The 144179-nt window shown below is 41.6% G+C and overlaps 1 protein-coding gene across 5 annotated transcripts; it reads left to right on the forward strand.

Moving 5' to 3' along the window:
- The first annotated feature begins 3668 nt into the window (after positions 1-3668).
- Positions 3669-71915, forward strand: LOC102216715 (LARGE xylosyl- and glucuronyltransferase 2). Of its 5 annotated transcripts, XM_023332260.1 has the most exons (16): positions 3669-4167; positions 35828-35913; positions 57672-57853; positions 61640-61926; positions 62046-62128; positions 62401-62524; positions 64001-64172; positions 65609-65713; positions 65799-65911; positions 66205-66330; positions 66687-66842; positions 67031-67194; positions 67774-68052; positions 68675-68821; positions 68885-69080; positions 69803-71915. In XM_023332260.1, the coding sequence occupies exons 3-16, from the start codon at positions 57754-57756 to the stop codon at positions 69998-70000; spliced, it is 2250 nt and encodes a 749-aa protein (XP_023188028.1). In that variant the 5' UTR covers positions 3669-4167; positions 35828-35913; positions 57672-57753; the 3' UTR covers positions 70001-71915. The 5 variants fall into 5 exon arrangements, with proteins under 5 accessions (XP_023188028.1, XP_023188029.1, XP_023188031.1 ...); XM_023332261.1 differs by lacking the exon at positions 35828-35913; XM_023332263.1 differs by lacking the exons at positions 3669-4167; positions 35828-35913 and adding an exon at positions 48498-49421.
- The last annotated feature ends 72264 nt before the right edge of the window (positions 71916-144179 follow it).

Consider the following 144179-nt stretch of genomic DNA (forward strand, 5'->3'; position numbering starts at 1 on the left):
AAAGTTCAGGCCAAGGTTTCCACCTTCCCCTCCAATCAGCAGGTTTATGGCTGAACCTTGGCTGGAAAGAGATTCTCTCAAACATAAATCAGATTTAATCCAGCCAGAAAGCTGCAACCGGCTGAAAAATGTCGAGTGCAGGAACCTTTCAGCAAACGTTAAAGAGTTTTTATGTTTGAGCCAGTTTATACCATTTGGATCCTATAAGTTCTTGGAAAAAGAACTGGTCAAATGCAACATCAGTTAGAAGCACAGGTCAAAGGTCAAATTCACTGGAAGTACTCAGAGTTTACATAACAGAAATGTTCAAGGTGTTTAATTATATTCTTTATAATATATAATGATTTTTGCTGAATTGAGTGAACTTTAAATATTTACCATTTCAGACAGGATTAACATAATGTTTTTAAATTTGTTGCAGGTGTAAAAATTCAACCCAATTATACAAACTCTATCTTATAAGCCTGATTAAAACTTAGAAAGCAGCTGCATAATCACCACCAAGGACACATGTTTGCATGAATGCAAAGGTTTCCTTATGAAAAGCTGGATGGTTTTTTAAATATCAAGGATCCAGAATAAAAAATGTTTCGATATTTTAAAGCAGCTGAAACTTATTTCCTCAGTTATAAATACGTAAGACCCATCATTGGGTCAGAAGTTGGAAACAAGGACACAGAACCTCCACTTCTGATCACTTTGAGTTGGAAAGCAAATAAATAAGAGACAGAACACAAGATTCAGTAACAGAAGTTGATATTTGGCCGTTAAATGGGACAACGTTCACAGTTAGCATCAAAATCAACAAACAAGTCATCTAGGAATTTGATTGGCTGATGGAGTCATGTGACACAAGTCAAAGGTTATCACATAATAAACCTTTCTCAGCTCCAGTGGAAGGTCTAAACGTTGACCTCTGAACTATGACACCTTTGTTGAGTTTTTGCTCCACATCTGCTGCTGCTGATCCAGATGTTCTGACTGGACATTCTGGTTCAGGTTCTTAACGGTACCGTCCATTAAGAACCAGCTGGACCACCTGCTCTGTTGGTTCTGTAAAACATCTCCTGTTTAACAGACCCGATAAGGTTCTTATGTTCCATCTATTATTTTAATTTGACTTGATCAATAAAGTTAAAACTGTTCGGGTCCAGCTGTTCGGGTCAGTACATCTCCACAACTTTTTGTCTTTGTGATCATTTTGAAATCCAGTTCATTATGTTTGCTTTATCATCAGGAGAAAATCAGGCAGTTTTATTCAATATTTAATCTTATTTGTCTCTTCAGCTTTGTCTTGTGGAATAGAAATGAGAGGCTTATTGTGATTTTTTGTAGTTTGCTTTAACTCTGGAGCTTTTGAAGGTATCACTGGTTATCACTGGTTCGTCTATAATTTGCCTCTGTGAGATGTAATAGTGAAGACTCTGTTAGTCAGGCTTTGATGCATAAAAGGAGGATTTTATTACGAACAAGCCTGAGTTACAGACCAGTGAACACGATCTGGGGAAATCAAACCAATTGAGAGATTATCCAGACAGCCACCGCGTCACTGGGGAAACATTTGAGAAATAAAAAATCAAATCAAGTTCTCAGTGACTGAATAAATCAGTTTACTGGAGGAATTAAACCTTTTTATTAATGAATTGTGTGTAAAATGAGCTTTCGGCTCAATCTTCCTTTGCAGAATAAGTTCCAGTCTCAGCTAGTGTCGATCATATTTTCTCTTTTGTTCAGAATCCTGTTGGCTAATTAGCAGCAACTGAAGGTCTCACACCGCCAGCAGGAGGCATCGCTGCAGGAAATCTGCTCCGTCGGCTTTGATAAATGTGTCGCCTCAGGGTTTACCTCCAGCCAATCGGAGCAGGTTATCATGAATGATGCAGACCAAAGGTGGACTTGTTTTTTATTATAGGTACACCTCACTGGAACCACTTTTCACCCTCTGTCTTCAGAACTGCTTCAATTATTCATGTCATTAATTCATGAATTAATTCCTCATCTTGAGAATTTCCTCAACTGAAATCCAGAATAAATTAGATTCTGTTCAAAAACACTTTTAACTGTTTAGACACCAAATGTACCTTTAAATGCATCAGTGCACCATCTTGGCACTGCTGCAGAAGCTAATGTTTACAGTTTTTCTAAATATTTTTTGTTGGGGTATCAGCCAATCAGCACCAAGCAAAATGAATGGTGCTCCTGGATTGGTTGGTTTGCAAATGCCAGCCAATATCGTGCCAAATAGCATAGTACTGAAGTACAATGTTAAGTTGTGGAGGTGTGAATTAATTCAAAAAAGTGAACTCTGGTCCGCCTGCAAGCCTCGTTTCAGTTGAAGTGAATTCAACCAAACTCACTTCAGTTGAATTCATATGTTTGAATGCACATGTGAACGCCAAGCAGACTGCAGACCGCTCCAAAAGCAGTGCTAAAGTCTCATGCTACTCCATTTTTGTTTCCGTTTTGTGAAGAAGGAAGTTGAACTTGTCTTCTTTGGAGGTTTTCATGTTGTTTCTTTCTATAGTTTTTGGTGCAGTGCCCCCACAGGTCAGGAGGAGAACAAGTTGTTCAAATGTGTGGATCATTCAGTGCCAAGGGCGTAGGTTTGGTCTAAGTTTTGGTGGGACCTTACAACTTACTGACCCCCCCCCCCAACCCACTGCGTAGTATATTGAAATAGTAAACTAATCAGTGTAGATTTTCGTTTATTTATTTTGTTTTTGTTAAAAAATACATTGTTTTTATTAATATGGCAAAAATTGGTCGGGACTATTTTATATCCCTTGAATATTGGTCGTGACATGTCACGACCGTCCATACCCAAACCTACGCCCATGTTCAGTGCAGTGTGAAAGTGAACCATACCAACTGAAAATGTCACAAATGTTGCAATTTTGGTCCCTAAACAGACCGAGTCTACTGGACTATATGGTCTGAAAACACCTTTAAGAGTTTAGGAGCATCAGAAGTGTCAAAAGTCATTCAATGGCAAACCATTTTTGCAGTTATTAGGTGTGAAAACACACTAAAACTTGTTAGAGGTTGTCCCCCATGATTTTGCCGCTCTGGGCATTGAGCCACGTACTTATACATTTAACTTTGTATTTTCAGACTAAAATCGGTGGTTTGGGGCGTGACGTGGTGGCGTAGGGGTTAGCGCGACCCATGTTTGGAGGCCTTGAGTCCTCAACGTGGCCGTCGTGGGTTCGGACCCTGCGACATTTGCAGCATGTCTTCCCCCCTTTTCTGTCAGCCCACTTTCAAAAAATAAGGGACACTAGAGCCCACAAAAAAAAACTGGTGGTTTGGGTTTTTTATATGAAAGTGTTTTAAACTGAGCTGAGCTTCGGGAGGTGACTCAGTTTTAAAACACTGTGAAATGCCTTTAATGTGGTTCAGTCAGGTGTGGACAGAAGTGTCTCTGTGGCTGAATAAGCTTGGCGGAGAGCGTGTCTGCTCGTGTTAGAGGGTGAATGTGCGCTATTGGCTCCTGTTGGGAAGCTCCGCGCTGCCAAACTCCCTGCATCAGAGCTGGGCGGAAGAGAGGGAGAAGGGGCGGGGCGAGGAGACAACAGAGCCGCTGCCATTGGTTGGTTTCTGCGGGGGCGGGGCTTTAGGGACAGACAGGCGGTGCTTCTGCAGTCTGCCTCATTTCTCCAGAAGGAGCACAGCGGGCGGGTCGGAGAATGGTGATACTGACCCAATCTTAACGGAGCCTCAGACCGGGGCAGACCGCGGCCAGATCGGGGCGAGCTGGCACTAACTGTCCTCAAGAACCAGCGGAAACCGGATCTGACAGCTGCTGGCTCTGCCACACCGGGTAGGAGTCGACCGTCCGGGGCTGAACTCCGGGACGGAGTCGGCCTCTTTCCCCCCGGAGCTCCGCAGGACTTCGCGGGGGTTTGTGCTCCTTCGGCCGGCTTTGCTCGCGCGCTGCCTCCCTGGATGTGCTAGCATGACCGCATGAAGGCGGCTTTTGGGAACCTGCTGGAGCGGAGACCGACCTACTGGATCGGAAACAGTGCTATCTTTATCTTCTTTTTATTTCCCGAGGTTTTTCCTGTGATTCCACATGGATTTTTGAACGTTTTACCGACCTCCTTGGATTAGCATATGGATATTCTGCGCTGAGGACACAAGTCGAAGGAACAACCTTGAGATTTTCAGGTGAGGTTGATTTTCTTTTTTTCTGTTCGGCCTCCCATCTGAGCGAACAGAAAGCAGTTTTAGCCTCTTATCATTCAGGTGATGTGAGCTGGTAACTCTGCTGGTGATGGTGTGTGTGTGTGTGTGTGTGTGTGTGTGTGTGTGTGTGTGTGTGTGTGTGTGTGTGTGTGTGTGTGTGTGTGTGTGTGTAAGGTCCATGTGATCTGTGTGTTTGTTGAGATCTAATTGAGCTGCATTCTTATCCAATGAACCCTGCTCAGTACTCCCCACGATCCCGCACATTCACGCGTCTTTATTTAGTTTTCTTTCTTCGGTCTTAAATTGGTGACTGATGACCCAGTTCTGTTTGGATTGAAGATAAATCCTGGGAATAATCTTGTACAGATTCCTACTTTGTTTTCCATCTTATATTAAAATACATATATTAAGTTTTCCAATTGAAATCGGCTGTATGGAGCAAAAGATCATCTTGAATATTGCAAAAAAAAACTACTATGAATTAATCTTTTGCAGTGTATATGATAATCCAGTACCACTGATTTTATTTTTTTTAATCCCGATGTCAAATCCATTTGTACAATCTGTGCTCACCCTGACTTGCTCTATATAAAGGATCATATTTTTTTCTCATATTTAATCTAAGAATGTATTTTGTATATATTTTTAAAGCAGTAAGACATTTAAATGTTTCCGGAAATGACTGAAAATGCAGAACCGCACACAGATTGGGGCATTCTGAGTCATGCTGGGTTTTAGTTTGACCTCCTCAGGATGACTGGTCTTCATCTTCAAAACATGATAAATTATCTTGGACAAACTTCAGAAATAATCCACCTCTGATTTCTAGTTCTCAAGCTGTCAGTTTGCTTTGAAATCTTGTGTCCAAGTCTCTTCCACTCATGCATCAGTAATGGTCTCCATTCCCTCAGTCATGCTGTTTTTCCTGGGTGGAGACGGGCTCTCCGCCTTACGCTCCGTTACACCGCCATGCTTTGGACCAAATCTTCCAAAGTCAGAACCAAGCAGAGCTGAAGGAAGCGGCTCAACAACGATTGAGGCAACTTCAGGTTGATGGACTCTGAACGAAGCATCATCCAGTTGTCAGACTTAGGCTACGTTCAAATGCGACTCATGTCCGACATTTTCATGGATTTCTGAGCGACCCAATTCTGATCCTTTTACCAATTTGTATCACTTCAGTAAATCAGAAAGGTCAAGTTACATTTTATTCAGCTTTCACGTCATTAATGTGAGACATACTCTGCACCAGAAGAAGCTAGCTATTAGTTGTGTTTGAGTTTTTCTTACCTTCATTCTTGTTACAGTCTTTTCACAATACCTCTGGCTCAAATTGGATTTTATTTTTTGTCCATACGCCACTTCCATATGTTGCATAAAATCAGATATGTGTCCAGTAGTTTTCAGAGAATGGCCATCTTGACTTTTACATTATTGACATGAGACATGCATCATAATTCTGCATCAGAAGAAGCCAGCAGCAGTAGATTCAGACGTAAACAGTGGCTGAAGCCGTCTGAGCCAAAACCAGATGGCGGCGGCCATTTTTACTTCCATAAACAGCTGTGTGACGTCAGCGTTCTTCTTCTGCGCATGTGAGTTGGGGTCATAAACTGTTCACATAGAAGAGTAGTATGAACAACCATGCAAATAATGTTATTTAAATTGAAAAGAAAATCAGAATTGAGCATGGAGCTGCAGTGTGAGCGTAACCTTAGTGTGACCTCTGATAGCGCTCTTGCTAGCAGTTTTGTTGTTTGTTTCAGTGTTGCCTTTTAACTGTAGCGAATCATTTTGGGTTGTTTTTGATGAACATAAAAAAATCATGGAACGGATTTCCACCTGATTACTTTGCTTTATTTCAGCACCATGTAATTCTGTTACTTCAGTTTAAAGCAAATCTGTTAGCTCAACTTAACTTTAAGGTTGATTCAACTCATTTACTATAGTTGGACCCAATGTAGTACAATTGAGCCAGCCCAACTAATTTGCAATGTTTTGGACCAAATAATTGACTTTACTTAATTAAGATGAATGCAAATTTAGTTGAAACCAACTTATTTTACAGTGGTTCCTTCACACTACTTCATTAAGTTGATCCAACTCATGAAAATTAAGTGAGCTCAGTCATGCTTCATGCTGAAAGAAAGCTATTTAATCGTGTGGAAATCCTTTCCATGATTGATTTACGTTAATTCAGACATTTTTTTAAGTGCTATTAAATTAAGTGTTTTAAGACATCACTGGGTAAAAGGGTAGAAACAATTAGAAAAGGTACAACAGAATTGTATTTTCAAAATTGTTATCCATTTTCATTTACATGTGCAGTGCAGGCACTTTACTACAAAAGGTATAAACTCTTTCAACATGCATTTAAGCTAGTTTAAATTAATAGTTTAAACAAAACCTTAACGGTCAGTTAACCTTAAAGTCATTGTTTAATTAGTAACAAGAAACTTCAAAATAGTTCAGCCTACCACAGTTCTTAAGTGCCAGTAGTGCCCTGCAGAGAAAAACGAATAACACAGCACAAAAAAAACATTCCTAGATTTGCACAAACATCTGTAGTATAATGTGTAACTAAAAACAACAAAAGGTTAAAGTTTTGTTTTTCCAGCCAAAACTGGGCTGTGTTGATCACTGTGGAGCATAGAAATCAAAATCCTAACAAAATAAAAAGTGTCAATAAATTTGCTCTTCAACATTGAGAACTGTAACAATTCAAATCTTGTTTTCGACTGCTGTCTTTAAAGACTGATTGGTCTTATGAAGCATTCCTAAAGTTTGGAAAACCATGTAGCAAGTTGTGTTTTGAGAACTTGTGCTTTGTTGGATAGTTTGTTTCCATCCAATTCCAGAACAATTTTCTGCAGAACTTCAAAAGTTAACTTGAGCTCCTGAGGGTAGCTCAAGTTTAGTGCATAGATAAGCCCCAGCAACATCACCACCGCAAAAGATACATCGCCCAAGTTGTTCATCACTTCCACCCCCTCCAGGACAATCCCAACATCCACATCGCCGGGCTCTGCATCCTCTGGTCGAATGACGAAGATTCCCAACTCAGTCTCGGCTACGGCCATTTGTGCACCTTGGTTAACGTCCTATGGGAGTTATGGTGGGATATTGGGGGGAGAGATTTCATATCTCATTAAATAAAAAATTAACGTTAAAATTGTTTCTCTGACTCATGGTAAAATACTTCCAACAACTAAGGTCCACCAAGGACCTGTCTGTGTTAATTGTTTTTCAAATTTACTAGATGCACGCCAGGAATATTCCCGCTTCTCTTGAAAAACAGCCCTTGAAGTTTTCCCAGGCGCAAAACAGTTGTCTTGTAATCTTCCGTAATCTCGCTAGCATCTTGCGTGATCTCCTGATCTCACTAGACCCACTTCGGCGGGAGATCAGTCTGACTAAATTCAATCAGGTTTCTCAACTTGAATACATTTTATTAATGCTAGGTTGTTGAATTTTATGTTTATCTGACATGATTTGATCAAGTTTGCCTTTAAAACATAAAATTATTTTTGTTAAAACAACATGTTTTTGTAAATGCAATGATAACCTTAACTCATTTTTCTGACACAAGCATGGAACAAGCAGAAAATGGTGCAAATGGTAAAGAAACGCTGATTAATTGCCAGCTAGCCATCACTTCATATGATGTTAGCACATGTTAGCCACTGAATGAGTACATCAATTACATAAAAACGTGATCAAACATAGTAACATTGTTTGTATATATGCTGCCAGAAAAGTTTAGTCTTCTTATAACTGCCACTGGAGTTTTTCTGGGCACGAAAAGCGATTGTCTTGTGTGATCTCGTGTGATTTCCCATGATTTCGCGTGATTTCCCATGATCTCGCGTGATTTCCTATGATCTCGTGTGATTTCCCATGATCTCGCGTGATTTCCTATGATCTCATGTGATTTCCCATGATCTTGCGTGGGTTCCCATGATCTCGCGTGAGTTCCCATGATCTCGCGTGAGTTCCCATGATCTTGTGTGATTTCCCATGATCTCGCGTGAGTTCCCATGATCTCGCGTGAGTTCCCATGATCTCGCGTGATTTCCCATGATCTCGCGTGAGTTCCCATGATCTCGCGTGAGTTCCCATGATCTCATGTGATTTCCCATGATCTTGCGTGATCTCGCGTGATCTCGCTCGTCGTCTTCAGCATCAGATCAGTCTGACTATAATGAATCATGTTATCTCAACATGATTAAATTTCATTAACGTTAAGTTGTTGAATTTCTTGTTTATCCAACATGATTTTATCACGTTTTCATTTGAAACATGAAATTATTGTTAAAAGTACATGATATTCTTTTGTTAATATAATAACCCCCAAAGTTCATTTTCTTTCTTTAGTTTTGTGTCCTAATCCCAGTATTAAAAACATGACTTTATCTTTAACAATGTTTTTAAGTGTAATTTAATTACGTAATCTAATTTAAAAACTGCATAGTCACAGATTTTTCTGTGGAACGTAGCTCCAAATTATTTGTGGAGAATTTGCCTATATGTGGATTTTTGTTGTATATCTAAAGTATGTTTTAAAAAACTGCAGCTTAGGAAGCTGAAATACCAAGACACAATTCTACCTAGCGTGCTATTAGCCAATCCAGGAGCGCCATTCGTTCTCCTTTGTGCTGATTGGCCGTATCTTAAGAGCTAAAGAAGACAGTAGACGTTGCTGCGGTAACGCTGAGAAGGATTTCAGCGAAGTGTTTTTTTTATGCTTTCTCAAAGAACTGGATTGTATCAGAACCTGCAAACTGATGTGATAAACAGTGTGAACATCTGTACAGCTGTGTATTGATTACAATTGTGCACAATCTGCTAATGTTGTAAAAACACAATTTGGGAATTGTGGTGAAAAATCACATGCGTAAGGTTGTTCATGCGATAAGTCATTAAAACATGCAGCGTCATCATCTTCCTACCACTTCCTGTTGTCTTCTTCATCATTTCTGCCAGTAGTAACATTTTGTTGATCACATAACTCCTGTGTTTCCATTGCAGTTTTGCTAATTTCAATACAGCAGAAAAAACACTTCATTCAAGCAAAAAAAATTAATTTTTTTTATCACAAAGTTGACATGTTTCTATTGTGCAAATTAATTTTCTTAAATCCAATCTGTGCAGTTTTATGGCCAATGGAAACTCAGCCTCTGTCGGCCTCTGCAGTCCTGATTTAACCGCTGCTTGTCCTTTAACGCCTGTTTGCTCAGTTTGCCATTTGTTGCTGTTTCCAGGACAAACCTGCAATAATTAAATCAGCTGTTTGTCCCTTTTCTCCTTTCACTCCTTGTAACACCACTGCTGGAGTTTCCACCTCTGCGCCCGCCACAGTGCAGTTTAAATATTTATCAGTTGTTGGGATGTGTGCCGGAGCACTTTGCCTTATTTAACCCGTCCAGGACGTGTAAAAAAAATAAATAAATCAGTCAGGAAATGGAAAAAGTTCCTTTTTGCATTTGCTCAAATCCTTCCAAGTGTGAGTCTGAAATTCCTGACGAGTCCCCAGAGTTTGGCCGCCAGCTGCAGCAGAACCATTTCACACTTCACCTCCAGCACTTGATGTCGATGCCGCGGTTGGCGAGGTGAGCGGAGGGAGGCGGCCATGCGTGTCGGGGAGCGCGGACCGGGCCGACACCGGGCTTTCCGAGGCTCTCCCTGACATCCAGGCGTGAGTTTGCATATTAAGGTGATTTTATTTGCTGCGTGGAGACCTCTTCAGCTTAAAGAGCTTTTAGAAGATGTGTGTTGAGGATCTGTTGGTGTAAAAGGAGAATTAAAGCCCAGGCAGGAAAAGTCTGATGTCACATTTTTAAAGGAAGGATGGAGCTTCTTAATCCACATTTAGAGGCTTAAAGTTAAGATTTAAGATCTTATTCTGGATCCCTTGACTGCATGAAAGTTGTGTTTTATAAAAAACAGATAAATCTGGGATTAAAAATCTTGTAGTTGTGTAATTTCTGCCTTTTTTTCTGTTCTGATATATTTTAGAGCTTTAAGCCCAACTGGAGTCTGGCATGCCGCGCCAGAAGGATTACAAAGTTTCCATCTAAGAAAACTCATCAGTTGCATCGAGTCATCAGCTGCTTTTCCACTGACCATATAACTGCTACATATTGTCAAAAATAAATTTGTTTCATGAAAACATCAATTTCGGGAAAAAAACCTTGTTTTTCAATACAAAAGTTTACCGATTGGATGAGTTTTCTTTTTTTGCCATATTGAAATTGGTTTATTTTGCAAAACCAAAACTGCAATGAAAACATTTTTTTGAGTCACACTGGATGTTTCCACTTTCAAAAACTATGAAGAAGAAGACAGGAAGTAGTTGGAGGATCGTGGTGCAGCATGATTTTTAATGACTTATCACATAAACAAGGTTATTCATGTGTCATTTTAATGACATTTCATATTTAATAGAAACGCTGCAGTTGTTTTTTGACATAATCGGAATATTGACAAAATTTGCTAACATTTGTAATGGAAATGCAAATATTAGCCGTTTTCCACCAATGTTTTTTATGCTCATTTTAACGTATCGCATTTGAAAAGGTTGATGGAAATTTGAAGTAACTTCCTGAATTTTGCAAGAAAAGTTTCTACGCTTGCCTGAGATTGACCAAGTTTGGCTTTTCCAAAAAAAGAGTTAAATTGCTAAAGGAGGGATGGAAACATGTTTGCTGAATAAGTTCTGATGTAGCAAACACTGCCATCCACTGGCGGGTCTGTTCCTTACCAGAGCCATGAACAATTCTGAAAAATGTCAGAGTCCGAACCACCAGACGTTTTGTCCATGCAAGTTAGCAACATGTTCTTCCTGTTTATTATAGACATGCACAGTGTCAAGATCTGAGGAAATTACGCTTTGCGAAGCCCATTGATTCACTCCAAACCAGTAGATGGAAACATTCCTGATTCAGTTTTTTTCTTTTTTGTAAGATCTTAAAAGTTTGCTCAGAATTTGCATGGAGCTTGGATGGAAACGTTGCTCCGGCCTCCTGGACGAGCCTGTAGCATCAGTAGAAAGTTGTGTCATCAGCTACAAATGTGTGCAAAACACGTGTGTGCAAGTTTCTGCAAGTAGTGAAATCCAAGTTTTTTTTTGTTTGTTTTTTTTTTTAAGAAATTGACATGTTTCCCATAAGCAAATTAATTTTCGAAATTCCTGCGATGGACTGGCGACCTGTCCAGGGTTTACCCCGACACTCGCCCGACAGCTGGAGAGGCACCAGCAACCCCTGACCCCAACGGGATCTGGATGGATGGATGGATGGATGGATGGATGGATGGATGGATGGATTTTCAAAATGCCAAATTGTGAAATTATTCAGTGGAAATGGAGCTGTTGACTTGACAGCAATCCTTCATACCGAGTGTACATGGTGCGACAGTGGAGAGGAAAAACTCTCCTTGAACAGGAAGAAACCTCCAGCAGAACCGACTGTGGGTTTGAGAAGACAGAGCAGAAAGAGAAAGAGACAGAAAACTGACCCAGGAGTCACTTTCTATGTTAATGAAAAGTTAATAACAGGAGAGAGAGAACCACTAGGTCATGGCAGCATTATGTCAGCCGATGCGCTCCTCCAGGTAGGAACCTCCGCCAATCAGAACGCCAAACCAGAAGTAACAGCAAAAAATGCAAATTGGAGAGTAGTAGGAGAAGAAAGTGAGGACAAATGGTCCTCATGGAGCCTTCCTGTTATCTGCTGACTTGTTGGCTATCTTCCTATTATCTGGTTGCTTCTATTGCTGTCAGCTGATTGGCTAGTAAAGGTCACCTGACGACCAATCAAGCTGAGCTCCGCCCACTTTTAGACACCAGCCAGTTTCCTGCTATGATTCAAATCCTCTTATATCCATCATGGAGCGATCAGATCAAAGCAACAAGGTTTTCCTTCCCTTTGCTTTAATATTTAAAAGTATTTTGATGAACTGAATGGAAAAGATGCACAGAAAGTGAAGCATGGCAGAGATCAATATTCATTATTTGGTGATTATTGCAAAGAAATCAGTAAAACATGAACGTGTTAAACCGCCATGCTTTGGCTTATTCATCATAAACCTCATGAAAGCTGCATTAGTGCCTGAAGCTAACTCATATTTTACTGCTTTTCTGTGGATAAAGACTAATGAGAAACTAGACCTTGTCTGGTTTCCAGCAGGTAAATATTTCACTTCTGAGTTTTATGTCATCAGTTTAGGCAGATGGAAGATCAACGATCTAAACGATTATTAATTTCTTTATTAATGTCTCTGTTAATCACAGCCAGTTGTTCGTTTATGACCTCTGACTATTTTTCTTAAAATCAAATTACAAATGATTGAATATATTGTTAAAAACTCGCTTTTTTCTCTATCGTCCCTTTTGGGAGTTGACCTGAATTCAAAGTTCAACTAAATTTGAACTTGTAAAACAAGATGGCCGACCCTGCCGATGTGAACAATGAAAAAAGGGAACAGTAAATGTTTGCACGTGGGTTCTGTGAGCTGCTGTTAGCTTTAGCAGGTTTTACAGAGCAGCGTTTCTCCAACGCCGTGGTTTGTTTCTGCTTCAGCTGTTGAGTAAAAGTCGTCGTTTGTTTCTTTAAGTCTGAAGTCGTGAAACTGAACCAATCTGGACCTTTTTCTGCTTTTCCAGGTTTTAGTTTGGTCTCGTTCTCCTCTGATAACTGACGCTGTATGCAGGTGTGTGATCCAAAAAGCTAACAGCACCCCTCCCCCCGCCTGCCACCTCCAGCCGGATGCGGTATAATCTGCTTCGGCACCGTTTAGCACGTTTGGGATTAGCGGGAATACTAACAGCAGCAGCAGGACGTAATCCCTGCAGCGAGGCGCTTCCTGCTGGGACCGCCGCAGCAGGCGGGGAGCCGGCTGGGCGGCGCATTTCTACACCCAGACTTAGGTAAAGACCAGGTGATGACGCTCCTGATGACCGGATGACTCACTCTGAGACATGTCATCATGGTCAGTGTGACCTGTTACCGTGGCAACGCGTGGCTGCAACGTTAATTAATCATGAAGAAGAGGAGAAAGAATCTGGAAGGTTCATTTAATACTGCAGCAGTTTCTCAAAAATCCTGGAAACCTTAGATATGGTTATGTTATGTCTTCATCTGACAGCAGGTTTCCATCCTGCTGCTGATCCGTTTCTGGTCCTGTTAACCAAGTAGTGGCAGCTGGGAGACGGTACCGTTAAACTGGGATCTGTCCATATTAAGGGGGCACCGATTTATCTGCCGGCTATTTTATTGGTGCCAGATTTCCTTAATTTTGGGGGATCGGTAATCGGCTGATGTTTATATGTGAAGGTGATGTTTTCAGCAAAGGTCTATAAATTTTCTCCTGCTCTGCAGAGACAGAGGTTTGACCCACCAGGTCACGTCTGCACGTTCTCAGTTAACAATATTCACCCCACTGTTACCAACTCAGCGACTTTCATGCTATATTTAGCAACAGTTCAGACAATAAAATTGGTTTCGGCCAAAATCGGAAAGAAAAGAGATTTTGTTTCCTAACTGGATGGTAAAAGATTACAGAAGTGAAAAATGTTGAACTGGATGCGTTTTGCTGCATTTTCATTAACATGTTCTGTATTTCTTATTCTTTTATTTTATAGGAGCTCTTAATAAGTAAACAAGGATTTATTTCAGTAGGGTTAATAATTTACAATTTTACATATTTTGTATGGCTGCCTGCTATTTCATCTGAGTTAAAATAAATAAACCAGAATGATGAAGCCAACAATTAAATAACGTTTATTGTTTTAGATTTATTAGACACATTAGGTGTTTTTGTATCGGTATTGGATCAGTACCACTGACACCAGCGTGAGTGTTACTGAGTATTGGATCGGAAAGGAAATCAGTGGAATAGCACTAATGGGTACAGAGGCCCGCAGTGGCCAAAATACCTCAGGAACTGCTGTGTTGGCTGCAGACATTTGTTTCACGCGTAAAGACCAGGAGATGTTGTCTTTATGCTAAGATATGATATTTGTCATGAAGCTGAAAGCCTCATAGCTGTGGATCCATTTCAGTGGCAGAACAAGCTGTTTCTTTTTCTGTGTGTGTGTGTGTGTGTGTGTGGTGTGTGTGTGTGTGGGGTGTGTGCGTGTGTGTGTGTGGTGTGTGTGGGTGTGTGTGTGTGTGGGGGGTGTGTGTGTGTGTGTGCTATATCCTGCCACGCATCATCGGCATGCTGTTAGTGTTCCCAGATTGAGTAGGAGAGTCTGCTTTTACAACCAGAGGAGAGATTATATAACTGCCATTTGACTGCAGCATCACTTCATTGATCAGGGGAGATAATGTCTGGAATCACATTTAGAGTCTTTAAAAGCTTTTTAAGGCTCTACAGTCTGTCTGACCTTTGCAGGTGTCTTCAGCGTTTCTCTGCTTTAGATCCACCAGGAATCCTTAGAAATAAGTTTTAAGACCTGACGTTTGTTTTAAGACGACCTCATAAACCCCGACTGCTTTCTGGACCGGGATGGTCCAGGATATTTCCTGGATTTTAGCATCCAGATCAGCTCCTTCTTTGTCTTCTCCGTCTGCAGCCTGTAAACTCCTGTAATGACTTCTTCCTCCTCTATTGTGTGCGAAGCTGAAAACGAGCCATTAAAAAAAAAGGCGATCAATAATCCAAAAGTATATCCGATACAGTTATGCAGCATGCTTCTGTTTAATGGGCCTAATGTAATCTCTGGCTAATGCAGCTGATGGAGTTTTAATACGTTTTGTTCTGCCTCTAAACTTTTATGAATCGCATCATTTTTTTGTAAAACGTTTAAGTTATTCTGGGGGAGGTTAACATGGGAGAGAAAAAACTCAGCATGTTTATCAGTTAATATCTGTTTCCTATTTAAAACATATTAAAAATAGTGCTTAGAATCGTCAGTATGGAAATGGTGTCAGTTTATCCTGGTGCCTGAGTTTTTAGTTTGCCATATTCCTGTCCTGGTGCAGGTTTCTATGTTTTGCTGATGACTGTTTCTTAATGTGTCTGCACCCGTTTCAACTCAACTGTTTTGGTATTTGGAGTCCGTTTCAACCAAATAAAAACGCACCGATCTGGATTTACTGACCAATCCGGATTATTTAATGACCTTTTTAAAATGTAGCGAACATCATTCATGTAAAGTTTGTTTGAATTAAACCAAACGACGCACCAAGCTGAACTGATCATAAAATCCCCACATATTCACAGATCCACATATCTACCAGTTTTACTCTGATTTTCCTGTAAAACATATTTGACTCAACCTGACTCTAGTTTTCTTGTTGCTTTGACTCGGTTAAGTTGAATCAACTTTAACTGTCAAGTTCAAAATGCATAAATAAAAGCTGTTGCTTTAACTTCAGTTAAAGGTCTTTAGTAATTATGTTAAACTAAAAATGATTAGTTCAGAGACATTTTTCAAAGCTTCCCCCAACTTATTTAAGTTTTTAATTTATTACATCAAGTCACCTTCAAATTCAAACATCAAATTTGACATTTTTAAACTAATTTGTAAGTGAAATCAGCTTTTTAATTTTTTTTGTAACTTTAAAAATGGACATTTTTTATTATAAATTATGTTATGGAGGTTAAATGAGATACGGAGTTTTATGGTATTTATTCAAGTAAGAACATTTTTCACAATTCATACAAAGTTAAAATTTTACAAATTTACAATTAATTAATTAAAAAATTAGAAAATCATATATTTTTTAATAAGTTCAAAACCTTCTTTGTTACTGTTGAGCAGATAAAACAAAAGTTAAAAAATACATTTTTAATTTTTAATTTAATGAATTTTGTGGCCCAAAAGTAATTTAAATGTAAAATCTACTAACCTGGTACGTCAACAAGGGGAACATTGACTATGAATCTTTATAATCAAGGTATCAGAACCAGGTTCAACTCAGGAGGAGCAGGAGGACTAAACATATTTATTACACATTCTGGCAATAACAGAACAAAACAGTCAATGTTTTCTTATAGAAGTCCTAAGTCAAGTTCAAGAGTTTTTCCCCCTTTGATTTGTTTTCAGCTCAGTTCAGTCTTCAGATCTGAATGTTATATTATAGCCACCCGGGTAGTGATAACATGTGACACAATGTGAATCCGTGCTTTTGGATCCTGACTCGCCGTTCTTCATGCCTTGTCTCTCAACAGAAAAAATACAACAACCAGAGATTCACAGCAAGAAAAAAAAAAATTTGAGTCCCAAACACTAATTTTTTCCTGGTCCGGGTTCACAGGGGTCAAAAATCAACCATAGATAAAAACGAATTCTTGAAAAATATTCAAAAGAAAAAGAGTGACCACAAAACATTTCTTTCTTTTTCTTCTTCTGGTTGTTCTATCTGGAGCATATCACTGTAGCTTTAGGCTATTTTGAAGCCATTTACTGCCACCTATTGCCAATACGTTGTATTACAGGCTATAATTCATATTCACTAAAATAATATGGATTACATAAATTTTCCGGTTTTAGCCACCAGGGCAAAAAGTTTGGGAACCAGCGTTTCTGTGTTGACATCATCAACAAACCTACCTGACCTGTAAATAATAATAATAATTAATAATAACAATAATGACACTTTCTCCTCCAGTGAACAAATGTAGTACAAGTTAAAAAGTGTCACAATATGTTAGTATTGATAGAAAGTCATTATTGCCTCTTCCAGACTTTTAATGACCATTTTGCTGGTGTAGTTGAGTGCGATCCGGTTTGAAGTGCTGGCCCGGTCCAGCAGGAAGCGGGCCGGCAGCTGGATGTATAAATAGCAGAATTAATGACTTATATTTGCTGATTATGCCCGTCTCTCCTTCCACAGCCTCTCTAATGCAGTTTCCCCTCTGCGCCTTCATCCATCCACTTTCTATCTGTGCTAATGGCTTCTCCATTAACCCCACCTGATGGCAGTGTGGGTAATTACAAACATATTTACGGCCCGTGGACACACACAATGAGAAATAAATAACGTGTTTGACCAAGCAGAAAGAGACATTAGGCGGGCGGGCCTCAGATTTAGCTCGGCGCGCTGCACTCACTCATCCAGCCTGACTTTGCTCTTTAATGGAAACGGTTGCCAGAAGGTGTAGCTGTCACGTCCTGAACGCTCTGTTCTCTGCAGCTGAGTATCTACTCCATGTTGGGCTCACTTTTTAATGGTCCTGTGCCTCTGCTGTGTTGTGTAACAGGATATTTAAAAATAAAATCGATGTGGACCGTGATGTAAGACGAGTGGCTCGCACTTTCCACCTTCATCCACCGCTTCTGTTCCAGCATCCAAGATGTTTGTGATGCTTGTGTCCAGGTTTATCTGCCAAGACATTTTACATCTGAAAAGTGATCAAATATCTACCAAAGTTGGTTTAATAATCCTGAAATTTGAGTATTTTGATAACCTGAAAAGGTGACCAGATCATCAGAACTCCACTTCTGTGCATTTATGGTTCTGTTTGCCTAGAAAGTCCAGTTCATTTGGGACTAAAATCGGACTAAAAAACAAACTCCGGTCCGCCTTAAAACCTCGCTCTCTGCTCGGGTTGAAGTGGACTCTGGTGCGGTTTGAATGCATATGTGAACAGAGATCCCTCCAAAAGCAGGAAGCAGACTGCAGCACAGGGAATTCTGGGTAAACGCAACCAAAACAAACGTGTTAGCTAGCAGGAGAAATGAGAAACAAGAGAAACCCTCCAACTGCTAAAGTCTGACACCACTCCATTCTGTCCTCCATTCGGTATTTATTGGTGTCTTTCTTCTTCAGAGGCTTTAGTGTCATTTCCTTCAGTGGTTCTTGGTGCAGCGCCCCCGCAGGCCAGGAGGGGAACAGGTTGGTTTGACTCAGAGCAGAGAGAGAGAACCACGGCAGCTGGAGATGGAATAAAAGTTTCTGTTCTGGTTCCTAACCGAACCGAGTTTACTGGATTATCAGGAGGGAAATCAACCTTGGTGTGTTTTCACAAAATGTTTCCAAAATTAAAAATGATCTCTGTGAACAATGTGAACAAAGCAACAACACTGCACTCTTTACTTATACATTAACAGTAATTAAGCCTTTTAGTCATTTTTATTCTTTTATGTTTTATAAAAGGCAGTGAAGTTGTTCTTTTCCTTATCCTTTGTCTTTTCTTGTAGGAATTTCCAGTCAGGTGCAGTTACTGGTGCTACTGGAGTCCCACAAGGCTCCAGTCCTGTTCCTGCAATATATTACTAAGTAATAAAAAAGTTGATTTTAGACCAGATACTTTTGCCTCCAGATTGCTAATCCTGAATTAGCTTCCTTTAAAACTCTGCAGAAGCAGAAATCACACATCAGAGCAAAACTCTGAGGAATTTCTCATTTATTTACAGGAATTACATAGAATGAGGTTTTTATGCAGTCCAATAGTGAATCACAAACAGTTTTGTCTTGTAAAGTTTCTCCCTGTTGACTTTCTAACAGCAGATTGGATGAAACCTGGAGTCTGAGGTGTTCATGCTGTTCTGCTGGTTTTGGTTCAGATATGTTGCTACGGTTTTCACCGCTAAGCATTTCGTCTTTTCACTGCATGTCTGAGTCACCAGAAGGTAAAAACCCTGAGGCTGGACGCTGCGTTGTGTTCAGGGAGGAAAACTGACCTCAGGTTTGTGTTTTCCTGTTCGGCTGAACGGGAGTCATTTCCCCTCAGCTCTGACTGAGACCCGGCTCCTTTCCGCTGGTTGTTTGTTTTCTGTGAGTTTTATTTTAGCCTCAGTGAGGATTAAATGTTAACAAGCGTGAGTCAAGTGCTGCTGTTGGAAGCTGTTTGTCGGCGCCTTAACGGCACAGTGATCTGCTGCGTGTCGTGAATCAGAAACTGTCCAATGATTCTTTATCACCAAAGGTTTTCTCTCAGGTTGGAAACATTATTTCATTTTCTGTGTAAATGATTGGCAGTTAGCCACATACAGGAAGTGATTACAGTTTTGGTTACAAAAGAAACTTCCAGAGTTTAAACTGAACTCTAATGTAATTTATTATAAATGCTGTTTGAAAGCCTGTTGCAACAAACCACTAATCAATTAATCGCTTGATAAATTAAAATGAGCTCCACAGTTTCTCTTCTGATGATTAATATTTTTTGATGATGGTCAGTTTTAGTTAGAGACTTTATAATCAATTTTATTTATGGTTTTGGTTGTAAATGGTTTTTATTTCCGTTTTATTTATTGTTTTTGATTGCTGGATATTTAAAATGTCTTCCAGTTAAATCTTCTGTACAGAATAAAATTTTATTAGTTGCTTAATTAATGAAACACTGACCAACATTTTTATGTTTAATTAACGACACTTGGAAAAATGAAACGTTTGTCGTTTTTTGTGTTTTTATGATGTAAACAGTTTGAACTGCTTTGTTGCTGAAATGTGATATACAAATAAAATTAGATTTTATTTCATTATTACGCCGTTATTGATACATTACTTTAAGATGGACTCAAAATGACAATATTATTCTTTATTGCTGTAATTATGGGGCAGTTTATCATCCAGCAAAATTTGTTGTTGTTTTTTATTATACAAATTTAACCCAAAAACTAACAGAATGTAGAAAAATGTTAAGGATAGTTGCTAGATATGTACAATAATCTTATGATCATCTTCCTCATGAATGTAAAACTAAATGTTTGTAGATTAAATTTAATTTCTTATGCAAAACACAAAGTATTTAGTTTTTTCTATGCATGAAAAATATATTTTAAAGACATTTTAAGTCTTAATTGGATGTAAATCAGGAGTTTTTAGACTGTTGAAGCCAGCAGCTGCAGGAGGAAGAGCGACCGTCCTCCTCTTCCTCGGTTTACCTGATGCTAATCAGACTGAAGCTTCGCAGCAGCAGCTGATCAGATTCAGCTTCCAGCTGCTTGTTGGCGACCAGCTGCTGCTTTCTTCCCTCCAGGCCCGGTTCTGTGTCCTGGCAGCACCTGTAGCTCATCACCATCACTACGCTGTAAAGTAAATCTCAGCTTTGTTGGAGGGAAATGCGTTTTGACATCTGATTCCACGTACGAGCGTCTGTGTTCCCTTCATCTCCAGCAGAACCAGTATCCTGTTCCTGTTGGAGATGTTAAATTGGTACCAGAGGAAGAGGAAGATGTCTGAGTTACACCTGGCGGTGTGCTCTGTGTGGCGTTTTATTAATTATCTGTGCTCCAACGTCTATTAATTAGGGGCGGGACTTTAACACATTAATTTCAATTAATTAAAGGCGCAGTACTGTTTTCTAGACTCAAAGTGCCATTTTATAGCATAATTAATCAATCAATCAGCTTTATTGTCAATTCCTCTTACATGTCCAGACATACAAGGGAATCGAAATGACGTTTCTCACTATCCCACAGTGATACAAGACATTGAGTAACAATAAAAGACACAGTCTAACTGAAATTATCCTAAACAATTAATAAATAGATGTACAATAACTAGACATATAGCGTAAAACTGAGAATGTATATGTATACATATAAGTATATGGAGATATACAGATAAAAAGTGGTTGCAGTTGTGCAAAGTTCTGGGTTTCTTCTTCTTCTTCATCTTCTTGGCCGCTTTGATGCTGAGGGGAGGGAATTCAGCTTCCTCACAGCCTGATGGATGAAACTGTTGGAGAGTCTGGTGGTGCGGGAGCAGAGGCTTCTATATCTTTTCCCGGAGGACAGGACACTGAACAGTTTGTGGGCAGGATGATTTACATCTCCCACAATCGTGAACGCTTTCTGGGTGAGTCGGGTGGTGTACAGGTCTTGCAGGGCGGGGAGTGGGGCACCAATGATCTTGGAGGCTGTTTTCACAATGCGCTGCAGGGCTTTTCTGTTCTGTTCTGTGCAGCTTCCGCCCCACACTGTGATGCAGCTAGTCAGGGTGCTTTCTATGGTGCCTCTGTAGAAAGTGGTCAGGATGGGTGGTGAAGCACTTGCCTTCTTGAGCTTGCGCAGGAAGTAGAGGCGTTGTTGGGCCTTCTTCACAAGTGATGTGGTGTTGGTGGTCCAGGAGAGGTCTTCACAGATGTGCACCCCAAGGAATTTTGTGCTGCCTACTCTCTCTACTGCAGCGCCATCTATGGTCAGTGGTGGGTGTTCGATATGGCCCTTCCTGAAGTCCATAACAATCTCCTTGGTTTTGCTGACATTTAGCAAGAGGTTGTTGTTGCTGCACCACTTGGTCAAAAGATGGACCTCCTCCCTGTAGTGGGTTTCATCGCCCTTGGTGATGAGGCCCACAAGAGTTGTGTCGTCTGCAAAGTTTACCATATGGTTGGAGGTGTGGGTTGTTGTGCAGTCATGTGTGAAGAGCAGAGGACTGAGCACACAGCCCTGGGGGGCGCCTGTGTTCAGGGTAATACTGTTGGAGGTTAAGTTGCCAACCCGTACTGCTTGAGGCCTCTGAGTGAGGAAATATCTAGCAGCCAGTTGCAGAGGGAGGTGCTAATCCCCAGCTTGTCCAGTTTGCAGATAAGTTGTTGTGGTATTATGGTATTGAATGCTGAACTGAAGTCAATGAACAGCATTGGACCTCCTAAGTAACTATTCTAACTTCAGTCATTATAAAGATGCTATATATATCAAATATGACTTATAAGAAATTTTACTTCCTTATTTAACACCTTGAAATTGGGTCTCTGTCTCTTTCTGTAACTCCAGGAAGTCGTCCCAACATGGCTCCTCTATTAACCCTTTAATGTTTTTACCAGCGTTGCTCTGAGCAGCAGCTCCTATAACGAGCTCAGCAGTCCCACCAGCTGTTTGCTAATTGCTGCTGGCTAGTCTGAAGGAGCTGAATGAGGGAGGAGCTGCTCTATTAGGCAGAAGCTCGTTAGCTAATGGGAGGAGCTGCGCCTCAAAGGCGGGACTAGATCCTCCCAGGAATGGTTGCCATGGAGATTATAGGATTTCTCAAACATGCATGAAAGAATCAAAGCAACACTTCAGGTATGTTTTTCATGCAGGGATAAAATTATAGCAGCTAATGCTAATGACTGTGTCACTTTTAGCTCCTGAAACTCTGGAAAGTTGAACTTCACTCCAATCTGGTGGCTGAATAACCTGAATATCAGATTAAAAACATGATATCTTTGTAATTGAGCTCATATTTAACAATTTAGCAGCAAAGATACTTTGAATTGAAAATGGTGCTCATTTTGTTGATGTATAGTAACTTGATTTTAAAATGTAAATCTTTTCCAACTCTGATATTAATGTTTAATTGTGGTTAAAATGTTTGGCTTTTATTGCGTACAGTAGCAGATGATCAGGATTATTTCTCCTGAATGTCTGGAACTAAACGGGTTCGTCTGTCAGTGGAACAGGACAGGCCTGTCGCAACAAGCAATAAATCAATTACTCAATACATTAAATTAACTCAATAATTTCTGCTTTCTTGATTTTTTTGTTTCTCTCTTTCTACCAAAAATTGAATAATAAAAGTCTAGTTCATTTTCTGAAGGACAGTTTTGTCTACAGAGATTTCATAGTTCGTTTTGTTTGTTGTTTGTGTTGTTTTGTTTATTTATTTTGGATATTAAAATATCTTCCAGTTCTGATGTTAAATGTTTATTAGAGTTTGAAGCTTATTGATCTTTTAGGAGGTTTTCTTGCATTATTTTGCCATCATAGTTATATTACTTAAGAATGGTCTGAAAATAACAATGTTATCGTTTGTCAGAATAATTCCTGGGATAATTTATTCGTTATGGTGACAGATCAGATCTGAACTCTGATCGATTAGATTCATAATATTTTATTTATTATTTGCGTGTGTTTAGTTGCTCGTCCAGCTGCGTGTCTCTGCATGGAGTCGATCCGTTCCTCCCAACAGGAGTGGGGGTGTTTGCCCTGCAGGGTGGGCTGCTGACTGCGTGGCCCCCTGCAGGGCCTATGAATGCCCTGCGGGGGGCCGGTGGGGGGCGGTGAGGTGTTTGAGCTGCACTGGGAGGGTCTTTAGTCAGATTCACGTCAGCTGCTGCTGGACGTCGGCGTGAGAGGAGAAGCTGCAGCTCTGCAGGACCTTCAGCTGGTGAGGCGTCACTTTAACCCGCTCAGTTTCTCCGTTTCTCTTGAATCCTCAGTTTCTCCGTTTCTGTTGAATCCTCAGTTTCTCCGTTTCTGTTGAATCCTCAGTTTCTCCGTTTCTGTTGAATCCTCAGTTTCTCCGTTTCTCTTGAATCCTCAGTTTCTCCGTTTCTGTTGAATCCTCAGTTTCTCCGTTTCTCTTGAATCCTCAGTTTCTCTGTTTCTCTTGAATCCTCAGTTTCTCTGTTTCTCTTGAATCCTCAGTTTCTCCGTTTCTCTTGAATCCTCAGTTTCTCCGTTTCTCTTGAATCCTCAGTTTCTCCGTTTCTCTTGAATCCTCAGTTTCTCCGTTTCTGTTGAATCCTCAGTTTCTCCGTTTCTGTTGAATCCTCAGTTTCTCCGTTTTTCTCTTGAATCCTCAGTTTCTCTGTGTATTTTGGTGAGGAACAGGCAGGAATTAAGCTCAGACTGAACAGATCTTATCCAACAGATTCGGTTTTGTTGGGATTCCTCGGCCTCGTTTGGATCTGCAGAAGAGTTTAGATCAGATCTGAAGAGTTCTGGCTGTTCTGGAGTTCTGCTGTTTAATGTAACTTTAATAGCTGCATTGCTGCAACCAGAACAGGCAGAGGCGAAGCTGCTGCAAGCGGAGCAGGGCGGAGGAGAAGGCGAGTGGGTGGGGGAGGAGGTCAGAGGTCGGCGGTGGTTTCGGAAAGTTACTGGGAGTGTCTGATCTGATGGAGAGATGGAGACGGCTCAGGATCGGGAGCTGCAGAGGTTGTTTTGGCCGTCTGAGCCGTGTGTGTGTGTGCATGTGTGTGTGCTCTGGTCTCTACATAATATTCACAGAAGCGATAAACGTGGCACTGCACAGATCTTCATGCTGTGGTTTTCTGGTGGTTTATTTCAAAATAAAAGGCCAGGCTGCACTAAAAAAACTGATTTTGGTTGAACTTTGGTTCAAAAAGTTGTTCTGATGCCTGAACAGGATAAGAACATCCTCAGATTCTTCAGTTCTGATTCAGTCATTCTGTCTCTAATGTTTTTATCTGCAATTGTTCTTCCTGGCTGCAACGCAAACTGCCCCTTGGGGACAGTAAAGTTTTGAGATAATCCACAGGATTGTTTTTAGGGATGAATGATATATCAGAACTAAAACCGGTTCTTCCTTCTCTGCGGTTCTGTTCTGTTGGGTCTCAGTGGGTCACAGGTGTGTGACGGTTAGTTGGCTGGCTGGATATTCAGGTCAAAGGTCAGATATTTGGATGTGTTGCTGTGTTTATATTGGAGCAAACGGAGCTTGTGTTGGATGAGTTCTCTAACCACCTTATAGAACCAGGTAGTAGAAATAAAACAGAAATTAAATATGTAAATATTTATGTTTCATGGAGGATTCAGGTGGTAATAATGCATTTTAATATTTTTTTTCTAATTAATCGTCCATATTATTGTAATTGCTATTGTGGCGTCTAGAAATGGACCAAACGGTTCAGAGTGGTTCCTCGGACGTGTCTCAGCCCAGGAGGAGCGAAGCGTCTCTCTTCCTGTCTGTTTCCGTCTCCTCTGCTCTCGTCAGTCCGGCTGGACGTGAACTTTGCTCCCAGCATGCCGGCGCCGGACGGGGCTATTGGGTCCAGACTGACGGCTGCTGACGGATCAGCTTGAAATGATGCCGGTTTGCTACCTGCCTCCAGGTGTTCAGGCACAGAATGGATGCTGGAGCCTAAATTCATCTTTCTGCTTTCTATTTAAACCATGTTTAGTTGTGAATGACTAAATGAATCAAAGACAAATTCCTAAATTATACGCACATCTATGGTAAATTTAAAAATAACCCAAACTAAGCACAGGAGGCGACCACAGCGGCCCTATAGGTGACCTTAGTGGCCCTGTTGGTGACCTTAGTGAACCTGTTGGTGACCTTAGCGGCCCTATAGGTGACCTTAGTGGCCCTGTTGGTGACCTTAGCGGCCCTATAGGTGACCTTAGTGGCCCTGTTGGTGACCTTAGCAGCCCTATAGGTGACCTTAGAGAACCTGTTGGTGACCTTAGTGAACCTGTTGGTGACCTTAGTGAACCTGTTGGTGACCTTAGCAGCCCTATAGGTGACCTTAGAGAACCTGTTGGTGACCTTAGCGGCCCTGTTGGTGACCTTAGTGGGCTAAGTGACTTTTATCATCCAGTTTTTGGTAGAAAAAGAGAAAAACTGTAAAACATGCAAATGGAAATGATTGAGCTCATTTAAATTTATCGTGCAATTAATTGATTTATTGTTTATTGCGACTTGCCTGGTTACAATGATTGATGCTAAAGTTATTCTAGCACTAAATGAGACTTCGAACAGTATTGATTGGTCATCAGCCGGTCCAGGTTTCTCTGCACATGTTGCCGTCCAGCAGGTTTTCAGGCTGTGTGACAGAGATTGACCAAATGTGATACCTGGGATGAATGATGTGCAGAAAGCACATTTTGGTCGTTGATCAAAAACGAAGAGTTTGGATTCCTGCAGGAGGATGGAGGCTCTGAGTCGGACTGTACCGTAGCAACCAGTGTTGGTTGGGCTCCATGCAGCCATCATGGAGTGTGCAGAGTTTTAACACCGCCTGGCCCAGAGGATGGTGTGTGTGTGTGTGTGTGATGTTAATTAGCTAATTTAGATCATTTAAAATTAACTAAATTAGCTAATTTTAGCTAACAATTAGCTCTTGCTGCTACTACTGAATGCAAACAGACTAACTTCCTGTTTATTATAAGGTAAACAGGAAGCGAGCCAGTCGCGGTGAAAACTTAAATTCACATGACAGATTATTCTTTGTTCTCAGATCTATATGCTCACATCAGTCTCACTGCTCGCTCAGGTTGGCAGCACAAATACAACGTTGCTCACAGAAGGCTGTTCTTCTTATGGCCTGCTAATGCTCATGCTAACTAGCATCTGCCTCGGCTAGCTGCGTCTCCGGTAACGTAAACATTAGCTTGGTGGCGCGCTCCAGTCGGCCAGCAGCTAATGGTGTTTAAAAGTCCCAAAGCTGTTCGTATTGTTAGTTTTATTTTATTTTCTCCATTGTTTCTGCAGTGAGAGTTTAATATAAAATATGATGAAATGCAGTTACTGTGTGCAGTTCAGTGATATGAATCACACTTCTCTATAAATCTGAATGTTTCTGAAGAGCAGTGTTGAGTTTTCTGTGCCATGCAGTCACAGCCATATGGTTACCTGAAAAGATAATAAATAGTTCAGTTTTATCCTTATCACAACAGTACCACAAAATCTGGTGATAAAACTTTAATCCATGTTTCCCATTGCTACTGTTTAGTGATAAAAATCACAGCAGAGCAAACAGTCTGTCACCAAACACAGATTGATTTTATCATTAATAAATGTTACAAAATAACACACAAGTTTCAGGATCATATCCTCGTCTTCATCTTCATCAAACCTTCCTGCAGGAGACCTTGGATTTATTCCCAATGGGAATTCAGCCACCTGAGCCTCTCCTGCTCCTGAAGGCCAAACATATATATATTTTTTCTCCTCCCCACGTTTTCTTCTTGACATTAGCTAAATATGAAGTCAGACTTCGTCTTCAGAGAAACTGGGTCGCCCAGGGAAGCGGCTCATTTGCATGCTCTCTCCTGACCCAGTAAGTGAGGATTCAGACATGAAGGCACTCAGCTGATGATCCGGCGGAGCGCTCCGCTTCCTGCCTGGTGACGGTTCCACTGAGCAGCGACGCAGAACGGAGAAAACCACAGAAATCACCAGAGAGCCTCATTACAACCCGTATTAATCTAATATTCATCAAACTGTTATGTTCACTTAATTACCAACAGATGCATGCAGCGATGCTGGACCGTTAGAGATGAGTGATAAATGCAGAATCACTATTTTATGAAGGTCTGACTCATCGTTCACGTAACCTCCTGATGAACAGACAGATTTTTATCAGTTCCCAAACTAACGATTCATAACTAATCAGTCAGAATAAAACCTTTCTAACTCATCTGGTAGAGACGTGTTCACTGCAAAAACACATTTTTAGTCACGTTTCTGGCAAAAAAAATCAATTAAGATAAAACTAACTTAAAAGTTAATCTCATTTCAAATGAAAAACTACTAGTTCCTTTGTCAGATTGTTAAATTAAAAACCTGAGGAAAATATCCTGTAATAAGTGAAATATTCTGCTAATGGAACAATTAGTTTTTTATTAAGGAATTATTGGCCTTAAACAAGCTGGTAATTCTTGCAGAAAACTTATTTTTGAGTTAGTTTTGTGTTATTTCATGTGGTATTAAGATATTTGCATTAGAAACTAGACCAACATTAGCTGGTAAGATTTTGTGTTTTTGCAGTGAAGTTATTAAAACCAAAATAAACCAAAGTCTTTTCATCGTCTCCTTCCTGTTCCAGACTCCTGTTTCTGGAAGTCTTTCCTCTCTGTGTGCTTTCCCAGCTCTTTGAGTGTGTGTGTGTGTGTGTGTGTGTGTGTGTGTGTGTGTGAGTGCGGGTGTGTGTGCGTGTGTGTGTGTGTGTGTGTGTGTGTGTGTGTGTGTGTGTGTGTGTGTGTGTGTGTGTGTGTGTGTGTGTGGGGGAACAGATCTTCACTGCATGAGCGTGCCGCTCCACCTCTGCTCCCACTGCAGCTCAGGTTGGTGATGAGCGCGGCAGATTGGGTTTGCACCGTTTTGAAGCCCCCTCATCGTCTCCATGGAGACCATACAAGGCGTCGGCTTGTCGTTTGGAAACAGGCTAATGAACCAGATGAGAAGAGCCGGCGCTGAGTCCGATCGCTTGGTTCGGTCGGAAACAAAGAGGAGGGAAGAGAAGACGGAAAGAAGAATCCGGTTTAGATCTTTGATCCAGTGGAAACGTGTTGATCTAACCGATGAATTATTAACACGGCTGAGCAGAAACTGCTTACATACACTGTAATTTTTACCTTTACTTGAGTAACTTTATTATGAAGTATTTCTACTCTTGAGTAAATTTTGTGTATTTTCTACCCACTGAATGAAAAACAAACATGTTTTAACCAAAAATCCACCAGACACAGACACACACCTGCAGCTTTTGTTAAAGTTTTATATTGAAAGAATCTGATTTGGAAACTTTTTCTTTTGCATGATTTTGTTAATCATATGAATTATTGTCATTTTCATCCTTAAAATACCAAGATATCCACAGAACTTTACACTTTGGTCCACCTGATGATGTAGTTTTAAATATGAAATGATCATTTGATCAGTTGCTCAGTACATAAGTAGACGACCAAATCCTTTTCTACTCTTACTTGATTATATTTTTCAGGTATTCTGCCCACCTTTGATAATTAAAAACTCATTGAATCCTGAAGTGGGTGGATAAAACTTCAAACCTTTAAACCAAACAGACCTGCAGCGGCTGCAGCTGCAGGTTTAAAGGGCGACGCATCACTTTGTTTGCTGATGTCATATTTTTACCTTTTTTTTTAAACCAAATTATTGTCATTTTTACAAAGTTTCCCACAAAAGTTACAGTAGATTCTTGCTGCCTTTTGTAAAGTTTGAGCTTCTTGAATGTGAATCTACACCCAGATGTTCTGTTGTGGTCTGAACATTTTATTTAATTAGATTTAAAATTTTGACAGAAAGTTTTAGAGAATAAATTAGAATTTTAAAAAATAAAACTGTTCTTGGTATTAATGTAACACTAATCATCTTAAAATGAAGCTTTTTATTTACTTAGTTGATGCTTTTATTTACTGGTTTGGTGATGACATAATAACTGTATGAAACAGAGACGTGATACTGATGGTTGCTTGGCTGGAAACTCACTGAAACAAGCCAGACTCATGATTTAAAATAGTTCAGAACCGTCTGGAACCGTTCTCATGTTCTGCACAAGCTTCAGGTTTCACATATCAACAGTCAGAATGACTATAAAGGTGGAAGAATATCAGCAGTTATGGTTGGTTTAAACTCAAATATTAGATTTTATTCCAGATTTAAACGGGCTCTGATTGGACGGCAGGAGGTTGCGGTTCAGGAAGTGGCGTTTGGATTTGGGCGAAGTGAGTTTAAAGCGGGAACAGAGACGCTGATCCGGCCTCGGTCGGACTCATTTCCTCTGACAGGTCGGCTCACTGCCTTGGGGCTCAAACTGCGCTCTGTCCATTTTCATTTCACATGTGGAGCCGCGGCTCTCCCCCGGGTCAGACATGATCAGCTCACGCTCAGCTGCCAGGGTTGGCACCAAACTGGCTTCAAGACAGAAGCTCTTAAATACCAGAAGACACCAGCGAGAACTTTCCTGACAGTCCGTCTAAATGATGTAGAAACTTTAAAACGTTCCTGATGGAGCAGTGCAGCCTGGAATATTATCGGAGCAGGATTTAGGAGTTAAACCGCCAAGTCTCAAAGTTATTGACCTAAAGTTTCATATCTGTGTGTTTCTACTTATTTAGTTTAGATAATAATGACTCATCTTTGGTTATTAGGTGTTTGTTCAGCTCTGTTTGTCTTCCTGTTTCCATCTGAGCGGGGAGTCAAAGCACTGATTGACGAGGTTAATCTTTGTTTAAATGTCAGAGGTTGTCAATGTGAGACGTGTGTGTGTGTGTGTGTGTGTGTGTGTGTGTGTGTGTGTGTGTGTGTGTGTGTGTGTGTGTGTGTGTGTGTGTGTGTGTGTGTGTGTGTGTGTGTGTGTTTTCAAGCTGAGCAAACATCCAGCCTGTGTGTCAGGTTTCACCTCCACCTCCTCCTGTGTTAGTCTAACACCGCTGTGCGATGTGGAGCGCCGGATTAGTCCACATCCTGCCTCAATCACCAGAAAAGCTGTGGACAAAATATTCACTGGGAATTTAAGAGTTTAATCTAAAATATGATGCAGGTCATCGATGAAACGAAGGAGGAAGAATGTGACCGGAAATAACCAGAGCAGAGTTTATCAGAGCGTCAGAGCGGAGAGGCGTGGTGCAGGATGTGATGTCAGAACCGAGAGGCGTGTTGCGGGATGTGGCGTCAGAGCGGAGAGGCGTGTTGCAGGATGTGACGTCAGAGCGGAGAGGCGTGTTGCAGGATGTGACGTCAGAGCGGAGAGGCGTGTTGCAGGATGTGACGTCAGAGCGGAGAGGCGTGTTGCAGGATGTGACGTCAGAGCGGAGAGGCGTGTTGCAGGATGTGTCCGTTTGTTTCCTCCTGACTGCCTGAAACTGACGGTGCAGGTGCAGAAACCTCCTCCATTACTGAGGCAGCCATGTTGAAACGTTCATGGAGACGACGGGTCGAGTGAATTCTTGACCCAGATTCTGGATTCTGTGGGTGATGACGAAAAGAAAGGAAAAACAACCCAAAAACACAACGTTTATTTCTGCGTTTGTTAGAATCTGACAGATGAACCTGAAGAGATTGATGGAGCGACTGCAGCTACACATTTGGGTCCGAAGCGTCTGAGGGGAGCAGCGATGACCCGGTTATTCTTCAGAGCTCTGTCCAAACGGCTCGGTGTCGGCGGGTTCACGTTTGTTTCCTGAGACATTCTGAGAGGCCTCGATCTTTATCATAAAGATAAAACAACGTTTTCCTTTCTCTGATCCGTCCTCAGAGGAACCCGCTGGTGATCGCCGCCAGGAGTCGTGAGAATCGGCTCCAATTAATGAGGATATTTTAAAATCTTCATTGTTTTAACCTGGGAGGAAACACAAAGCCGCTCCTGCTCCTTCAGCGCCGAACGCAAAGCTGGAGGTTTGAACCTCCTCCCTCTCCTGCCTCCAACCAAAGTCACAATCTCTCCCCAAGTCCCCGAACTCATCCCAAAATCCGTCTTATCTCCGTTCCTCCCAGTTTTTTATTTTTTCTTCTTCAGCTGTTTGAGCTGCTTTGAGAAATCGGAGTAAAAGAAACAGATTCATATTGAGCCGAGCTTCACTCCCACAGGCTGAGCAGCAGAAAGCACCAGGAGACCAGTCTCACCTCACTGGTTCTAGACAGAACCCACTGCTTTCAAACATTTTACTGGTTTGGTGATTATTTTCCTCATGTTTACAGTTTAGAGTTAAAAATAGATAAATGAATCCCATCCGTCCGATAAAGAACCATAAATTGTTTTCATTTGTCACATTCAGGTTTTGACCCTTTAATCTCCAGATGGCTGCTGGATGATTTATCAAACTAAAGTAATTTGTTCTCATCAGCATAAAAACATATAAAAGATATTTTTTAGGAAAAAAAGTTTTTTCATCCAACTTTCATAAAGTTGGATGAAAAACAAAGTTTCATCAAATCAAAGTTTCTGTTTTATGATGTAACCTTATGAGTTAATAAGGAGAACCTGTAATGAGCCAAAAAGCAGAAATAATGATGTTTTTAATGAAGCCTTTATAATTAGATTGATCAACTAATGTCTGCCTCTAGACGATCCTGCAGTTCTTCAGCTGCTGGCTGATCAAACTCCAACAGGGGAAGCCTTCAGTGTTCTCTGAATCATTGACTTTAATGATCAGAGTACATTCAGCTGCAGATATTACAAACAAGCAGAGCAGAAAATTAACACCAGGGTGGCTGGAGGATCCCAGTCTGTGACTGGGAACGCTGCTTCCGCCTCCACCACCTCCGGTCTGAAAGCATGTCACCCTCTGGAACCGGTTCAAAGCTGCCCTGTTTGCCCATTTAAAGGGGCAGATTTATGTAAAATCAATGTTTTTGAGCGTGCCATCGTGTTAAAATGTTTTTCCCTCATCAGAATTTTTTTTTTATGCATGTTTGCATAAAATAATCTCCATGGCAACCCATTCAGCTGTGCAAAACATCTGGGTGGACCTAGCCCCGCCTTCAAGGCGTAGCTCCTCCAACTCTCAGCTCCTTCAGACTAGTCAGCAGCAATTAGCAAACACCTGGTGGAGCTGCTGAGCTCATTGTAGGAGCTGCTTCTCTGGTAAAAACGTTGCTAAAGGGTTAATAGAGGAGCCATGTTGGGACGACTTCCTGAGCCTCATACAGAGCAGGAGCTTCTTAAAGAGACAGAGGCCCAATTTCAAGGTGTTAAATCAGGAAGTCCAATTTGTTTTAAGTCATATTTGATAAATCACTGATAGATTTTATGTTGCATGACTTTTGTGTTTATGATGTAAAGCACTTTGAAATGCCTTGCTGCTGAAATGTGCTATACAAATAACATTTGATTGATTGATTGATTGATTGATTGATTGATTGATTGATTGATTGATTAATATAACATTTGTAGAACAATATAATTACATGATTGTGCTATAAAATGAGAAAATGTTCCTGAAAAACTGGTTGATTCTCACTTGGATTGAGGTCTGAACTTTGACTAGGCCATTCTGTCAGATGCATCTGCTTTGATCTAAACCATCCGTTGGCTGTATTTTAGGGTGGTTGTCCTGCTGGACGGTGACCTTTCACCCCAGTAACGGATCTTTTGCAGCTTTTCAGAATTTTTCTTCATAGTTTTCCTGTATTTCGCTCCGTTCAGCATTATGTTCTAAATAACCTCTAACTCGCACACCGGAGGAAAAGCTTTGCTGCCATTTTGTTTCCTGATGTTTGGAAGTAGAGTTAAAACCGAACTTCGTGGATGGAAGACGTTGGTTTGATGCTGTTTACATAAACTCCAAATGCTCCCTGAAATCCTTTCAGTTCCCTTTATTTTTTTAGAAAACAAAAACTCCAGCAGTGTGATCGGGATTTCTCCTCGTTTGAGTTCTATGATTTGTTTCGTGGCGCTTTGAAAATTCAAACATCAAAGCGTTGACTTTCAGACTGTCGCTCTGCAGCTCACTAATTGGTTTCAGTTTGATGACGTCTCTTCGTTTCTAATCTCTCTGCCGTGTTTCCCTCGTCTGTTTCTGCCTGCTTAGCGTTTCAACGTCTGACTTTATTTGTTTACATCAAAGACTAAAGAGAAATTAGGAAAAAACTGAACAAATGTGGCTTGTTTGGAGAGACTTTCTATAAAAATATAACAGAATCACTTTAAATTGCAAAGCTGCACCTGGATGAAGCTGGAACTCCAGGATGTCCTGCAACAAAAGCTCTGGTTTGGCAAACAAGGAAAGTTTACTGAGGGTTGTTTTTTATTTTTTAACAAAAATAATATCTTAGATGAAAATTGGCAAGTTTGGATGCCTGATTATTAGAAAATATTAGCCTAATGTTTCAGCCTCAGTTATTATTTTTAAATACACGTTTGGAATAAACACAAAATACCTCCCACCATTATACAAGAGCTTACACTTAAATACTTAAATCAACAAACTCACTGAGCTACAAAGACAACTAATCTCAGTAAAAATGATGAAACTATTAAACTACTAAAAAGATCAAATTGTGATAAATATTCAAGAATAAAACCAACAGAATGATGCAAGTTGGTTGATTTAAGAGGAATTTGGAAATGAGGCCAACTAATTCAGATTAGTTTATACTTTGGATTCTGCACAGCAGCACCGAAATGTCTAAAAATCAGCATGGAATAAAATACAGAATTAAAGATGGCGGAGACATCACAGAGAAATGGTATAAACAAAGGCCGGTGTGGGATGAAAGCGCTTCTGTTTAGAAGTATAAACACTAAGTTTCACCATAATGCCGCTCACACAGCTGATCTGCGTCAAATTCTCAGCCAGAAATAAGCCGAACATTTTTCTGTTTCTGGGTAATTTAGTGTTTCACATATTTTATTCTTTTCATCTTTTATTTTTCTGTCCAATAACCTAAGAACTTTCTGTTTTGTTGTTTTATAAATATCTACGTTTATTAATGTGAGAAAACTATAGTTATCTGTTCATTCAGTCAGTATTTACTCAGGTTTCCCTCAGAGTTTTATCAGCCTGGCGGGCCACCAGGCTGACTGGAGCCCTGCCAGACTGAGCGCTCCTTGTTTATATTTTTTAGGATTATTTTTCTCCTTTTTAAGACTTTATAGTTGATGTATGGGAATTGTTAATAATGTCTTCAAATAACACACAATTACTTTGTGATATTTTCAAATTTCCTGTCAACCTTAAACATTTTTTAACTGAAAAACATGGCCGCTCTGGCGCCGCCACCACCAAGCAAGTTTTCTCATTGCATTAAAATGTTAAAATATAAAGTTTTTAAAAAGAATTCACCATTATGAAAGATTTCTTAAAATATGGCCGCCATCGTGATACAAAAGAAAAGATGGCTGCTTACCAATTAACTTCAGATGAAGTCATTAATCTGTAACTTTAATCCGTAATTTTATCGTTACATCATGTTGGTACCAAAAGCTGCAGATTTATCAGTGAAAATAAAACGAAGCTGCTTCTCTCCGGTTCAGTTTGCTGCCATCTGAAACAGAAAGAGCCGCCCCACACTGGGCCCAGCCCGTTCTGTATGGGGCCCCTCATCGCCTCAGGCCATATGAAGCAGCTTTAATGGCTGCTGCTGTTTCACACTACGAGCCAATCTGGCGGCGCTCCTGCAGCCATCAGAGAGCTGTTGGTTCACTACAGCAGCAATAAAAGCGTCCCGGACCTCCTGCGATGCCGGATCATTCCAGAACCTCCGCATCCCACCGCATTGATGCAGATCAGAGCGTTGTTTATCTCAGAATATGGATCCGATCTGGAGTTTTCAGGGTTCTGACCGCTGCGGCGCGGAGCAGCCATCTGGACCGGAGAAACCGGAACAAGAACCTGCTTTTATCTGCCCCTCCGTCCAAAGAGCGTCTCCTCCCCAGACGTCGCTGCCTGCAGAATGGAAACGACCTTTGACAGAAACAACCAGTGAAGTTTGTTACGGTGCAGCTGCTTCCTTACAGCTGATGGCTCAACAAGATGGCTGCCGCTGCGCTCCGGGTCGGAATTGTCTGCAATTCCAGGACTGGGATGGAAAGTTTGGCGTTTCCAGACTTCATTCCTCATCTCATGCCTCTTATTTACACTGAAAACATCCGACTCTTCCCTGTCGGTTCGGTACCGACCCATTCAGAATGTTTCAGAATGATTTTCCAGCAGCTACTCATGCTGCATTCAGGTACAGCTGGGAAACTAGGCTTTTTGCAAAAGTAAAAAATGCAAACCTTAGTTACTGTGATTTATTTTCTTTTTTTTGCTTTTACCTTCTCAACTATCAACATTTTTAATGAAATCTTTATATTATTAAAGATCTAAAAATGGCCTCAGATTGTTGCAGTTTCCTAGTTTTTTGGGTCAACGATTGTTTTCTGTTTCATTGGAGAAATTTTTACCAATTTTACTTGTGATTGAACAAAATCATTTCAAGCGCAGTAAATGGCCCGCGGGCCACATGTTGGGCCCCCTGCTGTAAACCCTGCTAACTTGGCCTCGCCTGGGTTTAAAATCTTTGAAGTCGTGGCGTTCTTCTTCTTCTTCTTCTGGTGACGTGTCGTTGACATGGCGGCGCGCTCTGGCAGCAGAATAAAGAAGGAAAGCTGATGGATGTTTGCTGTGATGATGAGAGGAGCAGCGGCTCCGTCTGCTGCTCCTCTCATCCTCTGAGGCCTTCACCGCCTCACATTCAGCACTTTTCTGCATCTTCTCCTGTTTTCCAGTTTTTTCCAGCTTTTCTTTTTAAACCGTCTGATTTGTGTCCGTTTCCTCCTGTGTGTTCTGCAGGCTGGATTTTCTCCTGAAGTCTTCGCAGAGGCTTTTTGTCACCGCTCATCGGTTTCCTCATGCTGGGATTTACATTAGTGAATCTGGTAAAGACTCTGTTTCTCCCTTTAAATTGGCTTCCAGGCTATTAAGGTGTGCTCTCACCGTGTTCTTATCATGTCGTGTTATTTGTTTGCTCCTCTTTTCTGCGTCAGCCGTTGGAGGAGTTGCAGAGGAAATTATTTATATGTGCTGGAGGCATTTTTTGTTGGGATTTAGCTCAGCGTCGGCGCCTCATTCAGAGGAGTGAGCTCTAAAAGAAGCACCACAGGCAGATCAATACTGCAGAGCTTCTCCTTTATGCTCTGAGGGACCATATTTGTTAAATGGAAGAAACTGGCTTCACACAAATCAGGCCTTCCAGGTCGGATTGAGACGCAGGAGCTCATTTCTGTGGATATTGATTTGTTTCCTGACAAACATTTAACAGGATTTGCTTTAGAAAGGTTATGATTTCAATCTGGTTTTATCCTGATCACAATATCTCTGTGCGTAGGATCAATACTTTAATCAATATTAGTCTGCTTTTAATCATATTTATAATATTTATATAAATAGTTAAATACTCTCAGTGGTGGGCACCGCTAGCTACAAACTTAGTTGTGCTAATGCTAAAGCGCTAAACCAATATGTTATTTAGAAGCTAATGCTAAAGTTCTAATGCTAAAACAATGGAAGACTGCTGAGTTACACAATGCTATATTTAGCTTCCCACCACAGAGTCGACCAATCACGTCTTGTTCTTGACTCAGTTTTCTTTTTTTGGCAATCTTTATTTATTCAACTGAAAGTTTACAAAACAGCTAAATAAATGAGTGTTTTAAAGATTACACAGAAAAATTAATTTAGGGGAAGCTATGTGTGCTAATCACTTTCAAAGTTAGCAAAAATGCTAAAGTGCTAACATGAGAAACTAGCTGTGCTGCTAGCAGGACTCTTCCATAACTGCATCCAGATCTAATTAGTATTTTTATTTTTTTACGTAAGAACTTGATAAAAAAACATTTAAAATATTTTATTTAATATTTGTTAGTTTATTTAAGGATCCCTGTAGAAACTATTCTACAAACATCACAAAAAAAGACGTAATGAAATTCCTGAAGCCACAAAGTCAAAATCAAGCATCTCAACAAATAAAACATTTTACAAACATTACAGAAGAACATCACGAAATACCTTCAAATGCAAAAATTCACCAATTTCAGAGATTAAAAACAAACTAAAACAATCTTTACTTTCGATGTAAATTTACCCATTTATAAATTCAATATCATTTCATTATTAATTTTTTAAGGTTCTTTTTAAAATGTACATGATTACCTGGAGTTATGATCGGCCTCCTGCTGAACCATGAAGTTTTTCTTTTCAGTGCCTTTTTATCAGCTCAGTAAACCAGTTTGTTGGTTTATTAAACATGTAGAATATGTGTGGTCCGGTTTCAGACGAGTTTCCTGGTTTCTGGTGCTGAAGCTGCTCTGACTGGAGCTGGAGACCCAAACTGCTGATGGGGGATTTTAGCCCAGTTGTCACCACTTCCCTCATCCTCCCCTCAGACTTTCACACCTTGCTTTCGATTAGCCGCCTCCCTCCCCCCTCCCCCGTCCTCAGCGCCGCAGTCTGCTGCAGCGGAGTCATCCTGATGAAGATCCGCCCTCTGAGTGACGGATCGGACCAACCCGTTGACTTCATGAGACAGAACCGGCTCATGAGTGCCCAGCTAACAAAGCGGCGCTAATGAAAACTCCCCGCTGGATGAAACCGAGGTCTGTCTGACCTGCGGTGGTTCTGCTTCAGTAAGCGGCGCCGCCAGCAGATAATAATCATAATAAAACAGCAGAATAACGCAGAGCTCAAGGTTTTCACGCCTCCAAAAACAAAAAGCTGCCGCAATAAATCAATTAATCAATTAATCGCATGATAAATTGAAACGAGCTCAGTAATTCCCATTTACATGATTTATGGTTTTCTCTCTTTCTTCTAAAAACCGGATGATAAATGTCTTCCCTGCTGGTTTCAGCCTTTTTTGAAGAACAATTTTGTTTACAGAGACTTCATAATTCATTTAATTTTTTATTTCTGTTTTGTTTATTTATTGTGAATATTTAAAATCGCACCAATCTTTTAAAAGCCTAAGCTGATTTTGGCCGATACCAATTTTTTTTCTTCTGAAATGTTGCTAAATGGAGGAAGAAAGTTGCTGAGTTGGCAACAGTTGAGCAACTATTGTTAAGTGCAAATATGCAGACATGAGGTGGTCTGTCAGTCTAACCTCTAAAGGCGAAGCTGCAGACGACAGTCGCTGATTTTTAGACCTTTGCTGAGCTGAAGAAGATCGGCTTCATGTTTTCTCAACTATCCCGTCTTTTGAAGGACAGTTTTCTCTACAGAGACTTCATAATTCATTTAATTTGTTGTTTTATTTATTTATCTATTGTATATTTAAAATACCTCCCAGTTCCAGAGTTAAATGTTAGTTAAAATTTAAAGTTTCACATCTGTGAGAATGTGTTCTTGCATTATTTTGCCATTATTACTGTTATATTACTTTAAAATGTTCTCAAAACAACAACCAACAACCTTACTGAGCTTTTCCTCCCATCTACCCCACTCCCATTCAGAGCACCTCTGACCTCTGACCTCTGCCTCTCATTGGACGGTTCAGACACACTGGAGGTCTGAGCTGCTGGAGGCCAAGGAAACCTGACTAAAATCTGACTCTGACTAACCGCTGTAACGAGGTAATCCCTGTTTCAGAAACACTCTGACCAAAGCTTTGATTTCTGGGACCGGGTCAGAACATTTCCTGAATCAAAACCCAAATGTTCAGCAGGGTGTTGAATATGTGTTGATCCTCAGTGAAACGGTCTCAGCTCCGGTAGAGGAGCCGCAGCCGGAGGGGAAAATGCTGCAGAGTCAGCAAAACTAAACCTCCAGGTCGGATTATCAGCTGAAACCAAAATCCTGCTCCCATCATGCTCTGGGGAAGGAACATGAACCACATGCTGCAGCATGAAACATTAACGTTACATTAGTTACAAACCTAATCTCAGATGTTCCTTAATAAATCATCACTGTAGACTCCTGAGGTGCTCATAAATACGAGATTATAAACCAATCCCCAGTTTGTTGTTATTATTTTTTAAAGGACATGCTGTCAATCCTGTGAATAAAGGAGAAATTTTACCCACTGTCTGATTTCTGCCTTTGCAAAGATCTTAAATAAGAGTCGGAGTGTAAAGTGGTTTTTGGAGCCAGATGTTGTCGTTCAGCTTGTGGTCAGAAGGACTGGCCGTTTCATTCCTCATATGGCATTACATGCATTCATTCAACAGAAAGATGTTTTTCAACTATTTAATGTTCATATTTGTAGTGAACAGAAAATAAAAACCTCACATTAAGTTTTAGAGAAATGCGGAGCGTTACATAAGACCACTCAACGCCTCGATGATGCAATAATTCATGCAAATTAACGAGCAACGAGTTCATATCTTGTGCAGCGTATGGAAAACCGTCAGAGTAGGCCCACATTTCTGTTTTTAAAAACACGGGTTTTATGTCACACTCTACATTTTTAGTTATTAGATATAAACTTGATCATTATAATGGCATAGATTCACCGTTTAAACTGTTTAAACTGAAACAAATGATTGTGCTGCGTTTGTGGAGAACTGAGACTTTTACTGACCAGTACTGATATCCAGTTAGTACTGGTTCCTGTGGTTTGTCCAGCAGCAGAAACACATCCAAACCTGAGTGTTTTACTGGAGTGGGACTCATTTTCAGCCCTGGAGTTTCCTGTCTCAGACTGGCAGGGGAAACCGGCCCAAACGTCCCACAGGCCCACCAGGAAATGACCCAGTACTCCCAATTAACCAAACTGGGCCGGTGCTTAGACTTTGTTTTTATCCAGCACTTAAATAAAGAAAACATTGACTCTCCAGGTAGTTTGGAATCTGATGAGTTTGATGGATTTAATGAACAGGAAAAAGAAAAGTTCATTATTCCACCTGTTGATTCTGTTAACATCCATGTTAATAATTAGCTGAATTGTTGGCTAATTATCTTTTATTCACTTTGGGTTTTAAAACATTTGTTTCTTTGTGGTTTAGCAGGATTTTGATAAAGACTAAAAAAGCCGCCATAGTTATGCATAAATATAGTTTCCTGTAGGAACAGCAGCTAAATGAGAAGTGGTGGTAAAAAGGCCAGCCGACTGTAAACCGGTGGCAGATTGTTTGGCTGCAGCAGTTTTCACACGGCTCAGTGTGCTGAGAACGGCCCGTCAATGAGTCGATCGGTCAATCAGCAGTAAACAAATCAGCAGCGTATCTGGTTATTGATTATCTGTCGGCTCACACAGACATAAACAAACCGTTTGGTTGTGAGACAAAAGAGTTTTGTTCTGGGGTCCAGAGGGGAAACATGGACCCGTTTCTGCTTTAACGGCCTGGAAACACCGACACCAGCCTGGCTCATCGGGCCCAAATGCTCCACAGTGTCACCTTGAAGTCTGTGGAAATGTGAAACTGGAGTCGCTCTTGAATTGATCCTGACTGCTGAGTGTTGATGAGGAGATGAAATCCCTTCCGGTTGGTTTTCTGTAATAAAACCACTGATGATTCTTTACGCCGTTTACATTAATAACTTGTGTAAAGTCGCTCCAGACCTGATGGAAACGCGTCTGAAACAAATGAAAGGGGTTTTCCTGCTGCAGCGTTCTGGTCAGCCGCCATGATGTCTGATTGTTTCACAGTGGTTACACTGTAAAACTGAATTAAAATCACTTCTAACTCAGAAGATCTTAATAATCCAGACGCCCTCCCTGCAGCGCCTCGGTTTCATTCAGACCAATAATCAGTGGGCAGTTAACAGTTTGGGGTAAAACTGATTGCTTTCTTAATGTCAGGACATAAACACTGAGAAATATCCGAACTTTACCAACCAACGTCTCCAGATTAACTCTCGCCCTCCGTCTCCATGGAGACGATGAAAGCAGAAGTCGGTGCTTTTTTAATTGAATATTTCTGCTCATGTCGGCAGATTTTACTAATGTATTGGAATGTAATCTCTGTAAGACAGCAGATTCAGCTCAGACAGGATTGAATGTGTTTGCAAAAAAAAAAAAGCACCCAACAGAAAATGTGACCTGCAGAGGAGGAGCAAAGAAAAATGCTGGAAATATTCAACCAGTTAGAAAAGTCCAGCATCTTCCCACTGCAGAACCAGTTAGGAGACGAGGCCCAACTGGTCAGGGTTTGGGTGACGAAGGTTTTCCCAGTGCAGAGTGTCGGCACAGACATCTGAGGTCCATCAGAGCTCCGTTGACTTAAAACTTTTCTCTTTTTATACACAGACAGACATGAATGCACTGAATTACACATTTCTTTGATAACTCAGCTCCATCCTGACAAACACCAACAGCTTCTTCAGTAAAAATAACACAACTCCACTGGAACAGCTAATGTAAAATAATTAATAATAAGTTCTCTACATGTGATAATAAACTGTCACATGGTTCAGAAAATGCAACTAGGAATTATAAATGTAGGATGAAATAAACAATAAAGCATGACGTCACTCAGAGCACAGAGCATAGAAATACACTGAACAGATCTGCCCTTATGGATTGGGCACACTGTCACCAAAACCCCATCTAGAATTTTTTTTGATATTGGGACCGATACAGATATTAATATCTGATTGGTGGAGGCTTGAAGTGATTATCTGCAGTTTCTCCGGTGCAGACGGCCGTTGGGCGCCTGGTTGTGGATCTGAACTCAGAAAATCCGTTTCGCCAGCAGCACATTGAGCTGGACCTTTGCCGGCTTCTCCATCTTCCCTCGCTGTCCTCATCTTCATAGACAGTAAATGATGAGGCGCTCCAGAAGAGCCATCTACTACATTTGTTATGACTGGCGGAGAAATGAGGGGCGAAGATTGAAGGAGGGAAAAAGTGACGGACGGAGATTGAAAGAGACAACATGTGATTGGTACAGTGAGAAGCTCTCATTAATGGATGTCTGCTGCTGCTTTTCGACTCGCTCCGACCTCACAAACAACAACACGGGCCTCCTTCCTCCGCTGTCAGGGAGATGAATCTCCTGCTGGCGACTGGAAAGAAATGGAGCTCTGCTGGGGAAATTAAGTCACAGCTATACTTAATCATTTACCTCCACTCCTTGTTCTTGCCGTCTTCCTTCTCTCTGCTCTTTCCGCCTCTCTGTTGTCCTCTGCCAGCTGACAGCTGAGGTGAGGAATCGCTCCGGTCTCTAAACAAAATCCCGGAGCTCCCAGAAACTGACGCCTCTCAGCACTTTGTGACCCACATGAGCGGCGCTGAATTCCTGCGCATCAGCAGAGAGGAGCAGGACGGATTTCACTGCCTGCTGTTGCATAAGTGCTGCTGGAATGAGGAAAGATGGTTCATAACAACGAATGGTTGTGATTTTATGAGGCAGTCAGGACAGAAATATGGCACAACGTGGCTAATTCAGTTAGCTTACAGTTAGCTTACCCTCTGGGTGGTTAGCTGATTAAAGCTGGGAAATCAAAACCCAGCAGTCCGTCCATCCACCTGTCCCAAATGGATTGATCCATCCATCTGTCCCATTTCAATCATTCTCCTGTCCCAGTTGAACTGAATCATCCATCCGTCTGTTTCCAGGACAGACGGACCAGTTAAAGCACCAGTTCGTTCTGCTTTTGTTCTTCCAGCTTCATTAAAAACTCCTGTCATCTAAAACCTCTGAGACTCAGAGACACATTTAGGCCCAGAACGGAGAATTCTCCCTCTCTGTCCGTAACGGTCAACATTCAGTCCAAACCTTCGTTTCCATAGAGATTAAAAGCAATATCAATAGATCAGAGATGCAGATGATCGTCTTTATTGCTGATGACTGTGAACCTGGATGGATGCAGCATTTTATGGGGAAAAGCTGCAGAAGAAACATTCAGAACCACTGAGGCCAACGTCTCAATATTTAACCAGTTAGTCCCAGTAACTAACCATTAGAACCAGTAATCTCTGCAGATCTTCACTGGGAAACCAAACTCCTGCATAATTAACACATAAACGTATCTCACATCTGTCATAAATAATTCTGCACTATGGAGAAAAATTTTGTTTTTTACATTTTAACCAGAAAAGCTGTTTGAATGTTGAAATATTTTATAATTAATTACTTTTTTCCAATCACAAAAAACTAATTTTTACTATTTTTTTTATTATTTAAATGGATTCAGAATACAAAATTAAAAAGCATTTAGAAAAGTGACAGAATCGAGAGCTGCGGGTCTGAAGTCAACGTGAACTAAAATCTATTTAATTCTCTTCCTGATGCATTAAAGGAAAGTTTTTACCCAGATTAAGATTCATTTAAAATAAACGAGTGCATAAGGGAGAAAGCGAGTTATTTTTCCTGCATTTTGCAGCAGATTATTGATGACATGTTTGGGCGTGTGAACGTCGGCTCGGCGGCATCATGGCCGCCTGACAGCGGCGTCCTCAGCTGACCTCAGATCAGCTGACCTCAGATCAGCTGAGGACGCCGCTGTCAGGCAGAAACTGGGATTTAAGTTTAAACATGAGGCAGATTCTGCAGTCATTCACGTTTCTCAGATTACAGATTAAAAACAATAAACCAGCTTCAGCGACAAACTCTGATATTTACTGCTTTATGTCTGTAAAAATCCAAAAACATAAAGATTTAAGTGGAATTATGTCTTTATTACTTACCTTTTGTTATTAAATAATTGCTAAAAAATGATTAAAATAAATAAAAGTAACTGGGAATGAAACTGAAATTAGATAAAAGTGTAATTAAAACGAGATTAAAATTATTAAAATGTAATTAAACACAATTAAAAATCACATTCAAAGGAAATAAAATAAAAGTTAGATGGAATTTAGATGAGAAATATTGAAATAAAAATTTAAAAATAATTTGAAAGTAAACAAAGCAACAATAAATAAATAAAAAATAAATATAAAATAACATTAAATTGGTTTAAAAAAATCTTACAAATCATTTCCTAAAAAAACTAATATTTAAGATCATTTTCTAAAAAGATTAGAAGTTAGTTTTTGTTGGAATCAAATTTTGTAGAAAATATCAGAGTTTGATTAATTAAAGCAGTAAATAAATATAATTGGATATTATTTTACCTGTAAAGGTTTCCATAATCATTTATCAGGAAACTTGACGTTCTCATCTGATCCACATTCACAGCATTTCATTCAGGCTGAGGTGTGGACTTTAACTAGGCCGTCGGCACGCCTTTTCTCCTGTGAACAGTTAAAACCCATCAGACTCCCTCATGCTGAACAAGCAGGAACATCGTTTATTTGAAGAGCTTTCCTCCCGTCTGTGGGTCGGTTTCCTTCTGTCGTCTTGATCGGCTTTTAATCAGAACCGACGCGTCTTTTTAAAGAGACATCGCTCCACCAGCAGGATCCACATCCTGACTGACATGTTGCCGTTTCTCCCGCCGGGCCGAGGCGAACCCAAACACATTCCCACTTCGGACTCGGGCCAAGGCCGTCTGCTTAACCTTGATTTTTAAAATGACTGGAGGCAGCGGATTGTAATGGAAAATAAACTATTTACATGCAGAACTCGTGAAAACGAACCCAGCGGTTTAAAAATGATAAGAAAACCTCCTGGTAGCTGCAGCTGCTGAGTGGACCGGGGTGTACTTACTTTGATCCAGTTTGTTCTGGTTGAACACTGTCGAACCTCAGATACAATCGGATCTTCGTGTCACATCTGTGCTGCCATCTTGTCGTCTCTCTGGACTCGTTTTTGTCTCTCAACCAATCAGGATCCTGACAGCAGCGGTTAAAAGCTTCAAGTCTGTCCAGACGGATCACGGCGCTGCAGCCGCTGGGCCGGTACCGTCACGATGGCACCGGGCCACAATCAATGGAGCTCATTGACCGGACGAAGGGAAGTGTGGTCCAGCCCGATGGTGCTGCTCTCCGACCCGATTCGGTCTGAGACGTTCTGGTGGAACGACGTTCCCATCCAACAGAGAAACCAAACATCTGCTCTGGATCCGTCCAAATTCTGAAAAGTTTGGATCCTCTGTGGGCAGGAGGAGACGGAGCCGAGGGTTCTTCAGTTTCCTCCTGCTTTGGCTTAAACACAAAGTTTAGATGTTTTATACAAAACAAGTTTTATTTTAGGGGATATTGAGGTAAATTTCAGATTGTTACTCCACCAATGTTTATGGATCCATTTTTATGCCAAAATAAACAGTCAGTCAAATCAGATAAACAGCTAATAATTATTTTAGTAATCAATTACTCAATGCTAAGGAAAGTAAATGGTGCTCCTGGATTGGCTGCCTTGGAAATGTCAGCCAATCGCAGGTCAGCTAGCATTAGCATCAGTATTTCAGCTTTTAAGCTACATTTACGTTTGACTACTTTAGATATGCTCTGTTAAAAACTCTGTGAACATTTTGGAGTCACATTCCACATAAAAATATTCACATAGTGAACCGGAACAGGCCGATATCATCAGAAGCCCTTTGGGTTGTGGCAGAACATTTCGGACATTTTGTTGAATCCAGGAAGAAAGCAGGCGGTTCTGTCAGAAAACATCATGAGTGTAATTAAATTCTGCAATGAAACGTCTGGACCCGGTCAAACATGTCCAAGATAAAAATAATCCTGCAGATAAAAATGCTTTTCAGCTGCTTTTCTCCCATGTTTTCTGCTCCAGATTGGAGCGCCGCCTTCATGTTAGCTTAGCTGCGTTAGCTGACGGGAATAAAGTTCAGAGGAGTTTGAAAGAACCCAAAGAAAACTTGTTGGATGGACAAAGTGTGGGCCGTGGGTGGTGCTGGACGTGTTTGTCGCTCCGGGCTTCTTGTTTTATGTTGCGCCCACTTTGAAGAGCTCATTTAAATCCTCTGTTTTCCTTTTCCAATATTCATTCGATTATGTGGGCGTTTCTTAAGCTAATTACCCAGAAACGATCCAATCCGGATCCTCGATCTCCCCAGGAACGCGGCGTTCCGGGGGGAATTTCAAGTTTCATGCCAGAAAGTTTTAAAAGTCAGAACTCTCCAGTTTAGTTGGCGTATTGATCTGGAACGAAGGCGGCTTCGTCTCCAGGACGTTATGGATCCAGCAGCTAAACGCGCAGCGGCTGATAATAGATTCCCGATGCGACCTCTGACCCTCTCTGCTCCTGAAACCGATTCGCTGTGGAAGGAAGTGGAGTGTGTGGGCAGCCGGAGCGCAGCGGCACACAGAAGAGCTGCTGTGTGTGGCTCAGAGCGCTGTGTTGTGGTATTATTTCTGCTGTCCGTGTGTGTGGGCGGCGCGTGTTTACACTGACAGATGAAGAACGGCGATCTGGATTCAGAATAACTCGGCTGATCTTCGTCCTCCCACTGCAGCTGCAGCTCACTTTTCTTTACATTTCTCACAACGCTGAATATTCACATTATTTTACATCAAAAACACAAACTTCATCGGGTTTTATGTTAGGCAGAAGTTAGAGCATCATTGAAAGTGAGTTGAATAAAAATCTGAAAAGTGTGGAGTGTATTTTTGGAGAGCCATCTTGTGCTGCAGCTGTTTAAAGGTTTGTTTCAATCAGTTCTGCAAATCTGTAACAGACATGTTTGTCTGTTTCGTTCTGCAAAACGGTTCAAACTCAGTCACACTGGATGGCGAAGGATGACTAGCGGCCTAGTCAAAGCCAACTGGGCTTTGACTAGGCCGCTGTAAGGCTATGTTCACACAACAGACAAATGAGACCCATATTTCAGACTTTTTCTTGGCAGTGTGAATGATCCAATTTTGATCCTTTCACAATAAAATAAAAAAATAATACACTTCCATATGTGGAACAAAATATTTCCCAATACTTTTTAAAATGTCTGCAGTCTGAACGGTGACATTTTATTTGACTTTTCAACCAATCATGTTTATCTATTTAACACATTTCAGCATTACAGCAGCTCAAAGTTCTTTCCATCATTAAACTATGAAAAGCATCATAAACACGTCATATAGTCAGAATGTGTGAAAACCAAAAACAGGCATTACGTTTTGTAAAGTTCCATCGTTAAAATCAAACATGTTGGTCAATGTTTTGTTGATGTGCGTCATAGAACCACAAATCTCCATGGCAACCATTCAGCTGTGCAAAACGCCTGGTTGGACCTAGCTCCGCCTTCGAGGCACGGCTCCTCCTCTGAGCTGCAGTTAACGAGTTTCTGCCTCACAGAGCAGCTCCTTCAGACTAGCCAGCAGCAATTAGCAAACAGCTGAGCTCATTATAGGAGCTGCTGCTCAGAGCAACGCTGGTGAAAACGTTGATAAAGGGTTAACAACATGGAGGCGGAGCTTCAGAAAGAGCAGGAGTTTTTAAAGAGACAGTGGCCCAATTTCAAGTCACTGAATTACAAAATCAAATTTCTTTTAAGACATATTTGATATACTGTATATAACATTTTAATAAAGACTGAAGTTGACATAGTAACTTGATTGTACTAAATACAGAAAGACCAGGCAGGAAAAAACATCGTTTTTAGCATCCAGACTCGGCGTGTGTGTGCGTGCGTGTGTGGGCGTGGGGGGTTGTGTGTGTGTGTGTGTGTGTGTGTGGGCGTGGGGGGTTGTGTGTGTGTGCGTGCGTGTGTGGGCGTGGGGGGTTGTGTGTGTGTGTGTGTGTGTGTGTGTGTGTTTGTGTGTGTGCGTGTGTGTGTGGGCGTGGGGGGTTGTGTGTGTGTGCGTGTGTTGGCGTGTGTGTGTGTTTGGACTCTGGCAGTAAATGTTCCCGTCTCAAAGTTAAGCTCTTTCAGCTCCAGACGTTACAGGAAACGATCATCAGTGGATTTCTGAGATCAGACGTTTATTTATAGTTCAGAGTCGGTAATGGAAGAAGCAAACAGCCGCAGGTCCAGGAACACCCCCCCCCCCGCTCGCCTCTGTGGGACCATAGATCTGACCTTTGACTCCATAACGAGCAGCGAAGTGTCTGCGCTGTTCTGTCGGGTCGTCTGGGTATGTTTCCTGATCCGGCTCCCAGCAGCAGGCGGGGGAGGGGCGAGCCGGGTCAGTGTTCCTCTGAGTAAACAGAGGAAGGTGTTGTTGACCTGCTGACCTCTGCTGGGTGGAAAGGAGGATTCGTTTCCACTCGCCACCTGGACCTGAAGTGTGTTCTGTAATGGTGGAGCCGTCATTGCCTCATGGTGTGTTTATGGTGCAGAACCTCCAGACTAAACCAACATGGTTCTGCGGGTTCCTGAGCAGGTTCTGCATGAAACCTGCAGCCGGTCTGCAGCTTCCACAGAGGAGGAAATCCTGACTGGAGCGTCGCTCGGCTCTGATCTCTGAATGTTGACTTCAGGTTAAAAACCTGCAGCTCTGAGGAGAAGAGCTGGACGCATCGATCCTAAATATCCATAATATCGGTATCGGGTCGATACTTTAGATTCAGATTAGATCAGTTTATTTAAATAGCACATTTCTTCTGGTGCTGGTTCTGCTCTGCGTCCAGAACCAGAACCAAACATGGAGAAGCAGCATCAGCTTCTATGCACCACAGATCTGGAACAAACTGAAAAACAGCCGTAACACTGAGCTCCTTTACATCCAGATTAAACCCAGCTGGTCGCAGTTTCTTTTGATTCATAATAAATGAAGCATTTTGATCTCTAATGATGGAAGAATTTAATGTTTCAGTTGATTTTGGACTTTGAACTCACTTACTGCTGAAACAAACTACACAAATAAACCTGATTGATTAAAAACAGAAAAATACTAATTTATAAGAGACACCACACAGTAAACATCAAAGGTTTCTCTAACTATTCTTGGTTTATTACTTTAATATGAAATACAATGAAAACAGTGAGATTATTGTTAGTAAATGGTCAGATTTGGTTTGGAATAAAGGTTTTGTTCAGAATCGCTGGATTTAACCGGAGCGTTCACAGACACCACCTGTTGCATAAAGCGGCATTTATAAATGATAAGGTGTCTTTTTACCGGGATGAGGAGAGGAATCCTTTAATCTGTCTGGATAAACGGCCTTCCTGCCTGAACAGAGGAAGGATCAGACTGTTCTTCAGTCAAATGTAAAGCGGAGAAAAGACGCGTTTCCTGGAGGAGACATAAACTATTTAACTGTTTATGATGCTGAAAAGAAGCGAACGAGGCCTCAGAGGGGACCGGTGCATTCCACGGTGCAGGAAGAAAACCCCCACAATGCCCCTCTGTTGTTCCCGACAATGTAAGGTGACACCGCTACCCTCCTCCTCCCCGGCAGGGATGATCCGTTCTTTTCTCCATAAAGTGGGAAAAAAGGGAGTGGGGCTGAAATCGGAGCAGTTTCCTGGGAGGTGGAGGAGATTTATGGTCTGTTTGTGTTCGAGGAAGAGGAGGAGGAGGAGGACGAAGTGGGACGAAGGTCTGCAGATCCTGGACGAGCCTGGGCTGAGGAAGATCCTGAGGAGGAAGAGCTGAACTCTCTGAGCGCTGGACTTTGACTTGTTTCTGTTTGGATCGCAGGATGGGAAATATCCAGGTGGGAAGGTGGGGGCAAAGGTCACTGCTGGCATTTCTGTCCTCTGAAGCAGTTTACTTTGGTTTCTTCCTGTTTTCACTCACCGAGCTGCAGAAACGAGCGAACCCTCTGCAGGTCTGCTGAGCGCCGCAGAGCCGACCCGGCTGTTTGAGCTTCGATCCGTTTCCACACATCCAGCAGGTCGAAACGCCGCCGACGGTTTTCCTGCTGCGGCTCCTGCAGCTCCGTGCTTCTCCGAGTTAGAAGCGAAACAAGTGCCGCCGCTTCGCTCTCGTTCCTCTGCAGGCGGTCGGTGAATTTGTGGCTTTTGGAGGGTTTTTTTTTTAGCTTCTTTGGTTTAACTGGAAGTCAGGAAGTGAGGATCAGCCGACTTGTCCTCACACGCTGAAAAATGATTCACTGGACGAACTCGGCTCAATTCAAGGCAGTTTCTCCATCCAACCTAATCCACATGCATCTGAAGGAAAGAATCACCTCAGAATATGAATAATTTAGGTTGGTCCAACACAATGAAACTCAGTTGAGTTAAATTTTATTATTTGTGTTCAACTAACATCACCTAAAAGAATCAACTGTTTTATTTAACACTTGAATTCAGAGCAGAAACGTTTCGTAGGTTTTTGTGAATAAACTTACTTTTCATTTGGTCAAAAATTAACAAGATCAAACTGCAAACAGAAAAATGTTTTTCTGCATTTTCAATATTTCTTCTCTAAGGAGGATTTGGTTTTGTATTTTTACACAAAACAGATCATAAATCTTCTTTTTCTTAGTATAAAATGAAAAAGTATAATCTGATTTTTCTGTTAGTCAAACTTCACTTAAGTCATGTGAATTTTTACTGCAAAGCAGCAACATCAACATGTTATAAACTGTTGATAATAAAACTTAAAAACTATTTTTATTATTATTATTAAAGACAAGTTTTTTTTTAAAGACTTTATATCCAAAACCAACTCAGACATTCACAACCTTACAGGTTAATAAAAACACCTTTAGTAAATCTAAGTTCTCAAATTTGCACTTTGATTTCTGCAGCTTTTCCTAACAGGAAGTGGTAGTTGTTATGAAGCAGTCTGATTGGCTGCCTTGGGTCCAGCTTTGCGCTGCGCTGCCCCCTGTGGGTGTGGCGTGTTTAAAACAACAGATTTGTTTCCTGTGGATGAAAACTTCAGAAACTGATCCCATTTACAATGTTTTTTTTTAAACAATATTTCAGTGATATTTAGTTTTTATAAAGACGCGGCTACATGTGGACAAGCTGTGAGTAAAATCCGACCCGGATCTTCCGGATCAGACGTTGTTCCTTCCTGTCCAGCATGAAGTTTCTCCACTGAGCTGATTATAACTTGGATCAGGTTTCCTGTCATATTTTGATTATTTTTGCTATTATTCTAGAGATTATGACCAAAGCTCCACTCTGACTGACGTTCCTCATTTCTAAGCTGTTGTTTTGAAAAGTTGACTTTAGGGTTCAAAAATTGACCGCAGTGGAAATTAGAAACTAATCAGAGATAATCCAGCTTCAGATGTAACAGATCCTGTTCTGCAGGATCCTGCTGCATCGTTTAAATATCTTAAAACTGGAATTTAGAGCCAGGACGGGACGGAGATGGGCCGATAAGAACCGTGTCTCAGCCGAGCTGGAAGCTTTCTTATGATTTTTATTCTTCATCGTGTTTTTCCTGTGACGGATTAAAACATGGAGACATTCAGCAGAATCTGCTGCCTGGACAAAAGACGGGAAGCAAAGATTAAATTCAGGATCAAAAGGAACATCTGGAACATGTTGATGAAACGTCAAGATAATAAAAAAATTAATCAAACATTTTAAAAACTGGAGTTTTTTGTCAAAGCTGTAGTTACTTTAAAAATAAAAAGAAACATTAATATGCTAATTTAAAACAAATAAAAAAGTTAGCATCTGTATCTGTATTTTTTTAAGTATCAGTAAGTAAAGCTGGACTGACTTTAACTGATGCTTATTTCCACCAATATATAAATATATGTATAATCTGTAAATATCAGTTATTGTCCTTAAGTGAGGTTGAGGTTTTGTGACCTGAAGGCTTCAGGTTTCTACTGAACAACCCGAGTTTTAATGTTTTATTCCAGACTAGTTTTGCTGCAGAAATATCTGCTGTAAATTCACAGTAAATTTTAAGATTAGAGTTTTTAAAATGGGTCAAACATTAACTGGAAATAAAAGTTTTTAAAGTTGAAATTGGAAAAGAAAACCTCAGAGGAAGGAGGAGTTGGTGAGGGAGACGGAGGATCAGGATGCAGGAGGGACGTTTGGGTCGGATCCCGACTGATTTGTCTGTAAAGCTGTTATTCAGAGATTACTTCTCTGAAAGTCTTGACCCGTCCCTCGGCGTGACCTCTGAAAGCGGGCCGACTCTTCAGCTTGTCCGGCTTCGTTAGCGGCCTGGAGGACTCGGACCGTCACAGTCGCTTTTAACTCCAGCTGCCTGTGAAATTCAGCCTGACGTCTCCGTTCAGATCAAGGCAGATAATTAAGGGTCAGAGAGAGAAAGACCTCGTTGCGGCGCCTCCTGCTGGCACAGAAAGCAGTGATCCGAAGACAGGAGGGATGTTCTCAGGGAGTTTAATCTGTAAACGGGTTTTTCTGTGGAAGCAGATCAGAATGTGATGGCGGCCATGTCAGGAGGCGGAGCTCCTCTTCAGAGGTCAGGGAGGTCAACGCAGAGCGTGAGGGCAGTTGATTACGGCTCTGCTCTCTTATCTGCGCTAATGGAAGAAGCGCCTGCTGATTATTCTGCTAATCAGAACCGTCCTCTCCGTGATTAGCTCTGTGCTCAGAGAGCAGCGGCGCCGGGAACGGCAGCGGCGCCGGGAACGGCCGCGGCGGTTCAGGATCGTTTCATTACCGTCCCGTTCGTCTGCTGCTGCAGCTCGGAACTCCGGGAAAATCCCAGGCGGGAAGAGGAAGTGTGTGAGTCCGTCTTCTTCATCGTCTCACCACACACTCTCAGTTGGACTTTGACTGGGCCGTTCCACTCGATTGCTCTGCATGTCTGGCTTTTATGGAAGATGGTTGAAGAGATGACCTCAGACCAGACCATGTGGCAGGGTGATGGCAGCGTCATGCTGTGGGATTCTGGAAGATGGATGGAGGATCCAAATCACAGATTTATTTTTTTCTTATTTTTGAAAAATGGTTAAATATAACCAAAACATTGGTGACCCAGTCCAGTGGGTCAGTCAGTCAAAGGAAACCGTCTGATTGTCAGACCGGTGGAGACGAGATCGAGACTAGGTCCAGTCCAGTCCGGTCCGGCAGAAGTTCTGCCTCCCTGCCCACCTGGGCCCGGTCCGGTCCGGTCCGGTCCGGCAGAACTTCTGCCTCCCTGCCCACCTGGACCCGGTCCAGTCCGGTCCGGTCCGGTCCGGCAGAACTTCTGCCTCCCTGCTCACCTGGACATTCTTCCTTTGGATCTAAACTCCAGAGAAAACGAACCCACATCAGATTTCCCCTCTGTGTTTTCGTCGTTCCTCTGACCCGACTCTCTCCGGGTTTCTGGGTTTTTCTGAGCTCCGTGTTCTGGTACCGGTCCGGTCATTTCTGCAGTGTTTCCAGGATTAGTGAACAGAACCCGGCCGCTGCTGCTGCGTTTTAACTTGGCGCCCCGCGGTGCCGTCCTCCGCTCTGCTCAGGTTCTGTCAGGTTCTGTCGTTTGGGTTTTATGGTCGTAATTAGAGGCGGGTTGTCCGGGTTCTGTCCCGACCCGGTTTATCACCTCCACCGTCTCCTCTCTGCTTATTTAATCTGCTGAACAGAATCTTCCTGTTTATTATCTCCTCCGGTTTATCGCTCCCTCTTTGTTGTCGTCTAATCTTTCTGCCTTCGCTTAATCTTTGCTTTTCCTTTTATCGCCTCTCCTCCTTTCACCTTTCCTGTTCGCTGTATTTATCTCTCCGCTCCCTTTATTCTCTTTTTCTCCACTCTTTGTCCTTTTCTCCTTCCAGTAATTCCCGTCACCTCTTCACCTCTTTCTCCTAATCTTTGCTCTCCATTCGTCTTCTTTTCTTGTCCGTCTCAGCAGCTTTCATGGCTCCTGACGGCATCCAGTGCATACATCAGCCTCTCTAATTAACTCATAAATCATACTTGGGAAGTTTAAATGAGCGTTGGAGGGCTTTCTGCTCTCGTTTGAGCCACTAGACAAGCAGATATTTGTGCTGCGTTTAATGCTGCGTCACTCTGAAGGAACTCGTGTTCCTCTTTGTTCTCCAGTTATGACTGATTCCAAACCTTTATGTAACCTTTCATATAAAATAATCATGTTTAGTAAAACAAAATGAACAATTATGATGTAAACAGTGACATGTATGAAATGTTAATTAGGCTCAAATTTGCGTAAACATTAGCTCATACAATGAATAAATTTAAGAATCTAATATTTCCAATCTGCGGAGTTTATATCTTTAAATCAAGAGCAGCAATAATAATATTACTGAAGTAAAAAAGCAAAGTGCAGTAAAATTACTCGTATAAGTAAGTAAAAGTATCCAGTATTACCAACTTCTGAACGTAGATAACAGCAAAATTAGCAGAATGGTTTTGTTAAGAACAAGAACAGGCTCTTATCTATAGTTTAAACATCAAACATCCTAAAATTAATCAACAAGCTCAGTGGAAACCGACTCAGCGCTAGCAAAGAGGCTAACATCTGCAGACGTCCTTATCGCCGCTCTGGGGGCTCAGCCAACAGAAAACAAACTCCTGGACTGGAGGCTTTATGCAGAATTAAAACTCATTTTAAATGCAACAACTTGTTATTTTTCCTTTAACCTCCAAAAATCTGATTTATAATCTGAAATTATCTGCCTGACAGTCCCTAACTTTTTATTTAAGATTTCTTGTTTCTGTAACTTTTTAATAATTTTCCGCATTTAAATCAATAAAGTTTATTTGTAAATCACCTTTCAGGCATTTCAACCTGCTTTAATAATAAAAACACAAAAACTGTCCCACTGTTTTTTCCAACTCTGTTTCTTCACTACTTTAAAACTCTCATTCCAACATGTTTATATTAAATATGTCCTAAACTCAGGAGATTTAATCCACCTTAATCTGTAATCTGTGGTTCTGTCTCAGAACCGGATCAGTACTGTCAAGAAAATCCGAGCTCATCCCACTTCCCCATGCTGGAGATTTTAGTTTAGCAGTAATAATAAATAAAGTTATCTTTAAAATGAATCACTCAAGTGACATCAAGGCCCAACAGTAGACTTAAGTGTCAATAAAGTTAGTTTAACAGTAATAATAAATAAAGTTATCTTTAAAATGAATCACTCAAGTGATATCTAGGCCCAACAGTAGACTTAAGTGTCAATAAAATAAATCTGGTTGTGTGTGTTGTTTTTGTCTCATGCAAACTTTGCTTTAATTCTACTTTTTTCTATCTAATCATAAGAAATCATAGTCAGTCAGAAAGAGTCATTAAACAGGAAAAGCAGGTTTCCTGGAAAAAGAGGAAGTTTCCAGCCTGCAGATTTATAAAAAATAGCTGAGACTATTCCTTATTTTAAATCATGAAAGTTTAAAGAATGAAATCTAAACATTTTGGTAATTTGATAAGATTCAAAGTAAAATACTTATATTAATATTGGTTTACTTGTAATAATATTTACAGTTACATTTGTGGGAACAGTTACAAGAAAAACAAGTAACTGTAACTTTGGCATCAAATAATTAGAATCATGTATTATTCTTGGTTTCTTTTCAGAAAAACATCTGTAATAACTCACATTAGGATTATAATAAGTATAATTAATAAGTTATGGTTATAAAATCATAAATGAATGATAAATCAGAGAAGCTGAAGAAAATAAATGTGATATAAGTTATGGTTATAAAATTATAAATGAATGCTAAATCAAAGAAGCTAAAGAAAATAAATGTGATATAAATGTGATTTTGACATTGAACTTGAAATGGTGTAAAAGGTGTAACTGCAATTAAACATCACTGATATGTTGGAGGTAGAGAGTAGGTGAAAGGTGAAAGGCAAGGAACTAACAGGAGAGCAGAGATGATCAACGCCTTATTTAGAGAGTAGGTGAAAGGTTGTGCAGGCAATGGACAGGAGGTTGAGCAACCCTGAGACATTAGTACAGACATCAGGACATAATGTCTGTAAGACAGTGATGGATATGAAATCATCTGAGCAGTCAGCCAATGAAACAAGCCCAGCAACAGTGCTAGCCAAAGAAACCCTATAAAAGGTGAGTGCAAAAGAGGAACCGTTCGTTGGATCCTCCGGGCAGCTTCGAGCCAAGATCGAGATGGACAAAGAACTCTACAGCTGAAGAAGAGCCGGGGCCACGGAGCCGAAGACTGTCCGGCCATGGGGACCAACCCGTCAGCCCCACAACCTGTGGCTTCGAATCGCACTTCTCTCATCGGCTGGGTTCAGACCCCAAAGACAAAGATGAAGACAAAGGCAAAGACAAAGAAGAAGAACTGGTGCCTTCCTTCCTGCCAGCACCAAGTCCTGTGTGACCTCACCATCCATGCGGAGAGGAGGCTCATCAGACCTACAGAGATTCCTGCCTTCGCTGATCAACATCTTCCTCCTGCTGCAACACCTTCTTCATCATCAGACCTGCGGAGATCCTGGCCTTCATCGATCGGCGTCTTCCTCCTGCTGCAACACCTTCTTCATCATCAGACCTGCGGAGATCCTGGCCTTCATCGATCGGCGTCTTCCTCCTGCTGCAGCACCTTCTTCGTCGTCGTGCCAGGTCTGGGGTTCGAGGCGCCATGCTCCGTCCGTCTCTCTCAAAGGTTCCTTTTTTTTAGTTTTCAGTGTCAGCAGTAGGGAAAGACAGACTAGATGATTGATTTTACTTATTTGATTATTTCTGCTACTGAATTAAGCTGTACTGACCCTTGCAAAAATGCCTTACTAATAAAATATTTAGCATAAAGAAAATCTAAAAGATGTTGTGGACATTCAGTTAATGGGTCACCTTAAAGTTCTTTGATGGTTGTAAAATAGCTGTGATGTTTGATTCTGGAGAGGAAAAAGTTTAAAATGTTTTTAAGTTGCTGGTAGCCCAAATTTAAAACGTCATCCTTGGGACTCGCCCGAGTCACTAAAACCTACCTGGTTCAATAACAAATGCAAGTTGTAAAATAGAGAACGAGCGACCGTTAACAGGTGTGCTCTGTGAAACTAGTTGGCTGTAGGCTGCTCAGTCTGGCTAATTCACAGAGGGAAGAAGGGTGAGACACCTGGATGTTGGCCGTCAGAAACCAGGCGAATCGTTTCTCGAAACCAGCTTAAACAGAGTTTACTTCAGTTCTGGACAGGGTAAATCCCGGCAGATTTAGGAAACTCAATTAACCCGTTAGATGGAGAGCTGGTAGCACATCTCCCCTCTCAGAAGAGGAAGCAGAGAGTGAGAGAGTAGAGACAGAAAGGAGGGGGGGGGTGTTGCGCAACAACAGTACCAATCCAAGAATCCACCGGAAGACAAATGAAACCCCAAAGTTTCTGTAAAATCTGCTCTGCTGCTCTGCTGCCGCTGGGGGTTCTGGGTAATTTAAGAGGGATTAATAATCCCGCCCCCTGACTGGGCGACGATTTACCTGCAGCTTATCTGGATTGTTTACCTTCAACATAGCGACTGTTTCTGGAGCTAAACGCTGGATCTGACGCTCAGCGGGTCATGTGACGCTCAGCGGGTCATGTGACGCTCAGCGGGCCATGTGACGCTCAGCGGGCCATGTGACGCTCAGCGGGTCATGTGACGCTCAGCGGGTCATGTGACGCTCAGCGGGTCATGTGACGCTCAGCGGGTCATGTGACGCTCAGCGGGTCATGTGACGCTCAGCGGGTCATGTGACGCTCAGCGGGTCATGTGACGCTCAGTGACCTGCTCTACGCCGCCCACTGGTGGCAGATCAACCATAGACCTGACCAGTATGACCCTTGACCTCTGGGTCAGAGCCTCAACGTCTCCTCAGACCCCATTCTCTAACTTATACATGCAAATAAACAAACAATTTAATCATTTTTTAATTAAGAAGATCAACATTTTATTTCCTGAAATCCTGAAATGCGGCGGCGGCGGCAGCATCATTCCTTCAGTGATTGGCTGAAAGGATAAATATCTGTAATTTCAGCAGGTTTTAGTTTTATAAACACAGTTTAGCTTAAAGCTTCATTCAGTTACTGAAATGTTTGGGTCGTTATCTCTGGTTCTGACCCGTTGTGTCTCCTCAGATGAAAGGATGCTGCAGGGAGCTGAAGACGGACTGAGCCCCACCTGAACCCCCCGTCCCGACCCGACCGCCGCCGTCCCATCATGCACCTGCTGTGCCGCGGGCGCCTCAAGCTGCTGGTGGCGTCTCTGACCGCCGTCGTCCTGCTCACCTGGCTCTACCTGCTGGCAGGAAACCTGGAGAGTGAGTAGGAGCGGGAAGTGGTTCTGCCGGGTTGGTTTGGGTCGGACTCGAACTGAGAAAACTTCTTAATATTTTTGGTTTTGCAAAAACTATTTTACTGAACATGATGGCGGTCACATTTCTCCGGGCTTATTGAAGATTTAAAACATAAGAAAGGTTTTGCAGGTTTGCCAGATAAAAAAAAAATCTTATTTTTTTCATCTTGATCATATTATTCTATATTTTTATGTTTTTGGTTCACTCCTGCTTTATTTTGAAAAGTTCATTAAAAGGGAACACCCAAGTCTTCATTTAGTAAAAGTTATTTGTTTTTACAACTTAAAAAGTAAAACTTGTGTCCCACCTTACATTTTAGGAGTTAGGGCCGCTCAAACTCATTTCAAGGACCACAAACGGCCCCTGAGCCGCACTTTGGACACCTTTGCTTTACTGGAACTGGTCCAGTTTTTAATCCAGCTCAGCTCAGTTTTCTTTAATCTCACCACAAAGTTTGATTCCTCAACTCATTTCTCATCCTGACACCCAGCAGAACCAATATGGCCGCCCAGCAGTTCTGTCTGTTGACTGGAAGCCCTAGAATCCCACAGTCAGTAAACGCAGCAGCTGCAGATCACACAGATTACCCATAATGCCACAGGGGAATCTGTGTGTTCAGAGCCAGAATTAAAGATGCACTTCTGCATTTTATTTACATCTAGCAGGAAACTAAAGCAGTAAAAACTGGAGCAGCAGCTTTTCCTCTGTGTGGAGAACAAAGTGAACGTGGCGTTTTTCCTCCCTCAGACGGGGGAGTGAACATTCCCATCATGTGAACATTCCCATCATGCCATCAGGATCAGGAGGGAGGGAGGAGGAGGATGATGATGATGAAGGGAAATGATCCTGCTAGTTGTTCAGTTCAGTCAAAGTCAATAACATTCATTTTAATAATGAATCATTTTCTTTATCGAGTCGTTGCAGCAATTCCTCATGCTGAGCCTGCAGGGGGCGACAGTGGAAAGGAAAACCTTTAACAGGAACCTGGATCAGGACCATCCATCCATCATCCATCCATCATCCATCCATCATCCATCCATCCATCCATCATCCATCCATCCATCCATCCATCCATCCATCCATCCATCCATCATCCATCCATCCAACATCCATCCATCATCCATCCATCCATCCAACATCCATCCATCATCCATCCATCCAACATCCATCATCATCCATCCATCCATCCAACATCCATCCATCATCCATCCATCCATCATCCATCCATCCATCCATCCATCCATCCAACATCCATCCATCATCCATCCATCCATCCAACATCCATCCATCATCCATCCATCCAACATCCATCCATCATCCATCCATCCATCCATCATCCATCCATCCTCCATCCATCTTCTCTACGTCCAACTGCCATAAATTCAGAATCTTTTTTACTTAAAATTTGACAGAAAAATAATCAGTCTTGTAAAAATGTTTTCAGCATAAGAACTGGATCTTGTGTTTAATCCGGTTTAATCTGAGAATAATTTCTTTGGGAATATTTTCAGCTGCTGCTTGTTGTTCTGAGTGTTTCAGAACAATGAAAAGCGATATTTGGAAGGAGGGCGTGTGTGTGTGTGTGTGTGTGTGTGTGTGTGTGTGTGTGCATGCGTGTGTGTGTGTGTGTGTGTGTGACGCAGTGAGCCTCTTCCAGAGTTAAGTCTCACCAGGAAACTGGAGTTTTTCATGTTTTCTGTTTTCTGTCTGCTGATGCTGTTTTTACGGGATGTGACTATTACCTGGAACTCCGTGATTAACACCTTGTTCTGAGCTCTGCTGTCAGTTTTTATGATTACATTTCATATGCGAGAGGAAACATACCGATGAGTCAGCATCACGCAGAGCGATACATGTGATTCAGTGAGCGGCGATAAGCGGACTGGACAAACAGGACAGGACGCAGCGTTGGCAGATGCTGCACACATTTCCATTTCTGAAGCGCTGCAGTCGGCTCCCAGTGTTCAGGCCACCAGGCGCGATTTGCATTTCTGTGCTTTTGGCAGAAAAACAGCCAAAGTGAATTAGATCTGGCTCCTAATAAACACGCAGTTCATTTATCGTCCTGATTCTGGTTATCTTTGAGTTTTCTCTCAAAGGTCAGAAATGACCTGATTATTCTCCATGACTAAACTCAGATTTTAGCAGTTTAAATGTGGAGATGAGGAGGAAAATGAGTCTTCTTCTGCTGAAAGGCAGAAAAATGGTTGTTCAATTAATTAAAATCCAGATTTAAGGAACATTTTCCCCAGAAACCTTTGTGAAGTAATGTGGAAACTACCTCAAAGGGTAGAGCTTTAAAGCTGCAGTAGGTAACTTTTATTAAAATATATCCTTTTTACAGTTAAAACTGTTTTGACAGCATAGCATGAGACATAATCTGTGAAAAAATCGATTTCCTCTGCGTTTTCCTACAGCCAGAAAAGCAGAACCAGAGCCAGGAGGAGGATCTTAGTGCTGTCAATCAATCTGCGGTTCTCTCTTTCTCTCTGCTCTGAGTCAAACCAACCAAACCCTTAGAGCAACCTGTTCCCCTCCTGGCCTGTGGGGGCGCTGCTCCAAGAACCACTGAAGGAAATGGCATGAAAACTCAAAAAGAAGTGCAAAGAAAACTAGCTTGCCTGCTGTTTCTATTTTGTCGTTGATAAAACGTCACGAGCCGTTTTCCCTCTTAGCACTACACACGTGCGTTTGTTTTGGTTGTATTTACCCAGAATGCCCTGCGCTGTATTGCACTTCCTGCTTTTGGAGCGGTCTCCCCAATCTGCACCAGAGTTCACTTCAACCGAACCGAGACCGAGGTTTGTAGACGGACCAGAATCAGTCGATTTCTTCAGTTCCTTTGAACATTGAACCAAATCCTGGTCAGACTCGGTTGTTTTGATTCGTCCACCAGGCCCTCAAGTTTAGATCATATGTTAGATTTTAAAATCTGAATTAGTGTTAAAAACTGATAAAATCATTATAGTTTAACATTCGTGTTGACACTGAGGGTCCAAATGTAGCATTTAATGCTTTTCTCAGAGAAATCTCAGTCCTACCGACTCGTCATTCTGTAGACCTTCTGCTACAACAAGAGAAAAGAGCTTCAGTGAGACCGAAAGGAAGGACGCTACAGACGGAGAGGCCAGCAATAATGTTTGGTTTAGGGACAGAACGATGAGGAGAGTTAAGTTAGAGAGACGATTGGTGGAAAAACCCAAAGAGAAGAAGATGTTAGTCCAGTTCTTTTAACACCAGCTGCGTCTTATTTTCTTCGTTAGTGTGATTTTAGGGTAAACTGTAGGTTATCCTACCTTAACGTTCCTTCAGTTTTGGAGGATTTTCTTTCTTAGCAAAGACCCGCCAACGTTTCAGACAGAAGCGAGCCTCCTGGGGAGGAAGAGGAGGAGGAAGTGCGATGAGCCAAATTTGAAGTGTGAGACTCTGGAGAAGGTTTAGCTCACAGATTCGCAGTCTGTTTGTGTCGCAGACGGGAAAAAACAATGGCGGCGGCGACTCTGATGGAGACGTGATGATTGGAAGCCCAAAGTTCAGCCTCACAGATTCTGGTTCTGATGTTTGGCTGCAAAATAAAACCAGACAAAAAGAAGCGTTTTATTCTTCATATTCCACTCTAGTCTGTTAAGTTGTTTTTAGTAGATTTGAAACCATGTTGGTGATGAAAATCCAGTTGTTTTTATTTTATCACAGCTGGTAAACTATCTTAGAGTTTAAGCTAAAGCCGGTTGCCATGTTGTTCCTCCTAAGATGGCCGCTCCCTCCTCTTGGCGCCCTGCTTGCCCGACACGCCCGCCGCACAGGTTCTGGAGCGAGCCGTCCTGGAGTCCCGGGTCCGAGAGGTGGAGGAGGAGAACCGGCAGATCAAGCTGCAGCTCAGCCAGTCGCAGGGCGCCGCCCAGCTCTCTGATGGTAACTACGGCAACCAGCAGTGGGGCGCGTCGGCGGACACGGTGCCGGAGGACGGCGACAACACGGCGGAGGAGAAGAGCAACCACACAGACTGCTCCCGATCGCCGCTGGTCCAGAAGTGTGAGGTCAGGAAGTGTCGCCATGACGAATGTTTACGATAAACCGTCCCAGAAATTATTGCGATACGCGATAATATTGCTGTTTTGACACCATTTTTAACCAATATGGTTCTGTGTCTCTGCAGCTGATCCATGTAGCCTGTGTTTGTGCCGGTCACAACGCCAGCAGAGACGTGGTCACTCTGGTCAAGTCCGTCCTCTTTCACAGGTGAGTCCGTAGAACCGAACCGGCGGGCGGATGGTTGGTTGGTTGGTTGGTTGGTTGGATGGATGGATGGATGGATGGATGGTTGGTTGGTTGGTTGGATGGATGGATGGATGGATGGATGGATGGATGGATGGATGGATGGTTGGTTGGTTGGTTGGTTGGTTGGTTGGTTGGATGGATGGATGGATGGATGGATGGATGGATGGATGGATGGGTGGATGGATGGATCCCTTTCTCATTCTCGGCTCTCGTTACCTGTCGTCCGGTTCCAGGAGGAATCCTCTCCACTTCCATTTCATCACCGATTCGGTGGCCAGTCGGATCCTCGGCTCCCTGTTCCGGTCCTGGATGGTTCCGTCTGTTCAAGTCAGCTTCTACGACGCCGAGGAGCTCAAGGTGAGGCGCCGCACCGCATCGCATCAGGCGCAGCATTTTCCTGATTCACCTCTGGAGCCGGATTCAGGTTTAGGCTCCGCTCTCGGTTACAGGATACATGACCATATTTGTGGAATCAGTCAGTCTCTGGTTGCCATGGCGATCAGGGTAAGATGGACCTCAATCAGTTTCAGTCATTTGAACATGAGATTAAAATCTGCGGCTTCTAGTTTTGTGGGTTGGAATTTGGAAAGTTTGGATGGTTAATATAATATAATATACTGTAAATGTTCTGGTGTTGTTTTTAATTTGTCACAAAGAGAAGTTACACTGTAAAAACACAAAATCTTACCAAGTATTTTGGTCTAGTTTCTGGTACAAATGTCTCAGTACAGTTGAAATAAGATACACTAATTTACAAGTGACATTTCAGCAAGAAATAGGAGCTTGATTATTACTTAATATTGACTTTAAAAAGTTCTAGTTCCTCTGGCAGATTATGTCATTTATAACATGGGTAGAAATCTTGTTATAAGTTCAATAATCTGCCAGAGGAACTGTTACGTTTTGATTAATATTAAGGAATTATTGCCCTATAATAAACTCCTGTGTCTTGCTGATAAATTACTTCTAAGTTAGTTTTGTCTTATTTCAATATTTGCAATAAGCAATAAATCAATTAAATCTCATGATAAATTAAGATGAGTTAATTGATTTTTTTCTGTTTTTCTACCAAACTCTGGATGACGACGTCGTCAGTCTGATGCTTTGGCCTTTTTATGAACAACACTTTAGTTTACAGAGACTTCATAATTGATTTTATTTGTTATTTTTATTGTTTTGTTGATTTATTTTGGACATTTTAAATGTCTTCCAGTTCTAGTTTTACACATATTAGAGTTTAAAGTGGATTGATGTCTGAAAACGTGTTCTAGACCATTATCTTCATATTATTGTTTATCACAATAACTTCTGGGACAGTTTATCGTCTGTCTGCATGTGTTACAGTGACAGATCCATCCAAGACGTTTGCATTGGAAACCAGATCAGAGTGCGTTGTAACAGGTTGTGTTTTTGCAGTGTATCTGAGTTGGACTCTTAAAGCCGTCAGAAAGAGGCTGACCAGTAAATCCTCAGTGTGATGCTGATGGATGCGGTCTGAGTGGAATAAAGAGGATCAGGCATGAATCGGTGTTTGTGTTTAACGTTCTCCTCCCGCGCCGCCGCGCCCAACAATCGGCCCTTTGTGCCGTCGCCGTGCCGACCTGCAGCCGCTCCTCACTCTCCATTAAGTGGAGGAAAACGGCGGCGACTGTAAGCCGCTTATGTTTGCAGATGATGCACTTACGCAGATCCAATTACTCTGAATTGAGAGAATTAATTAAAGGACACTGTTTGCAGATTGATGTTTAGTGTTTGCCAGAAAACTGCTGAAAGCGTCTTTGTGCGAACCGACCAATCAGAGCAGAGATAATCTCCGTCTGCTTGCCGTTTCAGTCCGAAGTCTCCTGGATCCCCAACAAGCATTACTCAGGTATTTACGGCTTGATGAAGCTGACGCTAACCAAAGCTTTACCGGCCGACCTGGCGAAGGTCATCGTCCTGGATACGGACATCACCTTCGCCACCGACATCGCCGAGCTGTGGGGCATCTTCAAGAAGTTCACCGGTGAGAACGGGCTTCGCTTCACGAACACAAACCTGCTCACTTCCTGTTCAGAAAGTTTACAATCTGCATAAAATGACAGGTTTATATGGAGCTAAATTAGTGTCAAAAACATTCACAACAAGACTTGTAAGTGTAAAACATTACTTATAAATGCATACATCAACATCAAAATCTTACCAGGTCATTTGGTCTAATTTCTTATTCATATTTCTTGATACACTTGAAATAAGACAAAATAATTTAAAAGTAACTTTTCAGCAGGATATAGGTTTGTTTTACGTTAATTTGTGTTTTTTTTTTTTTTTATACTCTTTATTTAACATTTTTCATTACAATAAAACATACAACACACACACACAGAACTAGGGGCACTGATACTTAGATAAGTAGAAAGACAGAAACAAAATAATACATTACAAGATGATACACCTTGTTATGCTTCCTTGCTCTTGTACGTCAGCCATTTAGACCAGCGTTTGTTGTAAGAATGTCCTTTCATACGTAAAAGATATGTCAGTTTTTCCATGGAGTGAATCTCCTCCACGACATCTCGCCAGTGGTTCAGCTGTGGTGGGATGTTAATTTGTGTTTTATTGGCGCATAAATTAACTTGTAACATGGAAAAATGTCTTGTTACAGGTGAGATAATCTGCCAGTGGAACTAGAACCTTTTCATCAATCTTAAGGAATTATTTGCTTAAAGCAAATTTAAGCAAATAAAAAATAAATCTTACTGAAAAGTTACTTTTAAGTTATTTCAAGCATAGTTAAAATATTTTCACTAGAAACTAGAGCAAAATTACTTGGTAAGATTTTTGTTTTTCCAGTGTAAACAGTTTCTCAAATGTACACAAAATCAGAGAATTATAATTATAATGCTGCGTTTAAGGCAGAAGAAAAGCTGGGATATCTGAGCATCACCATATTTCTGACTTGGTCCAGTTGCTCAAAACCACAAAGATAAAGTCAAGTTACTGGATTCAGATGGTCTGAAGTGTTTCTGCTGATCTGATGTTTAGTTTTTACGTCAGTCTGATTATTTTTTCAGAAGACGATGCTGATACTGAGACTTTCTCCTTCGATCCTCCTGACCTTTAACATCCTAACTGATCTGTTCAGAAAACGGCTGCTGCTCTGTAAGCTAACAGAAAATAAAATGTTCCATGAAAACATCCAGGATGTAAACGGTTTCTCTGCTGCAGGCAGAGCCAATCACTTTCTTCTCTCCCTGATTGATCAGCAGCAGCTCATTTTTTCTGTGTAGTTCAGCCGAGTTTATCAGATTACTGGGGATCTGACTAGGTCAGCCTCCATCTCAACATGATAAAGGCAAGAAGTTGACTTGATAAAAATCAACTTCCCTTAAATTCCCTCAGGCTGGTTTTTGAACCAGAAGAGTTTAAGTTTGTCGACTGAAGTTTTTCTCCTGTCTCCAGATAAGCAGGTGATCGGTCTGGTGGAGAACCAGAGCGACTGGTACCTGGGCAACCTGTGGAAGAACCACAAGCCCTGGCCGGCACTGGGGCGGGGCTTCAACACGGGTAGGCAGCGGTTTTGTTTCCTGTATGTTTGGTGAACGTTTTAGCGGTCCTCCGGGTTTCATTTCCTCCTCTGCTGCCGCTGCAGGCGTCATCCTGCTCTACCTGGAGCGGCTCCGGAGAATCAGCTGGGAACAGATGTGGCGCCTGACGGCAGAGCGGGAGCTGATGAGCATGCTCAGTACGTCGCTGGCGGACCAGGTGAGACGACCTCCGAATCAGAATATTCTAACTGGCAGCTGAGGCCTGACCTGAAGGAAAAGGTTTCTCTTCTAGATGTTTTTATCAGAGCGTTACTTTCTCTGTAAAGCAGCGATGACTCAGAACGCTCGATCATCCAGTTCTGCTCTGGCAGCAGGAGCGTGTGGCTGACACCGTGTGTGTGTGTGTGTGTGTGTGTGTGCGTGTGTGTGTGTGTGTGTGTGTGTGTGTGTGTGTGTGTGTGTGTGTGTGTGTGTGTGTGTGTGTGTGCGTGTGTGTGTGTGTGTGTGTAGGACATCTTCAATGCCTTCATCAAGCAGAACCCGGTCCTGGTGCACCAGCTGCCCTGCTTCTGGAACGTCCAGCTGTCGGATCACACTCGCTCTGAGCAATGCTACACCGAGGTGTCCGACCTCAAGGTACGGTACCGAACCGGACCGGACCGCCGTTCTTTGTAGTTTTAGTTCAAATTCAGTGAAGGAATGCTGTTATTGCATTTTATTCAATTAAATGTTTATTTTCTTATTTAAAAAATTAACTGTATTATTTTTTTGCATCTTTTCATGAATTTCTAATATTGGTTAAATGAAAAATATGTAAAAGTGCCCATTTTTAATCAGATTAATGGTCAGAATTATGAATGGGAAAATCAATTACTAAAATAATTGTTAGCTGCAGCCGCAGCTTGATCTGATATTTTGTGTTTCTCTAATCCAGTGTGAGAAACAACCTGATGTTGTTGTTGTTGTTGTTGTTGTTGTTGTCGTGTTTTCAGGTGATCCACTGGAACTCTCCAAAGAAACTGCGAGTGAAGAACAAACACGTGGAGTTTTTCAGGAACCTCTACCTGACCTTCCTGGAGTACGACGGCAACCTGCTGCGGAGGGAGCTGTTCGGCTGCCCGAGCCAGGCCAGTCCGGAGAGCGTCCGGGTACGGCACACACACACACACACACACACACACACACACACACACACACACACACACACACACACGAATAAACACAGGAGCTCGTTACGTCTCAATAATCCATTCCATCATGAAAATTAATCACCCTGCGTTTGTTTAAGTATTAAAAAGGCAAAGAGTCTGTTAGAAGCTGTAGTTCCTCTCCTCAGCTGCAGGCGGCGCTGGAGGAGCTGGACGAAGACGATCAGTGCTACGACTTCCGGCGTGAGCGGCTGACGGTGCACCGGGTCCACCTGTACTTCCTGCAGTACGACTACACGCCTGCTGAGGACGACACCGACGTCACGCTGGTGGCTCAGCTGTCCATGGACAGGTAGAGGAAGGAAAACTCAGATAAAATCATCAGTTTTTAGTTTTGATCGGCATTGTGTTTGCTAAAATTAACCACAGAGGGAAGAACAAGACTGGGCCCAGAGCAGAACCTGGAGGAACTTATTTAGTAAATGTAACATGAAATAAATATATATTTCATTAAATATTTAAAATAATTTATTTAATGAACAGCTAATTTATTAAATATAACTCCACCCACCTTTTCACCCCGCCCACTGTTTTGCTTCTCCGGTAGCCCCGCCCCCAATTTTTTATATTATTGCTACAGTATGTTTTTTATTTGTATTATTATTATTTTCTTGGTATTTTACTGCAAATTTTATTTATTATTATGATGTTGTACTTATTGTGTAGCTCAGACCTTGTAAATGTTCTATATAAATAACTTTTGACTTGACTTGAATGACTTATTTAACAAATTAACCATCTATGAAATCAATTATTTATTTCATGACACATTAAGATAATGATGTATTTATTTATTGAATTTTGTCCCTTCTAGCCCTCCGTAGAGTTTGATTCCTGCTGCTCTAAGCTCTTTTCCTCCTGTGTCCGTCAGGCTGCAGATGCTGGAAGCCATCTGTAAGCACTGGGAGGGCCCCATCAGCCTGGCGCTCTACATGTCCGACGCCGAGGCGCAGCAGTTCCTGCGCTACGCTCAGGCCTCCGAGGTCCTCAAGAACCGCAAGAACGTCGGCTACCACATCGTCTACAAAGAAGGCCAGTTCTACCCGGTCAACCTGGTGAGGAACGTGGCCCTGAGGAACGCCAACACGCCCTACGTGTTCCTGACAGACGTGGACTTCCTGCCGATGTACGGTCTCTACGACTACCTCAGGTGAGAACAGCGATTCTGCAGGTTTGGTTACAAAACATTTAGCTGATCCTGGTGTCTGTGGTTTCTACGCTAAATAAGAAGATATGTGTGCTAATCAAAAACATTATTTTCGCTAATGCTAAAGTGCTAAACCAACATCATGCATATTGGAAGCTAATGCTAAATCTCTGAACTAACACGGCAATTAGTGGATGCTAATGCTGAAGCACTAAACAAACATGGTATGTAGCGGATGCTAATGCTAAATCTCTGAACTAACACGGCATTTAGTGGATGCTAACCTGCTAAACAAACAGGATATTTAGTGGAAACATATGCTAATTTGTTAACCAACATGGTGATTAGCTAAGCAACGACACTAACGCGCTAAACCAACATGGTATTTAGCAGAAGCTAACGCTAAGGTGCTTGACTAGCTGCTAACCAATTGCTAATGCTACATATTTAATCCAATAAAATGCCAGTCAGATTTTTTTCCCTCACAGTTGACCTTTGACCTCTCCATTCTTTGTCACTTAAGAAATCTGCTGAGTATTAAATACTTAATGCTCCAGCTGTTTCTCAGCCAAATCGTCACCTGGGAAACGAAACCCAACGACCTTAAATGTTTTGGGTCTTTCAGAAAGTCGATCGTCCAGCTGGATGTGGCTCACACCAAGAAGGCTCTGGTGGTCCCGGCCTTCGAGACGCTGCGCTACCGTCTCTCCTTCCCCAAATCCAAAGCCGAGCTCCTCTCCATGCTGGACATGGGGACTCTCTACACCTTCAGGTACCAGAACCAGAACCTTCCAGATGAGCGGAGCACCCAGCTAACAGCGCCCCCTGTCTGCAGGTACCACGTGTGGCCGAAGGGTCACGCTCCCACCAACTATGCTAAGTGGCGAACGGCGACCACGCCCTACAAGGTGGAGTGGGAGTCGGACTTCGAGCCGTACGTGGTGGTGAGGCGGGACTGCCCCGAGTACGACCAGCGCTTCGTGGGCTTCGGCTGGAACAAGGTGTCCCACATCATGGAGCTGGACGCTCAGGTGCGCCACCGCCTGGAACCAAACGGGACTGAACTTAGTAAACAAAATGGATTCCACAAGAAAACAGGGATTATTATGGAAGAGCGCTCACGTTTACTTTTAGCAAGTTTTTTATGTGATAAACATTTTGATCTTCACTTTAACCTTAAAGTATTTTTAAAATGGAGATTTTGAAAATAATGTTTGAGTTTTTAAAAAATTATGTGGAAGCAAATGTTCTGTTAAACCAACAAATTAAAACAGGTTTGGCAGAAGCTAATGCTAAAGCGCTAACCCAACGTGGTATTCATAAAGAAATAACAGTAATAGCTATATATAGTATATATATGTTATATATATATAACTAAATATTTAGTGAAAATGACACTAATTGACTAAACCAACACAGTAATTAGCAAAAGCTGATGCTAAAGCACTAAATTAATACATTTAACAGAAGATAACTCTAAAGCGCCACACGAACACAATAATTAGCATAAGCTAATGCTAATGCGAAATCAGTAAACCAACATGGTTAGCATAGATAGAATGTTGACCTCCAGCTACTGATTTAATTTTTTCTTCCATTTACATCATAATTTCCATTTTGGGTTCATAAATGTAGTTAAAGTTTTTCTATTCAGTAAAACTGGAATAGAAACCGTAGAATAACAATCCGGTTTCTGAGCCTTGCAGGTAAACATCCTGAGCTTTGACTCCGGTTCTCCGTTTTTCTCCTGCAGGAGTTCGACCTCATGGTCCTTCCCAACGCCTTCATGATCCACATGCCGCACGCTCCCAGCTTCGACATCTCCAAGTTTCGCTCCAGCTCCAGCTACCGCAACTGTCTGAACACGCTGAAGGACGAGTTCCACCAGGATCTGTCCAGGAAGTACGGCGCCGCCGCCCTCAAGTACCTGACGGCCCAGAGGAACATGTGAGCTCCAGACGGAGCGCTGAGGCCCGGAGCGCGTCTGGCGGAACCGTGAAGCTTAAGGCCCCTTGGAGAGCGGCGGCGGCGGCGAAGGAAAACAGGAACCATAACGGTTTTCACTTTGTTCTGACAATCAGGGCTTTTCCCACTGGGAACCAGTCCGGACCCGGCGCTCCGGGTCGGGGGAAACCAGTCGAGCTGGAGAACGATTCAAGCCTTATCAACTTCACGACATTTACAAAGATATTTAATAACACTTTTTTTGTTTTTTAAGGCATAAATCTGAACCAATGATAGCAAAACATTTGCATTTACAGAGTTTTTATTACGGCTTTATATTTCTGGACGGGTTTAAGGGAAAAGAACCCGACGGTTTCCGGATCAGATCACGTTTCCGTGTGCTTTAAGTGTGTGTGCGATCTGTCGCCGCAGCGACGCCACTCGGAGTCACGTCTGCTTCGTCCTGCATGTAAACCGCTGCACCAGGTCCTCATCTCATCGCTCGGGTTTCACAGCAGCAAAGAAGTTCTGACCGGACCGACCGGAACCAACAGGAAGCTGGACTTTACGTCTGAGTCACTGGATGTCTGCGCCGTCTACTGACCGTTTTCACTTGTCATCCTGCTGAGTTTTACTCATCCAGCTGAAATTAACTCGTTTTTCCTGCTGCTGCGTCAAAATTCTTCATATTTAAGGAAATTCTGTGTTTTTTAGATCCAAACACTGAAAAAACACAAAACTTTACCAAGTAACTTCGGTCGGGTTTCTGGTGCAAATATCCTAGTAAACGTTTCAGCAAGACACGGAGGCTTGTTTTAATAAATAATTCCTTAATTTTGTTCCAGTGGCAGATAAATGAACTTACAATGCTGTGAAACAAGATGGCCGCCATGGGCCTGATGACATCACTCTGAATGACGGAGACCCAAGAACATCATTGGTGGGTAAAAGAAACAAAAATAAAATCAAGTTATGGCCCAGTCCTAGATTCACCTAAGGTCAGAGGTCATGATTCAACGATGACAGAGAGAAACTGGTCAAAGATGGCCGCCGCGGGAGGAATCCAAGACCAGAACCGGCGCTGACCCGTCTCAGAGATCACCCCGATGCTCTCCACGGTGGTGGCAGCATGATGCACTGGGAAAATAATAACAAACATTTGAGCAATTCCTCCTCTGATTGGCTCAAAAAATTTATTTAAAAAAAAAAAGACATTTTAGGAAAGTTGATGAAATCGTTCTGAAAATATTCAGTTTTCTCTTCGATCCGAAACATTTAAACAAAACAGAAAATAAATTTGTGTGAAGGGAAACTTTTAGGTCCCACCTGATCGCCTGACTATAAAAAGAAACAATTTGAATTCATTAATCTATAATTAATAATAATCAGGGTAAAAATGAAGGATTCATAAACAAACGAGCAGCAAGAAAAACATCTTAATTCCGGCTAGATTTCCTGTTTTTATTTAATTTTTTATGAAAGTATTTAACGTTCAGATTTTCTCCTCTGGACTTCGGTTTAATTAAAATTGTTATTTTATTTTTTTAATCTTTGTTTTGTTTTGAACCGTTTGTTTTTACGCCGCCGCCATGTTGAGGGAAGCGTCGTCGCTGCGGCTCCCCGGCGGAGGAAACGTCCCGGTACCAAACGTCTGATCGCGTCTGGCGCAGAGCGACTGGACCGTCGCCATGGAGACCGTCGCCATGGAGACCGTCGCGGCTCCGTCCACGCCGCCTCCACCCTCTTGTTGTTGATTGTGGTAAATGCTAGTGCCTTTTGCTGTATTGTGAAACTGGATATTGATTGTACAGTCGTACGGACGGCGCGGCCTGGAACCGACAGGCTCTATTTATTATTGTTGACTCAAATCAATCATATTTTTCTATGTAAGTGCTTTAAATAAATTTGCCCTTTTCTAATTACTCCGCCTGCTGCGTGTTTTCTGCAAAGAGCTAATTTTATTTTCTGGATTACCCTGTGAAATTATTTATATTCCTCCCTCTGCAGGCTGAATGTCGGGGGAGATCCAACATTTATATTTATCGGGGTCAGCGGTTTGAAGCCGAGCGACGCTTCCATGTGTGTAATTGGTCCAGTAAGAAACTTTTAATAGAAACACATTGTTTTGGAGAAATGGGTCCCCTGGCTTCTCCTCCTGTTTAAATGCTAATCACTGAAATAATTGGAGAAATAGTTTCACTGAACTTTTCTCCAGAGTTGGCTTCACTCACAGAGGAAAGAAATAAAAAACTGAAAAACAACAGAAAGGAAAGGAAGACTGAAGACAAGGAGAAAATCTGCAAATAAATCAGTAAAATCTCAGTTTCATAACTTACTTTTTGTTTCATCTTCTTGAGAGATCAATCAGAAACAAACTTCTCGTTAATCTGACTGCCAGGAAAACGGCTACAATATTTTGTTGATTAATTTCTGTAATGAATTATAATCACAGTTTGTATCAATGAATTTAAATGTTATTTTCTGGAGGTGGAAGAAAAATTGATTTTCAAAACTTCATGTTCAGCAAGCATTCATATTCTGATATAAAATATTTCCTAATTTTAATGTTTTGATCTACTTTTAACAAAAAAATTCCGAACTTAGCAAAAACAGCCCATGGATCATTTCTGTACGGTGGCCCAGAAGGTCAACTAGCCACCACAAAGCTATGCTAACATGGACGTGATAAAAGCTAAAGCTAATGTTGCTAGCACAGCTTATGGTTTAACATCGCCTAGTGGCTTCTGCTGCTGTTGCTTTGGATTTTATTATCCCTACTGGGCCACCGTAGATTTGAAATAAAACACCTTAAAGTTATAAAAACATGATGATGATGCCAGCTCTCATTTGTTCTTCTTGTAGACTTTGAATCATCTTTTCTTGGTTGAGGCGTTTAATGTTTGTTGGTCTGGATGTTGTGCAGCCAGAAGGATTTTTCATCTTTTTTTTTTTTTAACTTTTGGACCGTTGTTATGATGCGTAACTATGGCAACAAATGTTTTTACAACTGGGAGTAGCTGATTAGCATCTGAAAAGCTCAAGTAATACCTGAACTTTGACCCCAAATTTCAGATGTTGCTGTAGAACGTTGATTGAGTCAGAGGGTTCTTCAGATGTGTAGCAGCACTGACTGGAGGAGCTGCAGGATTCTTCCTGCCCACAGCAAACCACCCAGAGTGACTCTAACTGGATCTGTATGAGTTATGACATCAGATTTCCCTTTGGGATAATTAAAGTATTTTGAATTGAATTATTGATATTTATCTACTAAAATAAAAACGTACAGATTTGTGTTCAGTTTTAAACAACAGTAACTTCATAGTGTTCCTGTTTCCATTTAATGTTTTTTCTCTAACTCAAACTACAGCCGACCAGGTCAGAGGTCATTATTAATATTTTCTTTATTTTCTGTAGATTCAGAGAGCAGCAGCAGATCTGGACCGACTCACGGTTTCTCTCCAGAGGTTTCATCATGAAGAGCAGCCCATCCCACGCTGCGCAGCCGGAGAACCCTCCATCTCTGGGTTCACAGCAGGAGGTCATCCTCTCCACGCCGGCAGCTGTTAGTCTGATGGAAACTCACAGAAATACATTATTTATCTCTTTCATTAGCAGAATCTCAACCTTTAAATAAACCTTCATGAACCACTGAAGCTCATTAGCTGTTTAGATGTGAATGCAGCCAGGAGACGTAAAAATACTATTTACAATGTTTTTCATAAAATAGATGCGATCAGAAGTGCTTTAATGCCATCTAGTGGTAAAAGTGGGAACTACTGTAAATAATCGTTAACCCTGAGTCAGATTGTGAAATAAAATATATTTAGGTTTACTAATGTCATTTATATATGACATATTAAAATAGACATGTGACCAGATTTCTAAAAGTGATTTGTGATTTTAGGTGTGAAGCTTTTTAGCGACACTAGGCAACTAAGGAACAGAAAAAAAGTTAAATTGAACTTTATGTGTCATGTATAATTGTAAAAATAATCAATTCTATGAATCTAATTTGATTATACAACTTTGAATCAAATTTTACAAAAACATTACCTTAAAAAAACAATAATTATGAATAAATATTTACCGGTACCTAATACAACATTATGTTATTATGGAACCCAGGTTAGCTGTATTTAAGACACTGCAGCATTGTTTAAAAATAGATGTTGAAATTTAATCTGTGAACTAGATTTTATTTTGCAAAAAAGTGTTTGAGAGTTCATGGAGTTAAAAGAATTAATACACAGAAAAATAAAACAAAATCAACACACTGTTCAAATGTTTACGTCTGAAACTTAAAAATAACATTTACAACTTAAAATACCAACTGCAATTTGAAAACAACTTTAGTTTTAGCATCTGATTAAATCAATGTGCAGTTTTAGTTACTCAGTATGTAAAACAGATTTATTTATAGACATACTTTCTGCCTCCATCACAGAGATTGCTACTGTTAAGACACGTTGCATCAACTTCATTTATTTACACATTTTAACTTCATTTTAAGGTTTGTTTGATCAAAAGCAGAATCTATAAAATAACAAACATCCTGAGAGAGAAATGTCTGTTTCATTCCTTAAAAGCCCAGTGTGGCTAATTAGCATCATACATACATTTACACTAATGCTCGGTGCACTATTAGAATGTATAATAATTAGTTTAGGGTTTGATGGGAGCAGGAACCGGTATCAGTGGGATGGAGCCGTCCAGTCCAGCCAAAGGCCGATCATTAGTGTCAGAGCTGCGGCAGGATCGATGTGTTTCCAACAAAAACCGAGTCCCAGCAGCGGCTCCGGGGACTCGTCGCCTTTAGATCAATGGCAATAAGCGCTGCGCTCCCGGAGCTCGATAAAGGGGCGGCCCGCGGCCTGCGGCCCGCGGCCTGCGGCCTTCTCTCCCTGGCCGTGATTAGCCGCTCAGACGGCCGGCAGACGCAGCATTAACTCCGGGCTGTTATTGTCCCGCCGCTGCTCCACTGACCGCTGGATCCTCGGGATTCCGGACATCCTGAACCGAGTCAGAGAACTGTTCAGAATGATGACTGGAGTTTAATGCATTCAGAAAACTGCAGCCGAACTCGGTTTAGAAATCTGGATAATAAAACGATGGACCTCCATGTCCATCAGGTCTGGTGTTTGATCGCCTGCTGACGTTTGTCTAATTGTGACTTTTGACACCATCGGTGCTCCGATCTCTGCTTTGGACCAAATTAAGAGCTGTGTAATCTGGTGGGACAGTTCAGATATTAATTGAGAGCACGTCTTAAAAATTCAGAGCTAATTAGTTTCGTGCCTGGAGTGTTTTTCTGTCAGAATGAAGAGATGCCCGTTGGTCAGTGATCTGTTTCTGTCCCTGGTGAGACACTTCGTGTATTCTTATGGAATAATGATCAATCTGGCAGATTTATCATTTCAGATGCTTTTGTTGGCTTGTAGAGACTCCCGGCTCTTAGCTGCGTGAGAATAATAGAGGGATTTATTTTCTGCTGATTAAAAACAGGATTTCTAATCTTATGGTGCAAGTCTTGCTGTTTTGTTCTGACTTGAATTAAAATCTTCAAGTGGATCCAGGCTGGAACTGGAAAATATGGACAGGAGTTTGCAAACTGTAACTCAGTGGAGGTTAAACTTAACCATAACAATAATTTGGGTTATTTAGACACAATGAGGGCTCAGTTTGTCAGTCATATTTTCACCATGTTATTCTGTCATTTATAAATGCCACAATTTACAAACTAAATATCTAGCTAGCAAGATAAATATTTAGTTTGGTAGCTAAATATGTAACTCCAAACAATATACTTGGTTTCTTAGCTAAATATTTAATTTGGAAGCCTGGTAGGTAAATATTTAGCTTGTTCATCACAAAACTGAATGTTCAGTTAGGAAGCTAAATATTAATCATCCATCCATTTTCTTACACCTTTGTTCCCAGTGAGGTCAGGAGGTGCTGGTGCCTCTCCAGTGGACGTTTTGGGCGAGAGGCGGGGTCAGAGGCGGGGTCACCTGGACAGGTAGCCAGTCTGTTTCAGGGTAACGGAGAGACAGACGGGACACACAACACAACTAGGGAGAATTTAGAGAGCCCAAATGCTAAATAATAACCCAGCAAGCTAAATATTTATCTCTAAACTAAATATTTAGTTTGCCAACTATATATTTAGCTCTGAGCTCTGAGCTAAATATATTTAGCTCAGAGCTAGTTGGCAAGCTAAATATTGAACTGAGCTAAATATTTAGACAGTCCAAACCCCAGATTGTTTCTGTCTAGGTGGCCGTTAGCTGTGTGCATTAGCATGTTTGGCCGTTAGCTGTGTGCATTAGCATGTTTGGCCGTTAGCTGTGTGCATTAGCATGGATGGCCGTTAGCTGTGTGCATTAGCATGTTTGGCCGTTAGCTGTGTGCATTAGCATGGATGGCCGTTAGCTGTGTGCATTAGCATGTTTGGCCGTTAGCTGTGTGCGTTAGCATGGATGGCGTCCCCCGCCTCTCGCCCCATCACAGGTGGATGGATGTTTAGGTTTCAGCTCGTTAAACAGGCTGCTCCCGGGCCTGGCGCTGGTCGGCCGGCCGGCCTCTCTCAGACCTGCAGAAACAAAACATGGATCATAAAACCGCGCTCTCATTCCAGACATCCATCTCTGCGGCGGCAGTCGTGCTTAATGAGGGCGAAGGGGTGAGCACACATTTACACGATGGATTCATTAGAGACACACGCTGCAACATTTGCTAAATGAAGCCCAAGCAGTGCAGCGTCGGCGCTCTGAAATATGGATGTGTGTCCAAAACAACGTGACCTCAGGTCTCCAATTACTGACCAGCTTCTCATCTGGAACAGCAGCACAAACACCTGCCCTCAGCATCTGCTCACAGCAGAGCGCTTCTCTGCAAATTCACAGCCACAGGTGAGATTCCTCCTGATCAGAGCCGACAAACTGGGCTGGAGAAATCCACATTTCATCACCGTTTGGGGAGAAAGCTGCTGCTTACTGCTGCAAACGATGACTTACAGCTCATCAAGTCCAGAATAAACATGAAGCTTTTCATATTGAGGACACTCAGAGTGAATACCAGGCGACTCTAGCAGCTCATCTGAAGCAGCATTAGCGAAAGTCTGATGATATTCGCACAGCTGGATTTGACACAGTTGGCATGTTAAAGTCTGACAGAAGCTTGAGCCAGATGAGATTTAGACTGGTTTTAATGGACAGACGTCAGTTCATTCATGCTAACAAGTCTTTTACATCCTCCAGCGTTAGCTAAGGCAGTGGTTCCCAAAGATTTCCTGGATTACAATAAAATCCCCCCCAAAAAGAGAAAAGAATCAACTGGGCTCACATCGTTCAACCAGACATAAACCTAAACACAAATTTTGTTTTCAAACTCCACTGAAGTTTATTTCACACTTCATGTTGCAACAAAACTACAAACCATCTTTACAGTGAAACACTTTTGTGTTACTGTTGTTTTTTTTTTTCATTCATCCATACTGCTTCCCGCGCCCCCCTGCAATGGCACTGCGCCTCCCATAGGGGGCGCGCCCCACACTTTGGGAACCACTGAGCTAAGGAGTTCCACCTGGCTTGGTGCGCGGATCAAACTCTTTGCTTTAGATAGACTTTCATTTAGTAAAATAGTTAAATGAGGATCTAAAATCAGGTGAGTAATAACCAGGGATGGTTACGAAATCAAATAATTTAATAACATTTGGTTAAAGTGGCAGTTTAATTCGTTTTCCAGGAACATAGCACCATTTTACAGCATAATCAAATAACTACCATCAGTTATTAAAAATGCTGTATATCTCATCACTTAAAAGATATTTGACTTCATAATTAACATCTTGAAATTGGGCCTCTGTCTCTTTAAGAAGCTCATCCCAACATGGCTCCTCTATTAACCCTTTCATGTTTTTACCAGCGTTGCTCTGAGCAGCAGCTCCTATACTGAGCTCAGGTTCACCAGATGCTTGCTAATTGCTGCTGGCTAGTCTGAAGGAGCTGAGTGGAGGCGGGGCTAGGTCCACCCAGGCGTTTTGCACAGCTGAATGGTTGCCATGGGGACTAAAAGATTTCTTAAACATGACTCAAAGCAACACTCCAGGAATGTTTTTATAAGACGATGTAAAGTTGAAAACATAATTTTTACATCCGATTTGTAAATGTCTGAATCCACATTATTATTATTCCCCCAGTTGAGTCCAGGCGTCAACCTGTTGATCTGAGAGGAAGTTAAAGATTTTGGAGGTAGCCATGATTTACAGCCGCCAACAATGAGCCAAGAGTTCACAAAATCGGGACAAACAACCGAACTGAAACCTAAAGTTAAAGCCCATCGACACAGCAGGAATGTTTCTGGACTGGAGAACCCAGAGAGAACCCGAACATGACCAGAACCTCCCGAGCCAGCACTCGGCTCCTTTCCCATCCGTCTGGAAAAGAGCGGTTCCCTTTTATGCTGATGATGCACCGATGTATTTAGAGGTTTGACGGTTTTGTTCTCTCATTCTATCAGAACAAAGTATATTACCTTTTACAATCATAGATGGAGTCCAAGACTTAACAAACTAGCAGGGAACACAAAGGAGTTTTACTTTCACAGCCGCGCTCTAATCCCGTCTCCTGCGTTTTATCTCGGATTAACGTCCGGCAGGGAGAGATGTTCTCACCGAGTTAATCTCAGCAAACGGGATTTCCCTCGGGGTGTTTCTACATCCTCCTCTACTTCCTGCCTTTGTTTACTCCATATTTTAGTCTTTGTTTCCAAAAGAAGAGCTTTTCTTACTAGAAAACACAAAAAAATCAGCGACTGCACCGTCAACACAACCTGCAGCCAACGATAAATAGAAAACACTGAATAAGGAGATTTATTTTTCTGCTGAGACACTAATGATGGCTTCATTTGAAGGTTAATGACTCAAAATGCTGTTTTTCTTTTTATTATTTTTAGTGCGTCACAGAAAATCTGTGATTAGCCGAATGTGAGATTCAGAGACGTTTTGAGTGGCGTTGAGATTCAGCCGTCTGGCAGAAAACAAGCCGTTTAACCCTGTAATCACAGAAAATCTGGTTATGTGAGGATGAGAAGGGAGACGTGATCGTGTTTCCTGGCTGGGAGCGCAGACTGAAGCAGCACAGCGTCTGTGGGCTGCAGACGCTGCAGACGCTGCAGACGCTGCTTCTTTGTTCTGCAGTTAAATTTTGTTTTTTACAGTCGGGAAATTCATGATTCGACAATAAATGTTCAAACGTTACTCCATTAAAGGCATAAGGTCTTTTTGTCAGATGATATTAAGTTAAATAATGAAAACTTTATTAGTTGTTTTAATTATTCATTGAAACAAAACTTATAGCTCTTTAAAAGTGTAACAATTGTGGAGTTTTCTGGTTCGAACTCCGGTCCGTTTGTTTAGAAAGTCCGGTTCAGCTGGTGAGGTGTGAATGCTGATCATCTCTGGTCCGCCCAAACCTCGGTCTCAGGGAGTGGACCACAGCGCAGGGCGTTCTTGGTGAATACAACCAAAACCAACATGTTAGCCTAGCGCTAGCAGGAGAAATGGATCCTGGTCTTTAGCCAAAGACAAATGAGAAATCTTACCACCGCTAAAATCTGACGCCATTCCATCTCTGTCTTCATTTGGTGAAACAGGAAGTTGTGTTTAGTGTCTTCAGAGGTTTTTTGTCTTGTTTCCTTCAGTAGTTCATTGGTGCAGCGCCCCCACAGGCCAGGAGGGGAACAGGTTGCTGATAATGAAACAAATGATGTGATTTTGATCCTCAGTCAAACCGAGTCTGTCGGACTATAAAGTGGGAAAACATCTGAAAGCATTGATGAACAATTTGTCTGATGATTTGAAGCTTTTTAAGTACAAATAATAATAATAATAAAAGAAATGGATAAGGAGAAATTGATGTTTAATGACGGAGCTATAAAAAACACATAAATTACATTTAAAAAACTATAGTTTCTGAGTTGTGTTTGCTGTTTTGAGTGACATATTTTGCATCTCCATCATTGTCTGGAGGAAGAAACTCAAACTGTGACCCAGCCGGACCGTGAGAAACAGGTTCCTGAGTCCAGGACGTTTCCAACAGTAAAAAGGAGTGAAATCCTGAGTTCCACATAAACCTGTTAACACCTGACAGTCAAACCAACCGGAACCGTTCCTGGTTCCAGGAATAAAACTGTGGTGAAAAACATGGCAAACGAAACAACAAAGGTTTCGACTTTTGGATCTCCTCCACCGAAAATCAAAAACCAATCTCTGGGTTTCTAAGTATCGGCTTCACCTTTGGCTCTGGGTTTTTGTTTCTCCAACACTAAAAAAACCGTGAATAAATTCAGCCTAATGATAAACAGCCAGTTGCTCCTCGGCTGAGAAGCGGATACAATTGGTGTCGGTGGCACATTTCATTAAAGCTAAAACAATGGCTGACAGTTCATTGACGACCGTCATTAATTACTCTGGATCCAGCTCTTTCTCTCCAGCCTTTGTCTTCGCTTTCACTTCAACTCCATTCAAGTCGAGTCTAATTTTATTTTCCAGTTACCACCGAGAGCGACCTCTATTTTTAATCAAGAACCTCGGGACTAAAGATAGAGCTGCTCTTCAATGCAGTCAAAGACTTTTGGTTGCGTTAGTCGGTTAATCTATCAGCTCCGTCTCAGTCATGAAGAACGAACCTTTTGTTAACAGATATTTCCTCCTCTGGCAGATCTGACTGGGATTTCAGAGGAAGAATAGCTCCGTCCTCCATTGTCCCGCCTCCTTCGTCTTTTGTTTGCTCTGGATAACATCGTGTCAAAAGCAGAGCAGTTTAATTTAAAAGTCAGGATGAACTCAATTTATCCCCAAGAAGAAGAGTAAAGAGTCTTGAATTAGATCCAGTATCTGAGGGAAACAATCAAACTTCAGGAAAAAGGGAAGACTGGAATCTATTAAGTGCCTCATTGTTTGGTTTTTAGGTGCATTCAAACTTTAGTTGGCTGAAGTTAGCACAAGGTTTCACCACCTTCAGAGGCGCTACGCCTCCAGCAGACACTGATTTATGGGAAGTTTGGATCAGATGCTACAATAACAAGGAAAATCATCACAATTTCCTGGCTTTTGTCCCAAATGTTCTGCAATTTGTGTGATTTGGTTCCTACATTTAGCTCATTCCTTGGCAAATATCTGACTGCAAAAGCATCTTGTTTCTGCGGTTTCTGGAGAAATTTAGCTTCCACCATCTAAGAATACAGAGGAGTTTCAGTCGATGAGCCGTAGATGCTAACATGTTGGGCTGAGCTGCGTTGGGCCCCTTCTGCTAATATGCTAAGGCGCTAATAGCGGAGCTACATTTTCGTTTAGCGGTTTACAGTTTTGCTTTGAAAATGTTTAGCGCACTTAGTTTTCACAAGGTTAATTTTCCAAATAAATGCTAGAATTTATAAAATAATATTAGATTTCATACATTTTTAAAAAATAAGTAAATCAGCGTTTAGCAGATTTTTTTGTGATGGATTAAATGTTATAAGGTGAACAGAAAACTTGATCAATATTGAAGAATAATGTTTATCTGACGACAAACAGGATTCCTAACCTAGAGATTCAGAACTAGAAGTGAACTGGATATTCTGGATTTAATGGGAAAATGTTTATTTCTCAAGTCTGCTTATTTCAGCTCTGTTTATTTTCTGCTTGTGTGAAAATAAACGGAATTTACGGAGATATAAGCTTAAAATGAACTGCTGGATGTAAAATTTTACACGATCCGTAAAACAGATAAAACCGTGAGGGACAAATAAAAGGAGGAGCGTCCCGTTTCCCCGGTTTAGACCGAAACTGTTACTCTACTTGGGTGAGGCCGCAGTGACCCTCTCCAACATGTCACCTGCTGACGTCAGCTGCGAGCCGCGACGGGGCTGTCCGTGCAGATGCCTGATTGGGTTCTGGGTTCGCCTTAACTTAATCATATTTTGATTTCCTGGATGTTAGGACCCGATTCTGATGATAACGGGCTTCTCTGTCAGCAGTCAGCATAAAATGCTCCGGTAAGCTTTTCTGCCTCAGTGCAACACACACACACACACACACACACACACACACACACACACACACACACACACACACACACACACACACACACACACACACACACACACGCACACCCCCCCCACGCGCGCGCGCGCACACACACATCCACCCACGCCTACACAGCTCACACACACACAGATATTTCTCTAGTTTGTGGCAGCAGCTCTACAGTGACACTGTCTTTCTGCTCTCCAGGATTATTGTCATTAACTAAAACTAACAAAATAACAGAAACTGGTATTAAGAAAACATTTTTATAAGATGAAATAAATTAAAACGTTAAGCAAAGAGGAAAAGGTATGACGAGCTGGAACTAAATTATGTGTTTATGACACTAAACATACTGAAAATATGGATATAATATTCTTTGTTTTCGTGTTTATGAATCTTATTTTGTTTTTCGAACTGATGTGAAATAGATTTTTCTCCCCCCACCCCAGCCAAGCAGTTTACGTCAGCTGTCGGCAAATTACGGCACCGAAGATGGTCCGCAAAATGGCCACAGCAAAAACCGTTGGGAGAAAACAGGAGAATCTGCTGGTTCAGTAACAACCAACCAATTTATGTAAATATTCTAACAACATTTTGACATTTTACAAATCTGCACCTGAAATGAACCAACAATGTTTAACTAATAAAAACTAGTAAATATGCTCTTAAAAACTTAAGTAAAACGAACTGAATGAAACAAGCAAAAAGTCATAATTAATTAAAATTAAACTATTATGAAAAGCCCCAAACTATCATAACCCTGCTACTCTCCTGCTACTGCAAACATCCAACAAGTAAAAATCTATACATTTATATTTCCAGGGTAACTGCAGTGCTCCTCCTTGTTGCTGTTTCCACATATAAATCCGTTTCTGTGGTATTGTTAAGGAGAATTAAATGTTAAACATTTTCATCCGCCAGCTGCTGACTCTGCTCTTCCAACATCAATACTGAACAAATACACAACTCCATTTTTAACAAACCCAGTCAGTCTGAACATAAACTCATCGCATGGAGCTGCACAATATATTGGTGCAATATTTGGTATTTGGAGCTTCATGCATCCATTTTCTACTCATAACAAATAAATCTGACCAGTTTAATGAATAAACCTGATGTTTGCTTTTAGTGACTGAGTGTAACACTGACTGGTTTGGACAATGAATCATGAAACGGAAAGAAAACATTTAGGATAATCCTGATTGCTATAGATTCACAACCATATATTTTCCTGGTATTATTCGGTTTCAAATGAAGTAAGTGGACTACAGTGCAGGGCATTATGGGTAAATACAATCAAAGCAAACTTGCTAGGCTAGCGCTAGCAGGAGAAATGTCTGTTGGCTTTTGCCAAAGACTAAAGAGAAATCCTCCAACTGCTAAAATCTGACGCCGCCATTTTGTTCACATTTCATGAAGAAGGAAGTTGTTCCAGTTTCTCATGTTTTTGTTTTTTGCTGTGTCTTTTGCAGCAGCGTCTCGTGTTCCTTCCCAGTTATCGACCAGACCAACAGGCGGCTGGACGGACGGACGGCCTGGTTATGCTCAGGGCGCCACTCGCTGTCAGGTTTCGTCTCAGCGGTAATGTCAAACGCTCAGATCAAAGAGAATGGATCGGACCGACCACTTTCATCTCTCTGTCTTGTTGTCTCGTTTGTTCTGGAGATTCTTCAGCTGGAGGTTTAACCGAATGGAGGTCCAGGCATGATGGGGGAAATGATGGAGATGCATTATTTTGGATTTCAGGGTTTTTTTTAAAGCTATTTATCGTGTTTTAAAGATTCACCTGATTCTTCTGAGTGAGGATTGCTGCAGTAAACAGTTTATATTAAGTTTTTTCTGGTGTAAAATCAAAGACTTAATAGCAATCTGGACGTCAGATGGAAGTTATAGATTGAAAGAGTTTTGCAAAAACTTATGTTAAAAATCAGCTAATTAACTCCAGTGCCTGAAGTACAATATATTACGACAGAATATAAAGAAAAGGACAAGGAAAAAAATTACTTGGAAATTTTCAAATGTTGAACATTTTTGAGTTTTAAAACTCCAAGTTTTTCCTAGAAAATTTCTGAGATTAATCTCCAAATTTCTGAGTTTCTTTATTTTATCTAAAATGTTTTAACATTTACTTTTAGTAAATTTTCAACTTTTGGAGTTAAAATTTTTTATTGTCCATCCATCCATCCATCCATCCATCCATCCATTTTCTGTTCACCCTTTGTCCCTAATGGGGTCGGGAGGGTTGCTGGTGCCCATCTCCAGCTACGTTCCAGGCGGGAGGCGGGGTTCACCCTGGACAGGTCGCCAGTCTGTCGCAGGGCAACACAGAGACATACAGGACAAACAACCATTCACACACACACACACCCCTAGGGAGAATTTAGATAAACCAATTAACCTGACAGTGATGTTTTTGGACTGTGGGAGGAAGCCGGAGTACCCGGAGAGAACCCACGCATGCACAGGGAGAACATGCAAACTCCATGCAGAAAGACCCCGGCCGGGGATCGAACCCAGGACCTTCTTGCTGCAAGGCAACAGTGCTACCAACTGCGCCACTGTGCAGCCAAAAATAAATTTTTTTATTGTTTTTCTACAAATTTTATGAGATTAGCCTAAAAATTTCATGAATTTTTTCTAGCAAGTTTTCAACTTTTGGACATCAAGAATTTATTTTTTCTTCTAGGAAATTTCTGAGATTAATCTCAAAATGTTTGAGTTTTTTAACAAATATTCATCTTTAGAAGTTAAAAATGTTCTGGTGTTTTTTCTAGAAATTCCATGAAATCAAGTCTCGAAATTTCTGAGATTTTTTTCTATCAATTTTTCAACTTTTGGAGCTCAGAAATTCCCTCGTTTTTTCTAGAGACTACAGAAACACTGGAAGCCTTCTGGGGACATTTTCTGTGAAAGCATCAAATTCCACAAGATATAAAAACAGATCGTATTCTGGAGAAAATAAAATAACATCATTATTTTCCCCGGCTGTCTGCTGGTTCTGGTGACACAGAGAGCAGCCAGGCCTCATTTCTGTGTGATTTATTTCCAGGTGTGTTTGTCTGCTCGCCGGAGACGCGGCTCGGTCCGACGGCGTCACGTCGGCGGTCCGGACCGCTCGTATTTATAGATCAGCCTGTCAGCAGCCGGAGCCGGCAGCCGGAGGAGTAATGATGCGCCGCAAATGGGCCTCATCCAAAACTCATCCACACACAGGAACACATGCAGCACTATTAACCTTCACACCCGCACAGGAAGCAGACAACAAACAGGCACCAACACATTTATTATGATTTTAATAGATTTAAACCCTCCAGGCGCCTCGTTCATCAGCTGCGAAGAAACAACATAATTACTTTAAGTGTCTTAAAAATAAACACTTTTAAGCTGCAATAATTCACCAGAAACTCAGTCCTGCAACATGTGCTGCACGATTTCTAAAGCAAACACTGAATATTTATGTTTGGTTCATTTTTATAAATAAGACGATGAGGGAGGCGGTGTTTGTGGTGGTCGACAAGTAAAAATAAATAGAGATGATATAAATATCAGTAAAAATGTTCTTTTAATGTTTGCAACCACTTTTAGGAATAAAGCTAAAAAATTTAAAGTGCCTTTCTCAGACCAACACGTGTTTACAATTACAAAATGAAGAAATTAATGCTACAATGAGGAATAATTCAAATTTAGGGGGATCTGTTATGCAAGATTAACTTTTTGCATTTTTGTGCTTCCATTTGGGTCTCTGGTGTTTCTTACGATGATGATGTATTGGGGTTGAACTAAATAATAATAATAATAATAATAATAATAAAAGAGTACTTTTCTGCCCAAAAATAACCAGAAAAAAAAATTGAGATTAATCTCAAAAATTGTCTAGAAAAAAAAAAAAAAAAATCTGAGAAGTTGAAAAATTTGCTAGCAAAAATTCTGAAATTTAGAGAGAAATTTCAGAAATTGTCTAGAAAAAGAACATGGACATTTAAAAAAAAATTCTGAGTTTGTAAATTTTTTAATTTACAAACTAAAAATTTTTGTTTTTTTATTTACAAACTCAGAAAATGTTCATGTTTTTTCTGAGTTTGTTCGTATTTCCTTCACCTTCTTTGTTTTTACAAAGTGCCTAATAATCCTTCTTGGTTTGTAAAAACAGACCAAGTGCTAAAAAAAGTTTTTTAGTGTTTGGAAAATGAGCCGTTTCAAAGACTTCCTGGTTATGACATCACAGACGGTGGGCACCGCCCCTCATCTAGCAACAGACGTGAAGCTCCGCCCCCAAAAAACTGCAAACTTGAAAGCTACAAAAGTCAAAAATGTTTTGCTTTTGTAGATCAGAAATTTTCATGTTTTTTTTCTAGAAAATTTCTGAGCTGAATCTCAAAATAACTGAGTTTTTTTGGTGGGATTTTTTCCGTCTGCAGCAGTTGGACACCAACACAACAGACTCATCACAGAGACTCACGCCGACCTGACCTCATATTTCCTTGTTGATCAAAGTTGACCAAATTAAAGATATATTTAAAATCTTTCACATTGTTCTGCAGATCTGTGATGAAGCCAGTGTTAGCGGGATTATTTCTGGCTCCTCAGGGGGAAAATCCGCCCCAAGAACATCTTCATCGTCTGCCGCTGTGAGCAGCCATGATGGCGTCTTCCTCCTGGCTCAATGTGAAACCGGCTCTTCCTTCCAGCCCTAATGACTCCGCCGCACGCTGCCGACGCTGAACATGAGCTTCACGAATTAATTTCCTGCCGTTTATTTTGCATTTTAACCCTGGAGAGTCGTAAATCTGATGGATACAGAGATAATCTGGATTCTCAGCGTGGGATTACAGGTGGCAACATCAGAGACAAAGAGACAGAGATAAACCAACAGAGAGGGTCAACAAGTCATTCATCGTTTTCCTGCTTTGTCTCACAGAATCCTAAATTTTACAGACCTGAAATATGCAGCAATAAATCAAACATTCACCTCATGCCTATATTTAAAATAATTTAAAAATATGATGCATAAATGAACAATTTATCAGGTTGTTTTTCCGTGTAGCTGCAGGCTAAAAGCCAAATGTACGTCATGAGGGAAAAAACAGATCATCACAGCATAAATAGCTGAAGGCATTTTGAGTAAAATTCTCCAACCTGAAAAAGAAAATTAAATTATAGCAAACAGAAGTGAAACGGAGCGATGAGTTGTTTTAACCTGGTGACTGATACACCGACTGCAGAGGAAACCCAACAGATCATTTTCACCTGTGAATTGTTTTTTCTTCATATTTTTGAGTTTTTCTGCGCTGACAGATCGTACCTGCTTCATCTCCGGCCGCAGCGCCGCGTCCCGGTGATGATTCAGTGGAGGTGCTAAGCAGCTGTAATGTGATTACACTCGTCCCTTCTTTCACAGCGGGACTCTGCAGGAGGATGAACTGACTGAATATTGATCTGAGAGCCGGTCGCTGGCGCTTTCACTCCCATGCAGGAAGGGTGTGATGTGAAATGTCAGAGAAATGTCAAAGCCTTCTGGGCCCAGATTAAAGTGGGGCTCTGGGAGGGTCAGTCAGGAGTCAGCCATTACTGTTACACTTCATCTGTAGCATGTGAGAGTCTCCACTGAGGCGGAAAAGGCCAGCATTTGGATGTTTGGCACTGATCTCTCCTCAGTCAGCTAACAGACTTTAATCTATAAAAACATCTAATTTATGCTGAATTACAGCCTGTTGGTTTCTGATTTTGGTAACTGACCATAGATCAGCCTTACAGTGACCCACCGTGCAGGAAAATCTCAAATCCAACCCAAACGGCTCAACCAACCTATAAACCAACCAACCATCCATCAGACCAACCAACCAACCAATAAACTCTCCAAAACCCAAACAACCAACCATCTCACATGCAACCTAACCGACCGACCGCCCATCTGATCAACCAACGATCCAATGATGATAACAAACTTTGATTATTGGCAAAATGAACTAAAATCAACTAAAGATATTTTAAAAAACTCAAAGAAGGAAAATTAACTCTGTCAATCTCTTTATGCTCCAGAAAACTGCAAAACAGTCGAAACCCAGATTTCCTTTAAATGAAGGCTAAAAGCAGCTGTTTACTTTAATTTACAATAACTGGGACATTAATTCTGGTTTGGATCACAACTTTTCTTTACTTCTCTCTATTCTGCCTCTGTAATGTAATGTTGATTTTTTTTTACTTCTTTTTTATTGTTTATGTTTCATTGCATAAAGTCCTTTGAGCTGCTAATATAGCCTAGGCAAATGATCTTCACTTAATATGTATTAGGGAAAATATGGGAGAAAGTCAGTTTTACTTAATTAGGTAATTAAGTAAGTATATTTTAAAACTTTCTTTGAGGAAATAAATCTGCAAAAACAATGTTCACATATTTTTCTAAGACCAAATGTTTTATTTGATTTTCTGTTTTCATTTTGTTCGACAGCAGCTTCCAAAATGTATGTTTTCTATTCTTTTTGCTTCATTTTAAGCAAACATTTAAAGCTTGTTTCTACACATAAGGCAGTAAATCCCATTTGAAATCCTTACTGATTGAAAAGGAATTAGTCTTTTATTTTGGTAAACCTCTGTTGGAAAACATTCATTATTAACCTCAGAAGTGAGTTAATTACTGAGCGCTTTGAAGCTGGGAAGGAAACTTAAAAGACAAATAATCCCACTCAGTCCCAGTTTGGGTTCACTGAAAACCAGCATGCAGGTTTGTGGACTGTGGGAGGAATTTGGAAAAAACCAGTAAGGGACTGGGAGACAAACCAGCTCCAATCAGGAGATCAGAAACCATGCAAGAGCAACCAAGCAATTCAAATATATTCATTATTTGTGCTCAAATTAATCAAATATAGAGTCAAATTAATCAAATATATCAATCCTTGGATGTTTTTATAACATTTGTTGCTTCTTTTTAAATTTTTTGGGAAAAATGTGTAAAAATGTTCAGATTTTCTCTGTGCAGCATTTTTGGGAGAAGCTCCCAGGCCATTAAAGCGCCTGACTCTGATTTATGGAAGCAGGGTGAGCAATAAGTCAACTGAGTAAAGGCCAATAAAAAATTAATAACTGGCTCCACATTAAAAACCCAGCAGCGGATGATCTGGTGAAGATCCCCATTTTTAACTTTTTTTTTTGGCTGGTATTACCTCCTGCTCTGTTTACAGAAAAACAGCAGAAGTGATGAACGTGTTTAGCTTTTTTTTTAATCATCTCTCCACATTTTCTTCCATCACCCCGAGAAGATAAAATATTCTGCAGCCAGACGACTTCGTCAGGCTGAAAGGGAATTAGAGATAAATCGCCGCAGCCTCCTGCTGTGTGGATGTGGGATTCCTGGGAAGATATCACAGCATCTCCTCTGTGACCGGAGTAACAATAGACTCCAAACTCCCCTGGAATCCACAACCAGATCTGGATTCCTCAAAGTCCCCAGACTCATTAAGGCAGCACAGATTAGTCAGATTAAAATGTTTTATTCCTTCACATTCATCCCTAATGTGAGTGTTTTTATACGCATCTTTGTTCTGCTGGTCTGGTCAACGTCTGAGGCGCTGCCAGTAAAATATTTACTGATTTTAAAACCACAGAAATGACAGAACTTGGAGAATGTGGTTTAGCTTTAACCGCTTCTGCATTTCAACTGCAAAGACATGCAGAAGGAGAACAATGGTGAATATAGGTTCCCTGCAAAAACACAAAATATTACCAAGTGTTTCTGTTTCTACTCCTAAGATCTCAGCACACTTGAAGAAAACAAAACTAACTTACAGAAACATATCGGAGCTTGATTTTAGTCAATAATTCTTTAATATTGATGAAAAAGTGACAGATTATTTCATTTTAACAAAAATTTTTTTCCATGTTATGATTGAAAATATTTGCCAATAGATGTAGAACTTTTTAACCAATATTAATGAATTATTTACAATTTTAAACCTTGAACACATGTAACCAGATCTTTATAGAATCAGAAATCTCTTCCTCATCGTTTTCGAAGATAATATTATACACACCAAATCAGTTTCAGAAAAGTTTTTGTCTGCTGGTTGCTTTAAACATTACAAACCGGTTAAAGAGCAAAGTTAAAACCTGTCAGCCAATCAGATTGCTCCAAACAACTACAACTTCCTGTTAGGAATTAAACATGGTGATTAATTTGTGTGGGAAGATATATAAGTTGAACTAGTTTAAATAGCGTTTTAGAAATATAAAGTCATTAAAACACAAGACTTTGTTGATTGGGAATCACATCAAAGCAAGTAGGTGGATATATATATCAGTATATCCACACGCATTTACTGAACACGCAAATAGAGTTTTTTAAAATCTCCCCTTAGGTTGTAGTTTTTTATTATATAAATACAAATTTTAAATGACATTAAAGGAAGTTTTACTCATAAAAATACATTATTTTCCCCAGATACACCCAGAAACGTTCCCAGCATGAAGCCAACCAGAAGATGGGCCATCTTTCAGCTCTGCCCGCGGTCTCAGTCGGGACGCACCCACAGGAGATTTATGTTGGAACTTTTTTTTTTTGCAGAACTCCAGTTTCTGTCTTTGCGGCCCGGTGAGAAATGAGACGGAGCCTTTTCTGAGCCTCACCAATAACCCCGAGAAGAGCGCAGGGCCATTACCACCACATGTGGGTGAACTGCCTTAAAATGCCTCCCATACATCACATGGCGACGGGAACACAGAGGTCTGAAAGGCTGAGCAGCGTCCTGCTGCCAGAACATACACAGCTTTAAGGTTTTCCTTCTTTCAGTAGCAGCTACTTTACTTTCAGTTTGCCTTTCTTTGATATGATGTTGCTTTCATGCTAATTTGGATGTTTCTCAGGAATTCTGCTAAAAAATGGTTCAAAATGGTTAGAATCAGCATGAACTGATTCTAAAAAACATCCCAACTGCTTAAAAAAAAACACCGAGTCATTTTTATGGAAGTAAATTCATGCTTTTCTGCTTCTGGAAAATGAGCCATTTAAAAAACCTTCAGAATGTAACGTCACATACCAGCAGGCACGTCCCGTTACCTAGCAACCCCAGCAGAGCTCAGCCCGTTACCTAGCAACCTGAGTTTAGTTCCAACATATTTGGTTTTACCGCTGTATGCGCTGTATAGTGGCTGCTGGAAAAGACAAGTGTTTTGTTGTTGACTTACCATCCAGAAACCACTTAATGCATTCTTGTTGACTGTGCAGGAGTCTCCACTTCTGCTTTTCAAAGATGTACAGTTGTATAAATGCGGGTCTGTTTGCATACATTTTATGTGTGAGTGTAAACGAGTCAGGGGGCGTGGCCACCAGCAACTTATTTGGATTTAAAGTTACAACGCACACTAAAACTGCTCATTCTGGAACATCCGGACTAAAATCTCATTATCTAAGGTTGACTTTGTGCAAAAAGTATATGAACATATTTTGTATAGGCTATAGATTTATCATAACCTGCTCAAGGAAGCATAATAGATCACCTTTATAGGGTTAAGTACTTCAGTAACCCCAACTCTGTTTCTATAACAACTATAAAAATGCCACAGAAAACTACTATAGAAAACTACTGATTTTTAATAAGTTGCTTATTCAGAACCATTTTGTCACTTATTTTGCTGTTTTTATTTATTTATTAATTTTATTTTACAAAACATTTAAATTTCTACTTTTCGTTTTGCATTTAGTTGTCTGAATTTAAAATTTGACATAATAAAATAGATTATTACTGGAATAACACAAGATCACCTGCTACCATTTTCCTGCTTTATTGTTCATATATCTCCATCCTTAAATTAATTTATGTCAGTGTGACAAAGACGTTTTTTTAAATTATGAAAACAAAGTCATAACATTATGACAGTAAAGTCATAGTGTTAGTATAAAGACAATATTACCAGAAAAAATGGTAAAATCATGAGAAAAACGTTGTTTTAGAAAAAAAATTTATATTTATCAAGTCTGTGGTTATTTCTTAGAAACAGCCTCGTTGCCCAGTTGTTTCAAAGTCCAACAACTCAAAATAAATTGATTCTGGTGTAAAAGATTAAGCATTTATGTATTTCTAAAGCTGATACCAAAGTATAACTTCAAAGATTGCTCAACATTCCTCATTTTAATGTTTTAAGTTACTTTTTATGGAGGAATTCTCACAAAACTATAAAACATTTATGATGACTTTATTCTATTATTACAACCAAGATGGTGAATCATTTATAAGCCCAGAACTCTGCTGGTTCTGGGCTTATCTGCTAAGCTTGGCAGGGACACAATCTAAAGGAAACAAAAAAGTCATTACATTTCAGTCTGTAGTCATTCATCCATTTCTGATACATTCCATCCTTTCCTGTGTTTTTACACACGTTACGGCCGTGATGCTCGCTTTACGTGTAGATTTCTGATTTGAGGTTTAGCGCCCCTAGTGGTGACTGTGTCAATGGAAAGTTCCAGCACCGTGGATGTTTACGGAGCTCCGCTTTTCCTGCTGATGTTTGGCTCACATAAGTCTGTAAGTTTCTAAATTGTGTTGTTCAGTTTATTTCTTGATGAAATCATTAGTCTGGTTCTTGTGTGTCTCGTAAAACGGCGTTTAGCAAAGTTTTGAATTTCATGGAAATTAGCGTTAGCATGCTAGCACACCGGGCTACTAGTTTCTCATAGGTTTATATGTTAGTTAGCTTTAACAGATAGCATTATGCTAACGTTCACACGTTGCAGTGCATCTGTATGGTCTTTTTGTGTAAGTTTAGGCCAGTCTACACCGAATAATTGAGTTAGTAAGAGAACACTTGTAAGACAATACATTAAAGTGCTTTATTTTTCTCTTTATTTCAGTATGACAAAATTAAATATTTCAAAAATGAAATAATGGATGTAGATCTACAGGCTGTTCACTGTCTGTCTTCAGGTCTTGTGAGGTTTGAACACTTTTAGAAAATTAGCTGATGTTGGCTTCAAGGCCAAAGGCTTCTTTAAACAACAGTTGGTGTGATAATCTTTAGGTAACGCTTTATGATTTCTGCTTGTTGTTGTTCTGGTCCGATGAGGCCCAGGAGGGATTTTGTAAACTGTGTGCGGCTGAACACAGTAATGCTCACACCGAACAAAGCTTAGCAGCTTTGCTAACAGCTTTAACCATTGCAGCGTTTAGGATTTGATTCAACTTTCTTTTCAGCAGAAATTTATGAATGTCCAAAATAAAATTATGATGTCTGTACAGCAGTAATTATTCCCCGTCTTCTCTTGACAAGATTATATTCAGACAAAAAACTGCTCAAAGTCCTTATCTCACCACTAGGAACATATTTCAATAGTCTGTATTTTTAAACTAAGAAGGACATTTTGAAACCAGTTAAACAGCTACTGCACTGCTTTGGAAGAAAATGTAACAAATAAATGACAAAATTTAAGGATAAAATTAATACAGAAATACCTTCTATCCTGTCTTACTCTTTACTGCTGATTTAAAGGGTACATTTATGTATTATTTACGCGTTAGGGAAGTTGTTGCATGTTTGTCTGCTAAACCCCTCAATACATCTTACCAAAGTTCTTAATTTGTTAGTTAAAAATAATCCAAAGTCACGTCCGATGATCCAGCAGCTTGTAGAACCGCCTTAACTTCAGCAGTCTGCTTTCCGGCGTTGCTCTGTGAAGGTCCCACCACAACATTTCTGTCAGGTTTACTCCTGACTTTGACTAGGCCATTCCAGCACCTTGGTTCTCATCTTTATCAGCCATTTTGTTGTAGATTTGCTGTTTTATGGATCATCGACACGGTTTGAACCAAACTTCAGCTTTGTGGATCTGACTCTTTCATGGTCCCTCAGCATGATTCCTCCTGCGCTGTGCTCGATGTAAACAAGAGATCTTCCATACTATTTAGGCAGAAAAGTTGCTATTTAAGCAATAGATTTTCATAAAAGCAGACCTGTGCAGCAGTGTAGAGCGGCTAAGCTGAGGGTCCGGGACGTCATCAGCATGACGGGAAATTATAATGACAAGCTTTGCTGCTTTAATTGGAAACTGCACACACACTTTATGGTCCCTGATAATTGCATGCTGAATGCTACAAGGTTGTTCTCAATGTCAAACTGACGGCCGATGAATAGAACGACCTTAAGCTAACTAATATGATGAGGCTGATTAAAACGTATCTGCTGAGAAAACAGATGTGAAGCCTGAGAGGATGCGGAAAGGGTCGACGGCCTCAGCGTTTCAGTCAGTGTATCGGACCTGACAGGCCTGTTGGCACACACATTACACTTATAGAGCCGTCTGATGCGTTTAGCGAAATCCCATCTCCGGGTCGGAGCAGCGAGCTAACGCTAGGTGGGCGGGCTGGCAACACTCCTTAATGAGCAAGTTTGGCATTTTAGAGACAGTGGCTGAATGAAACTTTGACTTTAGCCGCAGTTGAGAGAAACTCTTTCACTTCTTGAATTTGAAACCAGTTTGCTTCCCAGATCAATTGTACTGTTGAGGTGGAGATAATAGCTGCATTTCAGTCACAAAATTTTGTCAAAAAAACACAACTTCACAATTTCAAGAGTTTTCATTACATAAGAAACAATTAAAATCACATATGAATAAGTTTATTCGCATAATAAGTCATTAAAAAACACCTCGTGTTATGATCCTCTATCCACTTCCTGTTGTCTTCTTTGTAGTTTCTGTCAGTAGTAACATCCGGTTGTTGATCATGTGACTCCTGTGATGTGAAAAAAGAGTTTCCTTTGCAGTTTTTCAAAATAAACAAATTTTGATACGGCCAAAAATAATCACCTCATTCTGGCGACAAAACCTTTTATTAAAAAAATGAGACTTTTTTTTTAAAAAATTGCCGTGTTTCCGTTAACCAATTTATTTTTGAAATGTTTAGCTTTGTGTTAGTCTGTCACATTCTGACACTACTAAGACAAAAAAATTAAATTACGAGTCATATTATTATTCCTGTTGAAATAATATCAAAATAAAGTAAAACATTGTAACTTTATTCTCAAAATATTATGGCTTTATTCTCTTACAACTTTATTCTTGCAATATTATGACTACTCGCAATTAAATTTTTGAAAAACATCTCTAGCATGGCCCTGATTAACTACATTTTAGTTTCCATTTGTTAAAAAATCAACCAGATAATTTAAAGTTCAGATAATTTGGTATTTCTGAGTTATTTAGCAACTTAAATTCAGACAATTTGAGGTAAAAGTTATTGTAAAACAAAGTTTTCAAAAATCCAAGCCGCAGTTCTTTCAAAAATTTTTTTTTTTTTTTACAGTTTAATTATCAACAACTAGGAGATTTCTCTACAAATCAAGTTTTTATTGGCCGATTTGTTTCAAGCAGCTCGTTCAATAACTGATTGAGGCCTCGTTGCAGGACTAATGCTTCCTCGGGGTGTTGGATCGACAGATGGGATGGACTAGCTCAAAGTGATGTTAATGCTGTTGTGTGGTATAAATGGCAGCAGTTAAGACTGCTGAAAGCATCAATTTGTCTGATTGCTTCAGCTGCTGCTTTAACAAGGCGAGCTGCGAGTTTCCTTCCCTCTCCTTTGTTCTTTGAACAAACATATTGAGCTGAAGTTTGCTGATTGGAAAACGCAGCGTGATGCCGATATGAATTAGGAAACTAGCTAATAAAAGAGCAGAAATAGCCTCACAGCAATCAACACAGTTACTGAGGAAAGAATAGACTGATAAAGATGAGGACATGTCGGCTTATTTCCGGTGGGAGTTGGACTCAAAAGTTGATCTTTGTCTTTCTGTTTTTAACCCTTCTTGGCCAAACGTATCGGCGACGACGACCCAGTCTAACCCAGTACCGTAATCCTGTGATACTTTGCGCTATCTGAAAAATCCCAACGGTTTCCGAAAGGGGAGACGTTGCGCGTTGATCATCTGAACAAATCGGTGATTGATTAGCTAATTTAAACACCTGCTGGAGAGATGGTGTATGGGCCTCCGTGTTTTAGCTGAACCAAGACGCACCGAGTTCTGCAGCACGTCTACATGTTATGGTTGTCAAAGTCAAGCTAGCATAGCTGACCTACTTCCCTCTCCCTTGTTTTTTTTTCCTGATTAAAACTTTTTCCTGACCTTATCTAGTTGTTGTTTTGTTGACAATTAGCAGCAAATCACTGACTCTGTTTTTCTTTCATATATCAGGCATACATTTAGGATTTAGAGCTTTGATAACTAAAACCAGTGGTACGAGCGAAACGTCACAATGTTGCAATGTGTCTCATTGTGCAATCACCAGTTATGAAACAAGCAATAAACATTACATTTAGTCAAATACCATCATCATCAAGCAAAAATAAGTTGATCAATGTTCTGTTTTCTACTAATCAAAATAATTTCTAAAGATGGTCTGTTGCCTTGATTTATAGGAAGTCAGTGTTTCGGATGTTTTGCAGTTTTCTGGAAGTTTGTCCAGTGTGGCCCAGTTGCTACAAATAAGCTGTTGGACACAAACTGGTGCGATGCAAAAAATGTGTTTCCAGTGGAGTTCAGCGAAAAACACAATTTTAATGTGGCTGAAAAATTTTTTTTTTTTAAATTGGCAAATAAATTTTCAGCATTTTATGGTGAATAGAAACGGAGCTTTAACTGGGTCGTCCAGCCACCCAACCAGCAGAGCTCGTTTGTACTGGGATTGTTTTTCTGGTTGTCTGATGACCAAAGGTCCGACTCAAGCAGAGCCTCAGGTATTTCTGCTTTCTTAAAGCAACCAGACCTCGTCTTCACCGCATGACGGACAGCTGCGTAAAATCTTATCTGCATGCTAATTTTGACCCTTTTACCTGTCAAACCCTGTAAACGTTTCTATTTTCTTGACATTTACACTAAATGTCACAACCTTATTTTCTAAATGAAGCTATTTTCATGTAGCGGAAATAGAAAGCAAAGTCAGAGATGTATTTAGAGACGAGAGCAGAAGAGGAAATGTTCCCTTTTCTTAAACTGGTGTAATTATGTTGAAAGCAGCTGCTAAAGGTCAAAGACGAAGACGCCATCGTGTCTTCGACCCACCTCTCCAGCATCAGGTTTTCTGCTTCACAAAGGCCCAGGGGGCGCCGGCGTTCAGCGGGGCAGCAGGTGTATAAGCTGCAGTTATTTGTTGGACAATGAGGTGGAGGTGGTGAATCCATCAGCTGCACGCGTTGACCTTTCCCTGATCTTTGGACGGCGTTCAGCGGCGGCTTATTGCTCCGCTTCACTCGGGTTAATGACCTGTCAGCCTGAGTGATCCCTGAAGGCGGCGGGCTGTGACAGCGAGCGAACACCAATCAGGAGGCAGAGCTGGGTCAGAACCAGCAGCTCAGACACGAGTAACAGCAGAACCCGGATCCCTGGCTGAGCGACTCAAAACAGAAACCCGGACCGAAACTTTGTTTGTAAAAATTAAAAAATTTAAATAAAAAAAAAAATTATAGTAACTTTTAATAACATTTTTATCAAACATTTTAGATTGAAAAAAATTATCACAATTTTTTTAAAATGAAACCTTTTTAATTTAAAAATGTTTAAAATTTTATGTTTAATTTTTTTAGATTAACATTTTAAAGAATTTTCAATTAAAATATTTCACAGGTGAGAAGCCTGTGAAATATTTGACTGCGTATTACGGCCGTCGTAGATGCACAAACAAAAAGGAGCAAATTTCCACCCAGATTCTCAGAAAATTTTAGATTAATCTCAGAAATTTCCTGACAAAAACAAGAAAATCTGAATTCAAAAGTCAAACATTTTCTGGAAAAAAACATGGACATTTCTGAGTTTGAAAGTAAAAAAGTGTTCAACTTTTGGAAACTTTGGAAATTTCTGAGGTTTTTTTCGAACAAAATGTTGACTTTTGAAACTCAGAAATTTCCATGTTTTTTTTATTTCTGAGATTAATCTAAAAAAATCAGTTTGTACTAAAAACATTTACTTCTCAAACTTATAAATGTTCTTGTCCTTTTTCTTAAAGACAAATTTTTGATTTTTTTTTCCCAAAAAAAAATTTCTAGCAATTTTTCAACATTTAACTTTAGAAATTTCCAATGTTTTTCCTCAAACATTTCTGTGTTTAATCTCAAAATTCCTTCGTTTTTGGCAGAAATTTACTCCTCAGTTTTTTGCCGTCGTAGAAATAAACCTTGGAAATCCTGTTTTGCTTTTATTTCACCTACAGGTTATCAAACAATTTTACTCGAGAGTGAAAAGTTTTTGTTAGAAAAGGCGACTGAAGTATTCAGTAGTTATGTGATAATCATTAAAGTAACGATGCTCTAACGTCACGTCTGTCTGTCTGTCCTCTTGTCGAGGCGCCGCTGCCATTTTGTGCTGTTTTATTTCAGCTGTTTATTCTTGTAGTTTTATTAATGCACCATTTTGTTGCAGCTTTAAGTTGCGTTATGACGACTGTTCACCTCACTGAAGTCTGTTTTTGCTCCATATCTTTAATCAAAATTAAATTCTGCAATAACTCGTAATAATCTGCTGCGTTTCCTTATAGAAACTTTTTTAAATAATCTGAATGATAAATTAAGATTTTTGTGAATTGTCTGCAGACGACATATGTTGTGAATTAACGTTATATAAATAAACTGACGTAAGGGTGTAATCTCATGATAAAAAGGTTTATTTTATTTTTGGAGTTAAATAAATGTGCTCAGAGTTTGCTCTGTGATCTTCAGCTACGGTAGTAAAAGATGGATTTATATGCAGCTCCATTACCGTGGAGGCTGCTGTATTATGATGTAGGTTTTGCAGAAACAAACCTTTACACACACGCCCACACACACACCTTTATTCACCAACTGTATCTCTACACACACTCTCTGCAGCAGCTTTATACACCCACGCTCAGCGATAAGCAAATCTGGGACATTAATGGGAAACAATCCTTCCCAAGGACGCCGTTTCCTCAAGTTGTGCAGGAAGGATTCAAGCCTGAGATAAGATGGGGTAAACTTTTTATTTTTTTCTCTGCGCACAGAGAGTCTTACCAAAATACAGACACAGAACGTCAAACAGCAGAAACAGTGCAAGGCGCCGGCTGAGTCAGCAGCAGACGAGGTGACACGGTGGAAACTGCTGCATCTCCGTTTTGATAACCAGCCAACAGAAGCGCTGAAGCTTTCATCTGGGGACCTTGTCAGGGTGGAGTAATGTGCTGGAGCTTCCCAATCCCAGCTCTGCTTCCCTAAGTCAGTCAGAGAGGGAGACTAATCCATCTTCATTGGTTTGCAGCTGCAGTGCAGCATGCAAGCCTCTGCAGGGGAATACACCAGCTCCATGCACGCATGCAAAACGCCCGGCGAACGCGCTGAGTCGGGCAAAATCTGGGTCCATGAAGCTACGCAAACCAGGTGAATGCATAATATTACTGTAAGATGACTTACTGTGGCGCTCTGATCAGGTTACAGGATCAGGTATAACAACTGAATCAGCTGAAAAATAAACAAGTTTGATGCATACACAAGATTAATTTGGGGCTAAAACATTTTTAACATCATCAGCACATTTCAGCAACAAGGCAGTTCGAAGCTTTACATCAGAAAACACAAAAATAAGACAGAAAAAACAACTTAAAAACCTGCGAGCAGTAACTTATTTCATTTTGGTCCATAAAATACCCAAAATTTCCACATAACTTTACATTTGGTCCATCGGATGATGCAATTTTTAAATATTAAATGATTGATGTTTCGATTAGTTACTCAGTACTTGAGTAGACTTTTTACCAAATATTTTTTATTGTAGTTTTTGGGCGGATACTTCTTGAGTAAAAATATGTTGAAGTAGTGCTACTTTTACTTGAGTATAACTTTTGGGTACTTTACCAACGTCTGGCAGTAACAAATATTACATTTGGTTGAGTGCCATCATCAAAACACATCCAATATATTGGTCAATGTTCCAATTATTATTAATCAGCAAGTAGAGGTTAGCAGCTAGCATGTAGAGGTTAGCAGCTAGCATGTAGAGGTTAGCTGGTAGCATGTAGAGGTTAGCTGGTAGCATGTAGAGGTTAGCAGCTAATAAGTAGAGGTTAGCAGCTAGCATGTAGAGGTTAGCTGGTAGCATGTAGAGGTTAGCTGGTAGCATGTAGAGGTTAGCTGGTAGCATGTAGAGGTTAGCTGGTAGCATGTAGAGGTTAGCAGCTAATAAGTAGAGGTTAGCAGCTAGCATGTAGAGGTTAGCTGGTAGCATGTAGAGGTTAGCAGTTAGCAGGTAGAGGTTTTGGTTTGATATTTGACCCTGAATGTTTATCAATATATTTAGCTCTAAATACTTAGTTTCTAGTTTGTAATATTTACTTTAGAGCTAAACATTTAGTTTCAAGTAAAGTCGAGCATCTGAAGCGCACAAAATGATTTTAATAAAGAGTCAGGATCAAATATCGTACTTTTTATTTTTGCATCAGATACAACAGACTGAACTGATTCGTTTCTGCAACTTTCTTTATGTTTTTCGACTTTCATTCCATCAGGGCAAATTTTTCCCAATTTTCCTCACCTCCTGGTACAGATGCATCCCATTCAGCCGAGGAACAAGCGTTATTTTCCTGAGAGATGAAATATTGTCACATTAGGCTAGATGGGATGAGAAAATGTGTCTGGGTTGTTCACATAGAGTATATTAGAGCACCGTAATGAATAAAGCAGATGGTGTTGACAGGATTAATTCTCCTTTTTTTGCCCCTTTTGAGGAATCCAGCATGGCCGCCTGACAGCTTTTACAGCCCAGATTTATGTTGGCTTCGCTGCTATCTGCTGCAGCGAAGGGAACCCTGAAGGATAAGATATACTGTCCAAATTTAAAGCAACGTATATGAGGTGATAGATGGCTTGCATATTAAGTTGAACTGCTAAATAAATCACCTTCCTCTGGTTTTTGGCACATCAGTGTTCTTGTGTTTGGTTCGTGAATAACGTAGAGAGATAAATCAATTCAAGCTGCTGTAATAAAGAAAACACATGAAAATTAGTTGTTTTATGATCTTTCCGGAGCAGATATGATCATATATCAGTGTTTAACTGACAGATTGTCATGTTTTCTGTCTATTTAGCAAAAATGTCTGTTTTTCATTTAATAATAGAAACATAAAGATAAGATAAGATTTATTGTCATTGTCATCAACAGATTACAACGAGATTGAGATTTGCTCGACTCGAGTTAAGATTCAGGTTATGTGTATATACATAATATACAAAGATAAAGAAATAAATAGTACAAATGAGAAATAAATAGACATCAGAAGATGGTTGCAGCGCCTGGAGGTGTCGCAACAGAATTGACATTTTTAACAAAGTGGTGTCAAGAGCAGAAGTTCTTATGCCTTTGAATTTAGTGCCATGATTGCCATCGGGTAAAAACTGTGTTTTAGGCGATTTGTCCTGGTTTTTATTGCTCTGTATCTCTTGCCTGATGGCAGCAGCTGGAAGAGACCATGGCCAGGGTGTGAAGAGTCATTTAAAATGTCCAAAACGTTCTTGTGGAGCCTGGAAGTGTAAATCTGTTCCATAGTGGGGAGTGTCAAGAAAACTGGCATAGGGTGTGAGATCTTTCCGGGTGCATGCAGAAAAGGTGCATAGAGGCCTGAGAGAAAATAAGTAATCTTGTAGTTTGATTAAAAGCTAATTAAATTGAATATGAAGGAATAGTAAAATGAATACAAGTAATCACATAATAACCTTCTGAAATGTATTATCTGAAATGTGATCTGTAATGATTTCTGTAATGAATTAACTGTGGAAAGATTATGGTTGATGAATTATAATAAGTAAGAGATGTGATTGATTGTTAACTAAGGATCAAACTTGTGATGATGTGAAGTTGTAATCATTTGAAATTAATTCAAACAGGTTTAACAACAGATTTAATGTGTTTAAAGAGCTATAATACATAATAGTGGGTTATAGAAAAAGAGAGGAATACAGCACAGTCCTGAAACAGGAAATGTCGCAAGCAGTTCTGAACAGATGGTCAGAGCGCACAGGATGGTTGGAGTGTTGAGTTTGGCTGAAGCAACGGAGAAAGGGGAAGTACGGGACTTTCCACCATGGTCAGCAGAAATAGATTGGGCAATGTGAGGACTTTTTCATGAGATACAGCAGATGTGGAGAAAGTCACGTAGGCCAAACCTCCCCATACACACACATGGTGGAGAGATGCATAAAAAGGGGCTGAAAAGAGGAACCAGCCGTTCCCAGTCCGACGGCGCAGAAGGAGAGACAACTTGCTGAAGCAGATTGAGCCACGGACCGCACTTCAGAACCACGGGGGAGCTCGGACTTCACACCGCCAAGAAAGGACTGGGTTCCATCGCCCCATCCCTGGTTCTTCATTCGATCGTCGGTCTCGTCTCAGCCCAGCAATTACAAACTCTGCAACAAGACTTGGAGGAAGGACAAAGCTCCCTCAGGGATGAGGAACTGGGTTTTGCAAAAGGATTCGGACCCGTTCTGCTTTGTTTCTTTTCTAAAGAGGGTTTTTTCCACACAAGGCAAAGACCTCAACCAAGGATGCTAGAAATTCCTGTTGCCAAAGATCCACCATCGTCTGGGTATGAGTTGAATCTGCTCATTGAAATTCCATCTCAGAACTTGCGACTTTAGTCAGGGAAAAGAGGACAGGGTAGTATGATTGTACATGTAAATTTTATTACACTGTTTTTGAATTATTTACGATTGATTATTGATTTGTATGTCGCATATCCCTGCTTAAGCTTGCTTAATAAATTTATACTATAAAATTCTAAAGAGGTTGGTGGACATTGGAATTAATAGAGTCATTTAATCTTCGTTCAGTTCTTTTAATTAAGGTAAAACTAATGTACATGATTCCAGTAAATAGGAGGCTTCATAATTTCCTTTGGTGAGAATAAATAATGACCCTGGGACTTACATCTAAGTCACTAAACATAATCTAGCCGGTTCCAAGTGCAAGTTATGATTTAGAAAGTGGGCTACCGTTAACAGAAGTGGTTATTGGAATTATGCAGCTGTGAGGGCTACTCAGCTGATTGTTTCTTAACTGTAAAGGGTCATAACTTCTGGATTGGAGGTAGTTAGAGCTAGACGAATCACTTTCGCCACCAGTTTAAATAGATTATCTCTTATAGAGTACTTTTAGGGTAATACCCAGGTCTCAGAGATTTTCCGGACCTGTTAGACAGAGAACTGGTCAGTAGGCAGCCCTGGGTAGTAGTGAGGAGTGGGCGGGGCTGACTATTGCAGGATAACCGTCATGGCGCCCAACGTGGGGCGGCGCACAACTGAGTAGGCGGGCCCCAAAGACACCAAGTCAGTGAAAACAGATGCGAGACTCTGAATAGCTCACTTGGGTTTCTAACTCTTAGGGAAGAGAGTTAGTGGTGACTGACAAGGCCATCAGTCACAACCCTCGCAGTAACTGTATAGCATACAGGTGAGGGAAAGCTTCTACTGAGGATAGAATGACCAGATCCAGACAGTGAAGCCAGTAGCCAACACAGCCTGGACCCATCCCTACTCGAAAGTGCAAAGAGAGGCTTTGGGGGATAGGCGACTCGAAAGACAAAGACAACTATGAGTGAAGAAGAAGAAAGAGGGGAACTGGATCCCCTGCAAAAGCCAGCAATGGGACAAGGGGCAAGCGACACCAGCCGGGACTGGAGGAGTCATCAATCCCGTCTTTCCCAATCCACTATAACACGACTTCCTACAAAGTTAATATTACTCGGTGATGGATTGGAATCCTGGACTGAAATAAATAAGAAGATGTTCTTTGGATCTCACTACGCCACCGGTAAAGACATGGCTCAGGAATTAATGGAGATCCTAGTGAGGAATCACATATACTACTGCACCCAGCTCAACCATGGCCACCGCCTGGGGGTCGTCAGATGCCCAGTGAAGGTTGCTAAGAAGGCTGAGGTTGGGGAGTGGCTGGAATGGTTCGCTAGACTCCTTGAAGGATGGACAGATGGTAAGCTGCGGACTGTCTACAGCCCCTCCGAAAAGTATGACAGCATAGTAAAAACAGCTACACTGGCAGCGGGCATCGACGGAATCCTGGTGAACCCTCTCGTTAGAGGAGTGCGCCAATATAAAGAGTATACTGAGGTCATGCAGAGACTTTCAACCTACAAAGAAGGCAAGGAAAAGGAGCAAGCCCTCGAAGAGGCAGAGTCGGAGGTGGCTGAGGCCCCATCCCGACTGCCCAGCAGAACCACGACACCGACTCGCCAGCAGAAGCAACCTCCGAGGGATCTGATAGACCTGACGGGCGGCAGCGACGACAACGGCGGCGGTGACAGCAGCGACGACAACGATGGAGGTCCCTCAGCTCCACCGGGTCCATCGCGGAACGAGGACATCCCACCTGCACCGGCCAATGAGGAAGACCCCGAGGGACCACTCGTCGGCGGTTTCACCGAGGAGCAACTGGAGCAAGAGGCCAGGGACTGGTCCCCTCGACAAAGTCAGGGGCCCGGGTTTCATCCCCGAGTCCACAGCACGGAGAGGAGGCATCTACTACCACCTTCGAAGACCCCAGCGGCCAGCAGTTCCGACGAGGACGAGGAGGAATCGGACGAGGAGCAGCGGGGCCCCGGTCGCCCTAAGAAGAAGACTCAGAAATCGGACACCTGGAGGATGGCCCGAGAATTAGCCGAACTACCACCGGGGGCCAGCAACGTTAGGCTGCAGACCGGCCTCCGGGTTTATCAGGTTATTGGAAGAATATGGGATCTTGAAGGTGACGGACTGATTGTGTTCACCAATGACAAATACAAGATCCACAATCGAAAGTTCAGACACAGCCTTGAGGACCAAGCAGGGCAAAATTACGAAATGGATTCAAAATTGCTAGAAGCCACCTGTAGCCCAAAAACAAGGGGAGAAGTAGTCTTGATGAACGGCTATAGTCTCCCTTATGGGGCTGTAATCCTAGTCCCGATTGACGTCTACCGAAAAGGAGAGAGTTTGGAGGAATATCGGAAGAAGATGTGGCATGGACTCGAGCGGGGCCTGACGGCGGCCAGCAACGAATGCATGAGAAGAGTGATAGTGAGTGTACAGGGACTGAGATCGCCAGATCTGCCAAGGGACACCGCCAGATCAATCGCGGAGAATGGAGTGGTGAATATAGCCAAGACCAACAGTCATTTCTTTGTGTTCAAAGAGGTGGTGGTGGTGATTGACCCCCGTCTGCATCGACTCCGTACTGAGCAAGGGGTGAAATTGGCAGCTGAGTTAGAGGAGCAATGCCGCATTAGCCATCCATCACAAGAAATCAAGAAATATCCCTTGAAAATTCCCCAGAGTGGGGTTTCAAACACCACCCAGATAGGTAAAGCCAAAGCCGTGCAGCCACCCAGGATAAAGATAAAGGAGGCACCTGTTGAACCAGGGTTCTCCGCAGCAAAGTACGTTAAGGAGTTCTCGTTTGAAGAGAGCCGCAGTGAACTGAAAAAACCCAAAGCGGGAAGAGTCAAGAATGAGCAGCCGACGGTCCCGGAAGAAGAAGGACCGATGAAACCAGCCAAGATTCGACCGCTGAACTCCCCCAGGGGAGAACCTCTTCGACAACAGCAGTATGAGGACATCAGTGACTCGGAGGACGAAGAGGAGCAACCGGAGATCGAACATCCTGGAGAAGAAGAAGGGGAGAGCGATCACGGCAGCGTCTTCTCCGACCCAAAGCAACTACCGGCCGAGCACAGGACACTCCGAACAGGACAGCACCGGGGTAAGAAGAAAGAAATAGAAACCTTTGACATCGAAGGATCTTCTGAGAGACTGGCAAGAGACGTGACCTGGGGTCCCGTGCAGGCTAAAGACGGACGGCGTACGTATGTACCAGAAGTCGGCCAGACCGAGTACCAGATCCCGGCAGGATGGGCCAGCAGATTGGGAGACCGTGTGCTGCTCGAGGTGGAAGCGACAGTCGGAGAATGGGCTAACATCCTGATGACACCATCCTGCTCTACACTGACAGCACACTATTCCCTGACTACCAACTTCAGGAATGCATACATTGGAATTATGTATGATGTGATGCTGCGACGACTGAAGAAAGCCGCCTTCAAATACTCCAGGGAGGCTCGACAGAAGCTGGACGAAGTGTCGGCTGATGAAGAGGAACCCCAGGCGACGTCTTCGGAGCCAGGACCACAGATCCCGGTGAGACCACCAGGGGCGTTGGCTCAGCTACCTGCCGCTAATACGGGACAGGACGCTTACGCCGAGCTGAAGAATCTAAGGCTGGTGATTAGGAGTAAAAACGCAGACGAAAACAATGAGGAGTATCTGAAAGATGTTTGGCCAACCGTGTTGTCTACCACCAACCACGAGGGAGCCAAAAAGTTGTGGCTGACCAGCGTGACCTCGGACCCGATGGTTGGAACAGATTCAGCACAGTGCAACTATGAAAGGCTGGTGTTGGAGGACATGGATGATGAAGAGTCCCAGGTGAAGAGAGCTAGAGGACGACTGGACAAGGGAAGCCGGTTGGAACCGCTGTGGCACACACTTAAACAGACCGTTTCCCCTGCGAGATATGTGAAAGTACTGCGTGAGGTGACAAAAGGACGCAGAGGGGAGATCGTGTTCGTGAAGTTGCCAGTGAGAAGCACGACGGTCGCTCAGATGGATGTAGCGGTGCAGGGATTCGACCTGGAACAACAGTACTACGAGGACAAAAGGAAGAAGGAGGCTAGCCAACCGGCAAAGCCACCTGGAAGGGTTAACATCAGACAACCAGCCAACTTCCAGGGTAGACCGTTCCAGCAAGGAGCACCGCCATCCAACTTCCAGAGCAGACCGTTTCAACAAGGAACACCGCCATCCAACTTCCGGAACCGGCCGTTCCAGCAGAAACCACCAGGACCGCAAGGGAAACCGACCAACCCTCCGGCTTCATCAAACCAGCCAGGAAAAGGTCAGTTCCTGACAGATGAGGAGTATAGGAAATTGAGCCAAGAAGAGAGGACGGCCCTCCGTGAGTCCCGTAAAGCCGGGGCCGGAGGGTCACCAAAGTAATGGCGTCCAGGTCGCGGGTCGTTTTAGAAAATGCCTACTGGGAAGGGGACGAAATCTACGCTAAAGTGGAAGGAGTGCCCTACCTAGTGGACACCGGAGCGGAGGTGTCGATGACCCGCAAAGACCTAAAAACAGCAGGACACCTGAAGGTTCAGTTTGCCAATGGAAAAATAGAAGAAATGCCATATGGAACCTGGAAAGGAGTAGTATGGGTGAAAGGTCCCTACAATCTCCTCACAGTAAAAGACTTAGACGAACTCAGTAAAAAGAAAGGCACACATCGCCGACTGGAGCGAAGGCTGACAAGTTTGAAAGCAAGATTGGTGAAAGTCGGCCCGACTCAAGCAGGGTCAGAAAAGCAAGACTGGTACAAACCGGTCGACATACCAACGGTGACAGAACAGAAACTTGAAGAGAGTGACTTCTCCCCGGCTGGGAAAGAGAAGCTACGTAAAATCATCGCTACAGCACAGGTAGCACGGTTCAAGAACGATTGTGGAGATTTGGGCCCAAAGTTTGTTCATCACATCGAAGGTGGGGTTCATCCACCTGTTCGGCAGTACCCGTTGAACCCAGGAGCAGTCGAGGAGATGGACAAGATCGTGAAGGAGCTGGGCGCCCTAGAGATCATCAGAGAGGAGCTCAACCCGATCACCAACAGCCCCATCCAGGCGGTGAAGAAACCTGAATCGGCTGGAGGGGGTTGGAGGCCAGTTATCAACTTCAAGGCCCTGAATCGGAGAACAATAGCAAACCGAGCCAGTTTGATCAATCCACAAGGAGCGTTGAAAACTCTTCGAGTCAAAAAGTTCAAGTCCTGCATCGATCTAGCCAATGGATTTTTCTCTCTACGCCTTGCCAGACAGTCGCAAGGTAAAACTGCATTCACCCACAAAGGCAAGAGCTATGTGTGGCAAAGGTTGCCCCAGGGATACAAGAACTCCCCAAATGTGTTCCAGTCAGCAGTGATGGAAGTATTGGGGGACGTAGGTGCTACTGTGTACATTGATGATGTTTTTATTGCTGATGACACCGAAGAAGAACACCTAGAGAGGCTACGAAGGGTGATTGAAAATCTCACCAAGGCAGGTTTGAAGCTAAACCTCAAGAAATGTCAATTTGGACAGTTCCAAGTGAACTATCTGGGTTTCCAAGTCACGTCGGACTTGGGACTCTCGGATGGGTACAGAGAAAAGCTGACGAACATTCAACCACCACAGTCAGAAAATGATTTGCAGAAAATATTGGGACTGTGCAACTATGTCAGAGACCATGTACCCAACTATCAGAAATATGCCAAACCTTTGTACCACTGCCTGAGGAAAAGTGAGGGCGACGAGAAAGACGGAAAAAGACCCTGGGTTTGGACAGCAGCAAATCAACAGAACCTAGAGGAACTGAGAAGGGCCATTCAAGCAGCTGTGAGATTGGAACCAAGGAGTTTGTCAGAAAGACTGGTGGCAGAGATCAGCTGCGAGAATGACGATGCCATGATCAAAGTGAGTAACGAAAATGGAGGCTTAGTTACCCTGTGGAGTTACACCCTAACTTCTGTTGAAAAGAAATACCCGCAGGAAGAGAAAGAGCTAGCGGTGTTAGCCCGCTATTGGGGTGTGCTGAAAGATTTAGCACAAGGACAACCAGTCAAAGTCATCACACAAAGCCAAGTTCACAAGTACCTAAGAAAAGGAACTGTGGAAAGTACTAAAGCAACCAATACTCGGTGGGGAAGATGGGAGGACATCTTGCTGGACCCGGAGCTTGAAATTGGGCCAGCACAACCTACCAGTAAGAAAAAACCACAAGAAACACTTGAGAAGCCAGGACAACCGGAATGGACAATCTACACCGATGGATCCAGAAAGGGGTCCGACCAGTCGGCATACTGGGGATTTATTCTGAAGCAGGACGGCAAAGAGAAATGCCGCCAGAAAGGAAAGACCCCGGGTAGTGCTCAAGCCGGAGAAGTGACGGCAGTACTGGAAGGATTGCTGGAGCTGGTGAAAAGGAAAATCAAAAGTGCCAGGTTAGTAACCGACAGTTACTACTGCGCTCAGGCTCTCAGAGAGGACTTGGCCATTTGGGAAGAAAATGGTTTCGAGACAGCAAAGGGCAAGCCAGTGGCACACAAAGATTTGTGGAAAAAGATTGCTGAGCTGAAGCTGCAGTTGGAAATAGAAGTGCAGCACCAAAGAGCACACACGCATGAGGGAGCTCATTGGCGTGGGAATGATGAAGTGGACTGTTATGTCCAACAAAGGAAGATCGTCTTTGTCGGTACCGAGAAGTGGGACAGAACTCCCAAAGGACGGGAGGTCCCAGAAGAATACGTGGTCGAGGTCGTGCGGAGCGTGCATGAGGCCCTTGGACATGCAGGCGTGCGACCTACCCGTAAGGAACTGGAGGAGCAAGACCTTTGGATCCCAGTGAAACAAGTCCAACGCGTGCTAAGGGACTGTGAAGTGTGTGGTCAATACAACGCAGGTCGCCGAGGGCAGCGGATGGATGGGTTGTCCATCAAAAGCACGGTCCCCTGGGGCTCAGTCTGCATGGATGTTGCAGGACCCATGGGGATAACAGGAAGGAGAGGTGAGAAGTACCTCTTAGTGCTGGTGGATTCTATGTCGGGGTTTGTAACTACAAAAGCAGCCAGGAAAGCAAACGGCAATAGCGTTGTCGGCATGCTGGAACAAGTATGCAGTGCCCTGGGAATCCCGAAAGAGCTGCGCACGGACAATGGGACTCATTTCCGTAATTCACAGGTTGACCAGTGGTGTCAGAAGTATGGAGTAATGCGAGTTTACTCGCCACCCTACACCCCACAAGCTAACGGAGTGGTGGAACGAGCCATAGGGTTAGTGAAAAGCTGGATAGCTAAAAATGCTAACACCAACAGTTGGAGCACCCAAGCGGTGGAAATAGGGCAGGCCCTGAACGACAGAAGCAGAGCCGAAAGACCCGCCCCTGCGATGGAACTCAACCAACGGCCGTTCACCACGAAGGAAGTGGGGCGGGGCTCCAGCGACAAAAAGGAGAAGCTGACGCCCAGAGTGCCATTCCGAGAGGGACAGCGCGTGTGGGTCAAAGCAAGAGAACAACCTGTACATGCAGCAGTAAAACCCAAGTTTGAGACAACTGACATCGTCAAGAGAGTACTGGATAGGAACACAGTATTGCTGGAAAGAAAAGGGATCCAAGGAGTCGAGCAGCTCAAGCCGGTTCCTGACTAAAGCGAAACAGAAGCCGGTGAAATGGCCAGTGAATCATGTACCATTCCACCCTATCTCGGACTGGCCACCGTGAAAGGGGTGGTTGTAATTAGAAGAACACCTTCAGGGATTTGGGCAGGACGAGCCCTGAAGAAATTGGATTGGGCCAAAAATGGAGTCCTGTCGGAGGACAGAGAGATGCTGGTTTGGAGGAAAGCTAAAAGCGGCTGCCCGGTTTGCTTAGCCGACCACCATCTTCCCATTATCTGGGAAGGACCGGGCCGTGAGAAGCCAAGACACCAGGAGGCTACCGCAGAGATGCTACAACACCTTCGCGTCTCCCCAGTCACGGTATTGAACAACACAGTCTGTGGGAACTGCCGAGTGGGTTACCTGCCCCGGCTTAAGTTGGAAACCCAATGGGGGTGGCTCCAGGAAAAACCAAGAACTTGTTATTGCACGTGGGACGGAGATGAGCTACACCACTGCCCTGTGTGCGAGGAACAGCTGAAGAGTGGAGAGGTAACACTGACAGGCGAAGCTGAAGGGTGGCAAGTGACAAGATTTTACAGCTCGCTGCGATATTACAGAACCTATGGGCAAGTACAGCCGAACTATGGGAGCTCCATACCGATAATATTACCAGGACCTTCCGCCCCTCCGAACACTCCAGAGGAACTGGACCCATGGGTGTGGAAGAGGGAAGAAGGGCCCCATGATGTCCTGTGGGATTCTGTTCAGGCCGCCTGGCCATATGACGCTGCTAGAGCATCCCTGTCGTGTCCACCATTGAATGCCAACCACTCTCCTGTGGTCTTCCGGGTACATCGGCCTCATGCATACCAACCATCAGCTGAGGAGCTAAGTGCACTCCCAGATGACGCCCGAGAGCAAGCCGTTAACGGTGGGTGGACAGGCCCCTGGGAACTAACCACCTGGGCACATCTAATTTTGGAGGTCATCAATGACTGCACGATACCCATAGTGGATCTGCCGGATGTACCAAGAGAAGATGGGGTGCGCAGCTCGGATATGTATTACTACACCACAGAGGTGGAAGGATGGGGCAGCAATGCGGTGAGACCAAAAGAGAAGTCTTGCCTGTACTGGGTGACAGCGGAATCCCAGTTTCGGGATGGAGTTTTGCAACACCCGGGAGGCGTGGCTCACAGGGCGAGTACGCCCTCTGATCCTAGCACCTCCTGTCATGTCCAGCTGTCAGTGCGCATGATCACCGTCCCCTATAAAGGGATCTACTCAGTCGGAGCAGCCATCAAAGTGGTACCAGACGAGCAGACTCACGCCACCGTGTCCAGTACGGAGCCGGAGCCTCCCAAGAAGAAATCCAAAACTCACGCCTGGCAGAAGCTCGCCTCAGCATTTCCATGGAGAAAGACAAACCAAGACTGATGGACGCACCGGAAGGAGGAAAACGAGTCGTCGAGTCTGCAGGTCAGCAAAAAACCAAAAAACGAAAGGGGAGACAGTGTTTTGTGACTAGATTGTTCAAAGTGGGGGTTGGAGTCTCATCGGGACTATCAGACAGAGGCCCGTTTTTAAAACTCCCTACCACCTCCATTCTACTAGATATGCCAAGAGAAGATTTCACTGTTTCCAATCCGCTCACTGAGGCCTATTTTCTTAAGTATCTCATATATCTCCGACCCACCAATTTCCAAAACGTAAAAGAGGTGGGGGAAAGTGAAGAATACACGACGCCCCCTGCCATGAAGCCACATTTATTTATCCCTACCGCACCGCCCGCTTGGAAAGGAAGAGGATCCGACAACACGGTTAATGTTGCATCAATCTCCCCTATGTGCCCAAGATCTCTACCATGGACTTTTAATACAGTGTATTTCAGGTTACAGGGGATCGAGCTACGGATTAGGTGGGGTCCCCATTATCTTGAACCACTGCAAGGACTGTATTGTGAAATTTCACTTAATGACATGATGATTTGGACCACTTCACCAAGTATGGCGAAAACCATAGTAAGGAGGGAAATAAATCCTGAATGTTATATATTTAATAACACCAAGCTTCCATTAAAATTGGAAATAGATAGGGTCTACCCCAATCCACCACACCAGAGGATTTTTACTCCGTCAACCTGGGGGTACCGCACTAGACTAACTCTGCATGGACAATCATTGTACACCTACGTCTCAGTACCTGCCCCAATAGGGTACAAACACGAATCCTGGCAAGACCAGGCGCTGAAAAATGGAACCGCCCCAGGCCCATTCCCTAGGCCGGACTACTGGAGGGTGTTCCACTGGAAGTGGGTGTGGAGGGGGTTGGAGCCTGATTTACCCTACCCCTCTCCCATATATACAGCCCTGCAGCAGAGAAGGGCCACCAGACGGGTTGGAAAGAACCCTGCCAACCAGGGCCACTTCAACTCTCTGAGAAAAATCTGCACTACGCCTGATACAGCGGATCCCAGGGAAGCACTAATCTGGCCAGGATGGATGCTATCGGCATGAGGCGCAAGCCTACAGACCCGAATTGCCTGGATATCACATCGGATTCAGACAGCTCTACTGACACTGACGACGACTCGGAGACCTCTAACGAACCCTTGCTACGGAAAACGACTACGATAACCAGAAAAACCCTATGCCTGAAAGGGCTGCTAACGCTTCTTGCCCTGCTGTTTGCTGCTGCTGTTCTTGCTACCATCTTCTACTTCATCGGAGTTGGACCGTGGTATCTTACGCATACAAGAGTCACCTACGGACATTCTAAGTACGCTAACTTCAATTGTTGGAATACAAGCACCACGGCTATTTTTGTGCCATGGGACAACGAAACTTCTGTCCAGAATCGAACCAGCCTATTCAGCAAGGACAACGGGAAAAAGTACGTGGAACGCCGAGCCTTCAAATTGAACGACTCCACACTGGACGACCTTCTGAATCGCACCTGGGAGATCTACAACTATGACTTCCTCGAGACTGGAGTGCTCTGCTGGATACGGGTTCTGCACAACAAAGAACGACGGACCGTCAGATGCAACTGGATTCACCCGGACCGAGGTATGCCAGAATGGCATTGCAACATGGCTTGTCGATCGCTGCTATTGATGCCAAGTCAAGGGTACTGGGATACCGAAGTAGTATACCCAGCCCCACACAGGTCCTCAGGCTGTCGGGCCTGGCTTCCACGAGGGGAATTTTGGGGAGACATCCACCTGAACTGCAGAAAGGATGACATCATCCCAACAGCACCAACGGGCAACTGGACCTTCCGAAATGCCTCTCGAGGTATCCTTCCAGTCAATGCAACGATTTCACCTACACCAGCCAATTTAACTAACATGACGGCTTTCCTGATCAGACAAGGACCTAGACGGTTTATGTATGAAAATGAGCAAAAGCACTGTTATACACACCACTTTCGTTGGTTAAATCCTTGCCTCTGGAATAAGTTTGTGCAATGTGCAGGACAGAATTATATAGTTACAGCCATAGAGGAATACTGGGCCGATTTGTGGCACTCTACACGCACAGTCCGCACAGAAGTTGAAACCTGGCTGAACAACTCATTCCCATGGACATTCATAGCCAAAGACCAGACGTTCTTTATGGGAGATTTCCCGGAGGGAACGGTTCGCTCTCATACTGGTTTGGAGGAGCTACACATTGCCAATTTGCGTACACAACCCCTTCCAACTCCTGATGACCTTCTGAGCGCTCCTAAAACGGGCTTTGCAAAAATTGACAAATGTGTCGCCAAAAGAATTTTTGAGAGCCTTAATGACACCTGTTGGAGGAAAACCCACTCATCGCCACGTTGTGACCTCTGGCAAACGGGGAACGCTCTTCACTCCACCTGGAGGTACAACTGCCCTGATCCTGAAAAAGCACCTACTGCCAAATGGGCTTTGCGAGCCTGGTACGAGGATTACACTCGAAATTGGGACTACGAGTGGTGGGGACTCCAACAAGATGAGTTTGAAGCTTGGGTAACACCATGCCTCACGGAATCAACAAACTACTGGGTCAAGTACCAGTACATCGCCACGGTTTATTCGAAAGACCGCATGATTTGGCCTGGAGTTTTTTGGAGACCTGACAGTTATGTCAACCCGAGACCTTGGCGCATGACCTGTAGAAACACAACAAGACGGGTCCTCGAATGCACAATCAGTTTGGCCAGAAGACCCTGCCAAACCGTCCGAGGTTGGGAAAGCTACTGCCAGGAACATTATGCAGATGAGTATGACACTCACTCTTCTGAGGTTACTTGGCGGAAAATCAATGGCACATGGCGGAGGGCCATAGTGAGCGGACGGACATGCACCGACGCAATCCTAGGATATCATCTCCAGAAGCGCAAGAGCATTCTTGGACTACCCGTTCCGTTCATTCCAAATCCCCTTATAGCCATCGCCGAAGGACATGCTTTTCGGAAAAGTCTGTGTGAAGGGAACATAGACTCAGGGTTTGACTGGGTAGGACCCAACCTGTTGTATTCCAATCTCACCTGCTCCACCACTATGGAGCATTGGCAGCAATGTGGAGAAGGCTCTAATAGACATGACTGTTTCTGGTATGAGACTATGGGAGCAACTTTGGTGGCCGTCGCCACCGAGGTTGTGGAAGAAATTGCTCATGTGGTAGAAGAAGGCCTCAACATTGTTGAACAGTGGCTGCTAGACGCTTTGAGCGTGCTATGGCCATATCTCTTAGGACTCCTGGGCGTCGCCGTAGCAATACTCATCGGCAAAATCGTCTTGGAGGCGTGGCTGAAAGCACTTTGTCGTTGCAAAAAGAGGAACTACCAGCCCCTCCCCCCTAAGGAGGAGCCTACTTCTGCATAAGAGAGAGCTGCCGTGTGCCTGCGAGCCATTCAACCTTCATCGCAGCTGCCGACAGGATCTGATCCAGAGCGACCATCATCTCACATCATGGAAAACAACTCTTCGACCAACTCATCAAATCCCAACTCACTTTTTGCACCGATTCAAGTGAGTACCATTGAGCACTTAGGGATTACCCTGGCCTGGGTAGTCTTCTGCCACACCGGTCCTTGGCCCAAGGGACATCCTATGAGGATCTTCGTCGCGCTACAAGGATATGCCAAGCTTATCCTCCGTCCAATCATTCTCCACAGATGGGGGTTGGCTTCGTCCCTCTTTGCCTGTTACTTGATGGGCCGTACTCGCATCAATTGGCGCAGGGGCGTTGTGGTCTGCCTGTGGCTCATCACCGATACCGCAGCCCTGATACTGGAATTGGTCCTGGGGGGCGCACAAGCTACACGAACCGCCCCATTTAAGATTCTCACAGCCATTCTAGAAGGGCTTTTCGCAGTATCTATCCTCATCTACTTAGCGCGCCAGGCCTTGGCTATCAAGGGTCGAGGACGGCGAATTTGGATGCAAAAGTGGGTAATTCTGGCTCTTTGGGCAACGGTTTGGGGGATCCTGGTGGTCCTCTACTGGCTTCATGAGACCTCGGACCTCGCCATTGTTGTCTGGCTGATGACCTACGCGGCAATATTCCATGATTCAGCTCATGTCTATGATCGAGGTGAACCGGCACCAGATCATGACATTTCGGCTCCTGTGATTAATTCACCTTGGCTCGCAAAACAAGCTGGCACACGGGCTTAAAACCAGCCTACTCTCTCAGCTTTCGCTTTAGCATTTTCGTCATTGTAAGTACATGTAGTTAATCGATAACCACTAATCATGAAGTTACCTGGGTTACTGTTTCTCCTCAGGCATCAACCTGCTGTGTGGGATGTGGGATCACCGCAGAATCCTATGGATTCATTTGGGTGGCATCGTCCGCCCGCTGGTGTCACAAATGCGTGAGCAGCCATTTTAATGATGTAACGGCAATTCTCTGCGCCACAGGGCTGGAGGATTTGCCCTACATAGCGGATTCCACATCTAGATCCCTGGAACGGGTGCACAAAATCGTGTGGACCTCTGCATTTGGCCTAGCCGACGACGACTTCCCAGCATCTCCATTGTATACGGGGCTACGGCTGCCCGTAATTCATAAGTTGTGGGAACACCAACTTACTCGGCAATGCCTCCCAACTTTACATCTGTTGGATGGCCGAATTGTGGCGGTGGGCGACTATCTTCCGCCTACACGTCCCGTGTCTCCGGATTTGTTTATCGACGTCGGATGCCAAGCCAGCAGTGCGACTAACGAGAGAGGTACCCAAACTGAGAACCTCAGTTCATCTCCCCAAGCATGCCAGACTGAGGACATCCTTTCCCCTTCATCTCCATCACCAAGTGATATGGATTTCCAGGATCTGCTGGCAGAGTTGGACGGCTACTGCAACAATCCATCAACGCTGCCAGACTTCGGCATGGACTTGCCTTCGCCTCTGCCGCCTCCGCTGGAACGTTCCACCCTTTCCGTCTCAGGTGACTCTACACTTGACAACGATTTGGGCGCAGAACGCTGGCTTTCTCCGCCATCCAATCTGTCGGAGTATGCGGTTGTGGATTCCTGGACACCTTCATTGTCTCCGGTTACCTGCTATGAGCGGGACATCCTCACTATCACTTGTGATGATGGACTTGATCTCTTTTGACTTTGGACTCTGTGTTTTCTGCGAAGCACCGTCCGATCTCATGGAGGGGGTGTCAAGAAAACTGGCATAGGGTGTGAGATCTTTCCGGGTGCATGCAGAAAAGGTGCATAGAGGCCTGAGAGAAAATAAGTAATCTTGTAGTTTGATTAAAAGCTAATTAAATTGAATATGAAGGAATAGTAAAATGAATACAAGTAATCACATAATAACCTTCTGAAATGTATTATCTGAAATGTGATCTGTAATGATTTCTGTAATGAATTAACTGTGGAAAGATTATGGTTGATGAATTATAATAAGTAAGAGATGTGATTGATTGTTAACTAAGGATCAAACTTGTGATGATGTGAAGTTGTAATCATTTGAAATTAATTCAAACAGGTTTAACAACAGATTTAATGTGTTTAAAGAGCTATAATACATAATAGTGGGTTATAGAAAAAGAGAGGAATACAGCACAGTCCTGAAACAGGAAATGTCGCAAGCAGTTCTGAACAGATGGTCAGAGCGCACAGGATGGTTGGAGTGTTGAGTTTGGCTGAAGCAACGGAGAAAGGGGAAGTACGGGACTTTCCACCATGGTCAGCAGAAATAGATTGGGCAATGTGAGGACTTTTTCATGAGATACAGCAGATGTGGAGAAAGTCACGTAGGCCAAACCTCCCCATACACACACATGGTGGAGAGATGCATAAAAAGGGGCTGAAAAGAGGAACCAGCCGTTCCCAGTCCGACGGCGCAGAAGGAGAGACAACTTGCTGAAGCAGATTGAGCCACGGACCGCACTTCAGAACCACGGGGGAGCTCGGACTTCACACCGCCAAGAAAGGACTGGGTTCCATCGCCCCATCCCTGGTTCTTCATTCGATCGTCGGTCTCGTCTCAGCCCAGCAATTACAAACTCTGCAACAAGACTTGGAGGAAGGACAAAGCTCCCTCAGGGATGAGGAACTGGGTTTTGCAAAAGGATTCGGACCCGTTCTGCTTTGTTTCTTTTCTAAAGAGGGTTTTTTCCACACAAGGCAAAGACCTCAACCAAGGATGCTAGAAATTCCTGTTGCCAAAGATCCACCATCGTCTGGGTATGAGTTGAATCTGCTCATTGAAATTCCATCTCAGAACTTGCGACTTTAGTCAGGGAAAAGAGGACAGGGTAGTATGATTGTACATGTAAATTTTATTACACTGTTTTTGAATTATTTACGATTGATTATTGATTTGTATGTCGCATATCCCTGCTTAAGCTTGCTTAATAAATTTATACTATAAAATTCTAAAGAGGTTGGTGGACATTGGAATTAATAGAGTCATTTAATCTTCGTTCAGTTCTTTTAATTAAGGTAAAACTAATGTACATGATTCCAGTAAATAGGAGGCTTCATAATTTCCTTTGGTGAGAATAAATAATGACCCTGGGACTTACATCTAAGTCACTAAACATAATCTAGCCGGTTCCAAGTGCAAGTTATGATTTAGAAAGTGGGCTACCGTTAACAGAAGTGGTTATTGGAATTATGCAGCTGTGAGGGCTACTCAGCTGATTGTTTCTTAACTGTAAAGGGTCATAACTTCTGGATTGGAGGTAGTTAGAGCTAGACGAATCACTTTCGCCACCAGTTTAAATAGATTATCTCTTATAGAGTACTTTTAGGGTAATACCCAGGTCTCAGAGATTTTCCGGACCTGTTAGACAGAGAACTGGTCAGTAGGCAGCCCTGGGTAGTAGTGAGGAGTGGGCGGGGCTGACTATTGCAGGATAACCGTCAGGAGGGGGCAGCCTATGGTTCTCTCTGCTGCCCTAACAACCCTCTGGAGCGCCTTCTTGTCCGCGGATGTGCTGCTGCTGTACCAGACACACAGACCGTACGTGAGCACACTCTCTATGGAGCAGTGATAGAAGGCCTGCAGCAGGTCTGAGGGGAGACGGTTCTTCTTGAGTATTCTCAGAAAGTACAGTCTCTGCTGTGCCTTCTTCAACAGCTCCTTGGTGTTGGTGCTCCAGGTTAGCTTGTCCTCCAACTCCATGCCCAGAAACCTGAACACTGGGACCCTCTCCACACAGGTCCCACTGATGGTGAGAGGCTGGATGTCCGTTTTGTTCTTCCTGAAGTCGATCACCAGCTCCTTTGTTTTGGAGGTGTTGAGGAGCAGGTTATTGACTTTGCACCACTCTGACAGCCGCTTCACCTCATCCCTGAACTCCAGCTCCCCCTTCCCGCCTGAGATGAGACCAACAACAGTCGTGTCATCTGTAAACTTTATGATCTTGTTGCTGAGGTGGTTGGAGACACAGTCATGAGTGTAGAGGGTGTAGAGAAGTGGGCTGAGCACGCAGCCCTGTGGTGATCCAGTGTTCAGGCTCAGAGCAGTGGAGGTGTGGGGGCCCAGTCTGACCCTCTGGGAGCGACCTGTTAGGAAGTCCAGGATCCAACTGCAGGTGGCTGATGGGAGCCCAAGGTTTGCTAGCTTGGACACCAGACGTTGGGGAAGTATAGTATTAAATGCTGAGCTGAAGTCCACGAAGAGCTCAGCATAAACATTGGCTGTTGGCCGTCAAGTTGCATTTATTATTCCAGTTACACCATTTTAGAGCTTGACAGGAATCAGAGCATCAAGACCAGGTGTTATTTTTTATTTTTTTGCAACTTTGGACTCTTAATAACTTTTGCTAAAAATGAAAAAGAACAAATTCATATTTTTTAAATATAGATATAACAAAGAAATGGAGGTTTCAGCTGTTTGTTCATAGCGGCAGAATAACACTAATAGTAGCAATAATAAATCTGTTTTTCTTTCTAACTAGGAGCCTTTATTTTTTTGTAATAAATTTTAAAATGATCTAAATAAATTTTAAAAATTTTATTAGAATGTTTTTTTAACATTCTAATTCATTCTAAGGGATTAGCTGCTACATGCTAGCAGGTAATCTTACATGCTAACTGCTACTTGCTAGCAGCCAACGTGTACTTGGTAGCAGCTAACGTCTACATGCTAGCTGCTACCTTCTAGCATGTTAGTAGCTAGCATGTAGCAGTTAGCAGTTAATGTGTACTTGCTAGCTGCTAATATCTGCATGCTGTCAACTAACCTGTACTTGCTAGCAGCTAACCTGTGAGCTAGCTGCTAACCTCTACATGCTAGCAGCTAACCTGCTAGCTAGTAACACCCTGCATCTTTTTATAGCGTCTGGATAAATGTTCAGGTCTGAACCTTTTTTTAAAAATTTGTATCCTTGTATAAATAAATGGATTTAATATCTGTTAAATTACAAAATGCATAATTGCTTTTCTTATTAATTATAAACTCAAACCCTTTACAGAAAGTCGTCTCCACTTTGGCTGAAATAACTTTAATGAGAAGCTTTCTGTAACTTTCAGTTTCTTTTTAGTTTTTTTTTTTTGGGAATCGTTTTGACAGAAACAGATCAGCAAATATGCAAAGATTACAAAACATCCCATTTTTTCCAGTTATCAACGAACTTGATGTGTAATTTCCTCCTGCTGTTTATCAGGAAAGGCAGTTTAGTCACATTTTATTCAGTTTCATCTCCGGTTTGTTTTTCAGACTCACCAGTTTGTCCTTGAAACAAATCCATTCAAAGCAGAGAGGTTTTCTCTTTAAAGGGAAAATGTCAGCCTTTCCTGGAGAACAAGGCGCATCACCTGCCTGAAAACCACTGAGGGTGAAAGCTTTTTGTGTCTATTGAGCACATTAAGCACGTCTTTAAGGCCCTACATTTATGGAAATAAAAGGAAAGGTGGCACGCAGGTGAAGCAGACATCAGGAATCGCCACTTTTTACGGAGGAGCTCTAATTAGACGGCAGGCTGGACGCGGCCCTGACCGATCAATGTGCCCGGCTCTGAGCAGCGGCCACAGCGTGGGAGGAAGATGGTGGAAAGGAAAACATTGATTATTTTTTTCTTTTAAGAATAATAAAGCTGTCTTGTCTGTTGAGGCCGAAGGACGGAGAGATCGAAATCTCCAGCAGTGAATAAACTGACCACAGGGAGTAAAACTGGAGCAAAAACAAATTAAAAACACGTCTAAATACGAGGCAGGATATGAAAAACATAATTTTACAACCAGTGGTCAAAGACAACTGATGTGGTTCATTTTAGCCCTTCACTTCTTAATTTAAATTTTTTTACCATCTGAAACTATATGCCAGGCCAGGGGTGTTCAAAGTGCGGTCTGTGGGCCATTTGTGGCCCCTGGACTGATTTTATTTGTGGCCCCAGCTGCAGTTCATCACTGCAAAAACACAAAATCTTGCCAAGTAATTTTGGTAGCAGTTTTATGCATGTCTTCATGGATGTTTGGTGTCTCTTGGATTGTTTTTGAACTTCACAGCCAGTTTCCCTTCATTTGAGGACCAGTTAGGATCAAACTGTTGGAGATTCGACAGAAATTGATGATCCAGGAGGAAAAGGAAAAGCTGATTTTGTTTCATCACCTCACCTTCTTCCTACAAATCTGCTGCTTTTTAAATCCCAGTTTCCTGCTTTGTTCCCCAAGTTGTTTGTTCAGATTTAAATTTTTTAAAACCTGAATCCACGCAGACACCTCTCCTGCTGATTCCTACACTCTGTGCCAGTTTGACACCGTCAGATGTTTGTTAGTTTTACTCCTCCAGGCTTTTTTATGGATACAGGAATTCGCACATATTAATGGAAAATGATGTTTAATAAACAGGAGGACAATGCAGAAGGCTGAAATTAGCGCCGCGTTGCGTTTAAGGACAGTATTTCGTTTGTGTGCTTGGCAGAAGGCCTGCAGCATCTAACGGTGCATTCATGGACATGAATACACTGACTGATGATGGATTCACTTAAAACATAGTTTTCTGGGTTATATGGAGGACTAATCCTGCCAAAATTGGCAACTTAAATAGAAATAAACAAATGTCTTGAGAGTCATTAATGTATCAGCTGAAAAACTAGATTTTTTTTCCAAATTAATTTTCATTAATATCTTGTTGGAAGACGTTGATGTTTTAACTGGTAGATTCCCAGTTTTAAAATGGTTTTTCTTGAGTAAAACTCTCTGCACAAATCCTCTTTGTGATTACAAACAAACTTCTCAGAAAATGAATGAAGGTTACAAATTCCTTGTAGAAGATTTTTTAGGACTTTGCCTGCGTTTTATTTCAGCTTTGCTTCGACTCTTAGCTGCTCCGTGTCGGATTTCTGTGTTTCCAAAAAGAGGATGAAGCTTGAGGTCAAGTGAAGTCGGCCTCGCAATAACTAACCAAAAGAATGTGCTAAGAGTTCAGACCATTTCAATTTCAGCATCGCTTTGATATATGATCATTGAAAATTGCTTTGGTGAAAGAAGCAGAAAGTAATAACAAATATATTTCAGCAAAGAGACATAAAATGCTTTTTCTTCAATAACTTTCATTCCAATTTAGCTGTAATTTCCTGGCTTAGCTTGAATCACGTCTAAACATTTTGGTCTGAGCTTATTGAGATAATGTTGCATTGATTATGCATTAGATATAAAAAGAAGAGTAAAAAAAGGAAATGGAAATCAGTGTCGGATCTCACAGCGAACACATTCATGCTTAGCTAAACTCACTGCTATTTGTTTTGTTTCTGTATATTTATGATCTAGTTATGATCATAGATTTTGTGTTGTTTTGTCATTTTATCCATATTGACTTTTTTTATCTCCAAGAAAAACACAATCAGAGATAAAACTGCATAAAAAGATTTTATTATTTATTATTAAACATTTTAGATTAAAAACTCTTATTTTCTATCCAGAGTTTCAGCTTCATCTGGTTCAAATTCTGTAAAATTCAACCAAACGGTTCCTGAAAGAAAAAGTCAACAAATCAACCCTGTGCTGCACTGATGTTTAGTGAAGCAGGAAGTGATTATTTGAGTATTTATTTAGCTGCATCATGTTGTACAAGTGACCATATTTAGGCAAAAAAAAATGATTTTCTTATTTAGAAAAAGGATTTTATTATTTATGTGTGTATTTTTTATATTGTATAAAATAAGTTTAAAGCTGAATTATGTAACTTTTATAAAAAATATCTTTTCACATGTTTGTTGAAACTATCACCACTAATGATGTATGTTATGGGACAGATAATCTCCCAGTGCAAACTAGAAACAACCAGGAGGCGGGGCTTAGCGCTGTCAATCACAACCTCATGTGGCTACCCCTCTGCTACGCTACAGCTAGCTACCCTGCTGTGAATGCTCACGCTAGTTAGCATTAGCCACCAGTGACAGCGGATAACAGTGAGATGTTTCTCCGCTATTAGCACATTTAGCAGCATGTTCATGAGAATGATTGACAGCGCTAAGACTCTCCTCCCAGCTCTGATTGGTTGTTTCTGGTGCATTTCGTCAGCAATAAGAGCTCAGCAGGAGGTGGAGATGAATCTTTTCACAAATTATCTGTCACAACATGGCGACAGTTGTATTTTTTAAATTACTAAAATAATCCAGCTGTTTCAGCTGGATTATTCAGATTCTCACGTCCACAATCCAACATAATCTGAAAACTGTTGAAATTTCCTTCAGATTCTCACAAAGTTTCCATCGCAGCTTTTGTTTTTGTGCTCTTCTTGTTTGGTTGAATCCTTGAGTTGTGAGTTTGGTTTGCAGTAAAGACCGAGGCGCTCGGCGTGCTGAGGGTGGGGCGACGACACGTCGCTGCCAACCAGACCTCCATTTTAATCTCTTCATCTCCCCCAACGTTCATTTCAAATTAAAATCTCCGTCTCAGAGGTCGGCAGGCTCTGAAGCGGCTGGCTGACGGAGTTTGTCGACTCCAGACTTCATTAGGCAGTGATCTCTAATTTGCATCAAACTCCAACCAAATGAAGGTTCCCCTTAATGCCATATTTGTTTCGCTCACAGCAGTAGACACCGTGTTGCAGTGGGGTATTAAAGTGTCGGGTGGCTGTGTGTGCGGCCCGTTTCTGAATGACCGTCAGAGCCGGTAATGACTCTGGGACAAAACAGATTCATCAGGGCGCTGAACTCAAAGCCAATCAGGCTGCTAATGAAGCCAGCGGCATAACGAGGAGACGACTAACAGCCACCAACTCGCTCTGCGGATGACCTTCACAACTCCCCTCTCCGTTTGCCTTTACATTCAGACATGCACCCGATGGGCAGAAGGCATCATGGAGACCTCGTTTCACCGCCAAGGTTAATGCTAACAGCTGTTGTTCTGCCAAGTGAAGAACTTCATGGTTCTTTGTTTCAAACGGCAGTTCTCCGTGCTACTTTCAGTGTCTAACAGTTGAAGGAAACCATTTTGTTTTTATTCTGTTTTACAAAAACAGGGAGAACAGTGGAGTTATCTGCTAAAACGCAAAGAAACACACAGAAACAAGATAAAACAGACAGTAAAAAACACAATATTAAAATAAATGCAATATCTCATAGACCAGTGTTTCCCAACCCTGGTCCTCCAGACTCACTGCCCTGCATGTTTTAGGTATTTTCTTGCTTCAGTCCAGCTGATTTAAATCGATGACTGATTAACAGGCGTTTGTTGAACTACAATCAGTTGAATCAGGACATTAAAGCAGGGAAACCTAAAACATGGAGGCCAGTGGGCCTTGAGGACCAGGCCGGGGAAACGCTGTTATAGAGCGTGTACAATTTGTCAAAATTACATTTTTGCTTGAAAGTCTTTCAAGGGCAGAAATGATTTCAATTGAAGTTAGCGATGTAGCGTTAGCTTCTGCTAAATATTATGCAGGTGTAACTCTTTGCATTCGCTTACCGTGTCAAAAAGTTCATCAAACAAAAACAGTTACGCTTTAGCATTAGCCCAACTAATGTTTGCATTTTACGGCTAGCACAGCTAACGCTTTAGTTAGCTGTGGTCGGCTAAACCAGTAGCTTTTTTCCTTCTGTCTCTCCAGAGAAATGATAAAAAATCATGTTAACCTAAATTTGTTCCCTATGAAACTCAGTTAAATGTTAGCTCTGCAGTTTGAGGCGTTGTCTGTCTTTACTCACCGGTTTAATGTTCTCAAATCGGTCAGTTCCTTCTGGTTACTCAAATGTTTGTATCAAGCAGCTTAGTGCCAATAAGGTGATCCCATAAAAGCATCAAGTTTCTTTCCCACCATGAAATGTAGAAATTAAAGGGATTCCTGCACAACCATTATGTTTATTCCAGCATTTTATTGATGATTTCTAGGTGCAAAATAATGATAATCTCAATCCTTCCTGATTTACAGGAGATTAAAACGAAATTCAGTCGCCTGCATTTCACCAGGACTTTTTGCAGCTTCCAGTTTAACTGAGTTTAATGTTTTTCATGTTGGTAACTAAAAAATGAGTGAAAAAAATGTTTAAACTTTAAATTGAAAGCTTGAGGTGAGTCTCCAATTTTAGCAGAGGATATTCAGGCCTAGAAGAAGGCTCGCCTCATTAAAATATTAATTATTTTGTTCAAAAAAGAGAATATTTACAGCTAACTCCAAAATATGAACTGAAAATAAAAAGATTAAAAACGCACCAAAGAAATTCACGACAGCTTCTTCCATTAAAGTTTTGCAGAGTTTCACTGCAGCAGGCGCTTTTATATCTCACTTTTTATGTGCATTTTTAATACGTCTGACAGGATTCAGGAGCAGCTGTGAAGCAGTGCAATAAAACTGAAAAAAAAAAAAAAACTCCTCCCAAAGTTTGCGAACCTCCGGGGAAATGTGTCCTGACGCGGAGCAGACGGCAGCTGCACCCAAACAGATTTTCAGGTGCAGTTTCTTCACTTCTAATGAGAAAATCATTGCTGCCGCGCGGCTACCTGCCGGGTCACATACAGAATAATGAGAAAATTATTGGTAAGTGCGGCAGGATTACAGGCTCTCTGCAGCCTCCTTTTGATCTGGCCTTGTCTTTCTGTTTGGCTTTAGGTGCCTTTGACTCTTTTGTTCGCTCTGTCGTCGCTCTTCGTGTTTCGGCTGCATTTGTTCATCCTGCTGAACCTGCTGAAATTACCAAAGCCTTTCATCTGTGCACAGGAGTTATTGGCTGATGGTTTTGGCTCCACTGCAATAACTTTTGTCTGAACTTTGTGAGGAGCTCCTCTCTGTAGAAAAAAAATAAATCTGCTGAATTATGGTGTTAATAACAGTGTGAACCGACTTCTCAATCAGGTTCTGCTTTTATGTGATGATAACTCCGTGTTGAAGCTGTGGGAAATTTAATTCATGAAGTTTTACCAGATTTAATAAAAGCGGCTGCTCTTGAGCGAATTCACCCTAAACTTTCCAGATACCAGCAGACAAATGAATGTTTTCAGACATGTTTTATCGTTTCTCTATATGTTTTACCTGTTTTGTGTGAATGCAGCTGTATGAGATAAAAATTACTTTAACCAAGTGGTACCAGGTCCAGTTGGGAAATCCAAACAGCTCTCTCTCCAGTGAAACTGCTTCTTGTTGTGGTGGATAATAAAGTTTTTTCAGATAAAAGGTTTGTCTACTCACCTGAAACCATATCAGGTGCATGTTCAGAGGGATCAGCCAATCACAGAGCTGCAATTTTAATTTATTTTTAAGAAATGCATTTTTTTCTTTTTAGCTTTTTAATGTTTAAATCAAATATGACTTGACCTGAAAGGATTCACTGTCAGTGTTTGAGTTTCTCTCTGAATGTTTGAGGCAATAATTATAACTTCAGTTTTGTTCTGATTAATTTTTTGTAATTTTATATCCACTTATAGGAAACGACGCAAAACCTCTGAAAAAGACACTGAGCACAACTTCCTTCTTCACCAAATGTAAACAAAAATGGAGTAGCATCAGATTTTAGTGTTTGGAGGATTTCTCATTTTCTTCTGCTAGCGCTAGGCTAGCATGTTTGTTTGATTGTATTTACCCAGAATGCTCTGCACTGTAGTCCACTTCCGGCTTTTGGAGCGGTCTCTGGTCCACTTGGTGTTCACATGGGGATTCAAATCGAATCAGAGTTCACTTCAACCAAACCCAGACCGAGGTTTGTAGGTGGACTAGAGTTAGCTTAGCATTCACACCTCACCAACCGAACCGGACTTTCTAATCCACAGGTTTAGAAAGTCCTGGAGTTGAATTAAAGCGGAATAAACAGGACTGCAGCCAAAAATACAGTAAACTGCCCTATCTGGAGAGCTGTGTGTCGTCAGCATGGCTTTGAAAATTAGTGCGCCGTATCCTGGTGACACAATACAATGGTGGGAATTAATAATAACCTTTATTTAACCAAATGGAAAAAAAATTATCTGTTTCTAGATGGACCTGGCAAGAATAGCAGCACAGTTTACAAATATCAATATTTATATTCAGTCAGAAAAATATGTTTAGTTTTAAAACCATCAGAGCATAAAATACTAAAATAAAGAATCTAAGAATCAAAATCAATGGCAGTTAAAACTCTCGTCTTCACCGTCTTTCAGCAACACTTTCAGTTCTCCAAGAGTCACTTTCTCTGTCAGTTTAAACTCTTTCTGAACGGCAGCATATGTAACTGCTCCCTGACCCAGATCTGTCCTAACTCTGGGAACAAAGTTTAAAAAGTAGAGGACCTGAAATTGAGCCTTGTGGAACGCCGTATTCTCCAAGCTGGATTTGGTGACAGTAATGCAGACAGAACTGCATTAACAAAGTCCAAATCACAGCTAAAAGTCGCTCTGCATCCAACCCCAGTCACACGTTTGACCCTGTTCCCGGCTACCAAGGTGACGGCCCAACCACTCCATCCACAGTTCAACAATCGGTCAGAGTCGCCTTCCCTGCTCCTCGCAGTGCGGCGGCCCTCAGGGCCCACTGTCCGGCTTCCTCCAGGCGTTCCTCTGCTGCCTTTCGGCTGACTCGTGAACAACTGAGCGATCTGGAGGCTCGATGCTTCTGAGGAGGTGAGGCGGTTGTTTGAATCAGCACCAGAGGCGCATCAGAAACATAAAGGACGGTTTGGAGCAGGATGGAGAAACACCGCCATCGGGTGAAGTTTCCCTCTGAGGCTGAGAAGTTTTCTCCCCTTTATGGCTGGAACAGACTCCCGGTCCCCCTCCACTCCTCTGTCCTCCTCCAAATAGAAGATTTATTATTTATTACCAGCACAGCAGTGGAGTTCTTTCTTTAAATCTGCCCAAAACAGAAACAGTCTGGGGCTTTGTGGAGGAGAATCTTCAGAGCACGATATTAAACGAGCGAGGCACATAAATCAAACTATGAAACACAAAGCAAACGCAATACAGACTTTTTATTCAGGGATAGAGATGGCGTTCCTCAGTCGCACTTAAAGGGAAAATATTCTGCAAAATAATTTTTTTAATATTTTGATACTTCCATTTGAGTTTCTACTGCTTCTAAAAACAGCCAAATAATTAAAATAATAAAATGTCCAGATGTTTTTAATAAATTATTGTTTTTTTGATGTCTGGAAAATGAGCCGTTTCAAAAGCCTCCCGATAGATAAGTCACACAGCGCCGTTACCTAGCAACCCAACCTGAGCCCAACCCGTTACCTAGCAACCCATGCTGAGCCCAACCCGTTACCTAGCAACCCAAGCTGATCTCCAGCACGTTTGGTCAGCTGGTTTTACTGCTGTACAATGGCTGTTGAAAAAGACCAGAGTTTTATTGTTGACTCACCATCCAGAAACCACCTGATGCTTCCTGGTGGTTGTGCAGGATTCTCCACTTCCAAGGGAAATTTAATGTCCTCATAACTCACAGTATTTTAAACAACTTGTTTACGGTCATGCTGTGGGCAGCAGTCTGTTTTACAGCTAATCTGAAGAAGCTTCTGACTGAAGACTGTTGCTATCATGACATGCTAACAGCTCAATATCTGGACAGCAGAGTTGATACGAACTGAATGCGCTGCTAATCCGCCCCATTTGCTTTTGCCGCTTCTCTTTAAACCTCTGAATGGCTGCATGGTTAGAACGTCCACGACTTTCTAACTTCTTCCTTTCCAACTCCTCTGGGATTTTGGGTCATAGTTCAGAGTTTATTTGATATGCCAGTCAGCTGCTCCTGGTTGTAAAAACATTGTTGCCATGGTTACGTATCTTCATAACTGTCCAAAAGGAAATTTAAAAAAAAGTAAGAGCAGAAGTCTTTCCAACGGTGTAGCATCAAAATCTGGAGGGAATAATTGTCAGAACGTGAAAAGCTTCAACCAGAAGGAACAAAAGAAGGAAAAACATCATCAAACTCAGAAACAGTTTATTTCACCCTGAAAGTTTGTAACTTCTGGGAAAACTTTGGCAACCTAAGCTGACCTGAGTCACAGCGGATCGTCATTTCCTGTGAAAACCTCAGGAACGCCTCATCGATCTCTGCTGGAGGTCGTCCGCTCGCATCATCATCTCATCATTCCAACAGGAACTAATCTGTGGCGATGTTTCTTCAGGAACGCTTTCGTTTGCCTCCCGGTTTCCGTTGAACTTTTCGTTCCAGATTATCGTGTCTCAAGGAGAAATTCAACCTTTCATCCGCTGATGTCGATGTGTATTAATCAGAGTCTTTGTGCCGCCAGCAGAGATATCAAAGCTGAGGATTCAGAGTTATTGACCTTGAGATGACATTGATTTCCCTGTTAGAGATGAAAAGGAGTTTGCTCTGAAACACTGTAAATATTTTCTGCAGAGGGTAATGATGATTGATTTTCCACTTTTATTGGCTCTGGGTGTCGATGCTTTCTTCAGGTTGATGTAGAAACAGAAAAATCCTCAAAATACTGTTTGTGAAGGGCTAGCAACAGAATGCTAATGTCTGCGCCGCAGATATTATTGTACCTGCTGAGGTTCTGTTCAGTGTGGATGGATGGATGGATGGATGGATGGATGGATGGATGGATGGTTGGATGGACGGATCGATGGATGGATGGATGGACAGATGGACGGATGGTTGGATGGACGGATGGATGGATGGATGGATGGTTGGATGGATGGATGGTTGGATGAACGGATGGATGGATGGATGGATGGACGGATGGATGGATGGATGGACGGATGGATGGATGGTTGGATGGATGGATGGTTGGATGGATGGACGGACAGACGGATGGATGGATGGATGGATGGATGGATGGATGGATGGACGGATGGATGGATGGACGGATGGGTGGATGGTTGGATGGATTTATTTAGTTTTATTTGTTCTTGCTGTAATTGTCTGTCAGATTAAAACTTTATTTTCTTCATTCTGGTTTGATTTTGGGTTCATCTCCAGTTCAAACTGCAGAACTAATTCTCTGAAATGTTTTTCATGCAAGACAGGAAATCAGGAGAAGCTGGATGCAAATGAATGAAGTTTTGTAAAGTGCATGCGGCGTCCGACTCCCAGACCCAAACAAAAAGCAACTGGTGGGTTTAATTGCTGCAGCCTGAGCGACTTCCTGGCCCGGCCCAGTTCTGTGCTGCGAATCATGAACCGGACTTAATGGTGTCTGTCGGATTCTTGTAATGGAGTCGACGCAGTCGGGGGACGCAAAGCGCTTCCGGTAAAAACCAGGATGATTGTCTTTGTTCCTCAAGAGTTCTCATCAGCGAAAAAGGCGTTCGCTGAAGAAAAACGGCTAATGAGGGATTAAATGTTAGCAAAACAGCATCAGCAGATCTGGTTCCTGCCGGAAATATTCACAGAGGAGCAGCTTTTAAACATGGCTGACTGGAGATGAAGGCATTTACACGGAGAACAGAACTTGTTCTCTGAGTTGGAAAGCGTTTTGTGTTGTGTTCCCGGTGGACAGAAGAAGAAGAAAACGAGGAGGAAGATGATTGACGCGACTCCCTGCTGATGTCTGGGTTGGGCTCGGCTCTCCGTCATTAAAACCCCATTACATTCCTGTTAATGTACATTTAATGATGCCGGATCGCCCTTCACATGCAGCTCACTGAAAACAAAAACAGATTGATGCGCCAGCCATACGGAGGCCTCTACCTGCCAAAATTAACACAAAATATTTAACTGGATAAATTATCACAGGGATTTCTATTAAATATAAATATTTCAATTCTGTTTAGTTCAGAGAAGATGTCAAAGACAGATTGATATAATATATTTTTTATAGTTTTCTACAGTGTATGACAGCTATTAGAAAACACAATATAGAAAATTATTGCATAAGTAAATAGAATAAAAAATACAGCTAACTTTAAAATAAAGGAAACAAACATTAGGATGAAAATGAGAAGAAAAGCAGACATAAAGACAGCTGAGTGTGAAAAAAAGAACTTTGGCTAACAGATGCAAACATGCAGAAAACACGCAGATGGTTAAAACAAAACAAATCCAACAGAAAAATGCTGCCAATGATTGAAACAAGTGCAAATGAAAAATGCTCCGACCACTAAAAAGGAAAAATGCTGCTAACGAAACCAACTTGAAATATGAAATGCTGCAAAATGGAAGTCCTCCAGACCACTAGGGGGAGTCTGGAGTGGGTAATATTCTCTATGTAAATAGACTAATGTTCAGTAAACATTACTTACGTTTCATCTTCTCTTGTTTGGATTTACTTGCTTGTTTCAGCTAAAATTTATTTTTCTAAATCTATTAGAATAGAAACATGTTTTGTAATTAACATGTAACATTAGTTTGTTTATCTTGTTTTCATCCTACAATAATGGATAAATATATTTATTACTTTCAATTTCATTGATTGCAGTTGGAGTGTTGATTAAAATATTATTATTATTATTATTTTTGTGTGTTTTAGTTGGAATAATCTAAACTAATAACACTGTAAAACACTAAATGTTTGAAACAGATGCAGTATAACAAACCTTTTCTTTTCTTCCTCCATCTTTCTTCTGGATATCATGACGTCCCATTTTTACTAAGAGTCTGGTCCCAGACTGATGGTTTTCATACCACTGATTTGTTGGTCGACTCCCCCTAGTGGCCTGGAGTTCTGCCGTTTTGTGGCGTATCTTTAAAACATTTCGTATTTACTGTTGTTTTATTGCGTCATTTTCCTCCTTTCTTCTGCTTCCTGTGGCATCATTTTGTTTAAATTTGTTTTATTGTTTTTGTTTTTTCTTCTATTTTCTGCTATTGTAGCATTTTTTGCTAGCAGTGTTTTTTAGTTTTGTTTTTGAGTTTTAGTTTGCATCATTCATGCTGCACTCTTACACCTGTAATACGTACCTTTTCTCCCACCCAGATGTTTTTGTCTGTATATCTTTACTTTTAGCAATAATTCCTTTATTTTACATTTAGTATCATTGCTATATTTATTTATGCATTGATCTGTTATTTTATTTGTTTTATGTTAGCCAACAGTCAGATGGAAGCAGAAGACATTATGCTTCACAGTAGCTCCAGTTATTGGACTTTCATTTTCATTCCAGTTCATTTTAAATATGATTTAGAGTAAATAAAATGATTACCAGCAGTTTTTATCTGACTTTAAGTTTCCTGTCTGGAGAGCTGCTCTCTAGGATCTCTGCTGCTCCTCAACTCTTTTCACAAGAAAATTAGCTCCATGATGAGTTTGACCTCCCGCCGCTGATATCTCGACCTGTGAAGGTTTGGGGAGTGGCAGCGATAATCTGAAAATGGACAAAACCGTCTGAGAGAAAAACTGTTTTCCCCGCAGCAGGAGGAAAACAGGAAGGAGAAATAAACCTGCTGGTGTTCATCCACAGACGACTGGAACGACTTAAACCAAAACATACCGGTGTGTTGGAATGGCCTAGTCAAATCCAGGCGTAAAACCAACCAATTGAGACAAGAGTTGAAAGTTTCAGTCTGTAGATGTTCAAGGCTGCAGGTAAAATCAGTTCTGACTCAAGAAGGCTGAATGAAAATGCACGCCGCACTTTTCAGATTCTTGATTGTGAATCAATCTGAAATCAAAACTTTTCGTCCCACTTTCACTCCATGCATTACGCGCTGAAGGCCTGCAGCACGGCGACTCTCACTGAGGTTAAAGGTGGGAAAAGATGAAACGTTTTGCAGGTTGATTCACTCTGAGAGGAAAAAAAGTCAGAGATCAATAATCAAAAGTTTCTCCCAAATGATGAGAAACTGACCTTAAAATTGCAGAACAGCTTCAATGTTTGCCATGTTTTTGGAGTTTATATCGGTTCAATTATTTTTCAAACTGTTACCTCGTATAATTAAACTCACACTAAATCAAAAGTGGATTTTTCTCATTTTCCCGTTTGAAATTTGTTGCCGCTGTAATAAAATCTGGATTAATTTAAAGGCTTTTCACCAAAGTTATGCAAATAAACATAGAGGACGTTGTGATTTAATGAAATCTGCACTGAGCCGCTGTGTGGACAACGAACTGCTGCACATAAAGATGTAATTTAATAAGTGAGTCAACATATTGGAGAGCAGAGTTTATTATGATGCTTTCAAAGTACAGATAAAATCAGAAAAAATGAATATTTACAAAGTACAGAAGCAAAGGAAGTCAGATTATTTTATTTTTAAGAGAACATGTCTGATCCTAAAACAAGACTGCTGGAAAAACAGAAAATTATCATCTCTTGAAATGTTGCTCTTTGCTGTCAGGAAGTTCAGAGGAGGTGATCACATTTATGTTGAATTCCTCCATAAACTGTTTCCAGATCCGGTTTCAGGTCCTGCAACGGATCGGAATCACGTTTCTCTGAGTGGCGGCCCGCAGCACCATGAGCCGTTACCTGCTGCCCCTCAGGAAGGTCTGTGCAGTAAATCTGGCCATTACCGGGAATGTCTGCAGAGATTATCGACCTTTCCCCTGCCGCGGGTCCGGACCCGGCCCGCCTCGGGTTTCTGTCAGCAGAACCAGAGCCAGAACCGGCTCAAGGTTCTGGTTCCAGAGGACGGCTGGAAGACCTCAGGTCCATCTAATGATGGAGGAGAGGCAGGATGAAACCAGAAACGGTTTAAATGGTTTCATGAAATCTACGAAAGTCTTGATACAGAGAGTGGCACCAGAACATCATGCTGGTTCTGCTGGGTTCTGATGGAGCAGGTTATGGATCTGTTCATGACCTGCAGATTAGACGACTGGCAGAAATGATCTAACAGCCTCAGCCATCACATTGTTTATTATTTATTCTATGATGTTTACATCAGTTCTAAACTGTCCCACTGAACATTAAACATCGTCACATAAAAAGCAAAGTTCAGTCGCCAGAACAGATGCAGAATCTTTTGCAATTTCTTCTGTCCTAAAAAACAGCATTTTGACGTGTTTTTGTTTCTTGTGTTATTTTCTAAACAGACGCGTAGTAAAAGTGCCTATTTGTGGCACACTTAGCTTTCCATATATCTCAAGCCTGCACAACAGTATCAGTTTTACACACAATCATCGTTGTAAGCAATATTTTGCACAAGAGCAAACTTTTAATGATCATCTCTTACAGTTTTTGTGCAAATCGGACTTTTCTCGGTCATAAATCCTTGCTCCAACATGGCGCATCTTGTGCTGCGGCTCGGTTCTGCAGAGTTTCTTTGGCTGTGAGGTTCAGGTGAAGTTCAGGTAGACAGCTGAGGACAGGACGAACCTTGAGGGCCGACAGAAGCAGCTGGGAGAAAATGACTCGGCAGCAAAGCGCGCCGACTCTCCACAAAGTCTGACTGCATAATCAGGGAACAGCAGGTTGGGACAAAGTCAGCCCAGTCCAAGTTCCTCCGGGTCAGCGAGAGAGTTCTGGAAAGTTTCCTAACAGACGGACGCAGAGCGTGACTCGGTGGTAACCGTGGTAACCCTGCCAGCTGCTGAGATGGGCAGACTTTAAAAACGAAGGCCGCAGAACAAAATGTGCTTCAGAAGGAAAGTTTCTCTAAGACGTTTGGACATATGAATGTTTAATAATAGTTTTTAACAACACAGAGGGCAAAATAAAGATCAACAAAGAAAATGCTTTTCATATTTTTAAGTAAAATATAATAAAAATATCAATTTCTTCTGAGGAATGAATTAATAATTTCTCAAAACTGGATATTTTTGCTGAAATGACAAAAGTTTCCTTGAGTTAAATGAATTAAAAATCTGGAATAATTATCTCTGTACAGATTAAGGAGATCCTTTGACTTTTTGGTTCTTTGGAAAAACCTGCTGTTAGAAACTTTGGGATGACCTTTGACCTTGTTTTATTCTCGAACATCATGTTAAATCTCCACATTAATCCAACTCCAGTCTGTTTGTTGGGAGATGTGAACGCAACATCCAACTCTGAGACGAACTAAAAAGCAAAAAGTTTCCATTTGTTCTTTTTTAAATATAAGTTCAGTTTTTTCAAAAGTTCATACATTTGCAGTTTTACGTAGCTGAACTGAGGGCTTGACTTTGGTTGCTAGGTAACGTTCTGGAGTTCCGCTTTGGTTACTAGGTAACGGGTTGAGCTAACCTGGGGTTGCTAGGTAACGGGTTGAGCTAACCTGGGGTTGCTAGGTAACGGGTTGAGCTAACCTGGGGTTGCTAGGTAACGGATTGAGCTAACCTGGGGTTGCTAGGTAATGGCGGAATGTGACTCAACAATTGGGAAATTTTTCTTCTTGAAATTTCAAAACATTAAAAAACATGAAATTATTCCCAGAAATCAGCTGGTGCTTTTTTTGTTTGTTTTTTCAAGAGGCAGTTGAGACACAAATGAAAGGACAAAAGCGTATAAAATATACGTTTTTAAAGGTGTTTCTAACTTGTACTAAACCTCTACTGTGTGTTTAAACTTTTATTTCTTCATTAAATCCTAATCAATGGCACGGTGGAGTCTCATCTTCTGTCAGGCGTCTTTATTCAGGTTCTGTTTAATTTTAAATTGTGAAATTTGTCCAAATGAAAACCTTCCAACTCTGAATGAATCTGTTTCAGTTTTTCTGTGGGGCTGAAATCAGGCCTTTCTGCTGCTTCCCTGATACGTTTCAGTCGTTGTCCAGGTTAACCCCGTTTCCTCAGACCGTCTGAGGTTTTCATCTCTCCTCCTCTTCCTCTCTGTCTGATCGCCGGCTCCAGTCTGAGGTGCTGCGCTGCCAGAGGAGCAGATTAATGGAGCAGCTTCCTCCTTGGCAGCGATAAAACACACCATCGCGCCCCCGGCTCTCCTCTGACGCCGCATCCAAATGGATCTGTCGCACTTCTGGAGATTAGATTAAATTTGGTGGTAATGTGAAGCCATTTTGTGAAGAGAGATAAACTACCATCTGCTCTTCTATACACTTTTTCACTCACATTCTCAGCCGTCATCCACATGATTGTTGTCTGGATGTGTCTCAGATTATCAGAACCGGTTCTTGTTTTTCAGCTTCGGTTCGCCAGCGTCCATCTGGGTTTGATCTTCCTTTCAATGCCGAGCGTTGGGCAGCGCCGGACGCCGTGGCTGCCAGCGCGCCACAGATCGCCGGTGGGCGGCGTGGAAAACGCCTCACGCTGTTTGTTTGCCTCAGATGGATTCGCCTGTTCTTGGCGAAAAAACTGCATGCAGAGAAAAACAGTCAACAGGTTCGTTCTCCTCCCAGACGTACCGGCGTGTTGGGGCCTTCGATCGGGAGAGAAAGAAGTAAATTTAGGCCAAAACACTGAAACATTTTAAGATTCATTTAATTAATTTTCAAAGAAACAAAAATAAATTCCTTAAGGTCAAAAAGTCAAAAGTTTTCTGGACAACATTTCAAAATGTCTGAGCTACAAAAGTCAAACATTTACAAGAAAAATCTCAGAAATTCTGAGATTAATTTCACATATTTTCTAGAAAAAACACACGGACATTTTCTGCTTGTAAAGTCAAAAATATTTGACTTTGGAAATTTTTTGTTTCAAAAGTCACAAATTTTCCAGAATTTTTCCGAAGCAACTCTCAATATTTCTGAGATTTTTCTTGAAAAGTTTTTACTTTTTGAGCTCAAAGTTTTTTCTAGATAATTTCTGAGATGAATCGGAAAAAGTTTTTTCCTCGCAAATTTACAACTTCTTGAGCTCAGAGAATTTCTTTGTCTTTTCTTGAATATTAAAGAGATGAATCTCAAAATTTCAGATATTTTTGCTAGATGTTTTCTGTGTGTAATGGCCGTAATCAGCCGTTCTTCTCACTGGGTTGTTAAACTGGAAGGTTTCCAGCTCCTCACGCAGCGCCACTGTTTCAGGGCGCCTGAAAGCCTCGCAGCTTCATTCATTGATCTCTACAAAGCCTTTGATTCAGCAGATTTTGTAATTATGCACACTAATTAGTTCTCCCACTAACTGCACTGTGTACTTGTTGATGGTTTCACATCAAGTCTGTTTTGTGGTTTCAGAGAGACGCTCCCAGTAAAATGCAGATGGCTCATATTCACCAGCTCAGCTTATTTCAGATTTGATGCAGTCTTTAAATGACATTGGATCTGAGCATGTGGCAACAACGAGTTTATTAACAGCAACAACAACTTTCTGGTTAAATTCAACACTAAAATGTTTAAGCTGTCTGTCTCGCTCTGCATCACTGGAAATGTTTCAAATGAACTAAAATCCTCTAAATTACATCCGACTTTAAAATGAGAATTTTCCCAGGAAAACTCTTTTCATGCCCACCTCTTTGAAAAAAAAAGGAGAAATGTATTTTTAACAAACCCATTTTACAAATGTAGAAGAAAATCTTTGAAAAATTATGACCTACACAATATTGGAAATTTAGCATAGATGATAATATTTTAAATCTGCATGTGAAATCTTACTATTCTCTTCTTTTCTCTCTTTCTCATCTGTGCTTCCATCACTCTGACATTTAGGATTTTAGGAAATGTCAATGGTGAGCACTGCTAGCTAAAACATTAGCTGCACTAAAGCGCTAATCATAAACATTAGTTCTGCTAATGCTAACGCACTATCTGGCAGAAGCTAATGCTAATACTAAAGCCCTTGAAAGATTACAACTCCTGAGCACCAGTTTCATTTTGACATCATGATTTACATCTTTTATGACACCACTAGATATTATACTAGTGTTTATATCTTGTTCTCTGCTGTCTGTGTTTTATTTTGCTTCTTGTTTGATAAAGTTGAAGAGACAGGAAATGAAACTGCAGCCTAAACGGTCTTCACCCACTTCAAGATAAGAGCATGATTATTAACATTTAATTACTTGAAAAATTCATAAGTCGATAACCAAAACACCAACACAGATGTTGAACTTTATTCAACCAAAGTTTACCAAACAAACAAGTAAATTAACACTTTAGAATTTATGGAAAAAATAATTTAGTGGAAGCTAAGTGGCTAAATGTTTTCAAAGTTAGCTAAATTTAATATTAGCTGTTAGCAGATTAGCTTGGCTAGAATCGCCTGTAGCCTGGATGCTCTCCTTATAGAGTACCTTTGTGTTACAATGATGCTTTATTTTAGGATTTGGCGCCTTTTGATTTTCATACTTTAAGATTCTTTGTGTTTTTTTGTTGTGTATTTATTACATATTTATCTGAGCTGAATCCTGTTTCTAATCACCTCTGCAGCCTAAAAACCTCTCAGTTCATCAGCTTTCTGTCAGATCCTCCTGGTTTTTCCACCAGGTTTTCTTGTAGTCCTCTCATCATTCATAATTTTAGATTTTATTTCTATTTTTAGTTTAATCGTTCATTTTCACTCTTTAACATGAGAAAAAAACAGAAGAATTTTGCTGCCTTTCAGAAAGAGTCGCCGGTTTTATTCCTCTAGCTTTAAAATTACAGATCAGATACTTTCACCAAACATCCCGGCGTTTTTTTTTATTTAAAAAGGGTCAGCTTTAGGTGTCTCCTTCAGATTTAATTGTTGGACCGATGCCTGCAGACTCGGGCTCTGAAAGTGAAGCAGCGGATGGGACGTTAGGAGAGACAAAGATTGTGGTAAGCAGGAGGTGATTAAAGCTGGAGTGCTTCATGGGCCGGCAGCCAGCAGGATGGAGAGCCCAGCAAATTACATTTCTGAACAGAAGGACTTCTGGCAATTACAGTGAGAACAGGAGCTTTGGGCTCCAGAAAAAGTCTTCACTTGAAAATGTTTTAAAAATCCAAAGCTCAGTGACCAAGTGATGATTGACCTGCATGATCTGATATGGAAATAGAAAATGCAAAGAATGGAAAACAACTTGATTGTTTAAATAATCCCAGATCTGTTCATTCACTTCAAAATTAAGCACATTTACCATCAATTAAATAGTTTTAATCAATAAGTTAAAAAATTGGTACATTTCTGTCAAACAACTCAGAAATGTTGAATTTTTTGTCAGAATTTTTTTAGGAGTTTGAAAAGTTGAACATTTTCAACTTGGAACAGAAATTTAAACATTTTTTCTAGATTTTTTTTTTTCCAGTTTTTTGTAGCAAATTTACAACTTTGGAAACTAAGAAATTCCTAAGATTTTTCTAGAAAATTTCTGATAGTTTTGGCAGAAATTCATCAAATTTATGTGTTAAAAGTCGACTTTGCTGCACCGAAATCAGCTTTTATTGAAATGATTAAACTTGAATAAATATGTGAAGCACTTTGATCCAGATCAAAAAACAAGAAGTTAAACTTGATGCTTTTATTTTAATTCAGCAAACACACAAAATCATGTTTTAATTTTTGGACCTGTGATGAGTAACATCCCCTTCCTGCACAAACAAACAACTTTTATTTGGTTGATTTTAGTTTTTTAAATGTACTTTTGACTTAACAATTTTGTCCAAAAAGTTTGGCCACCTGTGCTGTACAAAGTCTCCAACCTACTGACCAGAAATAAAGAGCTAAAAAATATTACTGACACTTTGATGCCATTCTAATGTGGAGATATGACACAATTAATCCATGAAAGGGTTTCATATTTCTTATCAAATCTATATTTACATATAAAAACATTTATTTATGTATGTGATTCATTTACAGTTTAAAATGAACATGTCACATGTTGATATAAGCAAAAGTTTTGAATGAAAGAGAAAAATGTGATTTGCTGTTTTGTCCCATTCACAGTAAAGATCAACATCAGCTTTGAAAAGTCAAATTGAGGAAGTTCTTTGTGAAAACAAGCCGTATTGTATTCCTGCTTTGAAGACGACGGATGTAAATGAGTTCCTCTGAGGGAGCGCGGCGGCGCGGCGGGAGGAAACCTCCTGCTTTCACTGAAGTTGTGTTGGTTGAGTTGCAGACGCCGTAATTAAAAATCTGCGCTGGAGGGGAAGCTGGGATTGATAGGAGCAAACAAAGTTACTGGTACAGGCGATCAAATTCATTAGCCGTGTTTGCAGCTCGACGCGGGGCGATACATCCTTCCAAACATTAGATGGGTCGATATCACAGTCCAGCTTGCTGAGGGCTTTTCTCAGTATGTGGCACCAGATGAATATTTATCAGTTTCTTGCTGCAGGGATTTAAACTCCCAACTGTTCACTGCAGATAAAGTTTAATATTATGATCAAAAACATTTAATCCTGTTGCATAAAGCAGTTTATTCCCTCATTGATCCAATGAAAGTTCAATAAAAACGATGGCAAATTAAGTAAAAGGAGCTTAAATGAACTTCTTTCTAACGTTTCTCCACTCAGAAAGACTTACAGCAGCATTTCAATCTGCGGTGGTCTAAACTTTGACTAGGCCATGGCAACACTTTGCTTTTTTTAATTTTAATGTGTAACTTACTCCCTGTGAAAGAATAGCCACGCCCCTAACGTGGGCGGGGCCAAAATAAAATGGGGGCGTGGTCATGTCTGGTGATGAGTGGAGGAGGTTTAGGGGGGCGTAGTCAGACTGGTGCACTGCTGCCAATTTAGCAACTTTTTCTCAAAAAAGCAACTAGCAACCATTGTTGCCAGATCTGACTGACAGTTTCCAGCCCAAAAACAAAATCTGCCCAAATCTAAACCTCTAATGACATTTTTGTTGTTTTTTGTCCTTTTAAGTCTTGATGTTTCCCTAAAATTTCTGTTTTCCAATACTACTGCACAGTGAGGCTTGATTAACCCATGACTAATCATTGATGATGTCACAATTGACAGATTTTAGATATTTAAAAATAAACTGACTTATAAGATAAGTGCAATAACACGGCATTTTATTAAAAGTTTTGTGCTTTTGCCACACAGTGACAATTATTTTGAAATAGTTTTCATCTGAAGCATTTTTAAAATGTGCAAAGCAGCAAAGATTTTAACAACTCATCCAAAGCTGTTTTTTTCCAGCCAGATTGGGTGGAAACCCGTCCAATCTGGCAACATTACTGGCAACAATTTCTTTATTGCGATGTGAAGAACCGATTGTTCCAGATTATCATTAGTTGCATCCCTAATCTGAAGAAATTAAATTCCTGAAGTCATGAACAAAAACCTTCATTTCTGTTTTGAGAGTGAAATGATTGTTTCTCAGAATTGTATTTCCTGATTAATATCGGTCATTTTAACTTCTATTGATTATTTCAGAACGCAGCTGAAAAACCAGCAGACTTTTAATTTAATTTTATATGTTCAGTGAGCTTTTCCTTTCTGCTTTTATCAGTGAAATAAATTGTTAATTATTTTATATTTTTGACATATCAGGCATACCGTACGGAGAAGCTGGTGGCTCCTTTTGCTTTACTTAAAGGAGATCTGGAGAAGATTGTAATGACTTTCGAGACAGGCCTAGTCAAAGTCCTTAATTTCCTTTAAACCTCAGTGTTTTATTATTATCGCCACGTATTCATGAATAATTTTTTAAGGTAATTGATTTTAACTCAACGCATCAGAGGGACGGGGGTTATATTTAATGTATTCTGTATTTTCCATGAAGGATAAAAAGTAAAACTTCACCCAGAAATGTAAAATATTGAAAGCAGAATATTGAAATTGAAGCATTTTCAGCTGTTCTGAGCAACAACAGGACGTTTGGAGTCGGCTTTGGTATAATGGGTTTTTATTGGCTCTTCTGGTTGGAGTTGCTTTCTCTCCGTCCGCGCAGTGAGAATGGCTTTCTGACATCTTAATTGCCTGAATATGAGCCTTTCTGATCTAATGCCGTCTTATCAGCTTCCTCTGCTCTCTGGAAGCCGCAGGGCCTGAAACGCTGATTGTCTCCGTGACAGATATGATCAGCATTAATGCTATCATTAATCACAGCCCTAGTAATGGAATGCTAATGCTTCCAAACGCACACACATATTTATGCTAGTAGGTGAGTCCTACTAGCATAGGACTCAACAGAACCAACTGCACAGCGGCCCAGTTGGTTCTGGTTCTGTATGTGAGGCAGAACCGGATCTGACCGAAGCCATTGTGTTGGAGCGGAAAAGGTTTTCCACGCAGTCTGGCCGGAAAACCAGAGGAATGTTTAGGAGACGAGAAAAATCAAAAACCTGTTGGAAACGTAAACATGAGTCCTAAACTCCAGGGATTATTTCAGATTATAATTATTAAACATGATTATTGGGACAGAAATAACAAATGAAAAGCAGCTCCACATTAAACTCGATGCAGTTTTTACTCAACTGGAGAAAGTTTTGGCTCCCGGTGAAATATTGATGAAATGATTCTGAATGGATTCAGTCACCAGGAGACTAACAGCAACAAAGAGCTGGGTACAATCTGCGTAACTATGGAAACGGATGGATGAACAGATGGATGCACGGTTGGATGTAGATTCTCTCCACCAGTCAGGAAAGTGTTTCCTGAACTGGTCCTTTTCCTGAACTGGTTCCTCTGGTTTGAGCCAATCAGGTTTCATTTCCTGCTTCGCTGGCCGTTAGCAGCTCGTTAATAAAAACTAATTAATCTGATGGAAAAGCTCGTTATGGAGGAAGTGTTTCCAGTCTGGCTGGACTGGGAACAGTGGGACTCCCTGATGGTTTTATATGGTTCATACTGGGTTCATGGAGCGGGTCAGAGCGGTGCTGCTGATGGCACCAGTGCAACCAGATCAGTGGGAGAACTGGGAAAGCTTATCCATCCCAGTAACAAACATGCTGCTGATTTATGGCTTTTTAATTTTTAATTTTAAAGGTTTGAACTGCTGAGCCGCTTCCTCTGCAGAGACTTTGAGTCTCGTTTGATCGCAAGACTAATCTATTATTCTATCAGTTATTCTGTCAATTAATCGGATAAACAGATTAGCATATCCTGCACAATTTTCATCTAGCCATTTTTTATTTTTATAATTGATTAAAAATACGTTAAAGACGCAAACAAATAATTTATTTAATCAGAAAATAAAAATGTTTCTGCTTTAAGTGCAGCATTCCGTGAGTGAAAACTAATTTCCAACATCAACATGTGAAAAACTCTCCCAGTTTCACACCAGTTTAAACAAAAACTGCTTAAAATCTTTTTTTCAGGATGTTAGCCGAATTAAGCTAAAACTAAAAATATTTTTTATACAGTTGTAGCTTTGTGGTCTTTCAGAAAATTGCCTTTTTTTACTCCTGTTAACGATTATTCATTTACTAAATCACTTGACAATTATTCCAATAACTGATTAATCACGATTAGTGTTTCAGCTCTACCTGACTGACTGCTCTCCTGTCTTTGTCTCGGTTTTGCCTCCTCAGACGCTCCAGCAGGAACGTCTTTAGTCTTTGTTATGTAAAACGAACTTTCTTCTCTTTCTCTCCAACAGAGCGATTCCAGCCGAAGTTTGTTTCTTCCTCTGAAGTCTGTCTGGGTGGAAAACATCGGCCTTCAGGTGTGGGACCCTCAGGAATACGGCTGTGATGCCTAAACTCCGGCATTTCTTCTCCCTCAGGAATACTCGGAGTTTATTCTGCTGATTCTCGCAGACAGATCGTAGATAATCAGTTCGTAAGAAACTTCTCCTCCTCGCCGTTTTCCCAGGGGAAACATGATCCAGACGTTCGTCTCAATGTGACCTACTTGTTTCTGAAGGTGGAACAGTCACGACAAATAAATATGACAAATACAAGGAAAAGAGAAAACAGATGAGAAAAACTGAAACGAGATTTTATTTAATTATCTCCATTCATAAATGGAGATAATTTTAGGAACAAACAAATTTCCAAGAAAAACCATAGTAGTAGCTTGATTTGTTTCTAATCCATAGTAGTTAAATTAACTGGATTAATTAATTAATCGATGATTAATCAATTATTGAAATAAATGTCAACTGATTTAGCAATTGATTAATTGTTAATTTTAGTATACAGACTCGAAATTATGCCATTTCCTGAAGAAACAGCACAACCAGTACGATGTTTTAGATTTAGTTTTTTCATCCAAAAGACTCAGAAATCTTAATAAAAAAAAAGGACATTTCTGAGCTGGAATAGTTTAAAATTTGCTGTAAGAAACTCAGAAATTTTGAGATGAATTTCAGAATTTTTAAAGAAAACACAGAATTGTCTGAATTTAAAAAGTTAAAACTTTGCTAGAAAAAAACAGGGTCAATTTTTTTCTAGCAATTTTTCTAGAAAAATTGTTAGCATAATT

This window comes from Xiphophorus maculatus, chromosome 4 (genome assembly GCF_002775205.1).
Source record: "Xiphophorus maculatus strain JP 163 A chromosome 4, X_maculatus-5.0-male, whole genome shotgun sequence".
Lineage (NCBI taxonomy): Eukaryota > Metazoa > Chordata > Actinopteri > Cyprinodontiformes > Poeciliidae > Xiphophorus > Xiphophorus maculatus.

Coding starts and splice junctions, on each gene's coding strand:
- LOC102216715 (XM_023332260.1), top strand. CDS start 57,754: ATGCACCTGCTGTGCCGCGGGCGCCTCAAGCTGCTGGTGGCGTCTCTG. Junction 62,525..64,000: donor ACGACGCCGAGGAGCTCAAG/GTGAGGCGCCGC, acceptor TTGCCGTTTCAG/TCCGAAGTCTCCTGGATCCC. Junction 66,331..66,686: donor CCGAGGTGTCCGACCTCAAG/GTACGGTACCGA, acceptor TCGTGTTTTCAG/GTGATCCACTGGAACTCTCC.